At 37.5% G+C, this 144,179-nt stretch overlaps 2 protein-coding genes and 1 non-coding gene across 4 annotated transcripts in view; 1 reads left to right on the top strand and 2 right to left on the bottom strand.

Annotated features, from left to right (window-relative positions):
- Slc3a1 (solute carrier family 3 member 1) overlaps positions 1-30,825 on the bottom strand; it is a 36,981-nt gene extending 6,156 nt beyond the window's left edge. The window contains exons 1-8 of the mRNA XM_074049614.1: positions 30,311-30,825; positions 26,796-26,975; positions 26,498-26,652; positions 21,795-21,920; positions 12,034-12,153; positions 7,401-7,525; positions 5,708-5,903; positions 318-485 (exon numbers count right to left, since the gene is read on the bottom strand). Coding sequence (XP_073905715.1) covers positions 318-485; positions 5,708-5,903; positions 7,401-7,525; positions 12,034-12,153; positions 21,795-21,920; positions 26,498-26,652; positions 26,796-26,975; positions 30,311-30,740 — 1,500 coding nt within the window. The 5' untranslated portion in view covers positions 30,741-30,825. The remainder of the gene's footprint in view (positions 1-317; positions 486-5,707; positions 5,904-7,400; positions 7,526-12,033; positions 12,154-21,794; positions 21,921-26,497; positions 26,653-26,795; positions 26,976-30,310) is intronic.
- Positions 30,826-52,604: 21,779 nt separating this feature from the next.
- Positions 52,605-132,023, bottom strand: Ppm1b (protein phosphatase, Mg2+/Mn2+ dependent 1B). 2 transcript variants are annotated; one of them, XM_020185690.2, is made up of 6 exons: positions 131,884-132,023; positions 85,586-86,445; positions 77,251-77,368; positions 72,146-72,257; positions 71,664-71,721; positions 52,605-60,309 (listed from the first exon to the last, which is right to left on the bottom strand). In XM_020185690.2, exons 2-6 carry the CDS (start codon positions 86,429-86,431, stop codon positions 60,280-60,282), a joined length of 1,164 nt encoding a protein of 387 aa, XP_020041279.1. In that variant the 5' UTR covers positions 86,432-86,445; positions 131,884-132,023; the 3' UTR covers positions 52,605-60,279. The 2 variants fall into 2 exon arrangements, with proteins under 2 accessions (XP_020041279.1, XP_020041277.1); XM_020185688.2 differs by lacking the exon at positions 52,605-60,309 and adding an exon at positions 61,107-62,140.
- Trnav-aac (transfer RNA valine (anticodon AAC)) lies at positions 122,523-122,595 on the top strand. Its single transcript has one exon. It is a non-coding gene; the product is annotated as a tRNA-Val (tRNA).
- Positions 132,024-144,179: the final 12,156 nt, after the last annotated feature.

Genomic DNA, 144,179 nt, shown 5'->3' with positions numbered 1-144,179 from the left:
CCTAAATCATATTTCAGGTAGAGGACAATGACTATTCCAAACAAAATTATTGGTTCTCAAAATTTAGTATGCATAAAAATCAGCTGGAAAACATATTTAAAATGTAAATTTCTTAGCTCCATCCATGCAGTTCAGTTGTATGAACTGAATGCTCAGAAAGAAGCATTTTTAATAAACTCCCAAACCACCAAGAGTGGAGATGAATTCTTGCTGTGTACTAACAGAGAAAAAGTAACCATGATTTTCAGTAATGGAACAAAAATAGTAGATTCTTGATTTCACAGCTGCAGTTCATGGTGAAATTGCAATAAACTTACAGCATTATAGTTTTCAATGAGATCAGTGGCCAAAATATTTCCCATTCCTATTTCTTCTCCATAGTAAGTTATGGGCGTTCCAGGGAGTGTAAAAAGAAGCATGTTCATGGCATTGACATAATGCTTTCCAAAGCGAGACGTCAGCCGGGTATTCTCTGGTCCACCAATCTGAAAGGCAAATGTTTTTAAGAACACAGCTGTACGCACAGTTCTGTGGCCAATTACATTTCACAGAAAGGTCAGCAGGCACAAAGGTAGCTGTGTGGTATGTTGAGATCAGCAACCCTGGATTTGAGTCCTAAGCCTACTGCTTGCTGTGTAAGTGGCCTGTTTGCTATCTTGGCCACTGATGTATTACAAATAAGCTTTAGTATGCCTATGTTGCATACTCATATTTTCTCACATTTGAATAAGATAATATTGCTGGGCCCCAGTGGCTCATGCCTGTAATCCTAGCTACTTGGGAGGCTGAGATTGGGAGGACCATAGTTCAAGGCCATCCTGGGCAAATAGATCATGAGACCCTGTCTCCAAAACAACCAGACCAAAATGAACTAGAGGTGTGGCTCAAGTGGTAGAGTACCTGCTTTGCAAGCACAAAACCCTGAGTTCAAATCGCAGTCCTACCCAAAAAAAGATAATATTGGCAGGAAAGAAAACAAATATTTCCCCCATAAAAAGCAGGACAGGTGAAAAGATAGAAAAGAGAGAGATGGGCAAAAGACTTCTGACGTATCCTTTTATTGTTTTACCATTTGGATTATTCAAAACTAATTTTAAAAGGCAAATCAACTCATAAATTTACAAAACTGGGCATGGTGACCCATGGCTGTAACCCACCACAGGAGGATTGTGAGTTTGAGGCCAGCCTGGGCTATAGAGCAAGACCCCATCTGAAAAACACAAAACAAGAATCAAAAATTATATAATCCAAAAGGAAACTGTAAAGTGTTTTCTATTTTTTACATATTTTTATGTTAAATGCTTTAATTACATATTACATGTACTCCTTATTTAAATAAGGATTTACTTCAATCAACTGTCAACCCTTTTCATAACACCACAACTCAGTCTTGTGTGCATAGCTGAACATGACACTTTACTATTTACGAAGTTTTGGACTGGAGGCCTGCCTCAAGTCATAGAGCACCTGCTTTGCAAGCATGAAGCCCTGAGTTCAAACCCCAGTCCCTCCCACCAAAAAAAAGTACTTCAATAGCTATGTTGTGTCGTATTTCCCCGCTCCACACTTCTGTCAAGTATTACGGCCATTTTACAAATGAAACCAGCTTTGAGAAACAGCATCATTTAGTCAAATCACAGTATGAGGGAGAATCAGTCTTTGAATCTGAGTCTTCGAATGGGAATTTGATTGCTATAATTCATGAAAAGAAGGGGTATTCTCCCAACTAAGATTTACTAAAACAATCTTCATGATTTTATCTTTATAAGCAATTGTAAAATATTTTTCTACTATTATGGTAAGAAAATTAGTCCAAACTTTGCCTCCATCCTTTTTATTCTTTTCATTATCTTGAGTTCTGACAACAACTGATTTCTGAAGCCTTCTGGACATAGGAATTAAAATCAGAAGATATTTCCAGAAGTAGTTCACAGCAGTAGGCACAGAACAGGGCTTCTCACAGGTTGAAAGGTCCCACTCACCTATGATACTAAAGATTTTAAATAAATATTTTTTAATTGCTCAAACTGCATCATAAGTTTTTTGGCATGGCACACTTTAAGAATGGCAAAATAAAGAATTCAAAATATTTCTATTAGGGCAACAAGATGATTTTACTTAAGAAAAAACAGCTGGATCTCAGAAGTGAGCTTGGTAGCATTTTAATTTCCCCTCTTGCCCCTCTCCTCACACCCATGATACACTGGCAAGCCAACAGACTCTTAAGTACAGTAGCTGAAAACTAGCCAGCAGCCACTGAAAGGGCAAAATGGGTTTAAAGTTCAACCGAAGTACAGTCCTTAGGGAACTGGTGCTGTTGCTGACTGCTCACTCTTGCACCCTGTGCAAACAGCAACAGCTTTGTTCCCCAGGGACTTGGTTTTGCTGAAAACATTCCCATGTTATGCCTGTCTGCATGGTGCTACCAGTTGGGGCTAAGCAAAGGCTAGCAGAAAAAGGAAAAGGAAAAGTTGGGAATGACATGTCTGTGAATGGCTTTGAAAAGCTCCAACATACTCCAGGGAATCTAGAAGGCTACACTTAAGTGTAGGGCTGTGTGCATGATGAGGGCTGTGCAGGTGTCCAGGGAAGTCTTGGGAAGGCTCTTATCTCTCACCTCTGGCTAACCATGAGGCTCTGGACAAACAGAAAGTGAAAACTTAGGTGGAGTTGTGAACTGCCAAAGTGTTGGAAGCATGCCCCAAACACACAGATGAGAGTCATGGGTTCAAGCCACCTAAGGAGTGTCTTTCTAGTCATTAACTGACAAAACAGAACAAAGTATAATAAAGTCTACAGAATCAGTATGCAACAGCCACTAAAGAAAAAAAAGCAGTAACAACAGACACTGGGTAGGGGAGAAAATGATTTCCAGAATGGCTTTCTACCATTAAAAATATCCAGTTTTCAGCAACAAAAATAGAAGACATACAAAGAAACAAAAATATGACCTGTTTCCTGAAGGGGGAAATAGTCAATAGAAAATGTTGCTGAGGTGAGGAAAACCAAACATTCAGACTTACTAGGCAAATACTAATAAGTAAAATCAGTTATTATACATGTGTGCAGAGAACTGGGCAATTTCTAAAGAATTTAAACTATGAAAATAGTGCCTCATCAAATAAATATTATCAATACAGAGAAATTATGAAAAAAAAAAGAACCGAATAGAAATTTTGGAGTTGAAAAGTACAGTAACAGAAATGAAAATTGCCCTAGGAAGGCTGGACAGATTTGGATGGGAGGAGAACTAGAAACATGAAGACAGGTCAGTTGACTATATCTGGACTGAGAACCAGACAGAAAAGAATGAAGAAAAATGAGTAGCATCTCTGAGACCTGCAAACCAATACATGCATAACAGAAGTCTCAAAAGAGAAGAAAGAAACAGTGTTTGGAAAAAATAATAACCAAAAACTCCCCAAATTTGGTGGAAAAGCAATTTTATGCATCCAAGAACCTCAGTAAACTTAGGAGCAAAAAATAAAAAAGACTCCCACTTAGACATATCAGCTAAACTGTCAAAAGGCACAGAAAAAAAATATTGAAGGCAGCAGAGAAAACTGACACATCACATACAGGGGAGCCTCAATAAGATTAGCAACTGGCTTCTCATCCAAAACCAGTCATGCTACAAGGCAATGACATCGTCAAAAGAAAGCCAGGTGTGGTGGCTCATGCCTCAGATCTCAGCTACTCAAGCAGGGATAGCGAGGATGGCAGTCTGAGGCTACAGCAGGCAAAAGAGGACAAGACCCCATCTCAAACCAATAAGCTTGGCATGTTGGCACATGCCTGTCTTGCAGGAGGCATACAAAAAGGAGAATTGAGGTCCAGGGTGGCCTAGGCAAAAACATAAGCCCCTCCGATTGTGGTGGTTCACACCTGTAATGCTAGCCACTTGCAAGGTGGTGATTAGGAGGATCATGGTTCCAGGCCAGCCCAAGCCAAAAAGTTTGCAAGACCCTATCTCAACCAATAAAAAGGCTAGGCAGCCCATATATGTGGGAAGGCTAAATAGGAGGATCACAGTCCACGCTAGTCTGGGCATAAATGTGAAACCCTAATTTGAAAAGCGAAAGCAAAAAGGCTTAGGGTCATGGCTCAAGTGGTAGAGTAACTTGCCCAGCAAGTGCAAAGTCCTTAGTTCAACCCCCAGCATTGAAAAAAAAAGAAAAAAAAAAAAAGCAAGAAAAAAATTGCCAGCCAAGATTTTATATACAGGAAAACTTTCAGTAATGAAAAAGGAATGAGATACCACTTTATACCTACTCTAATGGGTATAATTTTTTCCAAAAAACAGAAAATTGTAAGTGTGGAGATGTGGAGAAATGAGAATCCTTAGTCAGTGAAAAACAGTCTGACACTTCCAATAGACAAAGGGGGAAGGAAACATCCCAAATTTCTATGAAAAGCTGAATGGATAAGTAAATGTTGGGTATACATATAACTGAATATTATTCAGCCATAAAAAGGAGTAAATTTCTGATACACACCACAATATGAAGAAACCTTGAAAACATGTATGCTAAGTGAAATAAGCTAGACACATAAAGACAATTTGTATGTTCCATTTATAGGAGGTGTTTAGAATAGGCAAATTTATGGAAGCACAAAATAGAATGGAAAATACTAGGACTTGGGGTGGGAATGAGAAATTGTTTAATGGCATAGCTCTTCCCGTTTGGGAGGATGGAAAGTTCTGGAAATGGTTGGTCATGGTGCTGTGCGGCATTGTGGATCCACTTAATACCAATGAATTGTACATCTTCAGATGCTTAAAATGATAAATTTTATATTATGTATAATTTGCCACAAAGCTAATAGAACAGGTTTAGCAATGTTGCAAGATATATAAAAAATCTACTGTATTTCTATACACGAATAATGAACAAAAGTGAAAAAAATCATTTGTGATAATATTAAAGGAATGAAGTATAGTTATATGCCACATAGCTTCTCAGTAATAACAGACCATGTGGCCTCAATGGTGGTCCCTTGAGATTACAAAGGACTGGAGTAGGAACACATAGCTGAGGATGAGGCAAGAGAAAAGGTACTGTGGTAGAAAAAAGAAAAGAAAGTTCACAGTGAAGAGTCTGACAGAAGCTTTTCAGACATGCTCCTTAAAAAGCTTGAAAGCATGGTTCACAACACAACGGTTTTCAGAAATAAAGAACTTAGCCAGGGGCGTGAGCCTGTAGGCCCAGCTACTTGGGAGGCTGAAGTAGGAGTGTCGCTTGAGCCATGATTGGAAGATTAGCTTAGGCAACACAGGGGAGACCCCCCCGCCCTGCATCTCCAAAATAAATAAATAAATTTTAAGTTTAAAAAAAAAAAAGATCTGTGGTACATGATCTGCTTTCAAGTAAATCTATGGTAAAGGAAAGAAAATGAAGCAAATTACCACAGACATACTACTGAGAAAACCCCTCTAGAGCCTCAGGCACTCTGGGTAAGGTGGCAGAAATCTATAAAACCAGCACATGGGAGGAGGCTGAGGTAGGAGGAACACAAGTTCAAGGCCAGTCTGAGCTACTTAGCAAGGAGGACAGGTAGGTTCAGAAGCTAGGCTAGGTCTAACCATTAATTATTGAATAAAGTGAAAGAAAGGGTCACTTATGGACAAAGGACCACCTGATTTTAGAGGTGACTATGTACCAAGTGCAACTGCTCAATATGAATGACTCCAGGCTTGAGGACTTACCATCCAATTAGGCCATTTTCCTTCCGGCATGTTTTCCATCCAGGATGAAATAACCTCATACACAGTGTTCCCAGAGAGCATGTCTAGCGTAGTAAGGTAGCTGTTGAAAGGAAAATCAGCTTCCTGGATAAATGGCAGTCCGTAGTATAACATGGCCTTGTCAATGCTCTCTGCGTGGACTTCGGTCCCCATGAACCTGCAAGAGACGGCAGAGTTCAATGTCTCCATCACATGTCAGAAGACTGGGAAAGACTGCAGCTGCTTATGTCTTATACACTTCTAAGATGTGGGGGCCAAACCCATAGTATTAACCAGGCAGGGACCAGGGCTCACTGGAAAGCAGTTAAGCCACATGGCCAAGAAATGTCATGCTGGGTTGCCTGAACAATTTCTCATTGCAATAAACCCAAATAGTAGCCTAATATTAGGGTATACTTAAGAATTAAGAAATACATTTGGCTCTCCATCAATATTGTTCTTTGCTTTCCAAACCTGATTAAAACTTAGCAATATCTTTGAAGACCTGATCAAGGTCTTAACTCATTTAATCTCACTATAGCCTTAGAAAGATTAGTATTATTCCTTCTTCAGCAATTCTTACCACACCATCTGGAATTTACAGATGTATAAGGTAAGAGGTAAGAGGTTTTACCACCCAAAAACCTTATATTTGAGTCTTCATAAACTCTCACCTTATTATTGATCAGTACCTTCAATTACTGAGAAATAAATACTCCGGGGAAGACACAGTAACCCAAAATGACCCCATCAGTGCTGGCATTGGCTGTGTGAAGCAGCATATTAATGGATGGGTAAGTTCATGGCCTCCAGCCCACCTGTTTCAATTCCTGTCCCATCTGTGCCATTACCACCCGTGTGACCATATTACCTGCATGCTCAGAGCTGGTTTCTCACCTATAAAATGGAGACAGTAATCAGAGTACCCACTTCAAGGAGGGGACATTTCTTTAGCTTCTTTTCTATATGGGTGAGCTATATGAACTCAGGAATATAGGTTGAACATCCCCTAGCCATAATTCTTGGGACCAGGAATGTTTGAGATTTTGAAGTTTTTAGATTTGGGAATATTTGCCTAGACTTTTACTGGTTGAGAATCTCTAACCTGAAAAAAATCAGAAATCCAAAATCTCCAGAGTCTTTGGATTTTCAAGTTAGGGCTCAACTTATAAATTTTATAGAGTATTTACTGTATGCCAGTCACTATTTTAAGTAATTTATATACATTATCTCATCTAATCTCACTCTATAGCCTTAGAAAGGCTCCTGCTATTACCTTTTTATTGATGAGAAAACAGATTAACGTTAAACAGCCAGCCCAAGGTTGCACAACTATGAAGAAGGCTCTATTGACAGTTTATAAAGCATTTGGATTACTACTATACAAAGAGTATAAGACCAATGATAGTGATAGCCTATAGCTAACATTTAACTACTATATTCTCTCTTTAATTAATTTAATTTTTAACATTTCACAAAATTGGAAATTGAAATTAGCACATTTAAGCAACATGAGAGGTTGGCTCAGATGCCGGGATAACCAAGCTCTAATAAGATACTTATACTGCTTTGTGATTTTTTAGGTTTGTAAGACCTCTGCATATGCCTGGTTATGAGGGATAAACTGCAGATCACGCACTGTGCCTTCAAGAACAAACACATGCTCTGTGCTTACCTGTATCTGCCAGGCTCCCTGCTGTATTGGTCCATGGTCTGCCGGAAGCTCCGCACAATGTCATGCATTCCCAGTTGCGTGGTAGTGAAGTCATGGTGCAGCTCTGAGTAGCGAATGACCGTGTCCTTTGAAAACCAAGAGAGTTTGGTTACCATTATTTCACATGCCACATAACCACAGCTGGCGCCAGACAAATAGAGGCATCTCTCCAAAGGACTTAAGATGAGCAAGATACGTGCTCAAAGGTGGCCCTAGGACCGTCATTGGTCAAGGGGTGGGTTGTAGATTGAGACTACTTAAAACAACTAGTACTCCAATTGATAACCTTATAAATCCATAAACAAATATTTCTCTAACTTAACTATCACCCATTTTATTTATTATTTTTTTGGTGGGATTGGGGTTTGAACTCAGGGCTTCACGCTTACAAAGAAAGTGCTCTACCACTTGAGCCACACCTCTAATCCATTTTGCTCCAGTAATTTTGGAAGTAGAGTCTCACCAACTATTTGCTCAGGCTGGCCTTGAACTGCAATCCTCCAGATTTTAGCCTCCTGAGTAGCTAGGATTATAGGCAAGAGCCATTAGCACCCATTTTAGCGAACTAAATTTTACCAAACATCAAAACACTGACTAGAAATATACTTAACAAAGTCCTTCTTAACATATAATTGTCGAAATGCTTTAGACACTTTCTTTTTTTTTTTTTTCCTTCCATTCTGTTACAAGTTTATTCAGAGCCCAGGACCATCTCCACCTACATCTCATATCCTATTTCTTTTTTTTTTTCTTTTTTTTCATTTTTCTTTTATTATTCATATGTGCATACAAGGCTTGGTTCATTTCTCTCCCCTGCCCCCACCCCCTCCCTTACCACCCACTCCGTCCCCTCCCTCTCCCCCTCCCCCAATACCCAGCAGAAACTATTTTGCCCTTATCTCTGATTTTGTTGTAGAGAGAGTATAAGCAATAATAGGAAGGAACAAGAGTTTTTGCTGGTTGAGATAAGGATAGCTATACAGGGCATTGACTCACATTGATTTCCTGTGCGTGGGTGTTACCTTCTAGGTTAATTCTTTTTGATCTAACCTTTTCTCTAGTACCTGTTCCCCTTTTCCTATTGGCCTCAGTTGCTTTAAGGTATCTGCTTTAGTTTCTCTGCGTTAAGGGCAACAAATGCTAGCTAGTTTTTTAGGTGTCTTACCTATCCTCACCCCTCCCTTGTGTGCTCTCGCTTTTATCATGTGCTCATAGTCCAATCCCCTTGTTGTGTTTGCCCTTGATCTAATGTCCACATATGAGGGAGAACATACGATTTTTGGTTTTTTGAGCCAGGCTAACCTCACTCAGAATGATGTTCTCCAATTCCATCCATTTACAAGCGAATGATAACATTTCGTTCTTCTTCATGGCTGCATAAAATTCCATTGTGTATAGATACCACATTTTCTTAATCCATTCGTCAGTGCTGGGGCATCTTGGCTGTTTCCATAACTTGGCTATTGTGAATAGTGCCGCAATAAACATGGGTGTGCAGGTGCCTCTGGAGAAACAGTCTTTTGGGTATATCCCCAAGAGTGGTATTGCTGGATCAAATGGTAGATCGATGTCCAGCTTTTTAAGTAGCCTCCAAATTTTTTTCCAGAGTGGTTGTACTAGTCTATATTCCCACCAACAGTGTAAGAGGGTTCCTTTTTCCCCGCATCCTCGCCAACACCTGTTGTTGGTGGTATTGCTGATGATGGCTATTCTAACGGGTGAGGTGGAATCTTAGCGTGGTTTTAATTTGCATTTCCTTTATTGCTAGAGATGGTGAGCATTTTTTCATGTGTTTTCTGGCCATTTGAATTTCTTCTTTTGAGAAAGTTCTGTTTAGTTCACTTGCCCATTTCTTTATTGGTTCATTAGTTTTGGGAGAATTTAGTTTTTTAAGTTCCCTATATATTCTGGTTATCAGTCCTTTGTCTGATGTATAGTTGGCAAATATTTTCTCCCACTCTGTGGGTGTTCTCTTCAGTTTAGAGACCATTTCTTTTGATGAACAGAAGCTTTTTAGTTTTATGAGGTCCCATTTATCTATGCTATCTCTTAGTTGCTGTGCTGCTGGGGTTTCATTGAGAAAGTTCTTACCTATACCTACTAACTCCAGAGTATTTCCTACTCTTTCTTGTATCAACTTAAGAGTTTGGGGTGCTTTAGACACTTTCAAAGGCAAAGAAAACAAATGATCCTGATGGTTATAAAACTCATTATTATACTTACATTGTATCTGCTCACAAAAATATCAGTATCATGCATTTAAATTTGCTTCCTTATGATCTCTGTCATTGTTACTGCTATACTTCCTCTAGGTTTCAGTAATTTTTTCCTGATACTTATTTTTATGCTTTCCTAGAATCAGAAGAATCAAAAGGTTACAGTCAAGGGAAAAGGTTCTGGGATGGGACATGGACAGCCGCACAGTCTGTTCAGTGGGCTCTTTATAAGTGAACTTCTCTCGCTAGATCAAGTGAAAGGGGATTTTTGGTTGTTTGGGTTATTTTAATCTTGGGTTTTTTCTTGAACTGCATTTTTTTTTTGTAATGGGTTTCAAGATAGTCTCGACACATGATAAAAGCGAGAGCACACAAGGGAGGGGTGAGGATAGGTAAGACACCTAAAAAACTAGCTAGCATTTGTTGCCCTTAATGCAGAGAAACTAAAGCAGATACCTTAAAGCAACTGAGGCCAATAGGAAAAGGGGACCAGGAACTAGAGAAAAGGTTAGATCAAAAAGAATTAACCTAGAAGGTAACACCCACGCACAGGAAATCAATGTGAGTCAATGCCCTGTATAGCTATCCTTATCTCAACCAGCAAAACCCCTTGTTCCTTCCTATTATTGCTTATACTCTCTCTACAACAAAATTAGAGATAAGGGCAAAATAGTTTCTGCTGGGTATTGAGGGGGGGAGCGGGAGGGGGTGGAGTGGGTGGTAAGGGAGGGGGTGGGGGCAGGGGGGAGAAATAAACCAAGCCTTGTATGCACATATGAATAATAAAAGAAAAATGAAAAAATAAATAAATAAATAAATAAAGATGGATAAACAAAGTGAAAAAAAAAAAAAAAGATAGTCTCGAACCGAGATGGCCTCGAACCTCAATCCTCCTGATCTCTGCCTCCTGAGTAGCTAGGATTATAGGCATGAGCCACTAAATTGCATTTCTTGAGTAGCTCCTAAAACTCACTGTTCTGAGCATTTGCCATGCTACAAACATACTTCTCATGACATCTCATTACAATTAGCAAGGCTGTTTCAACATTTCCTCTCCAAGGAGCAGCTATTCCTCTGTGAGACAACTGGATAGTACAGTGCCTCTTTTTGTTCAGTTTTCTTATTGGAAATCATGCACACACACAAAAAAATTGGCTTAATCATAACCTTTGGTTAATGACATGCTGCCGTAATTGGCCTGTTGCACAGCCAATTTCTCTTTTGTTAGTTGTTAATTACCATTTTAGTGAAGTTATAAGTACCCATAAATCTACTCAGGACAAATGCTAGAAGCTTGATAATAAATTATCTAACCACATGGATTTCATTTTACTTATTTAGCTTCATTTAAAAGGTATCATACTACACATAATAATTTAAAATTTTTCCACTACATTGGATTACTAAGATTCACCCATATTGCTATTTGTCACTGTAATTCAATTATTTTGATTAGCATATAATAATCTATTGTGTGAATATACAATACAAATCCATCACTTGGAAATGTATTTTAGGATTACTGTATACTTATTTGACCAAAGAAAAGAGGGCAACTAAGAATGGTGGTCAACCACAGGAGTAAGGTGGTATGTGTGACATGGGGGAAGGTTGAGAGTCACTAGTGTGGAACCCCAAAGAACTTAGATTCTGTAGTGAGACAGGCTTGGTTTGGAATTCTATTTATCACTTCTATAACACTGGATAAGTTAACTCCCCTAAGGTTTGCTAAGCGAGGATCATGAAACCTCTCACAGGATATTAAGAGAGTTAAATGAAATATGATAGCACTTGGTCAGTGTTAGCTCTCTCCCCTCCATCCATGTGTCCTTGAACTAGAAAAGTGCCTAAGGAATTGAGACCTCCTCACTTGAGCCTGAGTGAAATGACAAAATCTCAGTGAGCAAACTATTCTCCGTTTGGTGGTCCTTGGAACAGTTCACAGTGTCTTTAGAACCCTAATCACTGCAGGAGTCCTCAAGGGTTCCCTCACTCTGGAAAGAATCACTGAAACGAAACATCTGGGTATATGCATTAGAAACCACTGTGTTTTCTAAAGAAAATGATTCAATATGATCAAAATACTTTATATGCATATAGGAAAACAGAATAATGAAATCTATTAAAATTGTTAAAAAAAGAGCGGGGTATAAGAAAGAGTACCAGAGGTGGTGAACTTGATCAAAGCACATTACATGCGTGTACAGACATATTATAATGAAGCTGCTCGGTACAATTAATATATTCTAACAAAAAAAGAAAATGATTCAAAGTACTTACTATCGATAGAACTTGTCTTTGTATTGGGTATCTCAGGCTAAAATAGAGACACTCTGATGACATTTTCAGAAAAGACAAAGTTTAAAACAAAACCTTACCGGCACTTGAGATGTATTTACTTGAATCTCATTTCTCAGATGCTTTGCTTCCAGAAGAAATTTAACAGCATCAAAACTAAAGCCATCAACACCCTTTGCAAGCCAAAACTGCATTATTTCCTAAATATGAAGAAGCAAAACTCTTGGTTACATTAACTATACATGGTAATTTTTAATCAAGGCTTTGTCTATGAATGACTTCCATGAAAGAGACATTTCTACATACAAGACAAACACAATATTCACAGTCTGTTTTGCCTATTTAGTGTAACTATGTTAGTGTAGTGAACGCTTCAGTAACTACATTTAGGGACTCACACTCGTACATATCTGAACTCAGAATTACAATTATATTTGACATTAATACTAAGAGCATGTTTCCAAAGTTTAGAGAACCCAGTAAAAATGAGAGAAAGAAACCATCATGAAAGGTAAGACTCAGGACAAAGTGGGAAAGTATCCCATCTCCCTCAAGCCCAAGTCCTCAATAGTCACTCCAAAGTGAAAGACATCACCAATTGTTCAATTGTTAAATATTTTCCTCCTTATCAGGAAGGCAAATGAGAGGTGAAGTGCTGGGTGTTTAAGGGATTTCCTGTTAGGAGTAATCTGTAAAGAACACAACACAGAAGAATAGTGAAGATCTGGGTAAAACCCAGATGTAAATGTTGTCTTGAATACATTCAAGTAATAAAAGAGTAACAGTCACTATTTTAATGTCTTTAATGTCATAAAGAAATTGATCCCAAGCAAAAACAGTTAAAGATCCAAGTTTCCATGTATTTTATTGTACTCTTTGATGGCCTAGTTTCCTTCAAAGATGTGTGATCAACACCAAAATTATTGTGCAAATATCCTTGGCTTTCTATATCCCCATTCCCAAATACATTCTCCAGACACATCCTTGCTGGAGAGAAGACAGTCCATTACCTGCTCAACCTTCTCCCTGCCCTACCTGCTATGGAAAGCATTGTCCTAGGTAGACTAGGACATTTTAAATGCTGGGTTCAAAGACTGAAGAGATAAAGACTGGTCTGGAGACATGGGCAAAGAAGGGATGTGGAACAGAAGACCAGGAGCCTCCAGGGAAAGGGCCTGAGAAGAAGGAAATAAAAGTGAAAAATCTGGGGAGGATGGAGGCAGAAGTTTGCAGGTGTGGACAAGTGGGGGGAGGAGAAAAGGGACTTCCTTTTACTTCAGGTAGTCTTGGGCATAACGCCAGAGGCGTGGGCATGAAGACTGTGCAGTCACATTGGGGCTCTAGTTCAGAAGGGCCTCATGTTTGGTAACACACTGCTGTTGGTTTTACTGTCATAAAATTCTGGTAATTTTAAAACAAGGGCCCTGTACTTTCATTTTGCATGGATCCTCACAAATTATGCAACTGGTAATTTACAAATTCCTTGTAGAAAAACAATGCAGGATAAAGGGATAGAGAGGGATGGAGTTGCACAAGGAAGGCTAGTGAGCTAGTTTAGATCGAGGAGGTAATATTTCAACAGGGAGAATAATGAGGGAGTAAGCCATGAGAAGGACTGGAAGACAAGTATTCAAAGCAGAGAACAGCTATGGAAACCAAGTTGGATTCCTGAAGCAATGAAAAGGGGTCAGTGTGGCCAGAGAAGCATAAGCAGGAGGGGATGGAGGTGAGGTTGGACTGTCACTTCTAGCTTGTAGTGAATGGGAACAATGTACAATGTGGGGTGGGGGTTCAAGGTTTCAAGCAGAAATGGCTGATGAAGAATAAACTCTACAGTCTGGCAGTCCCTCAAAAAATTAAACGAAGTTACCATAAAATCCAGCAATTTCATACTTAGGTATGTAGCCAAGAGAACATATATCCACACAAAAATTTGTATGTGAATGTTTACAGCAGCATGAATCACAGATGGAAACAACCCCAATGCTATATGTGTGCAATGAGTATTATTTGGCAATAGAGATGAATGAATACTGACACATGCTACAACATGGATGCATCTTGGGAACATTTGCCAAGTGAAAGACAAAAGGCACAAAGGATAAGGATTATGTGATTTCATTTATACAAAATATCCAGAATAGGCAAATCCATAGAGACAGAAAGTGGATTAGTACCTACCAGGGGTTGGAGAGGATGTGACAGGATGAGTAGTGATGGCTAAAGTGGACAAAGCTTCTTTTGTGGGGGTGATAAAATTTTTCTAAAATTAGATTGTGATCATGGATGCACAACTGTGAAAATATTGAATACTTTGGGTAAATCTTAAATCATATAAATTATATATCAAAAAATCTGTTACAAAAAAAAACAAACTAAGGCTGAGGAGCCCATTTAGAAGCCTGCTCTGAGTGGGGAGACAGTGATAGAGGTGGAAGCAGTGGTCAGATGTCGATCTGTTGTAAGGTGGGAGCTCCTGATCTGCTCATGGCATGCAGGCACTGTGGAAAAGAGAGGAGTCAAGCTTAACCCACAAGTTGTTGGTCTATGTACCACTCACTGAGCTGTGACAGCAGGCTGAAGGAGAAGATGGAGTGAAATGAGGAGGAGGCTAGTGGCTTGTTAAATCTGGACCTTAGGGCAGAGGTTGTGGCTACGGATTTAAGTTTGAGAATCATCAAGCCTAGATACAGTGTTTGCTAAGAAGCTTTCCCCTTGCTCCAGCAATGGAGATAGCCGTAGGGTGGACCGAGCTTGCCCGCCTTTGGTTCAAATTGAACCTACAAACTGCCAGTTATGAAGGCTTCTCCACCTGACTGGGTGATCCCTGAGGGCAATATTGAGCTCTACTTCTTTTCCTTTGCCTTGGACACAGCACCTGGTACACAGTGAACCAATTATGGATGAGGGAGCATGAGCCAGTCAAATACTGAAGACGTACAGCACATTGAGTACATCTGGCACATTCCCCGGATTTGTGGAGTCCAAGTAGTCAGAGGAGGGGCAGAAGGAGAGCAGGAGGTGAGGGTGGATGGTCAGAGATTATACTAGAGAAGTCAACAGACAGATGCCAAAACTTGGCCCCAATTTTTAGATGCTTCAGACACCACACAGCCCGGGTCCACCTCTAGGTGGTACTTTGTTTTACAAGCACGAACACTGGTTGCAGCCGAGCACAAATAGCTATAAGTAATCCAAGCAGACTCTGACAAAACATGGGAAAGCATTAGGTGACATGCTGTTATAAATGTTAAGCTCTGGGGTACTGATTTTCTGAAACCAAGCCACTCATTTTCTACAGGAAGTCCTTATTCACTTCAGGGTCTCAGCACTGCTAAATGTTGACCTGACATTCAGGGTCTAGGTTTATGACCCTGGCATAAATAGAAACATTATCATGTTTTGTGTCATCATTTATATAATGAAATGTTTCTAATACTTTTGTTTTAAAAGTGCTGGAGACTGAACTCAGGACCTCATGAACTGTAGGCAAGTAAGTGCCTACCACTGAGCCATAACCCCAGCCCTGATGAAATGTTTTAAATGCTGAAGTTTTAACCCAGATAATACTCAAGAGTCTGCTCTTGAGAACTATTTCCTTCATGTTATTTATTCTTTCAACCAGGGAAGCAAAGAGAGCTCCAGATTTTAATCGTTAACACTCTTTATTCCAATTACATTCTCCCAGAGTACCGGATGTAAAAATGGACACAGAGCCTGGTTCCACTGGGTCTAGGTGACTCATGTAGGTGTCACAGTCTCTGGGCACAGTATACTGTGTCCTCAATTCTTGTCAAGCTTCCATGACATCACACTGTCCTGATTTTTCCACTGGTCATCTTTAAATTCTTTTCTCCTAAAACACTCTGAGTAAAAAAATAAGAAAAGTCTAGATTCATGATATCTGAACTCAGCAGTTGTCCATCTCATGAAAGAATAAGGAAACATAAGACCTTTTATAAGTACAGAGAGAAAATGATATCCCCTGCTTATAGGCAAGAGAAAGATCACTACTACTGCTCAGAAATCTCAGTAAAATTATTTGCTAACTCCTCCAGAAGCAGGGAAAAGAGACAGGATCAAGGCTTCTGTATGTTACCATCTGGTACCCTGCTAGCCACCTTGCAGCCAGCCATACTAAGTCATCTTCAAGACCTCACTAAACCTCGCCTTCCTCGTGATTAAAACAGCACCTGCCTGATGGAGCTAAGGGATATCTTTCTAGAAGAAGAGATTAGTCAGCACTGTCAACACTGCAGACAGACAGGGAATGTAAAGACTGAGGGGTGGTTGACTTTGGCAGCAGTACCTCATTTAATCCTTACAGACAGTAAGGACACTGCTGATTAATCTCTTCTTCTAGAAAGATATCTCTTAGCTCCATAATGTGCTTGGTTTGCAGTTCCTTCTCGGTGGCCTCTGCAGTCCTTTAAATGTTAGTGCTCTATGAGGTTCCATCTTCACCCTTGTTCGTTTCACTTCACAACACTGTCCATTTATTGATTATTTAAAAGGTACTTACATATCAAGGAACTCACTGCTCTTGGTGTTTTGCAAGATTAAAACACTTAGTCTTCTCTATGAGTTAAGAGCCATTATTTCTATTTTATGAATGAGAAAACAGGCTCAGTGATATGACCTCCACCAAGGTCACATGGTTAATAAGCAGCAGCACTAGAATTGGAACCATATGGCATCCTTTACCATTTGCTACACTGTCTCATTTTTTTTTTAATTGGAAGAGCTGCCAACACTGGCCTCACTCTCACCTGACAATAATTGTCTCTCTTGTTCAGTTCAGCTGGCTTACTTTTCTTACTGCCTGAGCTTTGTAGGCATCATTCATATATCAACAAACTCCAAACTTTTATCTCTAGACCAAACCTTTCCTGGATCCTCAGTCCCTTATCCAAGTATTCACTGGATTCTTGGACATCTCACAGAAAAATCAAACTCCTCCTCTTCCTATACCTCCTATTCACCCACCCCCATTCAAATTTGAAGCTGGAGGGTCACAGCAGACTCCCCTCTAAATCTTGATGACTCTACATCTCCATGCCAACCTTGCTGGTCCAAGGTCATCAGTATTTCTTTCCAGATTCCTGCACCACCCTCCTCCCTAAACCCTCTGTCTCCAAACCTGCCCGACTCAAGCTCCTTTTCCAAAACCAGAATGATTTTTTTCAAAATGCAAATCAAAAGTTATCCCCCTGCCTAAAACCTTTTAAGCTCAAGTCCTTGTTAGGCCTTTCAGTGCCACTTGTGACGTGGCTCCTGCTGACCACTCAAGTCTCATTGGTAACACTCCCTTCTATCTAGAACATGTCCCTGTCATACTGGACAACTCTTGGCACTTCAAGTGTACCATAATTCATGCCTTCCCCTCTGCCTGAAACACTCCCACTTGTGCCTCTTCCTTGGTTCATTCGTCCAAGGAATCATCCACTGAGTATCACTGAAAACCCTTCCCCAATCTTTCCTACTCTATTAGGCACCAGCCCTGTGTGTGCCTACTTTCTACTGTCACAACAATTCAGCATACTTTATTGTAACTGCTTGTCTACCTTGTCCTCCAGAATATAAGTTCCATGACAACCACAAGTGCCCATCTTATCAACCATCACACCTCTAGCCCGTGGTCAACATGCCACACGTATTGTTAAATGAGTGCATGATTGTAATAGCTCACCTAGCATGCAGAAGGTGCAATAAATGATGCACTTATTATATCAAGCACAGAGCTGGTGTTTCAAACAGGTGGTGTGGGCTGAGGGAGTAGCTCAAGTGATAAAGTTCTCTCCTAGCAAGCATGAACCCTGGGTTCAATCCTGGAATCACGAAATAAATAAATATAAAAAAAAGATAAAGTAGGTAGTGAGTGAACTGTATGTTGAATTATAGGGGTGGAGCAGAGTCCACAATTAAGTGCCTCTTGGCTTCTCATTCCAAACTGTAAACACAGTGACTTCCCAGGAGTCCCAACTCCAGGCCTCAGCATTGCAACACAGGAGGTCCAGGATCACACTGAGCCCAGACATGGGGCCAGGCCACCTGGAGTCTCTTCCTTGCCATTCCACTGTCCTACTTGACAACTTTAGCTCATGTACCTGTGAGTACAGGTACAAATCCTTTTATAAGAAAAGGGATTTGAAGAGCAAGGAAAAAACCAAACCAAGTCAGGCAAACAGCTCCTGAGACCCCATTTCCAAAAATAATCAGAGCAAAAAATGAACTGAAGGTGTGGCCAAGCAGAATGCCTGCTTTGCAAGCATGAAGCCCTGAGTTCAAACTCCAGTCCTGCCAAAAAAAAAAAAAAGTGATTGAAAAAAGTATAAATTACTACTATGCAAATAAAAGCCCTGACCTCCTCTGTGAGAATTCTTCCTGACTTCTCAGGGGAAAGCACTCAAGTCCTGAGACAAGCCACTGGGAAGGGGAGGAGACTGAGAAGAAGGGAGGGTGCTCAGCCGGATGTCCCTCTATGCCTGCCTCCCACTGTGCAGATAACTGAGATCTGATGGCAGAGAGGCTCTCCAGGTGCTAGCAGGAATGTGAGTAGGAGTCATTCCAAATGCCTCCTTGCCAAAAACTAGCTGGGTTGCAAATTATTAACCTACTTAACTCCACTATAGAGATAAGCACTGCTGGGGGCAGAAGGGTGTCGGAAGTGCCCTCATGTGAAAGGTCCATTCCTGGAGCAAAGTGCCTTTCATCTCAACTTCTTGTCCTTTCTTATTTACTTCTGATGGGAAATCTCAACCAGTTTTGCAAATAATATCTAACTTCTCAGTGAGAGGCTTTCTTTCTGGGGCACTAGTGTATAAGAATCCTACTCACATACTCACTCCACTACCAGGTTTGTCAAAGAATCATTAATGAACTGGCCAACACGTCGTGGCAAAATTTAACACTTGTTTCAACATCTCCAGACAATCCACTACCATTCACACAGAGTCTGGAGAAGACTACCACCTGATAAACTAACTGACTAATACTTTAGGAATTTTTGACTGAAAGGCTGAAAAAAAAAAAAAACTGTAGGAAAAGCGAAACACAAAGAGAAAAATAGTTTGCCTCAAAGTAGAAGCAGGGCTGCAGTTAAGGGTAGTGAACTCAGGTCCCAAAACCTAGGTTTGCATCAGGCTCCAGTATTCCTGAGGAGGGTGGCTTTACCTTGCTAGGTCTCACTTTTCCTTTCTTAGGTAGCTCATAAATCAGGCTTGTTCTGAGCATAAATCATCAGAGTAAATCATATACATAGTAAGTACATGCCTAATAAGTGGGAAGGAAGGGGAAGATGTAATATGAAAATGAGCTTTGGTGATAGAGAAGAGTCCATAGCACCAGAGAAGTTCAAAACTGACCCCCACTTAGTCTACTGACCACATCTACCCTACCGAGACAAAATTGCTCTGACTACTGATGCCTACTTCTAGAACAGATCCTAAAGCAATTCATCTGAACTGTGGGCACATTCTTACTGTAAGAATGGATTTAAGACTAAGGAATCCACAAAAATCAATTTTTAAAAAGAAATGCAGAGGGCTGGGGATGTTCCCCAGTGGAGCAGCATGTGCAAGACCCATTCCACCAGCCCTTTTGTGTGATGTTTTTTTCCTCAAGATAGGGTCTCCTGAACATTTGCTTGGGCTGGTTTCAAACCACGATCCTCCCGATCTCTGCCTCCTGAGTAGCTAGGATTATAGGTGTCAGCTCTTATGCTTCAAAGCACATAGTCAAGAAAGAAAGAAAAAAAAAACCCACAAAATAGAAGAAAGGTATTTGTAAATCATGTATCCATAATATATAAACAACTCTTACAACCAAACACTAAAAAGACAAATAAGCCTATTTTTAAATAGGCAAAGGCTTTAAATAGACACTTCTATAATGAAGATAAATAAGTGTGTGAAAGTTATGAACTATTCTCACATTATTAACCACTAGGGAAATACAAATATAAACCACAGTGAGATGCCACTACATACCCACGAGGACAAACACAGGCAATGACAAGTATTCTTGGTGAGAATGTAGAGAAACTGGAGCCTTATAAATTGCTAGTAGAAGTGTAAAGTGGTGCAGGTGCTATGGAAAACAATTCAGCAGTTTCTCAATAAACACACATATAAAAATAGATACAGATCACACACATATAGGCATGTATTGTATAATTCCATTTATATGACATGTTCTGAGTAGCAAAACAGACTCGTGGTTGCCAAGACCTTCAGGAAGAAAGTCAGAGGCCATGGGGAGTGACTGCAACGGTTTTGGAGGGATGCCCCCCCTGCCTTTTTTTTGGTGAGACAGTGTCCCACTGCGTTGCCCAAGTTGACCTCAGGCTGGAGAGCCTCTGAGATTACAGGCATGTACCACCACACCTGACTTAGGAGTTTCTGTTTGGCCTGGTGAAAAGTACTGAACTGAGTAGTGATAGTTGCACTAAATATACTGTGAATACACTAAAATATCCTAAAATCACTAAATTACCCATTTGAAAAGAGTAAGTTTTATAGCATGTGAATTATTGTATCTCAATAAAACTGCTAGTTAAGAAAAAAAGAAAAATAAGCTACAAGTTCTGTTCTGTTCAGTTTCTTCCCCACCTATCTTCCTCAGAGTCCTACCCCAGCCACCTAAATTCCCAACCACACTAGCCACAGCAGCAGCAAGAATGAGAACAGCATGGCTGCTATTTCCTGTGAACTAGGCATCAGGTATTGTTAGAACTGCCAGCACCACTTGGGTGGGAGATCACTGAGGTCACCTGGGAAACCTCCTGTTCCAAAGCCACAGAGGGATCTGTAGTGACTCAGCATGTGCCCTTACATCAGCATTCAAGGCCTACCTGAGCAGCCCCCATCTCTTACTTTGTGGACCTCAACTGCCTGCCTCTTGCCTTCGAGTCCCTCCAACACACTGGGAAGGCAGCCAGATAAAATACAGGAGACGTGGTTAAATTTTAATTTCAGGTAACCAACGAGTAACTTTTTTCGTAGAAGTATGTCCCAAATACTGTACTATTGTTCATCTGAAGTTTAAAATTTAACGAGATCTTTGTCCTCACTATTCCTCTGCCTGGAACTCTCTTCCTCTAGTCACCCACCTTCCTTTCCCATTTCAGGTCTTTGTCATGCATCACCTCTTCCCAGGCATGTCTCCTAATCACCTTCCGCAGATGAGCAACCTGTACCTGGCACTCCAGTGCCCCTTCCCCTGAGCATTCGCCACCATCTAACGTGTTATATAGGTAGCTGTTAATTGTTTATAGCCCCCTTGGTGGCCCAAAGACTCCTTGAGAGCTGGGCATTTTTTTATTCATTGCTATATTCCCAGTGCTTAGAACAGGGCCCAGCACAGAGTAGGCAGTAAGTTAATAATTATTGAGTGAACACAGAAGCACCATGCATGGACTATCTCAGCTAATCTTCCAACAGCCCTCTGCCACAAATACTGTCATCAACCATGTTTCATACATAAGGGATTGGAGACATGGAAAAAGCAAATAATTCACCCAGAAGTCACTACAGATGTAGAAGCCAGACCCCAAAGCCCATGCTCTCACCTGCCCTGCTGCAGTAGCTCACTGTCACAGGCCAAGGAGCAACTCAGAGCTAAGGTACCAAGCATTCCTGGCCCCATTTCATTTAGATTTTTCTGGGGTAGAAGAAGGAAGGAACCACCAGCAGTTTAAGTGTTTGTGTTTGCATCAGACATCTTAATCTGAGAATTTAATTGCACTGTTTGGTTTTGCCTACACGATTGTTCAATATTGAGTTTTCAAATTACTACTTAAGTAGCTATTAATGGAGAAGTCTCTGTGGGTGTTATTACTCACTTTTATTTCTTCTTGAACATCAGGATTTCGGAAATTTAGATCAGGTTGCTCTTTCGTGAACTGGTGAAAATAACATTGCTTTCGCACTTCATCAAAATGCCAACTGGAGTTTCCATATACACTTAACTAGCAAATAAACAAAGCAGCACATTGATTACTTAGCTTATTCATATGATAGTATTGCCAACAAAAACGATCATTGCCATCCCTGGCCCAATGAGGACAGCTTCGTAAATTCTGAGCGTTTTCGTGCTAGGAGGAACACCAAGCTAAATTAATCTCCCCAAATTTCATCCATCTAATGCCCTATCACATCGCTGTGACGTATTTGTCCAGTAGACAGTGTTCATAACAACACTAGCAAATGCTCTCAAATTCGAGACAAGGCAACTTAAGAAACAGACATTACTAACACATTTTCTTGAATCTTCTGTCCAGGCTCTGAACTCCTACATGTGAAGTAAAGCAAATGTGGTCGATGAGTGCGAAAGACATATGCTCTTGATCTTGGAGTTTAAACCCAGATTAAACTGGATACTTCAAATATGTATACAAAAAGGTTTTATTAGACCATTCACTTAAAAACTCTATTTGTGCTGGGTGTCAGTGGCTCACACCTCTAATCCTAGCTACTTGGGAGACTGAGATCAGGAGGAATGAGGTTCAAGGCCAGCTTCAGCAAATAGTTTCCAAGACCCCCATCTTCAAAAATAACCTGAGCGATATGGACTGGAGGCGTGGCTCAAGAGGGAGAGTGACTGCTTTGCAAGCACGAAGGCCTGAGTTAAAGCCTCAGTCCCATAAATTAAATAAATAAATACTCATCCTCAGGAATAAAAACCTGACAATTTTGAGTATTGGTACCCAGCAGTGTTTGACATTGTGGCTGATGTCTTTTTTCTAGAAATGCTCAGGTCCATGGTTCCACATCAAGACTCTTCTTGATGTCTCCAAATCTTTGGCCATTCCTTCTTAGTCTATTCCATGGCCCATCAAAATGTGAGTTTCTTGTGCTCCATCTCAGACCTTTTGTTTGTTTCATGTAAAAAGAGCATCTCGAAAACAATGAAGAACTGAGGGGTTCTGCATAAAGCCTTTTCTTTTTACCTGGAAGACCCAGTCACACAGGGTCTGCATTTCCACAGCAAGTGGCCAAAGCTGAGTAGCAGTTGCTGTCTTTTAAGGAAAAAGCCCTTGACCAGTTCACCAGGTGGCCCATCCAGATACAACTCAAGATGAGATACTCACAGCATGTCTAACCAACAAAAGATTGGGGACAAACAATCCAAAAGAGAATTGGGGGTGTTTCACAGAAATGGATACTCAGGAAAAAAATACACAAAAAGATTGTTAAATATCAATAGCAATTAGATAATTACTACATTAATAATTAGATAAAATATCATTAACAATTAGACAAATGTAAAATTAAGACCTCAATGGGATACTATTTTATGTTCACATGAATGGCAAAAATTACAAAGTATGGACAATATCAGGAATTAACGAGAATATGTACTTTTATACTGCTGGAAGGGATATAAATTGGTCCAACCACTTTGATAATCAATGTGATGTGACCTTGTATAGTTGGCATGTAGGATCCTGCAATTTTACTTCCAGTTTTTCAACTTAAAGTAGTTCTTGCACATGTACCTCAAGATAAATAGTGTTTATGACATTACTAATGATAGTAAAAAATAGGAAGCAGCCCAACTGCTTACTAACCGACATGTGAATAATAATGGAATATTATACAACAAAGAAAATAAAAAGGAAAAAAAAAACCTTCTGATGCCAAAAGAGGCTGCTATTACCATCCTATAATTAAGAGATGATATGGCTTGAGGTGCGGGCAGCAATTTTAAAAAGTGGACTGTAGGCTACACTGACTGATATCCAGTCTTTAGCCCTTTCATTTACACACTCATTCTATGTGTTTGCAAAACAAAAATTAAAACCTAGTTCATAGGATTGAAGAATGGATTGAATGAATTAATGATGAATATAAAACACTTAGCAGACAGCAAGACAGATAGTAAGCATTTAGTAAATGTCTGCTAGCATCACTGCCACTTTAATAAGAGGGTGAACGGGAGACGTAAAACTGCCAGGACTTGCTGATAGCCTGACTCCCAGGCTGCACAGTGGTAATAGTCACTGAACTTGGAGGACATCAGGCAGTTGCAGGGAAAAGATCACACGGTCAGCCTTGAAACAAGTCAACTCTGAGTGTCCCTGGGTCATCTAAACGATATCCAGGAGCTGACACGTTTAAATGTTTGCAAGAGAGTCAGGAAGGGAAGAGGAGGAACTGGATAGGGTAAGAAGACCCACAGTAAAAGGCTTGGAAGAAATCACGAGATAAAGTGGACCAGGGCAGGGATGAGCTGGCCTGAGACAAAAGTAGAGTTGCCCAGATAAATCTGAATTTCAGAAGAAAAAAAAATACACAGTATTTTAGTATTTCAGCATTCGTGGGGAATTGGTGCCAGGACCCCACTTGGATACCCAAATACAAGACGCTCAGGACTTTTACATAAAATGGCATAGCATTTGTATATAACCTACTCACATCCTCCATCCACTTTAAATCATCTCAAGATTAGTTATAGTGCCTGTGATGATTAATACTGATTACGTTGAAAGACATGTAAGAGATTAGTAAAGCATACCTCTGGGTGAGTCTGTAAGGGTATTTCCAGAGACAGTTAGATCCTGAAGGCTCTGAACTAATCAACAGTTTAATCCATTGATGGATTCAAAATCTGAATAGACTATTGGGAGGTGGTGGAAAATGTGGAAGGTGAGGTCTGGTTGGAGGAAGTAGGTAATTGGGAGTCCATGTCTTTGAAGAGTCTATCTTTCCCTGTCTTTGCTCTGCTGTCCACCATGATGTGACATGTACTGCCATGTCCTCCCTCCCTGATGCACTGAAACCTCTGAAACCATGAGCAAAATACATCCTTTCTCCTTTAAATTGTCCTCTCAGGTATTTGCTCACAGTGATGAAAAGGTTTGACTAATATGGAAAACTGGTACCAGAGAAGTGGTGTGTCCTTGCCATGACTAAACCTGACCATGTGGGTCAGAAGCCTTTGAAACTGGTTTGTGGAAGGAATGTGGAAGAGTTTGGAGAAGCAGCCAGCTAGAGAAAGCTTAGAATACTGTAAGTGGGACTTAGCGGGCAATGTTGGTGGGAGCTCAGAAGGGCAACAGGAATGCAAACAATGAAGACCATGAGATTTCAGACAGGAACAGGGACTCTATTTTTAATTAAACCAGAGGCCATGGACTTATCTACACTTTGTCCATGTCCTGAGATGATGTGGGAGGCTGAGTCTACAGGTGATAGACGAATTAGAGAGCCTAGCATTCAGGCTATGGCATGGTTATTGTTGGCTGCTTTTAGCCAAGTTTCTAGTGAGAATTGTGAACAAAAAGCAAGTGGAAAAGTTTGAAAAACTTGCAGTTTGGCCAGAAAAGAAAGTGCATATAATGTTGGGGTCAACAAAAGTGTGGCAGGAGAAGAAAGTGTGGCATTGAAAAGAAGCCAACTGCTTTGTATCAGGACAATAGGAAGAACACTTTGAAGACATCTCAAGAATTGGATGGACCCCACCAATCTCAGACTCAGGGGGATGAAGGTTGCAACTCATGTGCAAAACTGTTTTGAAAAAAGAGATCCTGGGTGCCCTGCTCACACAGGGCCATCTAGGGAAGTGTTTCCCCAAGTTCAGCCATCCAGGCACTCAGAGGCTACTGTAACCATGGTTCAAAGGGGAAAGACTAATGCTCAAACTGGTAGCTGCCTTTGCATCATCCACATGGTGTTAGTTAGACAAAATGCAAGAATTATTGGGTCATGGAGGCTTCCACCCAGATTTTTTTTTTTCATTTTTCTTTTATTATTCATATGTGCATACAAGGCTTGGTTCATTTCTCCCCCCTGCCCCCACCCTCTCCCTTACCACCCACTAGATTTCTTTTTTTTTTTTTTTTTTTTTGTGATTCAGTCTCCTTTATTTTTATTTTTTTTTCCACCCAGATTTAAAAGGAAGGCCTGCCTGGCAACAGGTGACAGGGTCAGAATCTCTGCCCATGAGAGGGTGATGCGTGAAGCTATGATGGTGCAGCCTAAGCTGCAATAGATACCCCAGATGTTGGCAATACCAGGAATGTAGAATGTCTGCCAAGGAAAGCCACAAGCAATGAGTGGAGGCAGCCCAAGAGAGAGGCCATTTGAGCTGCAAATAACATGGCCACAGGGGAAGGGATGCCCAAGCCCATTGGAGCTCATTCAACCTGGATGCTAGATGTGGAGTTACTGGATTTAGTGCTGGCCCTAATGGGTTTTGGTCTTTCTTTGGTCCCATCTCTATACTTTCTGTGCTCCCATTCCTTCCTTTTGGAATGAAAGTATTTACTCTGTGCCATTGCATATAGGAAGTATGTAATTTTTTTTTTAATTTTACAGGGGCTCATGGGTAAGCATTGCCTTGAGTCTACCTAATATAATGTAAATACTAGAACACACCAGCTCTATAATCAGAAATTCAAATGCATTTGGGAAGCTTTTTCGATTTCTATTTCTTTTTCGCCTTACCATAAACTATATCATGTTTTTTCTTAAAAGGGCTTTATAAATAACCAGTTCGATTGCTGCAGATCTACCTGTTTTCCACTTGCAAGTCAGTACTTACCCAGTTGTTGGGCGGTACAGTTATGCCGTTTTCATGAGCACAATCACGCCAGATAAAATAATCAGTGTATTTCCCACTCCGTGTTCTACTCAATTGAAACCAAGCATGTTTATCACTGGTGTGGTTTGGTATGAAGTCAATTATTAATTTTAAACCTAATGAGTGAAAACATTTCAAATGGAAGGAAAATTATTAGAATAATATATGACAGTTAAGGGAAAAATGTTACAAAATGAGCATGTAGAAAAGTGCTTTCTCAACCCTCATCTCTATCCCACCCACCTTCTGTTCAATTTACCTTTCTCATGTATGGCCACAACCAGATTCTCAAAATCTTTCATTGTTCCAAAAATAGGGTCAATTTCTTGGAAATCTTCAACACCATATCTAAAATCTTTAAGGGATGATTTAAAAAAGGAAGTAATCCAAACAGTTTTCACATTTAAAGTACTGATATAGTCCAGTTTGTCTTGAATACCTAAAGAAAAAAGCCAAGGCCATGAATAAATCTTTGTTTTTTTACTTGAAGAATTAAAAATAAGGTAATTATGTATAAGCTCAAAATAGTTTTATCAAAAGCAGAAATAACTGGAATTTTATTGTGTTTGAGTAAAATGCAAATAGCAAGGTCTAACTTTATGAAATTAGTCTTCTAGCAGTAATATTTGACCTTTAACAGAGATGCAAACCATTAAAAATTCTATCACTTATTCAAACTTTATATTCAAAAACAAGACTACGGTGGTACTATTAATTTATCCTACACATGGTTTCCAGGCCAAGTGCTGGGCAAGATGCCAAAAAAAACAATGAATAATAACCCATAGTTATGGTCTAAGTGCACTGGCCCATACCAAATCATCTGAACTGAGATGTACACACTAGATTTTTAAGACCTAATACAAAAAGAAAGGATGTAAAATATGTCTTCAATAGTTTTAGAATGGTTTTATGCTGAATTGATATATTGGGTACATTGAATTAAGCAAAATATTATTAAAATTAATTTCACCAATTTCTACTTTTTTACCTTTTTTTTGAGGGGGTACTGGGGACTGAAGGCTAGGCAGGCTAGTGCTTTACCACTTGAGTACTTTTTTTGCTTTTGGTTTGCTTTTCAGATAGAGTCTAGAGATTTTCACCAGGCTGGTCTCAGACCATGATTGTCCTACCTCCACCTCCTAAGAAGCTGAGATTACAGGCACGAACCACCACACCTGGATGTTTTTTAATTTTGAAAATGTGATTCACATTAGATTTTCTTTGAACAGTAACATAAAGAGGCAGGGGGAAGAGCTATAGAAGATAACTTTAAGAGTAATGAGGTGTTAGCCCCTGATCATCTGGGGTAAAGATAGCTGATGAGGGAGAGGGGTCACAGTGAAGGGCATGCAGGCAAAAGAAAGGACTAACCACAAGACAGGGCTTATCTAAAACAGGGTGAGTCCTGGATTTCAGAACAATAAATAAATAATTAAGTAAACAAATAGTGGGAAATGCTACATGGAACACAGGGATTGGACAAAGAGTGTAATGATAAGGTAGAAGGTAACTATGCACCATTTGAAGGGTTTTTCATTCCAATCTCAGACTGCCTTCAGAGCAGCTGAATTTGGAAGCCAAAAATTTATATAGAAAGGAATTCTAGGCGTGGCTGGGGAGACCTATGGAAGATTAACTCTTTGTACTTAGAACCTTGTAGGGTGATTAGCAAATGTCTTTTTTGCTTATTGTTCAAGGACCTAAGTCTAGGAGTCAATGACCAATAACATTCTATATGTTCTCCATGTAGCTTCCTAGAGCATATCAGAGGCCACACCTGAGCACACTGGAGGTCAATGAGACCAAAGAACAAGTCACTTCTGGGATCGGGCTGTTCCCCTGTAACAGTCTGCTTACTTCTGTCTCCCATAAAGATGGCTGTGAGATCTCAGAATATCAACAGGCAATAGATGGGGAAGGGTTTTAATTTAAATCCAAAACGGCCATATATATTAAAAACAAGCATTAGGGGCTGTGGTGCAAATCAGCAGTAGAGCATGTGCTCAAATGCCCCAGGTCCTGGGTTCAATCCTCAGCTGAGAGACAGGGCCGGGGTGGGGAGAGGAAGGAGAGAGAGATATGGGGGGGGGGACATCATAAAGGAACATAATGAAAACAAAGGGGCTGGACAGATACAAAGTAAACATGGGATCCTAGCCCCATACTCCAGGGGATGGAAGGGAATCACCAAAAAGGAACTTGGAATTAGTTCTTCATAATAATAACACACTTCCCTCAACCTCAAGGACCAACAGCTATTGATTATAGGACGAAATCATTCCCTCAAGGAAAAGTTACTGAAAATGAAAAATTTAAGAGATAATTAGAAACCGCCATGTTTGTGGGAATATGGAGCTTATCTGGGAGAGTAGGAAGGCAGGATCAGGAAGTGGAGTGTGTATCTCTGGATTTATGGATTTGCTAAGCTCTTCTGTGTAAGAGGCAGCAGGTGCTGGGGTTATGGTTCAGGGGAAGGGAAGTCACTCAGATGCCTTCCAAGGCAGTATCAGAGGGTGCTATAAACACAGCCCAAAGCACCACAGGAATCTGGGGAGGGGGCCACACTCTGATTAGGAGGTTAAGTAAAGGCTAATGAAGGCAATGGGTTTGAGCTGTACCTTCAAACATTCAAAGTTAGATATACTATTCTTCAATTAGAAAGACACCCACAATTTTTTTAAAAAGAGAAAATGAGGCTGATAATACAGTTCAGTGGTAGAGAACTAGTCTAGTACACTCAAGACCCTGGGATGCATCTAGAACAGAGAAGAGAGGGGAGCAGAGAGAAGAGAAGAGAAGAGAAAGAGAGAGAGAGAGAGAGAGAGAGAGAGAGAGAGAGAGAGAGAATATGATACTGGTGTACTGCAAGAGAAAAGCCTTTTATTAGCTGAAGATTTCATGGGTTCATACATAACATTTTAAAGACAATTAAACCATTCCTACTTCCCATGCTATAATATCATCTTGTTTTATTTTCTTCAAGCAAATAATCATTATAAAAGATTTGTATGTTAGTTTGTTTTTATTGTAGTCCTTAACTAGGGTGACTACACAGCCAATTTGTCGAGCACAGTCCCAGTTTATGGCTATTATCTGATAAATTTCACTCATAAAAGAGGCCTGAATGGAGCAATACATTATAATGATATTTTACATATAATTCCCAAAGAAAGTATTAGCCTAATTTAAAAAATTAGTTTTCACTTCTATTTTTCTACTAATATGGATATTGTTTTAAAGAATCCCTAATCCAAGTAACAGCCAACACACTGCTATGCCTTTTTTCCTTCCCTTCATTTCTCAGGGTTTAAACCTGAGGACTCAGCCTTCACCTTTTAAAGACATCACTTAATTTTTGCTTTATTTAGTAATGAACTCCCAGCCAGACATCAAGCCATATCATAAACTGGGAGAGCAAGTCTCAGCTGCTGCTCTGAGACATCCAAATATAACATGCACAGAAAGCAGGAAACAGATTTTAGGAAGAAACTGGCTCCAAGTACTAAGCGAGAGTTGATAAGCAAAGAAACACAGGCATTTAGTAGGAAATAAAGCGAATAATTCTTGGCTCAAAGTTTTCAACAAATAGTCTTTCATCAAAGGGAAGACTCGCTGGGGTTCTGCTGAGTGGTTTTTAAAATACCATAAAACAAGAACATGGGTGACCAGTCACACTGGAATGTGCTTACCACAGACCCTGGCACAATGTGGTTTCAAGGAAGCTGAGGGCCATAAACCAACCTTATCCCCTCCTGAACTCAGAGCACACACCTTTCAGATCTCCATTCCCATCCTTGTCGCTGTCTTTGAAAGATCTCGGATAGATCTGGTACATGGGACCTTCCTGCCACCAGTCCAGGCACTTTGGAGAGATGGCGATGATGGCTATGGTGGCCCCAATGAGCAGGAGCACAGAAGCCACGGTGAGCCAGAAGAGGATCTCCCGGGGCACGCGGTAGCGGGCTTGGCCTGAGAACTGGAATAGTACCTCCTTGGGCATCCCTGCGTAGGGCCGGAGGGCCTTGAAGTCAGGCTCGTTGGTGCCTGCGATGCTCACGTTGTTGTGCTGCGCGGTGTCAGAGGAGCTGCCTGGATCCAAGTTCCTCTCTGGGATGTCTTCATTTTGGATAAACCCATTATTTATCTGGCATCCCTTCATACTCATCCCGATAGAATCTCTCTCACTTTTGTGCTCGGTCATGTCTCCCCTACTTATTCCTTCCAGTGCCTTCCTGAGGGACTAAGGTGGAAAGGTGGCTTGTGGAGTGCTTTGTCTTGTTAATGAGCCTTGCAAGGTTTATAAATAAACCTGGCTGGACAAAGTCCAGAGTAATGGTGAGTTAGGGTTCAATGGGTTCAGTCTGAGATGATGAAAAGAGACCCAAAGATGGAGAAGCTGGCAGGTGCCCAACAGTGTAAATGTATGTTACACGAACTACATTCTTACCTAAAAATGGCTCAATGCTAAATGGTAACTCTACTTTACTGTATGTTTAAAACTTAAAATTTTCTTTTAAGATACATATAAGAGAAAAAATCCTGCATTTTGCAAAGAGCAACAGACTTTTACTTTTTGTTTTGAAGGTCTCCTCTCTTCCTAAAGATCCCCTAGGAAGAGGATCCCGAGGCAGAGAATCTAATTTTATCTCAGTTAAAGCGGACTCTGCACACGCCCACGTGCATGCTGTGCTCACCGCCCTCCCCAGGTGTTGAGCCTGGTTTCAGAGAGCTGTCCTTTCTTATAAGCCCTTCCAGAAGGTGGGGGGCGAAAAGGAGTCAGCATCTAGCAAGTTCAAGGGCTTCACTAGAGGTAAACAGTCCTTAATACTTACCCTACACCGTTGCTTAACCATTGACAAGTGTACAACATTGGAAGACTGAGGAAGCTGCATGATGGCTAAAATGCTTACCCAGAAGACACCACCAGCCCTAAAAGAATGTGATGATTCGAGATTTCCCTTTAATCACTGTCACTTGACACAGCCCTGTGACTCATTTGATCAGATAGGAGGCCTTTTCTTTAAATGGGAAAACTTACTGGAATCTAATCTTACTTGATCTTGTCCATTTTATTTTTAAAATGAAAACATCCCAATACCTGGCTCATTGAATGCACCCAATAAGTGGTATCTTTTATCAGTATTAATTATGGGTGCTGAATATTTTTTAAATTAAGGGAATTTAACTTTCATATTTGATACTACCTTATCTATCAAATACATAATGGCAATTTTCCTAATATAAAGCTTTTTGCTATTTGTGTGTTTGTTTAAAAGAGGAAGGATTTATTTTGGCACAGTTAGTCCATGGCCAGTTGACCCCATTGCTTCTGGGCCTGAGGGGAAACAGCACAGCATTGCAGGAGCTCATGTCAGAAGACCTAACCTCCATAGCCTGCAGGCAAAAAGTGCCTGGGTCCCAGCATCTTCATACGCTAATTTTTGAAATTCAATTACTGTTCAGGGGGGTAAAAATGTGAAAAAATATCCATGGCTCAAAATAATCTTAAAATACAAAAAAACTTTTAATGATAAAAGCTTACATTCTAAATGTGTAATTATAGAAATATGGAGAAACTCCACATCAATGTCCTATGTTTTCATGGCAAAAACCATTCCTTTTCATCTTCTCTACAGTTTATCTAAAATAACAACAGCAGGGGTTGAGGGTGTGGCTCAAGTGGTAGAGCGCCTGCCTAGCAAGCCAAGGCCCTGAGTTCAATCTCCCGGTGCCGTTAAACAAACAAAAATAATCCAGAAAAATAAAGAGTTGTTACTACAGAAGAGAGAGATTTAAAAAAAATTAGACTGGAATCATTAGAAAGAATTCAATATAAGGGAATATAAGAGAACATAAAGTATGAAAGACATTTCAATTCAGAGAGAGATTATTTAATAAGTGATGCTGGACAACTATTTGGAAAAGACAATAAAGCTAGGTATAGCTGAAAAGCTTTTCTAAGTATAATACAAAATAGAAAACTGAGACCCGAAAAAGAAAAAGATCAATATAATTTTATTGCAGAAATAAAAAAGAGACAGACGAATCTACAAAAATAAAAGGCAAATGACAAACTAGAGGAAAATATTTGTAACACATCTGACAAGCTAATTTCCATCATATAGAAATCTATTCTACAAATTAACACCAAAAAGTAAAAAAAAAAGAAAGAAAGAAAGGCTATAAATGGTCAGTTGACAGGAAAAAATACAAGTGGCTAATAAACATAAAATGCAAATTTCTCTCAAAATTAGATAGAAACCTAAATTAAAAGATTATGTTGCTTAAAAACTATCATTCTGGCAAAATGAGAGAATATGGTAATACACAGCACCAAAAATCTGTAAGGAATCAACACTCCCATATACTCATATGATGGGAGTATAACTAGGGCAACTGTCACACAGAACAATTAGAGAATATTGTATGTGTATATTTATATATATGTATACATGTGAATAAATACATGTATATGTGTGCATGTGTGTGATTATATACACATATATAATTACAAATTATATAACCTCTGACCCAGGAATTGCACTGATGAAATTTATCTTGGTGACATAACAGATAAGATCTATGTACAAGGATTTTTAGAAACATCTGGTCCTGGGCAAAATCTTCAGACTATTTGAAAAAGGGAAGGGAAGGGAAAGGAAAAGGGAAGAAGGAAAGGAAGGGAAGGGGAAAAGGGAAAGAAAGGAAAAGGAAATACTGATTGTTAGAAAGAAGTACACAGCACCAATAAAACTTAGAAATATGAATTTGGAACAAAAATTCAAGTAATCAGAAAAAAGAATCAGAGATAATGAAGACAAAACCACCTCAGTGAATTCAAATCTCAAGTGAGTTATACAATTGTGATCAGAAGACAAAGAATGAAATATATAGAAAGCACATGGCAGAATGATAGAGTATCACAGGAGTAAAAATATCCAGTGATTAAAGAAACAAACAGATAGAAAGCAAGTCAATGAATATTAATATATAATGAATTTCAAAGTCATCACATCATCAAGACAACACGAACCCACCAAAGTAGACATGGCATATAAAAATGTCAGGTTTGTAAATATTTAAAATTATAAAAGCATTTGCCATATTGCATTTACCTGTTTACCAAACTGGCTCACGGAGGCTGTGAGCTGAGGGTAGGATGTGTTGTACAGACAACTGTATGTTCACAGCATCTAGCTCGGTGCCTGGTACATTGTTAAATGGATAAGAGTTCTTCAAAACCAATAGACCTACCCCTATGCTTTAGAAGAACAGGTAAAGGGAGAACGGATGTGGAAAGTACATTCTGCAAAAAAATGTAGATTTTTATTATTTCACTTAGCTGTGTGCTCTTGGCATGGCACAGTTTAGCATGTGAAACTCTTAAAGTCAAGCCCTATCTCCACCACTGGCTGAATGATCTTACACAAATCTTCCAGCTTCTCTAAGCCTTTCTTCCCTCAGCTGTCAACTTATTTTATTTATTTACTTATTATTTATTTTAAATTCATATATGCATACAATGCTTGGGTCATTTCTTCCCTCTTTCCCCACCCCCTCCCTTACTCCCCCCTCCCTTTCCCCCCCAGCCCCTCGATACCCAGCAGAAACTATTTTGTCCTTATCTCTAATTTTGTTGAAGAGAGAGTATAAGCAACAATAGGAAGGACCAAGGGTTTTTGCTAGTTGAGATAAGGATAGCTATACAGGGAGTTGACTCACATTGATTTCCTGTGCAATGTTACCTTCTAGGTTAATTCTTCTTGATCTAACCTTGTCTCTAGTTCCTGGTCCCCTTCTCCTATTGGCCTCAGTTGCTTTAAAGTATCTGTTTTAGTTTCTCTGCGTTGAGGGCAACAAATGCTATCTAGTTTTTTAGGTGTCTTACCTATCCTCATACCTCCCTTGTGTGCTCTCGCTTTTATCTTGTGATCAAAGTCCAATCCCATTGTTGTGTTTGCCCTTGATCTAATGCCTACATATGAGGGAGAACATACGATTTTTGGTCTTTTGGGCCAGGCTAACCTCACTCAGAATGATGTTCTCCAATTCCATCCATTTACCAGCAAATGATAACATTTCGTTCTTCTTCATGGCTGCATAAAATTCCATTGTGTATAAATACCACATTTTCTTGATCCACTCGTCAGTAGTGTGGCAACTTGGCTACTGTGAATAGTGCTGCAATAAACATGGGTATGCAGGTAACTCTGGGTAACCTGTGTGACAGTCTTTTGGGTATATCCCCAAGAGTGGTATTGCTGGATCATCTGGTAGATCAATGTTTAGCTTTTTAAGTAGCCTCCAAATTTTTTTCTAGAGTGGTTGTACTAGTTTACATTCCCACCAGCAGTGTAAGAGGGTTCCTTTTTCCCCCTCATCCTCGCCAACACCTGTTGTTAGTGGTATTGCTAATGATGGCTATTCTAACAGGGGTGAGGTGGAATCTTAGTGTGGTTTTAATTTGCATTTCCTTTATTGCTAGAGATGGTGAGCATTTTTTCATGTGTTTTTTGGCCATTTGAATTTCTTCTTTTGAGAAAGTTCTTTTTAGTTCACTTGCCCATTTCTTTATTGGTTCATTAGTTTTGGGATAATTTAGTTTTTTAAGTTCCCTATATATTCTGGTTATCAGTCATTTGTCTGATGTGTACTCAGCTGTCAATTTAATTTGGTCCTGGGGTTAATATTATAAATTCAGTCTAGAATAAAGTGTCTTTAAAAAATAGTTCTAATCAGAAGGAAACAGAAAAAATAAATTTATCCCAACTAGAGAGGGTATTTAAACTTATTTAATAACATTTGGAATCAAAGGAGAATTTTTAAATTTTTTTTCCGGAAGTTAAACTATTTTAAAACATTTTAGAAACTGAAAATAGCAAAACCAATGACCAACAAACTATAAACACAACACGAAAATATGACAAATGTCACTGCAACCTTGCTATCAGCCACATATAAAGAATTAATGCAAACATAAAACCAATAGCCAGGGTACCAGGTACCAATGACTCACGCCTATAATCCTAGATACCTGGGAGGCTGAGATCAGGAGGATTACAGTTCAAGGCCAGCCTAGGCAAACAGTTCTAGAGACCCCATTTCCAAAATAAACAGCCAAATGGACTGGAGGTGTGGTTCAATAGTAGAGCACCCACCTGCTTTGCGAGCATGAAGCTCTGAGTTCAAACCACAGTCCCACAAAAAAGTAATATATAATAAGTCATTGCATAGAAGGATCTTCCTGATGGAATTCAAGAAATACAAATTAAAGCATAGCTTAGGTATGCAATGCATTAAAAGTCCAATAATGGCCTCCCTTCACACAATCTCTGACTAAGCATGGGACTCTCCAGCCTGACAGAGGGTATGGGAGGGATGCTGGAGACATGGGAAGGAGTATTGAGACTTCCCATCCAGAATCCTCCTAGACTGGCCAGCCCCCAGCCTGACTGCTAGTTGACCACAGACGCATGAGCAAGCCCAATCCATATAAGCAAAGCTGCCCAATCATCAGCCTCCATATCTGGAGAAATTAATAAATGGTAGGGTTATTTTTTGTTTTGGCATTTCAGAAGCAGCTTGACTTAAGGATAATTGACACACAGTAAGTTGTATACATTTAAAACATACAAATTGGTAATTCTTTTGTTATTTTAATAGTGCTGGGGATCAAAGCCAAGGCCTTGCACTTTCATGATAGGTAAGTGCTTGACCACTAAGCTACACATAGTGTAGGCTGACAATCCCAAGTGCTGGGATTGAAGGCATGCACCACTATACCCAGCCAAATTAATAAATTTAACATATATATTTTCCTATGAAACCATCATCACATATATATCACTCACAAAAGTTTTCCCCACACCCCTTTGTAATCTTCTCCCTCCTGGCCGTTCTTCCTCCTCCCTGCAGCACAACTCTCCATCTGCAGGCACGAGTCTGCATTCTATCAATCTAGATTAGTCTGCATTTCCTAGAATTTTATATAAATGGAATCATAATATAGTATATACTCACTACTTGTGGTCTGGTTTCTTTTACTCAGCAAAATTATTTTGAGACATCCATTTTATTGGATATATCAATAGTTTGTTGTTGTTGTTTTGCACTGCTAGGGATCAAACCCAGGGTCTCACACATGCTAGGCAAGTGCTCTATCAATGGACCATATCCCAGGCCTCATAATCTACTGTTACCTAAAAAAAAAAAAAACTTTTCAGAGAGCGGTTTTAGGTTTATAAAAATGAGCAGAAAATACAAGTTCCTAAATACTTGTTCTTTCCCAACTTCTGCAGAATTTACCTTATTAGCATCTTGCATTAGTGTGGTACCTTTGATGTGTAATTGGTGAGCCAGTATTGCCACCCTGTTATTAACTACAGTCCATGTGTACATTAAGGTTCACTCTGTGCTGCATATTCCATGAGGCAATGTACACTGACATATGCCTACCATAACAGCATCACAGAGGATGGTTCCTCTGCCCTAAACACCCTCGCCTTCACTTATTCTTCCCTCCCTCCCTCCCCACAAATGCCTGGCAAACACTAATCTTTTAAATGTCTCTATAGTTTTGCCTTTTCCAGAATGTTATGTAGTTGAAGTAATACAGTATCAGCCTTTACAGACTGACATCTTTCACATAGTAATATGCATTTAAGCTACTTGATGTCTTTTAGATAGCATTTTCTTAAATTGCTGAATACGGCTACAATGTATGAACTATAGTGTATCTATTCATTCATTGAAGGGCTTGTTTCCAAGTGAGGTAATTGTATAAAGAGCTGCAGTGAGCATCTGTGAGTTTTTGTGTGGACCTAAGTTCTCAACTCATCTGGATAAATGGCAAGGAACATAATCGCTAGATCATATGGCAAGACTATCTGTAGCTTTGTAAGCACCTGCCAGACTCTTCCACAGTGGTTACTCCACATCTTGCTGGCATTTAGTGTTGCCCTGTGTTGGATGCTAGCCATTCTAATAGGAACGGAGTGCAATCTCACTGTTGTTTAGCTCATTTCTTTTTAATTGCTGAGTGGTTCCAGTTTAAGGACAGAGCTCAGCTTATAAGAAGACATGTAAGGGTTTATTACTGTTTGGGGATATTTTATATATATATATATACTGCTAAAAGCAAGCACGTCCAAGTCTTTGTAAGAAGGTTGCCTCCTTTTCTCTTAGGTAAACACCTAGGCATGGAATGGGTGGAGCATGTGGTGAGCATATACTTAATTTTTTAAAGAAAGTGGCAAACTATTTTAGAAGTGTGCCATTTTACATTACCTTCAGTGGCATATGAGAGCACCAATTCTTCCACACCCTTGTCAGCATTTGCTATGTTATCTATTTAATATGAGTGACTTGAGTAGGTGGGTAGTGGCATTTCTTTGTGGTTTTAATCGGTACTTTCCTAATGACCCGTCTTTTCCTGTGCTTACTTGCCACCCATCTCTTTCTTGTTGAAGGTGATGCTGGCAGTCAGCTGGGCATGTGGGGGTTTTGTCTTACTTTTCCCTACATGGATCTCTTCAATGCAGCATCTCCACATTGGTTACTTAGGGCTTCCTCACAGCATGTGGCTTGGTCCCAAATGTGAGTGTCCCAACTGAGAGAAAGCAAGGTAGAAACTATTCTTATCACCTAGCCTGTGAAGCCACATTGCATGTTTTGATGGGGCTTTATGTGCCATGCCTAACTCAGTGTGTGATGAGACTGAGAAGTTATACAGGGGCACAGAACATTAATGCAGTTAATCTATCTTGTATCTTACTATTTTTATTGTGGTAAAACCACATAAAATCAACCATCTTGGCCATTTAAAAGTATATAATTAGTGTGATATATACACATTGCTGTGAAACTGATCTTCAGAACTATTTCATCTTGCAAATATGAAACTGTATACCCATTAAATAATACCCTCTTTTCTCCTTTCTCTAGCTCCCAGTAAACACCATTCTACATTTTGCTTTTTATGGAGTTGACTACTGAAGATACGTCATTTAAGTGGGACCATACAGTATTTGTCTTTTTGAGACTGGCTTGTTGCACTTAGCATAATTTCCTCAAGTTTCAACCATGTTGAAGCATGTGACAGGATTTCCTTCCTTGGTGAGGCTGAATAATGTTCCATTTATGTGTATATTATATTTTGTTTATCCATTCAAATTTGTCAGATATTAGGTTCCCACCCATCTTTTGGCGATTGTGAATAATATTGTTCTGCATATATATGGATGTGAAACTGAGAACTTGCTTCCAAATCTTTGGAAATATACCCAGCTGTAGAATTTGCTGGATCATATGGTACTTCTATTTTTAATTTTTCAGGAACCTTCATACTGTTTTCCATAGCAATTGCTCCACGTTACAATCCTAATAATGCACAAGGGTTCCAATTTCTCCACATTCTTTCCAACACTTGTTATTTCCTGTTTCTTTGATCGTAGCCATCCTAATGGGTATGGAATGAAAGCTACTGTGGTTTTGATTTGCATTTCTCTAATGATTAATGATGTTGAGTATCTTTTCATAGACCTGTTAGACATATGTGTATCATCTTTGGCAAAATGTCCTATTCATGTCTTTTGCTTATTTTTCAGTCAGGTTATTTGATTTGTTGTTGTTGAGTTATAACAATGTTTTAATTTGCACTTAGGCTGGGTGTGGTGGTGCATGCCTATAGTCTCAGCTACTCAGGAGGCAGAGGCAGGAAGATTGCTTGAGCTCACAAGTTTAAGGGCAACATAGTGAGACCTCATTAAAAAAATAAATTAGTGAATAACTAAAAATAACTTGCAGACTGGTGGGATGGCTCAAGTGGTAAGAGCGCCTGCCTAGCAAGTGTGAGGCCCTGAGTTTGACAGTAAACACTGAGAAGGAAGAGACTGGAGGCAGCAGAGCATAACTATCATAACATTCTTTCTCTATTTCCTTTATTTCCATGTTTTGAAATATAAACATATTTTAATAGGAATAGGACCATAAGGAAAAGGACTCCTAACTGTAAGTTCTATTTAATGATAGTACTCTTGCTTAAACCATAATCATTTAGAAGTCCTTAATGCTGCTGTAAGTAAGGGGAAATGATTGACGTACAGGGGACAAGGCAAATTGTATAAACTACAGTCACAGATGTTAGTTGAGTCCTCATCTCCTCCTCATAAATAATAATAAAAAATTGTTAAACTACACTTTCACTAGAAATGAATTTTATTTGTTGGAATGTTTTAATGAGAATACAAGTAATCTTAGATTACTTGTTAAATATAAAAAAACCTAAAATCATATAAAGAGACACAAAGTTACTCTCTGAATTTTACATTTGTTACTAAAGAACACTTTTATCACTTAAAGTATGATCTAATTCATGAAATAGTGCTAGTTATCATGGATAAGTATCTTCATATTGTCCATAAGTGATTTTTTTTTTATGGGTTAATCACATAGAGACCCAGCATTTGCATCCCCTGACTTTCTGGTATGGGACCTTCCTCATGAACTTTTTGTCGTTATTAGTTCTCTTCATAGAAATACTATGTCATTTCATTATGTAAGTACTTTGTCCTACATGTTGCATATTTGTTTAGGGCAATATTTATAATCTGTAGCCAAGGTCAGCAAACTTCAGCCTTGGCCAACAACAGCAACAGAGTTGAGAGCTGGGGACCACATGGTCCTCAAGCCTGTTACTCTCCAGTCATTTATTCTGTAGGTCAACTCCTGACCTACAGAATAAAAAGCCATAACTATATATGTTAAAGGATAGTTACAAAAAAGTTACAACTCCAACAGCGTTAAAGGATACCACCTCAAGCCTACAGGCTTTTTTTTTAATTGGAAAGACAATAATCTCTGCTTAGGATCCCACATTCCTAAGCTTGAAGAGACACTGAAGTAAATGTTATAATAAGGCACTCCTGATAAGTAGAAATTAAAGTGTGTTTTGTTTTGGCAATGTTGCATTAATGAGGATGCCATGCAAAAGTAATTTTTCTCATAGTTACAAAACTGGAGCTCTGAAGGAGAAAAGAATCAAAGTATATCTTCTACAGTTGGAGTTCAATGAAATTTCAATTGCTTTAACAACATCTTAAAGTCAGGTTGTATCAATAAGTCTTCCTGACCGATGGATGAGGAGAGTAGATAGGATTATCAAATAAAGCAACCTAGATAAATTTCCTATCATATAATTCAGCCCATATAAATGGGCTACCTGGTATTTTATACCTATTTTTGCTCCCCACTCCGATCCCATCATCACCTCAGCAGTTGCTCAAGAAAGTCATCAAAATTACTCAGATAGTAAATATTCATACACACACACACCCCTCCCTACCAAGTAAATACACAAACAATAAATCTCTGGTGCTACTTACCTTATAAAAATAATGTGGCATGTACATGTGAAAATGACCTCAGGGCATAACATCTGGAGTAGTCTTTTGTGACTTTTACATCAAGTTCCTATTTTTTTGGCATATTTTAAAATGAAAAGTCTAAAACAAAGATCTAAAAGAATTTACAAGTACCCACAAACCCCAAGTCTGCATGAACACATTTTTTAAAAAAAGTATACAAATGAAGTACAAAACACATACTCATCACTTTTAGATGCATAATTTGATGAGTTTTGATGCATTCATTGATGCAATCCCCACTATCACAGAGAATAGTTCCTTCATTCCCTGAAGACTCCTCATGCCCCTTCTTCCAGCATGACCCTTGGCAACTTCTAATCTGCTTTGAATCATTTTAATTTTGCTTTTTCTAGAATTTCAGGTAAATGATTTCAAACAGGGTCCAGTCTTCTGTCTTTCACTTAGATGGTGCTTTTGAGATTCTCCCATGTTGCTGAATGAATTTGGAATTTGTTCCTTTTTATAGCTAAGTTAATCTATTTACCAGTTGATAGATTTAGGGGTGTTTCTAATTTTAGACTTATGAATATAGCACTTATAAACATCCATAAACATGTAAGTTTTGGGGAACATTCATGTACAAAAGTCCCCAAGTTTCTGTGTAAACACATTTTCACTTTCTTGGACAATATTTAGTAAAATTTCTGGTCCAAACCATTTTGAAGTGCTTGGGCCATCTTACCTTCCCATGAGCAAATGCAAAATTTCTATTTGCTTCACATTTTTGCTGACAATTGACAATGCTAGTATTTGAAAAGTTAGTGTTTATTTTCCATTTGCATGTCTTCATTGTGAAACGCCCCTTCTATTTTTCAATATTTTACCCATTGCTATATATTGTTATTGTGTTATATTATACATGTGTCCTTAATCTGATGTTTTGCTTAAGGCTTGTATTTTTATTTTCTTAACAGCATCTCTTGAAGAGTAGAAGTTTCTGATTTTAAGTACAATTCACAATTTTTTTTCTTACGGTACTGCAGATCAAGCTTGGGGCCTCAGGCTTGACAAACACTCAAGCACTGAGACACATCCCCAGCCCCACCAATATTTTCTTTATAGTACTTATACTTTCTGTGTCTTATCTCTAGTGTTGCCTTACCCACAGTCACAAACATTTCCTTCAATGTTATCATCCAGAAATCATACTTAATCCAGAAATAATACTTAATCCAGAAATAATAGATTTAGTTGTTAAATCTGAGATATATTTCTAATTAATTCTTCTGTTGTATGGATGAGGAGATCAGGATGATTTTGTTTTTGTGGTTGTGTAAGGCTATGCATTTGTTCCTGAATTATTTGTTTAAAAGACCTTTCTTTCTTCCTTTGAATTCTCTTGTCATCTTTGTTTAAATTAAGTGCCTATGTACAGGTGTATCTATTTCTGGACTCTCTATTATGTTCCAGTGATATATAGAGTCTGACATCAAAAACACATTATTATTATTATATTGTTATTATTATTTTGGTTGTACTGGGGATTTGAAGTCAGGGCCATACATTTCCTAGGCAGGTATTCTACCACTTGAGTCACTCTGCCAGTCCTGTTTTTTTGTATTGGGAATTTTCCAGATAGGGTCTCACAATTTGCCTGGGCTGCCTTTGAACCACAGTCCTCCTGATCTCTGCTTTGCGAGTAGCTAGGATTACAGGCCTGAGCCACCAGTGCCCAGCAAAACCACTTTATCTTAATCACTGTAGCAGTATCATAACTGTTACAATCGAGTAGTACAGACCCTTTAACTTAGTCGTTATCAAAGTTGTTTTGGCTAGTAGAGCACTTCTATAGAAATTCAAAATCAGCTTGACAAATTCTACTAAAAATGACTACTTGAATTTTGATTAGGATTTCATTGAATCTGTAACTCAGCTTGACTTTCAGACATAGATTTGTTAGGGTGGGCCCAGGGGTACAGAGTCTGGGGATAACATGGTCTCACTGCTAAGCACCCACTTTTCTAAGGATTCTTCCTGGTGCCCTTTATATTATGAAGTTGTTTTGGCTTGTGGGAATACAAACTTTACCTAGACCTATGTGGTCTTGGGATTGTCCTGTCTTTTCCTTGTTACTGATATTCAGGAGGGAGCTGGTGAAGTGGCTCAAATAATAAGACTGCCTGCCTAGCAAGCTTGAGGCCCTGAGCTCAAACCCCGGTTCTGTCAAAAAACAAAACAAAACCCAAAACACCTTATAGCAAGGAGAGCTATAGAGTTGTTTCAGACATTCTCATCTGACACTCTTATGTGGATACATTTTTTAATTTCTCTGAAGTGAATACCAAGGAGTGGAGTTGATGGGACATAATATAGGTATGTATTTCATTTTATAAGAAATTCCCCAACTTTTCCCAAAGAGGTTGTATCATTAACACTCCCAACAATGATGCTGACAGCTCTTCTTTGCCAACATATGGTGTGTTAGGTCCTTCTACTTTTAGTGATTCTGGCTAGTGCACAGTTTCTCATTTTTGGAGCTTGTGTTTGAATCATTATTACAGTTTTCTCTTTCCTCAATGCCTTAAAAAAAGATGTATGAATGCACCTCCCTAACAGCTCTGGAGAAGGGCTGCTTATGGCAGAAATGGCCATGTGTCTTCAAACACGGCTCCCTTCCTTTCGCAGTAATTGAGTCATAGATGGGATACCCAGACAGGGATAAAAATTTCTCAGTGCACTTACAGGAAGTGTGGCCATGTGGCTAGTTTTCATCAATTCAGTGTGGACAAAAATAAAAGGGACCACTTCGAGGCTAGGCTGTAAGGAACAGGGATACCTTTCCTTTTCTTTCCCCTTCTGCTGGTTGAATACAGATGGCAATAAGGCCCTGGGTAAAAAAATAGCCACAAATGGACAAATCTCAGACCTGAGATACCATATGGAAGAGAGAAGCCCACTAACCAGGAACTGCAACCTGGACACATAAGAGCAACAAATCAGCTTCTATGATGTCTGTGCCATTACAGGTTTAATTCTTTTTTTGGGGGGGGGCAGTACTGGAGTTTGAATTCAGGGCTTTGTGCTTGGTAGGCAGGTGCCTTACCACTTGAGTCATACCTCCAACCTTGATTCTGTTTCTTATAGCAGGTTAGCTTACCCTGACTAGACTGCTGCCTATCTCTCCAAAAAGTACTTTCTTTCATACATGTAATCTGAATTTTAGATCACACTCTCCAAAACATGCATACCATGTGTACTCAACTATTTTTATATGTTCTACTAACACAGAGAAACTTACTGAAACAAATATATATATGGGTTACTGCATTAGCAAAGATCTTTCTTGAAAATAATTTTAATTGACTAGATGTGGTGGCACATACCAGTAATCCTGGCTACTTAGGAGGTGGGGACTGGAAGTATCCAGAGCCACAAGAAGCTCTTATACACACATTTAGAAATCAAGGCCAGCCCAGAGGGAAAAAGCTAGGGAGATCCCATGTCAGTCAATAAACCAGGTATGGTGATACATTCCTACCCCATGGCTATAATCCCAGTTATGCAAGAGACATAGGTACGGGGGAATCTCAGTCTTACAGAAACTCCAGGCAAAAAAGTGAGACTCTTTTGGAAAAAATAAAAGCAATAAATAAATAAAGAGGCTGGGGTAATTGCTCAAGTGGTAGAGTGACAGCCTAGCAAAAATAAGACCCAGAGTTCAAATTTCAATGCTGCAAAAAGAAAAAAAATGTTAAGGGCCAGGCATGTTTTTAGGCTGGTAATCCCAGCACTGAGAGCAGCCTGGGTTACATACCAAGTTCCAAGCCAGACTAGGCTGTCTCAAAACAAATAGAGAGAAAGAGGGAGGAGGGGGGAGAAAGAGAGAATGAATGTTTACTATATCATTTCCTGAAATATTTTTATCAATTTTCTGCCCTTGATAGACCTTGTGCTCAAGGACCAGCTATGTATTCCTCCTCCTTACCATACTTTCTTTCACTTTTCAATCTCAGAGTGTGAATATCATCTTCAGAAAGGGAATGTAGTTACTCTAGAGATACAGTTGTTTATCCCTCCCTGATTATAAAAGCATATTAACAAATGTAATTGTAATAATAGATAAAGTAGGGACGTGCATAGGTGATGTATTCTTGTTCCAAAGTACTATTCTTTGGCTCCTGGAAGAATACCTATGAGAAAACATTGAGCTGGTTCCTTGCCTGACCAAGTAATTCTTTATTTTCAATATCCCTCAATTTAGATCTTGCAATTACCTACAATGCACATATGAGTAAATGAATAAAAAAAAAAGTCACCTATGTTAAAACAAAAAAAGTCTAACTTAGGAGGGGCATTAAGATTTGTGTGCATACAGAGCCAACCAGTTGCAAACCTTCGCTTCCTCATTTCAGAAAGGATCTAGGAATGATAAAATCCAGAGCCTCAAGATGCTCATGTACACACATTTAAAAATCCAGTAACTTTTGATTTAAATGGTGACTTTTGGAGGGGGAAACCATAATGACAGATTAAAGCCAACCTTTAACCACAAGAATCCCTGGAATAAAACCACAAGTGCTACCAAGAAGCCACAGTGTTTATCACATCACACAGGGAAAAACAATTTTGAAGGCATGGTGACAGTTCTTCTCTGCTTCCACTAATGGACAGTAAGATTAAAGGTTAATAGTAGCATAAATACTGTAATTACATAGTGGTGGGCTCATTTTTCTTTCAGGTTTACAAAAAACCTTTTTGTCCATGTACTTCTGGGCTCTTGGTAGATTGGCCAGTCACTGCCTTGGCACCAGAGATCTCAACAGGTTTACAAATGGACGTGCCCAAGACTGCCATCTGGTGGAAGTGATAGAAACCGAAATGATTTTTTTTGTAAGTGAATAAAACAGTTGTCTAACAAGGCATGAACCACGTTGGGGATGGGGAAATAGTTTATTCATAACAACACTAAGAAATATAAGGGCATTAGGAAAGTAGACCATATAGTTTTATCTGCAGTATACACATTATAAACACTTCTATAATTAGAAAGGTGTAGCATGCTCCTAGAATGGAACTCACCTCTGCTTAAGATATGAATGGCCTACAAATTCATCTATATAAACAATACAATCAACATATTAACAGGGTTTTTATGTCATAGGGAAACATTGGCAATATTATTCAAAAGTTCATCTATAGTAAACATTCATTTTTGTAAAAGTAGAATAATAAGGGGGGAGGGTACTTCCCTAACCAGAAATTCAAGTGTATGGTAAAACTATGGCAATTAAGATGACATGGTATTGATAAACAAAATAAAGGAATGGCATAAAATTCCCATAAAAATACAAGCACATGTGTAGAGCTGTAGTAAGTCGAGTGGCACAGGCCTGCCTAGGAAACACAAGACCTAGAGTTCAAACTTAGGCAACACCAAAAAAAAGCACAGAATAATGTAATAAATGGCATTTACAAAGGATGAGAAAAGGTTGGTCTTATGTAATAGCTGGAATGAGGAGATAATACAAGTTACAGTAAAAATGATGATATATTAGACTTTTAACCCTTAAGAGTAAGTTTTGATTGTACTGAATATTTACAACGGCCAAAGTCATATAAGGAAAAATATATAAATACTTACTCAAAATGTGAAAACACTGTCAGTGTATATACACCTGAAGGTTGATGAAACTGTTAAAGAAAATGATAAAATTCTAAAACTTTTGAATGATAAAAACACTTCTCAAAATTCATCAAAATTAACATCTAAGATTTCTGCAGTATATTCTATGTAAATTTTGCTTAAATTTTTTTGAAACAACCCTGCTATATTTGACTTAAAAGGGTACATGGAAGGCAAAAGGTAATTTTTTTTTTTTTTACCAAGGAGAACTCTTCAGATCTAAGTATCTTAGATCTCTCTCTGTTACCTCTATAGTCAAGAGTTGAAAGCTATTATTTAGTCTATAGGAAAAGCTAACAAATATATAAACAAAAAGTTATTGTATAGCAAAAACCACAAACATAGTAGTATGAGATTTAGAAAGAAAAACCTATGACGCTGAGCATGTTTTTAGGAATTCAGTCATTCTGATATGAATGGGGACCCTTCGTTCTTAGTCTTACTCCTTAATTGTCCTTCATTTAAAAAATAATAATAAACCATAAATACTATTACAGTATTGGAAGGCAGATGGGGTGCTGGAAGTGATTCACGACATATGTAACAGAATGGTTAATTCCAAATGTAAAAAGCTCCCACAAATCAACAAGAAAAATGAGAAATGCACTAATGGGGAAATAATACATATGAACAAGTTTTAATAAAAGAAGACATAGAACTAGGGCTGGCCATAGTGGTGAATACTCGTAATCCCAACTACCTGGGAGGTGGAGGTAGGAGAATGATGGTCCAAGAACCACCCAGGAAAAAAGCAAAATAAATGAATAAAATAAAGCCAAAAGGACTGGGGGTGTGCCTCAAGTGGTAAAATGCTTGCTTGGCAGGGGTAATACCCCAAGGTTAATCCCCAGTACTGCATTAAAAAAGAAGATAACTAGTGAAATATGAGAAAGTTAATTAATAACCAAATAACTAAGAATTGAACCAGGAAAACACCTTATGTCACAATGTTTACCCACCAGTTTGGAAATCTGAACACTGATGAGAAAGTGGAAAGCATAGGCATTCTTGTATAATATAAGGATTATAAATTGGTACCCTCTTCATGGAAGGCAATTCACAACTGCTAAATTGATTTTTTTTCATTCAAAACTTTACTTTAAAAAATCCCACACATACAGAAAATAACATTCACTGTAATCTACTATCCAAATTTTATAGGTATTAACATTCTGATGTCTATCTTTTTGTAACAGAACATTAAAACCTCACCTTTTCCCAGTGCCTCTGAAGAATTGTTGTCCTGAATGTTTTATACGTCAGTATTAATGTATCCATAAATTGTACTTATCATACTTCAACTCTAAGAATCCATTATTTTATGTACCATTCTTTTAAGTATTATAAAAAATGTTGCCAATTAAACTATAAAACAACGTTTTGTTAATGATTTATACTTATTGTAACAAGGTCTTAAAGCATATACCTAGTTAATCTTAATGCTATCTGTTGTATATTAAATCAGTGTAGTTACCTTGAAGACATTTTAAATAGCATTTAAACATAACATGTAGTCCCAAAAATGTACAAAATTCAATTATGAACTGAAACATGAATAGGGTTGACCTAGTTGGTACACCCATACCATAATGGCTGTCTAGCCAATGATAAAACCATCATTTTATAACTTGTTTCTCTCAGCTTTCCACTTTCAAGGTATTAAAAGATGGCTCACAGGCTGGGGGAATGGCTCAAGTGGTAGAGCACCTGACAAGCAAGTGTGCAAAGCCTGGAGTTCAAACTCTAGTACCACAAAAAAATGAATAGATAAAGATGGCTCACTGCCTAAGACAGCAAAGCCAATAGCAACTAGTGTGTTGGACCTCAGGACTGCCTTAGTACAGCCCCTCCTCCATTTCACTAAGCTGTCCCAGATCTATGTATGCTAAAAGGATGCTAGGCTAAGGAGCTGTTCTTCCTTGGCAACATCTGCCTTAAATTAGGAAAACAGTCTACAAGTCACTCCAAAGGCCCAGGAATCCACATATTTATTACCTGGGATTAGTGTGAAGACACTTTCCTTGGAGACAAAATTTAAGGGGTGACAATTAATCAAAACAGATACTTAACACAATATTTTAAAAATGAAAACATATGCAAAAATCATGAATATTAAAAATTTTAAAAGAACACTGAATTATTTTTGTTTCAGACTGCAACATGACATGGTACTGTTACTGATCCAGCTTTATAGGACATGTAAAGAGGTCATGGGGTGGATTAAAGTGTTTTTAAAGCAATATTTAAAATATACATAAAACAAAAATACAGTTATTGTCATAGGGAGGTGAACAGTTTTCAAATTTAGAAAATTAGAGTTAAGCTGATAAAAATTGAGGGTATAAATTATTATTATTTTTTTTGGTGGTACTGGGGTTTGAACTCAGGGCCTCAAGCTTGCTAGGCAGGCACTCTACCCTTTAAGTCACTCTGCCAGCCATTTTTTGTGTTGGGTATTTTCATGATAAGGTCTCATGAACTATTTGCCTTGTATGGCCTTGTACTGTATCCTCTTATCTCTGCCTCCTGAGCAGCTACGATTATAGGTGTGAGCCACCAGTTCCCACCTAGAGTGTATTTTATTAATTATGCTTTTTATTAGCAAGAACTAGATTTAAGTAAGATGAAGACATGGCATGCCTGCCAGGAATCAACACTTACGAGGCTACAGTAATTGATATGGAGTGGTATTTATACAAGTTTAGAAAAAAAGACAGTGGAACAGAAAAGAAATGGACCACACATAGTTGGGATATCAGTACTGGGGTAGCATGGCGTGGTGTTAGCATGGTTATCTAGCTGTATGAAAAAAATTAATTCCTTAGTTCATACTATGGACAGCAGTAAATTCAAAATGGACTAAGACCTAAGTATGTATCTAGGGAGGTAGGAAGACTTTTAAAAGTACTGTAAGAATGCATCTATTTGAAAGACTGGGAGCAGTTACTGTCTGCTGTCAAGTTTTTCACGTGTCCTCATGCTTTATCTGATTGTGGTGGCCAAGACTGGTTACAGGAATACTTGGGAAAACATGGAATTTTTGCAACTCATAACCTTTTGAACAAGTGAAGAACCTGTTTACTATAAAGAATCACCTACAATTTGAGTTTAATTTAAACACTCAATGACCTAGTCACTTATTTCTAGGACTTACCAATCTAGAGAAACAGTAGTACATGACTTTTCAACACATACCAGGCTGCCCAGTGCAGCAGGCTTGGTGGTAATAAAAAGTAGCAAACAACCTAAATACACCTCAGTGGGGAAATGGATAAATGCACTACACCAGTGTTTATTACTTAACCACTGGCATCTTTATACAAAAGGAAGATGAACAGACAATCATGAGGTTGTATCCCCTTTCCTCCACATAGTACCCCCAAATAACCAAATATGGTAGGTGTGTGGGGAAGGTGAGATTTTTTTTGTTGATTTCTTTTGGATACAAGGTCTCACTATGTAGTTTAGGTTGGCCTCAAACTTGCAATTCTGCTTCAGTCTCCAAGTGCTGGGACTACAAACATGTACCACCATGCCCAGGAATTACTTTTTATGGTGATCTAACTCTTCTTCCAAACCTTTTTCCCTCCCCCACCTTCTAAATATAACCAGATCATAATATTAGGTAATCAGAAAATCAAGATCAAAATATCAGCTATATCAGCAAGCCAATACTGCTCAGGAACGTGCTCTTCACAACTGTATTTTACTTGCCTTGTCACATATATACTTAGCCTAATGATTTCCACACTTTTCAAAGTCAAAAAGCCTTTATTCAGGCAAAGCATAGATGAAAACCTAACACATAAATCAGAAAAAAAGCAGAAATGCTCTGGAGATTAATACCCAAAAAGTTCCTCTGGAAATTACATGTTTGGGAGTTTAAGCTACATGAAACTTCTTAAAACTACCAGTTTACCTCTGGGTGTATTTTAAAATGTGAATTCTTCATGAAAGTTTTATGGGTACCTAAGGAATTTATACCTGAAGGAATAAATCTAGTAACTTTCAATTCAGGAATGTACTTTAATAGAATCAAAGTACTATAAAAATAAGCAGTCTTACCTGAGGTCATTTTTAATAGCAGACATTAAAATAAGAGTATTTAAAAATAAGTTGTATTTGTATACATTTATTGACAAAGTACTTATTAATAGGCTAAAATTCATGAAAATTAAATCCGTGGTCTTCTAAATCATGTTACTGTGGAATCTGTCAAAAATAAATTGCACCTCTATATTAAAAAGACTGAAAGATCCCAAATCAATGACTTAATGATACATCTCAAACTCCCAGAAAAAACAAGAACAAGCAAATCCCAAAACAAATAGGAGAGAAATAATAAAAATAAGAGCTGAAATAAATGAAATAGAAACCAAAAAAACCATACAAAGAATTAATGAAACAAAAAGTTGGTTCTTTGAAAAAATAAACAAGATCAATAGACCCCTGGCAAACCTGACTGAAATGAGGAGACAAAAAATCCAAATTAGTAGAATCAGGAATGCAAAAGGGGAGACAACAACAAACACCATGGAAGTCCAGGAAATCATCAGAGACTACTTTGAGAACTTGTATTCAAATAAATTTGAAAATCTTTAAAAAATGGACAGATTTCTAGATACATATGATCATCCAAAACTGAACCAAGAGGACATTAATCACCTGAATAGATCTATAGCACAAAATGAAATTGAAGCAGCAATCAAGAGTCTCTCCAAAAAGAAAAGTCCAGGACCTGATGGATTCTCTGCCGAATTCTATCAGACCTTTAAAGAAGAATTGATACCAACCCTCCTTAAACTGTTCCGTGAAATAGAAAGCGAAGGAAAACTGCCTAACACATTTTATGAAGCCAGTATCACACTTATCCCAAAACCAGGCAAAGACACCTCCAAAAAGGAGAACTATAGGCCAATCTCCTTAATGAACACTGATGCAAAAATCCTCAACAAAATAATGGCAAACCGAATTCATCAACACATCAAAAAGATTATTCACCACGACCAAGTAGGCTTCATCCCAGGAATACAGGGGCAGTTCAACATACGAAAATCAATAAACGTAATAAACCACATTAACAGAAGCAAAGACAAAAACCACTTGATCATCTCAATAGATGCAGAAAAAGCCTTTGATAAGATCCAACACCATTTCATGATAAAAACTCTAAGAAAACTAGGAATAGAAGGAAAATACCTCAACATTATAAAAGCTATATATGACAAACCTATAGCCAGCATTATACTTAACGGAGAAAAACTGAAACCATTCCCTCTAAAATCAGGAACTAGACAAGGATGCCCACTATCTCCACTCCTATTCAATATAATACAGGAATTCCTAGCCAGAGCAATTAGGCAAGAAGAAGGAATAAAAGGAATACAAATACATAAACTGTCAAAATATCCCTATTTGCAGACAGCATGATCCTATACCTTAAAGACCCAAAAAACTCTACTCAGAAGCTCCTAGACACCATCAATAGCTATAGCAAGGTAGCAGGATATAAAATCAACATAGAAAAATCATTAGCAATTCTATACACTAAAAATGAACTGAAAAAGAATATATGAAAACAATTCCATTTACAATAGCCTCAAAAAAATCAAATACCTAGGTGTAAACCTAACAAAGGATGTGAACAACCTCTACAAGGAAAATTATGAAATTCTGAAGAAAGAGATTGAGGAAGACTATAGAAAGTGGAGAGATCTCCCATGCTCATGGATTGGTAGAATCAACATAGTAAAAATGTCGATACTCCCAAAACTAATCTACATGTTTAACGCAATTCCCATCAAAATCCCAATGACAATCATTAAAGAGATTGAAAAATCTACCATTAAATTTATATGGAAACATAAGAGGCCACGAATAGCCAAGGCAATACTCAGTCAAAAAAACAATGCTGGAGGTATCACAATACCCGACTTCAAACTATATTACAAAGCAATAACAATAAAAACAGCATGGTACTGGCACAAAAACAGACATGAAGACCAGTGGAACAGAATAGAGGACCCAGATATGAAGCCACACAACTATAACCAACTTGTCTTTGACAAAGGCACTAAAAATATACGATGGAGAAAAGACAGCCTCTTCAACAAAAACTGCTGGGAAAACTGGTTAGTGGTCTGCAAAAAACTGAAACTAGATCCATGTTTATCACCCTATACCAATATTAACTCAAAATGGATCAAGGATCTTAATATCAGACCACTAACTCTAAAGTTGATACAAGAAAGAGTAGGAAATACTCTGGAACTAGTAGGTATAGGTAAGAACTTTCTCAATGGAACCCCAGCGGCACAGCAACTAAGAGACAGCATAGATAAATGGGACTTCATAAAACTAAAAAGCTTCTGCTCAACAAAAGAAATGGTCTCTAAACTGAAGAGAACACCCATGGAGTGGGAGAAAATATTTGTCAGCTACACATCAGACAAAGGACTGATAACCAGAATATATAGGGAACTTAAAAAACTAAATTCTCCCAAAACTAATGAACCAATAAAGAAATGGGCAAGTGAACTAAACAGAACTTTCTCAAAAAAAGAAATTCAAATGGCCAAAAAGCACATGAAAAAATGCTCACCATCTCTAGCAATAAAGGAAATGCAAATTAAAACTACACTAAGATTCCACCTCACCCCTGTTAGAATAGCCATCATTAGCAACACCACCAACAACAGGTGTTGGCGAGGATGAGGGGAAAAAGGAACCCTCTTACACTGTTGGTGGAAATGTAAACTAGTACAACCACTCTGGAAAAAAATTTGGAGGCTACTTAAAAAGCTGAACATTGATCTACCATTTGATCCAGCAATACCACTCTTGGGGATATACCCAAAAGACTGTCACACAGGTTACTCCAGAGGCACCTGCATACCCATGTTTATTGCGGCACTATTCACAATAGCCAAGTTATGGAAACAGCCAAGATGCATCACTACTGACAAGTGGATCAAGAAAATGTGGTATCTATACACAATGGAATTTTATGCAGCCATGAAGAAGAATGAAATGTTATCATTTGCTGGTAAATGATGGAATTGGAGAACATCATTCTGAGTGAGGTTAGCCTGGCCCTAAAGACCAAAAATCGTATGTTGTCCCTCATATGTGAACATTAGATCAAGGGCAAACACAACAAGGCGATTGGACTTTGATCACATCATAAAAGCGAGAGCACACAGGGAGGTATGAGGATAGGTAAGACACCTAAAAAACTAGATAGCTTTTGTTGCCCTCAATGCAGAGAAACTAAAGCAGATTCCTTAAAAGCAACTGAGGCCAAGAGAAGGGGACCAGGAACTAGAGAAAAGGTTAGATCAAGAAGAATTAACCTAGAAGGTAACACACATGCACAGGAAATTAATGTGAGTCAACTCCCTGTATAGCTATCCTTATCTCAACTAGCAACATCCCTTGGTCCTTCCTATTATTGCTTATACTCTCTCTTCAACAAAATTAGAGATAAAGGCAAAATAGTTTCTACCGGGTATTGAGAGGGTTGGGGGAGAAATGACCCAAGCATTGTATGCACATATGAAAAAAAAAATTGCACCTCATGGCTTCAAAAGTTAGAGATGAAGCAAAACCATCTCTTCTATAATGGACACACAAAGTATAAACTCAGGAGTGGCAATACAGGTATTATAGCTACACATTAGGATAACTCTTACACTACACTGGACCTCTTCATCTCAAATGCATGCCTAAGTACTTTCATTATAGATGTAATATGGAAAGAACTAAAAAAATGTATGATGTAGAGATTTAAGGAAATCACCGTCTTCCAATTGTAGATAAGGGGTTATACACTGAGAAAAAGTAATCCCAAACCTTTGAATCTTCCCATATATAAAAGGCTCTTCTGTGTTCCAGTAGATTTGTGGATACTGAAGACAAGGCAGAAATAAAGCCTAACCTCCCAGCACTGAGATTAAGGACCTTTCACTCCTGAATTAGAAAAGTATAACTACCAGTTACATCTGAGTATGAAATGGGACACTCACTAGCTATATAGAAGTGTTTGCCAGATAGAATAAAACAGAAATAGAAAATAGAGGGAAGCTGGGTGCTGGTGATTCATTTCTGTTAGGATTATAGAAATGAGTTACTTAGAAGGATGGGGGTTTAAACAACCTGAAGGCAGCCTGGGCAGACTTCAAGAGACCTCCATCTCCAAAATAACCGGAGCAAAATGGACTGCGCGTGTGGCTATAGTAAAGCAAACTCATCAAGTCCCAGTCCTACCCTCCGCCCAAGAAAAAAATGAAAGAAAGAAAATGGGGGAGAAAGAAGATACCATTCAGGAAAGCCAATAGGAAATAGTGATGTTGCCTGAAAAACAGTTTATTCTGTATTAGTAGATATATTGTTTTACATCTAGATCACAATGTAACATACACAAATCACCAAAACAATGGGCAAAACAACAACGACAAAACTTTTGGGCTTCTGTAATTAATGGCAGAACACTTGCCTAGCAAGCTCAAGCCCATAGGTTCAATCCCCAGCATCAAAAATAAGTAATGTAATTAAAAATAATTTTTGCCATATATTAGCATTTTCTTTAGAGTTCATAAAATAATTCTCAAAGTTGAACTGGAAAATAAACCATCATAACATAAAATGACAATATAAATTGTTGGAATGCCCACTGAGAACTTACTTGAAAAGCAAGTAACTTTCAAATTGCTTTGAAATGGAATCATCTCTTAAATTCCAGTCTTAAATGATTATTGCATTAGTATTTGACTATCTTTCAAATACAATGGGTTTTTTGCAAAATGTACCATACACTATGAGAAAAAGTTACAATGTTATTTTTCACTAAGCGCTGTTTAGCTTCCCAAGTGTTCCTCCTCAAATCAAATGTTCTCCCTTCACTTAAACCTGATTAATTTAAAAATAAAACAATTTATAAGAGGAAATGTGAATTTGAGTCAGCTTTTTAAAAGTATAATTGAATTAAATCCCCAGTTCTATATAAAGTCTAAATTAAAAGAAAGAGTAAGATTTGGTGTTACCAAAAAAAATTTGATGGACATCTTCAGGCTAACTTCATTGGCAGAAGCTGAAAAAAATAAGTTTAATTCAGGCAACATGTATTGTGTATAAACACAAATATGCAACTGTGCATATTTCCAGTTTTAGAAAATATATATGATTTATATATACTATAATTTGCAATCAAAGACTTGGCTCATGTTAGAATATTTATTTATACCTGGTCTCATTCCATCCAGTATTTCAGGCAGTTTAAAATGCAAACTAGTGTGGTTAATTTTCTGCCCCAAAATGATATAATTTCCTTTGTTATTAACAAGCCACTCTGAAGCCTGGAAAATAATGACAGCACCATTATTTTCATATAGGAAAACAAGTTCATTATAACTTTGTTTCAGGAAGAGTGCAACTCTCAAAGAATTACTACTTTAGGCATTAATTGTGATTCTGGGTCACACACTGTACCCAGGTTCAGAAGCTTGGAAGCACTGTTGCTCTGATTCTTTGTTTCTCCACCACCATGAGATATGTTAAAAAACAAACCTCAGAAAACATGCAACTTGATGTTTCAATATCTGCTCCATCAAATAAGAAAAAGAGTACAGGGAAAAAAAACCCAAGTGATAAGGGAAGAATTGAGTAAATATATTATGATGCTAGAGACTCATCACTGGGCAAGAACTTGTGACAGAAATAGTTTTTTTTCTAAATTTTTACATCTTCATGGAACCTTTCCTTACCACTGTTGAATTTTCATTTGAAAACTGAAATACCTAACCAAAAAATCAGCATTCATTGTCATTTAGAAGTAGTCGTCAAAGTCCTGTCTAACTGGCTGCCCTACTGTGATATCTCAGTTACAGTAAATGAATTTAAAGGTTCAATAGAACCTTTCCAAAGAATAACACAAATCTACAAATCAATTACTGAAGGCATCTTAAGAAGACTAAAAGTGATTTGAATACATGTGCCATATGAAAATTAAACTCTATCATTCAGCTTAAGCATAAATCACAAGGTTTCCCAAATTTAAACGAATCACAGAAATTTCTGGAAATTTAAATCTTTCATACATTAAAAGATTCTACTATACTTACCTTGCTTTCAAAGTTCCAATGTTACAGTGACCTTCCAACAAACTCTGTTAAACTTTAAATCAGACCTGTATGTGTTAAGACTCATTTATTACTACATGTGATATAATGAAGAAACTAGAAACCTGTCCAAAAAGACTAGGGCAGCAATTGTTGGGAGTTCCAAAGAATCTTAAGGAGGCTCATGAAACCAAAACAATTTTCATAGTAATTCTAACAGTCTTTCTAACATATTAACATTTGCTGATTATGCAAAACAAAGTGGGTAAAACTACAGACATCTTAGCACCAATCAGGACAGTAGCATCACAATAATTAGTCATCATTATATCTTCATTGCTACCCAAAGAATAAAAGCCAATTTCAATTAACAATGTTTTTAATGAGGCAGTAGAAAATTAATTTGATTAAATCTCTACCCTCACTGTGCACATGCTTGCCTATAATCCCAGCACTCAGAAGGTTGAAGGAAATCCTGAGTTTGAGGCCAGACTGAGATACTTAAGTGAGTTCTAGGCCAAACTGAGCTCCATAGTGAGACCTTGTCTCAAAAAAGAAACAAAAGAAACAACAACAAAAAACCTCTATCCTTGGGTACACATCTTTTTAATATCCTATATATGATGTCATCCTAGTTCTAAGGATATCCAAGTGTGATATGTGGTTGTCTCTTGTGCTACTATTTAAGCTGTACACTGAACTAGTCACTTTTCATAGAAAACTATTGTTAACTTGAAAGAATGACTGGCAGACTATGATTATTCAGGAGACATTTCCTCTAAAATAAATGAAGTGAGCTTATCACTTAAGGAAAACAACTGACAGTATTTGTTGCCATTGAAAAAATTTTACCTTTCAAAAGAAAAATCAGAATTTTGAAAATTTTCTATCATCATGAACTTGACAGCTTCCCAATACTTAAAAAGATTTTTTGATGAGATCAGTTGTAATTAGCAAAGAAAGTTTAATCATTGCATAACTCAGTAAACCAGTATTTTCCAGGTGACCAACTAGTGATATTACAAAATCATACACAGGTAGACAATCCAATCAAAAGGCAAGGTATACCCAAGAGATTCTCATGCAAACAGGGAACAAAAAGTCCTGGGACAAGGTTTTAGATGTCACCTTCCAACTAACTTTTAGGAAAGAACCAGTTGCCATGTTTTAGTATCCACAATTATCTGAAGCTGTTAAAATATGCTCTTCCAACTACGAATCTAAATGAGATCAGACTTCTTACACTTTAACCAATGTGCCACACCACTGCAACAGACTGAATGCAAAAGCAGATATGATAATCCTGGCCCAACAATTAAATTACAGAAGTGAAAATCAACACCATTTTTACACATTTTTTTAGATGTGGACAATCATTTTCATAAAACAATGTTATCTATATTAATATGTAATGGCTTTGCAATGGCATATAAAAGTCCTGTTTTAATTTCCAATACAGTAAGTATCAATAGGTTAACCCAGAAAAGAGTTCTTTAGGGTATTCAATTTTCAAGAGCATAAATAGGTACTAAAATCAAAATGTTTCTGGACAGGCAGACTAGAGAATTAGGACGAGTAAACATTAAACATGGACTTTTCTTTTGCTGAGTCATAAACTAACTACATATTAAAGACCATAAGCCTCCCCGGAAGAAAAAAAAAGAAAAAAGAAAAAAATTCCTTTTCCTCCCAAGGGCATAAAAATTCTGGTTTAATTCCCTGAATTCATCTACATGGTTTTATATGAGATTTTCACAAGTATTCTAACAATATACATTTGAAGTAACATTTGAAACTACATTTTTGGTTTTGAGAATCACACCATATAGGAATATTTCACACTGCTTTTTTTTTTTTAAATCAATTCTTTATTCAGGTAACAAGTTGGTTATGTTCACTGCATTGTATGAAACATCACAATATCATACTAGAAAGGAACTTATCAGTACAGGGTTGGATCAGAGTGGAACATGAACAATAAACCATTTGCATTCTTCATTCCCTATCTTTAACAAGCCCCCCAAACCCAGTAAAGGGACAAATAGCTTTCAACACCATCATATAAAGCACTTTAACTTACAAAGCTAAAATCTAAAGAATAAATAAAATATATTGTGGCAGCAATTCCTTTTAGACCAAAAATCAGGTGCACAATAAATCAAGTGATCAGGAAAGCTGTCTGTACTTAAATGTGTGGCTCCTCAGAACAGTTTCAAGAAAATGTTACAGAAAATGAATTCTATTTTACACAGGACCAGGTGATGACTCATTTTTACTATGCACAAGGGCAATCACAACCTGCTGAAACACAATTTAAACATACAAGGAAATGTTTACAAAGCATCCACAACATGTAAACCATGTACAAATGGACACATTCACTACTTTTCCACCCCAGTGACTTCTTTTAAATACTTTACTCCTCATGTTCAGCATTAATTGGATTTAATACATGCAAAACTCAAAAGAATTCAAGGTTATTGTAAAAATAGAGTTAAACTAAATAATCTTCAAGTACCTTATGTGACAGCCACTCTGTACCGTGCCCAATGGTATAAAATGAAAGGTTACCGAACCCATGAAAATATCTCTGTAATATTTGCTTAGATCTAAAATAGATAATTTTAAATGTATGTATAGCAATTTCAATGTGATATTCTGAGCTTTTAAAAATAACATGAACAGTTAAAAATTATACCAAATTACATAAAACTTGTATCTTAAAAGCTGAAAAAAATTGAAACTATAGAAACCCACATGTAAAATGAAAATCACAATTTACATTATAAAGGCAAATCTCATCATTTAAAAGAATTCTCAGCAGTGAGATGTCAAAGCAAATTATAAATAGCCATAACTTAATCCATTTGGTTTCAAAAGATTTTCTATTAAGAACTGATGGATGTAGTACACACATGCATAAATCTGTAAGGGTTTATAATATTATTGCCAAATACACTTTATCTTTAAGCAAGGCAACATTACAATTTGGACATTATTGGAGAACTCAGTTTGGTAACACAAGTAAAATTGAGAAAAGTTAAATAACAATTAATAATAAATACATATCCTATAGTAAATTGCTAAAATGAAATTCTAAGCCACAGAACTGCAAAAGGTTTCCAACTTGGTGAATTGAAAACAGGAACATCTCATACAATTCTTTACTCTTACATGCTTGTATGTTGGGTGTTTTGTTTAAAAAAAAAAAAAGGCGAGAAAAGAAACCATAATGTTATCTTCAGAGTATAGCTAACTATATTCCCATGCACCTCAGACACATTTGTTGATTTGTGGTAAAACAATTACACTGCTTTCTAGGGCCAAAAGTTCAATACAGGAGTACCCAATATGCCTGAGATTGGCAAAAAAATACTGTAGTACAGGCAATGCTATGAGTGGCAATTATCAGAAAACACAAATATGAACAAATGATGGGAAATGCTAATGATTTTTCTGCTCATATCACAAAACGTTGGGAATCCACAAGAATATTTTTCCCTTGTATTGAAGAAAATTGTGATTAAAAGTTTTTTCCCCCAATTTTCAGAATCAAAAGCATTTAGAAGGTTTATAAGGCTACCATGAGTCTTCTAGATCTCCAGCACCCTACAGGAAGAGAAAAGGAAGAATATTATTATTATTTACCTCTACCACTTCCAAGTTGGGTTGAATTTCAAAAACAAAAAAAAAACAAAATTAGATGACAAAATTACCTTCCTTTCTTTGTCTGAAAAGGTACTTTTATAGAGAGATGTGTGTATTGTATATTGTGTATCTATCTAACCCGGTAGATAACTTGGTAGGTATTTTCCTCCCCTCTCCACCAAATGCCTTCCTTTCACAAAACACTTAAAAGTATTCTGGCATTGGAAAAATATATCAAAACATCAGTTACAGCATCTGAAGATTCCAAATTATGATATCTTAAGCAACTTTAAACACATGATATAAAATATAAGAAGAAAAGTTAATGCCCTACAGTCAAAAAATACTCTTTTTAAAATGAATAATAGTCATCTGTACTTAAATAATCTCTTTTAACAAAACTCACATCTATTTTAAAAACAGCCATAACTCTTTATTAATAGTTGGTGAATACTTATAAACAAAATTAATACTATTGTATGTTTGAACTGCTGTTCTGACAGTTTTCTCACATATCTACATATGCCCATACTGTTTAAAGAGGAATATTTTGCATCACAAAAAGGGGAGAACAGAATTGATTTACTTTGAGTAAGCCAAGACTTACATATTTTGTATTAACTTTTTTCCTTTTTCTTAATGAAAAAAAAAAAGCTAAACCAAAATGCGCTAAATTTAATATAAATACATATGAATTTGTACTGAGTAGCTTTCAAATACCCCAAGCCTGGTTGTTTAAAAAATAAGTACAACATGCATAGATTATTCCATATCACATGCTTTATTTGGACTTAAACACTTGTAATTTCATTCTAAACACTTGGTTGACATACATTTTGATGTGTGTAGTAAGGATATACAGAATATACAAACCAAAGCTATATGAATAATACATAGGCTTTTCAAAAATTATGTTTCATAAAGAATACAGAGAAAGGAAAAATAACCACACATCCAGTATCTCACAACTTCTAAAAGTAAAACTACAGAGATGTAAAATATAAACAAATTGAACAACACACAAATTATCAATCTTGAAAAAAAAATTACAGGCCAGCAGTCATTCTTTGAAGAACTAAAATTGTTAAAGAAAATACAAATTTATTACAAAGCTAACTATGAGTGTACTGGTATGTAAAATATGAAGCAGTATAATTCCACATTAACAAGTTTTTCCACAATATACAGTGATCTCTCCCCTATCTAGTATGAATTTACTGACTTTAATAACTGGCAGCCTAATTGCTGTCATACAATGTGAAATGACATATAATTTCATTAAATTCAAAATATTATAAATAGTCAAATTTTAAACTATCTCATAAAGGTGTATGCAAAGGCCTTTTTTAAAAAAAACAAGGCTATATGAATATAATAAAACTAGTTTTCCAAGATTCAAATAACAAAATGGTTATATAAATGCACATATTATACTTCCTAAGTAAAAGCCATCAAATCAAAGATCACAAAGATATTACCAAAAATGTCATATTTTTTCACCACTCATATTTGTCCCTGAATCATCATTAGAGCTGTCTAATTCGGCAAGATCACTTTCTGATTCAGTATGGCTTTCCTGCATTGTCACTGGGTTTCCAACATCACTGTTCGAAGAAGTAGCTGCAGCAGCTGGTTCAGCCGGGCTTTCTTCTCCCTCTACTTTAGCTAGCCTGTAACTAGTCAGCATCTCCTCCAGAAGTTGTCGGTAGTTTCCCCTATGATTAATTCTCATTTGCCTGAGAGCTTCCACCAATTTTCCCTGTGATCCACTTTCCTCTGCTTCATCGGAGGCCTTTTTTTAAGATTCAAGACCCCAGTGTCAGTAGACAAACTAGGATATCACATGTACTTTATAACATTTTACACAAACACTAATTTTTCTACCATGAGCAATATAGTCTAATCATAAGAACATTCTCTTAAACAAGTTATAAATTCTTACCTGAGTAGATTAATCAAAAACTCCTAATCAAAATATCAAGTTATTTTTAGCAAATTACAATGAATTAATTTGTCTGATTTCAATTGCCATCTCAATCTGAAATTTACTCTGCTTTAAGAATTCAATAGCAACACAAGTATTTCCTAAAAGTGACTTACTTTTTAAAACACTGTTGGCTATAATGATTTAGTACAAAAGGAAATTAGTCTTTAAAGCAAGGAAAAAGGTAGAAAAGCAGGCCATCAGAATGTTAGTTTCTTCATTTTTGCTAAATAATAAGAGAAAATACATAATGTAAAACTACAAAAACTTAAACTGGGATTTAAAATTTTAAAGCTTTTGTAGATACATTTATTTACTTTTGCCTTCAAATGTAGTACTTTAATAAAAACAACTCTAGATAAAAAGTACTTCAATGATGTGGGAGGCTATCATGGAGAGGCTTGCAGTTCAAGGTCAGTCTGGGCAAACAGTTCATGAAACCCGATCTCCAAAATAACCAGAGCCAAAAAAAAGAGAAAGAAAAGAAAAAGGACTGGAGGTGTGGCTCAAGCGGTAGAGCGAGCATGCTTTGGAAGCGTCATGCCCTGAGTTCAAACTCCAGTCCCACCAAAAAAAAGAAAAAAAAAAAGGACACAAATGGGCAAGGGGTTTGACTAAAATCATATTTAATGTGCTTAAATCAAGATCTAACCTTGTTAGACCATGTTTCAAAACAATTTAGTAGTCATTCTAGGGACAACTGGGGAAATCAGGACTGGATATTACATGGCGTTATGAAATTTATTATTCATTTTCCTAAGCATGATAATGGTATTTCAGCTAAGTAGAAAAAAAGTCTTTATTCTTAAAAGCTCCATTTTAAAATGTTTGCAGGTAAAATATTGTCATGTCTATAATGTTTTCAAAGGGTTCAGCCAAAAGATTTTAAAGCACTGTATACACACACACACACACATACACACACGAGATAAAAGTAACCAAGGCCGAATGTTAACAAATGTTGAATCTAGGTAGAAGGTACACAAATGTTCTCTATCATTTCAATTTTTCTATATACTTGGAAGTTTTCATCATAATATGTTGGGAAAAATTTTTAAAAAGGTTATTGATGTAAGTGTTCTAAGACAGGATTATCTATTTCTGGACACTAATTACTCTCTAATTCTGCAAAAAGATAACACTAATAAAAACTTAAATTATAATTTCTTTTTAGAACAAGAGCATTTAAATGCTTTTTGTGTTCTTTTTCAAATTTGCTAATGGCAAAAAGGAAATGTCTAGCCTATGTGTTCTGGGTGAGTATATCTGAGTATTTGTTCATTTTAGGTATGTAAAATGCCTGGAAAGAAAGGAACTACAATAACTACTTTGTTTTCTTTTGAATTTTCCTCTTTCTTACAATAGGTATATTAATTATTAAATTAATTTTTGGAAAAGTTATTATGGGGTGAACACAGTAAGATGTGCTCTGTTATGACTTTTTTTTCTTATTTTCCCTCCTTACAGTAAAAATGATATGATTTCCTAAGTAAAGTGTCTCATTTGAATGTACTCAGCAAGGGTTAAGACGGAACAATGAGACAAATGCACTCTACTCAGGTCTTCCAAAACGAAATGTACTACTTTATAGTTTAGTTACAAAAACCTTTTACTGGGAGGCCAAAGACACCCCTCCTCCAAAGATACTCCAAACAACAACAAAAAAAGCTTTCTTTCCATTAAAAAAAAATTTAGGAAAACAAAACAAAATCTGCTTTGAACAATGACTTGCATGTAGAAGTGAGTATCAACCCTGGTTCACATCAGAATCACCTGTGAGGCTTTTAAAATACATGGATGCCAAAGATCCAATTCAAGATATACAGGTTCAGAGAATCTAGGTTGTCTTCTTAAAAGCATGAGCTGTAATTTTTTATTTTTATATATTTTCTTAAGACAGCTACGGAGGTCAGGCTGGCCTCAAACTCACAATCCTCCTGTCACTGCCTCCTGAAATTGCAATTCTTATATATACAGAATCACTCCTATAGACTACACTCAGAGTAGTACTGTGATAAGGTTTGGTCAAAGGTTGTTGTACTTGAGTTCATTTTTGTGTGTTCAACAAACAAAGCACCTCTCTCATTCTCTAAGTAGGACCGTACTTAGGAAAGCAATCATCAGTATTTCTGAGAACTGTTAACAGCAGAGATACATTAAAGCCAACCCAGTAAATCAAAAATGAATAGAAGCCAGGCACTGGTGGCTCACGCCTGTAATTCTAGCTACATGGGAAGCTGAGATCAGGAGGATCAGGTTAACAGGCCAGCCCAGGAAAATAGCTCATGAGATCCCACCTCCAAAATAACCAAACCAAAATGGACTGGAGATGTGGCTCAAGCAGTACAGCACCTGCTCTGCAGGTGCAAAGTCCTGAGTTCAAATCCCAGTACCATCAAAAAGAAAAAAATGTTACCTTAGGTCAAATTATATTTTCCCTTCAGGCTGGATAGGCAAAGGGTAGCTGAAACATCTTCCCCAACCAACACATTTGATTTTTTTCAAAATAATATTACATAATTCTCTCATTAGCTTTCACTAATATCAAAAGAGGAAGCTATTATCTAGGATCTTACACTTTCTTTATGTGAACTCTTAAAGTTCACACAGTACATCTATTTTTATATAGCAATTAATTCCATCTTAGAACTGTTTACAAGTCTTTCCAACTAGACTATAAACTCTGAGAGTAAAGATTATTTCAAATTCCTTTCTATATCCTCTCACCACCTAAGGAAGGAACATCAACATATATATGTGTGTATATATATATATGTAAGTATATATGTGTTTGATTCTCATAGGTACTCTCTGAAATAAGCACTGTGATTGTTAGCTCTGTGAGGAAACTAAGACTCAGGATATCTGTTTGTTAATAAGTGGCACAGCTTAGATTTGTGTACAGGTGTAATTGTCCATCTGTATTTTCTATCGAATACATTATGGTAACAGCTTTTACACAGGAAATGCCCCATATAACTATTGTAGAACTATACCTAAGATTATTTTATATTGAAGCCTGCAATATAGGTCCTTAACATAGTGAAGACTACTAAGATTACAATAAACTAGTTATACTGATTTTTGTTTTTTTGAGACAGGGTTTCACTATTTTGCTTAAGCTGGCCTTGAACTCGCTATATAGCCAAGGCTGGACTTGAACACAAGATCTTCCTTCCTCCACTTCCCCAGTGCTTAGGATTATAGGTGTGTACCATCACACTGGCCAGTTATGTTGATTAAAAAAAAAAAACTGTATTACATGGGATGTCTAAAGTTACTCTGTCAAATGAATTTAAGGAAAGTTAGTAGGATGAGAATTTAGTACTTTCTCTCTAGTGGCTCTACAGTCAAATAGACTAAAACAGATTCAAGAATCTAATCTCTTATGAAAATACATCCTTCCACCAAATAGGACGTAAGACTAATCAAGCACAGAGCAAATGAGGAGAGAGTTGCTTAAGCACATTTTAAAAAGCTAGTATTTACAGTGATGTGTATTTTTTAAAACCACAGCTCCCATAAGCAAAATTCTTCAAATTATTAAAACAGTGGGAAAAAAAGAATGCTTGTAAAAGTATGTTGTTATGGAGTACCTCATTCTGCTTGTCAAGTGAAAAAAAATTTAGAACTGAAAATTCTCAGATATGTAAAAGAAAGTATCTTTATTTCACTTATCTGCTTGGAATAAAACAGAAAAGATTCCATATAAAATATAATAATGTGAAAACAGAATGTGGAGATTCCTTCGGGCTTAAAAATAATCCATCTGTCCTGCTTTCCCCACCTTCTCAAAAAACCAAATGCCTTAAAGTTTTGGATTAGCATAAATTAAAATGTGCATTTAAATTAACAATAATTGATAAGGAATCAAGTTATTTTTTGTTTTGGAGGGTATTTTTGGCGGTACTGGGTTTTGAGCTCAGGGCATCATGCTTGCTAGGCAAGCACTCACCACTCCACCAGCCCTTTTTAGTGCTGGATATTTTTCAGATAGGGTCTCTCTCTTTTTTTTTTTAAAACCTGGGCTGGCCTCAAACCACGATCCTTCTACCTCTGCCTCTTGTGTAGCTAGAATTACAGGCGAAGTCACTAGGCCTGGCCTCAGAATCAGTTTTGAATGCTTAGTTTCAACAGCTTTATAAAATATTCCTCATTAAAAAGGAATATCTTAGAGCTGGAGAAATGGATCAAGTGGTAGAATGCCTGAGCTCAAACCCCAGTCCCATCAAAAAAAGAAAGAAGTATCTTAGACTGGGCCTTGTGGCACTCAAGACTGTAATCTCGCCTGGCTGGCATCTTGATGAGCGTGGGTTGGTTCGCCTGGATTGTGAGTTCTAGGTTCAACCACAGGGAAAAACTTGTATCTTCCTGAATTCACGTTATTGTCTGCTTAGTGCTAGAGTAGAAGGACTGGGGGCCTAACAGGGCAGATGTGACACCTGCCTCAGCAAGAGAGCCCTAGAGGGGGACTGGCTCTGATTCTTGGTTTCAGGTAGAGGATGAGGAGGCACTTACTTTCTCAAGGAGGCTCACATGTCAGGGCTCCCAACATCAATCCAGCCACCCAGATGACCTACTCTTGTGGGGTGTATGGCACAGTCATGGAAATAATTTGTTGCTGGCTGAGCAGCAGGGAATACGTCACAGGCACAAACTGCACACATATGGGGCATGTAGCAGACAATTTTGGCTCACTGTAAGCATCCTCCAGTACCAGAAGCAGCTCAGCATGGAAGAAGACAGGGCACCCTGTCTTAAGAACTGTAAAGCTGACCTCCCAGAGAATCCTCTTACATGGAGAGTAATGGGAACAACCTCCCCAGCTCAAGGCTTCCCCAGCAGGAGACCACACACAAAAGGGAATTTGTCCATCAGCACTGAGTGCTGGCAGGCCTTTCAAACTGAGGAAGGACCTTGCAGGTGCAGTGAGTTTGGGGAAGCCTTCAGCCACATTGAAGAAAGGCTTTATGCATGTAATGAGCGTGGGAAAGCCTTTGACAGAAGATCATATGACACTCAGGAGGCATAATGGAGCAAGAGGAACGACCTTTATTGGGGATATCACAAGAAATATTGGACAGGGCAGAGTGAACAGTTGGGGTTAGCTGATTTGGTAATCCCAACAGGTTTTGGATTCTATTGTTATCTGGTTCTTGGGTCCTGGGTGCTGTAAGGCAAAAAAAATACTGGTGGGACGTGAAGGGTCAGAGCTAGTTGGACCTGTAGAATCAAGAGTGACTTGAATGTGAGAGATGTGTTTCTGGTCTGAGCCTTAAGTAGAACTAGCCCTGGGAGGGGACAGTTCCCTATTGGGCCAGTGAGATTTTTAATATGTGAAAACATCAGGAAATAAATGAATATAGTAAGTACTCTGAATGAAAGCTATTTGGATGTTTGCCTTTTTACAACTGACAAAACATGTTCCTAAGTGTATGATTTTAAATGCTCACCAGCAGCACATGATAATTTCAGTTGCATCAACTGAAACATTTGCTATGTTCAGTATTGTTCAATTTTTGACATTCTTCTAGGGAATACAGTAGTATTTCTCTGTAGATTCACTTTTGTAGCTCCCTAATTACTTAATGTTTAGAATGTTTACTTGTATCACTTTCATCACTCTCTTTGGACAGTGTTTTCTTTCCAAGTATTTTGCCCAATAAAACCTTTTGCTTAAAAAAAGAAGAAAAGAAAGACTGTAATCCTAGCACTTGGGAGGCAAAAACAGTAGGATTGGGAGTTTGAGGCCAGCCTGGGCTAATAGTGAGAGCCTGTCTTAAAAAAAAAAAAAAAAAATCCCCAAACCCCTCAAAACCAAACCCAAAAACAGAAAAGAAAAATCTTAAGATGAAGAAACATGAGAAGTAGGGTACAGACATTTGAAATTTCTAAATATCAGGGAGAGGAAGCATGGAATATGTAAGGAGAACAGATGTTAAAATTAACCTCATGTGGTCTGTGATTCTCAGTCTCATGTAAAAGAAGGGCAACGAGATTACCTATGACATACCACACACACATTCTCTTTACTTGGCACAAGCAGGAAGCACTCTACTCCTTGAGTCATGCCTCAAGCCCAGAAACTGGGTAAATACAAGTTCAATACTTACTCTTGGAAAACTATCAATTTAAACAGCTATTTTTAATGAGCCTTCTTTGAGTAAAGAACATTTTTTTCATAGAAAATATAAAGTTCTAAAAAGCACAGGTGAGTTTTGTATCAACCAGCAACTTCAAGTAATTTTCTTTTAATATTATGCAAACTAATAGAAATGAACAAGGGTTTTTTTTCTTTTTTCATTTGTTTTTGGTGTGCTGGTGATGAAACCCAGGAACTCAGAACATGCCAAGCAAGTGCTCAAACATCGAGATACTTCCTCAGCCCAATAACTATTTATTGAACTGTTACCATATGCCAATTTGTTGTAGGTGCTGGGACCAGAGACATAAATAAATCAGATAAAGTCCCAGATCTCACACAATGTATATTGTAGTTAAAAAACACAAGTAGCATTTTAGAAAAAGGAAATGAATGTGACCTCAGAGCCCTGCATAACACAAGAACAACTTACAGCAAATATAGTTTTACTCCCAGGGATTTTAGGGCAGATAAAGCAATCATTTAAGTAATTCTTCTTTGGGGGCCACAGGTTCCTTTCAGAAGCTGATGAAGACTACAGATATACTCATCAAATGTGTATACACAACAGAAACATTATCAAAAAATTTCTGGAGACCCATGAACCTGTTGATTAACAAACCCTACATGATGCTCCCACAGATTTTATTTTAAAAGTCAGAAACATATCAATATTGTTTGCATTAACAAAACTGAACATATTCAAAAAGTTTGAACTAAAAGACAAGGTTAATAAAGAACCAGAAGATTCCCTTAAATCTTCCCTAAACTTTCTGAACTTAAAATTATTTAATTTCTAGATTATATTCAACTCAGTTTTTAATATATTCATTATTAAAAAGATTTTTTAAATGTAAGAAAAATAAATGAACCCTTATTTTATTATCTAATTGTTTTACTTTTTTGGTGGGACTGAGGTTTGAACATAGCTAGGATTACAGGTGTGAGTCACGGGCACAAAGCACCTTATTTCTAATGATACTATTTATAAGCATTTATAGCAAGAACAATTCTACCCCTGATAGGAAGCAGGCATTTTAAGAATCCTTAATTCTAAGTGTGAATTCTATCAAAGCATATCATGTTATATGTAAGTATGGAATATCACAATGAAACCCTGTGTAAATAAATATACACTAATAAAAAGACTGTAAAAACATTTCATTAAACTCTGATTAGCATTTTATATCTAAACAAAAATTATTTTTGTTATTTTAAAAAAAGGGTAATTTTAGCTGGGCACAGGTGCCTCACACCTATAATTCTACTTACTTGGTAGACTGACATTGGGAGGATCAAGGTTCAAGGCTAGCCCACACAAACACTTCATAAGATCCCCATCTCCAAAATAATGAGAGCAAAATGGACTTGAGGTATGGTTCAGGTAGTAGAGAGCTTGCTTTTCAAGTGTGAAGCCCTGAGTTCAAACTCCAACCACCTCCCTCCAAAAGTGTAATTTTAATAGTACCTTTCAATATGCTCTGGTTCTGTGTTTCTACCATACTTTTGAAAGTTAACTACCAGCTCCTGACACCATGTCTCTACTCCTAGCAACATTTGCTATCCTTGCAGAGATCTAAGTCATGAAGCATCTGTGGAGCACAGCTGTGCCTAACTGGTTACTATAAAGGACCAATTAAGAGCTAAGGATTAACTAAATGCTTCAAATTGTTTTTTTACATTCTTTCTGCTTCCTTGGAATTTTTAGTACTTTTATGCTACTTGCTCAACATTTTTCTAAGGCAGTGATTAATTCTCAGAGTATGGTAATATTTCCCAAAATAAGATTCTGGGCTATGAAAGGCAGTTTTTAAATGGGTAAGCTTTTCCATATTGAGACTAACAATAAGTTTACAAATTATTTGCAATTATTTCACAGCTACTTGACTTCTAGCATCTATGACTGCAAATGTTTCCAACAAATAAAAATGCTACAGAAGCTCCAAACGTGGTTCCTAACACTAAAATAAAGCTCAAAAGGTCATTCTCTCAGCAAATAATTCTGCAACCTAAATTCTGGTTTTTTAATCACAGCAGTTCTATGCTGTAGCCAAAAAGATGCCCTTTCTTTCCAAGATATCAGCAATCTTATACTTTGTTCTTGCCTTTTCTTCCATTTGAAATGCCATCTTCCTCATTTCATTTCTGCCATCCAATCCAAATCCTATCTTTTCTCTGAGAATTTGATTTGCTCACATTAGATGAACTTCTGTAGCAATTACTACAACTCACTTATCAGTGAACACTTTTTATATATTATTTCCTTTTTTTTTTCATTCTTGCAGTGCCGTGGTAAGCTACATTCTGTATTTTGTCATTTTTTATCCTTTACTAAACTACATAAAACATTTTCTAATTTCATTTTTGTGTTCATAAATGCATTGTGAGAGTCTATTTCATAGAATTTCATTACTTTGCCTGGCTCCCTTAACTTTGAAGCCTACATACTAAAAATTAAGTAATTTGTTTTTAGATCTTGAAAATCCTATGAGAAAATACTTTATTTGAAATTGAGTTCAACTTTAAACACACACACACACACAAACACACACACAATTTATCTTCTGGTGTGGTTATTTAAAGCTATGTAGAGGGGCAAGTGCAGCTCATCAGTATTTCTAGGGATAGCATAAAAAGAGGGAAAGAAATAGAGAGTTCTGCTCTGATGAAGTACAGCAGAGTTCAACAGAAATGGTTATGTCAGCTTACCATTCATATAGTATGCCATCAATATTTCAAAAAAAAAAAAAAAAAGAAAGAAAAAAAAGCTATCCTTGATATTCCAATGAGGCACAAAGGGACACTGAAAGGACTGGTCATTAACATAACAACTTACTAACTTCTGGGACTGGCAGCCACCTACTGGAGAAAATGAGATGTGTAAAAGCACATTTCTGCCTTGAGTTTAAGGTATAAGGTAGAAAAATGAAAGGCAGACATACAGGGAGGAAACAGGGATAGATAGCTCAAACAAAAAGGTCACTGGATGTCCAGTGACAACAAAACTATCTACAAAACAGAATTTTACCTCTCTCCACTTTGATACATTTTCAAAAGCCTCAACTAACTCTTTAAAACAAAAGAGAGTAACAATTTATTATGTAGAGACCTCATTATGTTAATTCATTCATATCTAGTATCAACATTGTAAGATTACTTCAAATGCTTAGGAAATAAAATGAAACTTACCCCATCACTTTCTCTATGTGGATTCAGTCTACTATAAACAGCTTCAATAACATTGCGCCTTAAAAGAAAAAAAATGCTTTAGTCTTATCAAACTACAGTTTCAATTAACATTGTGCTTTAAAAAATGTTGTAGTCTTACTAAGCTACCCCCATTTTTAAGCTCATGTTTAATATTTTATCTTCACTATGAGAAAAAATTGTCACACCGAATACTTGCCAGGAACAGTTTCTACATTTCACTTAGAATCTGATCTTGCATATCCGTATGTTCTCATTCAGCAAGAAAAGCTTCATCCTAAGAGCTTATTTAAAAAAAAATCTTTCTAGATGAAGTTTTAAAGTTCTTCTCTAATATAAATAAGAAATACCACCTCACCTAATCGCTAGATAACTGATATACTTCTGATTTGTTCTCTTACCCAAAATTATTTAATTCCTTATTTTAAATGAACTCAAAATTAGCTTTTTTTTGTTGTACTTACTTGCCAGCAAGACCTCCCCCAGGAGGTAAATTTGGGATATTTTCTGCAGACAAAATGCGCATAACATGGGCAAGATCAGGCATTCCTTCCTCACCAGACTTCTCCATAATTTCTGTAAAAATTTTTTTTAAAGTTCCTTAATTAATGTCAACAGAGAATCCAGTATTGCCAAAGAAGTGAAACAAGAGGTACTATTTGGTAGTACCTATTTTAAAATTTAAAAAACAAACACTAACAAAGAACAAAAAGTAGCAAAGGTATCTGTGTACACATACTACATTATTATTCATAAAAGCGTAAACTGGAACTAAATGTCCAACAATAAGCAGACAGTTAACAACTGGCATTAGGCTGGTGGCAAGGATCAAGTGATAGCATGCCTACTTAGCAAGCATGAGGCCCTGAATTTGAATGCCAGTGACAAAGATACACACACTGAGAAAAGTAGCGTAGCACCTGAGTGAAATGTTTTATAATCACTAAAAATGACCCTTATGAACACAGTAACAGTTACATGGAAAAAATTTTCATCTAATTTTACTTAAAAATAACATAAAAGCTGTATTTATGCCATAATTACAGAGAAACGAAAGCAATGGGTAAAGATAATAAGAAAAAAGAGGGAAATTAAAAATTCATTTCTCTAGGTTTTTTGATACCTAGATACTTGTGGTCCATAACAATTTGAAATAAAATATATCACAGTACCTGCTAATGCTTAGAACAAAACAAAAATTTTAAACTCTCTATTTAAAATTTATGGAAAACGTATTTTTTTTTTTTTTTTTTGCATACTGAGGTTTAAAATCAGACCTTTACATTTTCTAGGCAGGCACTCTAACACATGAGCCACTACTCCAGTCCAAAAACAGATATTTTAAAGCCTAATTACTTGGACACTGGAAAACTTCTGAAAATCAAAATGAAGCAACTGCAACTTAGTTTTTGTTTTTTGTTTTTAGCAACACGGTGTCACAATGTAGCCCAGCCTGGGCACAAATTCCCAATACTCCTGCCTCTGCCTCTGAGGTTGAGACATATGCCACCAAATCCAGTGGCAATTTACTTGGGGTTTTTTTTTTTTTTTTTTGGCAGTACTGGGGTTTGATCTCAGGCCCTCACACTTGCTAGGCAGATGCTTTCCCACTGGAACCATGCCTCCAGCCTTGCAATTTACTTTTAAGACAACAAAAAAGTGGTGTTTTTAGCAGTTTCCAAGATGCAAAATACAAACTTTTTCACCATGCCTCACCAAGACCCTGTCTTTGCACCACTACTCCCTTTCGACTCTGCCCAACTCCCTCATCTCTAAAGGTTCTAACCAAAGACAACTCCTGCAGCCAGGCATAGTGGTTCATGCCTGTAATCACAGCTACTGCAGAGACAGAGAAATAGGGAGGTTTGAGGCCAGCAAAAGTTAGTGAGACCTTAACTAAAAAATAACTAAAGCAAGTCAGGTGCTAGTGGCTCAAATCTGTAATCTTTGCCACATAGGGAGGCTGAGATTAGAAGGACTGTAGTTCAAAGCCAGTCTGAGAAATAGTCTGCAAGACCTCCAAAATAACCAGAGCAAAATGGACTGGAAGTGTGGCTCAAGTGGTATAGTGCCTGAGTTGAAAGTATGAAGCCCTGACTTCAAACCCCAGTCCCACCAATATATGAATGAATGAATAAAGCAAAAAAGGGTTGGGAGCATGGCTGAAGTGTTAGAATGCCTGCCTAGCAAGCAGGAAGCACTGAGTTCAAACCCCCAAAGAGACTACTCTGCAACTAAAGACTTCACATGTACTCTTCTTTCCTTGAGTTTGGAACACTTTTCATGCCAATCTAATCAACCCCTTTGTATAATCAAATCATATTTCATCCTTCCAGTTCAACTTCAATATGTTACTTTCTCAAATACTTCTCTGACTCAAGCTAAAGGGTGTACATTGCTCTACACTCCCATCTACAGGATGTTTACTGTATCATGGATTAATCTATTCATGAGTTCATAGCTGAAAAGGCTATTTAGGAGGTGGGGCCTAGCTGGAGGAAGTAGGTCACTGGGGGTGTGCCTTTGAAGAGTGTATCGCGTGTGTGTGTGCGCGCGGCGTGCGTGTGTGTGTGTGTGTGTCTGTCTCTGGCTTCTCGGCCATCATGAGGTGAGCAGCCTCCTCAACCATGTTTCCTCCTCCATGATATTCTGCCTTGCCTCAGGCTCAAAGTAATGGAGCCAGCCCACCATGCGCTGAACATTCTGAAACTATAAAGCAAAATAAATCGTTCCTCCTTCATACTGTTTCTCTTGTCACAGAGACAAAAAGAGACTAAGCTTCATAAAAGCAAGACCAATTTTCTATCTTGTATCACCACTGCAGCACAGAGTTTATCAACCTTGGTACTGCTGACATTTTGGACCAGATCATTTTTTTGTTTGGGAGGGAAGGGCTGTCCTGTGTACTGTAAGATGTAAGCAGCATCCCCAGCTTTTACTCACTAGATGCCAGTGACACTCCTTCAGTTGCAACACCAAAAACATGTACAGACACTGCCATATGTCACCATGAGACACAATTTCCCCCAAATGAGAACCACTGCAGTCTAGAACATTACCCACTAATTCTCATACCCTTCACTATGTTAGTCCAGTCCAACTCACCACCACCATCTGCTATCTGCATTAGTGCATGGCTTTTAATTGATATTTTGTGGCTTCCTTTCTTGTCCCCTCTCTACACAGTAGTTTTGAAAAACAGTCAAATTAAGTCAGTCCTGTGCTCAACTTTTTCAAATTCCCAAAGTCCTCACTCTGATCCACAAGAACCTACATTATACACATCCTAGCATCTCTCTTAATCTTCTCCCTCTTTCCCTCCTTAGTCTTTCCTGCTCTCTTTGCCTAGAATGTTCTTCCCCAGGTATCAGCTCTCTCCACAGAGAGGTCTTTCCTCAAATGCCCTTCCTCACAGACTTTCCTAATCAACATTCCTTGTTACTCTCTGTTTACTAGGTTTGTCTCCCTCCTACCCCACTTTCTTCTTCTTTTTTTTTTTTTTTTTTTACTAAGTATTGGTCTGTACTAGAACATGAACTCCCTGAGGCTTGCCTTATTTTTCATTGTAACCTTAGTAGTACACATGCTCCACAAACACAGAATGAATGAATGTATAAAGAAAGCACTCATTAGATAGCTAATAAATCTACTTAGACTAAATACTATTTCCTGCTTATTTTAACACTATACTTCCTCCACCCTGTCCCTCCCACCAAAAACATACACAAGGCTGGGGGTGTAATTCAGTGTTAAAGCACTTCCCCAAGCATGTGAAGCCAAGGGTTTGATCCCCAGGCCACAAAACAAACAAAAATGCATACAGTCTTATCCTTTATACCAGAATGCTTTCACCTCAAAAATGTAATGTCAGATAATGTGATTTAAAATTCTAATAGAAACCCAATGCCCTTGAAGAGCAATGCCTTATTAAAAGGTTACTTACAAGTGTAAGTACCAACTCAAATAGATTTGTGGAGTCTTCCTTGCCAAGGACTTCAAAGTCTTTCGACTGAATGACTACAATCTAGTATTTGTCACAGGCCTCAGAAGTTAAGATATTAAGTATCTGCCAATTCGGCCACATAACATATACTTTGGAAAGTTACAAAGTATACAAGAGAAAATTAACAATCCATATTGAACAGAATTGACTCAGCCTTTGAGAAATTTAAAATTTAGGTGCTAGAGAAGTTAAGAGTCAGTAAAATCTACAATTTGCTGAGGTCTTAGGTGATAGGTAGCATGCTATTTGCTTAAGTATCTCATTTATTTTCTCTGCTTTGACCAAAACTCTAATCAGGCTCTTCAAGTCCTGTTCTAGGCCAACCTTGGGCTTCCCTCTCCATGAAGAATAGAGGTTGAGCAAGAACCCTAAATCACTTTAAGGAAAATCCCCCACCCTTGGTATTTAACCACCCTTAATTATCTTATCACCTGGGCTGGCTTTCAACAACAATCCTGTCCAGTCAGTTTGGCCACAAATGCCTCATTCTTGATGTTTCCACTTATTAATCTTCTATCCACTGATCACAACACAGCTCTGTGGTTATAAATACTCACTGTCCTTATTAAAGTCTAAGGTGAGAACAATCTTTCTATGCCACTGCAAGACCCCATAGCAGTAATACCTGTATCTATCACGATTTCCCCCTTGGATAATGTCTATCCTAACTATCTTTAAATAAGTTCTTTTCTCTAATAACTTTTTAGTGCACCTAAATTTTTAATTTCTCAAAAGCTGGGTCACTTCAGTTCAATACAGATGGTTATTTTACTCTCTAGTTGCATGTTGCTATCCGTAGTTTGCAATAAAGGAATTGGAGTTTAGAGAGATTAGGCTAGTCAGATAAGATCACATAACAAGCAGGGATCCCTGTAATCCTAGCTACTCCGGAGGCAGAGATCAGAACTGTGGTTCGAAGCCAGAAGGGGCAAATGGAGACCCTAGCTCGAAAATACCCAACACACACATAAAAAAGGTTGGTAAAGTGGCTAAAGTGATAGAGCACCTGCCTAGCAAGTGTTAGGCCCTAAGTTCAAACCCCCGTACTACAAAAAAAACACTACTCAATTTCTTCATGAACTAAGAACATTCTTCTAGACCTCTGATGTCCTATATCATCCACCTTAACAGACTATCATGTACATTATTGGCAACCACCAAAAGCTCCTCTTAATAATTATGTTATCAAAAAGAATGAGTGCTTCTGACATGGTCTTCAGAGTGTTCTCACATGTTTCCCATCTTCCCATCATCTGACAATGTAGAACTCACTGAGACCTGTAAGTAGGGCTCATTTACAACTGAAAAAAATACAGACAGAAACAACAAAAAAAGCTTACAGACTTGTTTAGGGTATATATCCAGATACTTAAGAAGTTAGAAAAGATTAATTCACTCTCCTCAAACTTATAAAAATTAGTCCAAGACAGTAAATCTTAGGCAGACAGAAATTTGGTTTTTAAGGTCTTGTTCTGAAATAACTTCTATGGAAATTTTAAAAAGAATCATCAGATAAACAAGGAAGAATACGTTTCATTTCCTTATCAATTAAAAAAATATTCTTACCTTCAACCCGTGATTCCAAGTGTTTATCCAACTCTGAATCTTTTTTCACTGCTTCATCTGAGACCTTGGGGGCATTTGAAAAGCAAACTAATACAATACTCATGTTATCTCGACTTCCCTGTATATTAAAGAAAGAAAAAAAAAAAAGCCATTTCTATAGTCAATATATCAACTTTCTATTTTACTTTGTTATTTTAAGCAGTTAAAGTTTATTTAAATCTTTAGAACATATATTCAACACATTTCATTTTTATTCAAAAGAACTATTTAAAATACAACCTGAAGAAACAAAGTATTTAGGTATGTGTAGATCTGTAGTTATTTTTTGAGTTTTAATTGTATGTAAATATTCTTTTTTGTATATGTGTGTGACTGGGGTTTCAACTCAGGGCTTTGTACTTGCAAAGCAGGTGCTCTACCACTTGAGCCACCCTCCAGTACATTTTTGCTCTGGTTATTTTGGAGTGGGGTCTCACAAATATTTGCCTGGGCTGGCCTCAAACTGCAATCCTCCTGATCTCAGCCTCTAAGTAGCTGGGATTACAGGCATGAGCCTCAGGTACCTGGCTATGTAACTATTCTTACCCACCATTTTACAGCCTGAGATATGAAGACATCTTCCTACCTATTAAATCTTCTGATCTCAAGATTCCATATTTCTAAAAGCGGCTTAGGTCAAAAATGCATCCTTTAAACATGTGCAAATTTTTCAGCTAATTAACTTACACTGGGGCAATGCAAATGCACTTAACAATGTAATAACTAAATTTAACATAGTTGAAAATTATTGGTGAGAGGACACCCTTGAAACTGTTCTAAGGGTACAGAATCAGTCTTTTGTAACTGGATGGCTAAGACACAGGCATATAGGTGGGCAACTCCCCCCCCACTTCCTCCCACAAAGTCTCACTATGTGTTTGCCCTTGGGCTTTCAATCCTCCTGCCTCAGCCTCCCAAATGCTGAGATTACAAACTCAGCTCAACGTGGGCAACTTTTAAAGAGAAGATAGCAAATTGTTATAAAGAAACACAGTTTCAGGGTCTTTAGAGAGCAACTAAAATGCTTAATTTAATGATAAACTTTACTGTCTTTTAATCACATTCTTACAGATAAATTATTTAAGAAAAAAGCCTAGCACCATGATTATGTGCAATGTGTTAAAAAATCAATTATTACCTTTTCTATTAGATACATTACTTTAACTGAGTTTCTTATAACAGATGAAAGTGAAGTTAGAATAATGATTTTGTTTGTTTTTTGAGACAGTCTTGCTATATAGCCCAGGCTGGCTCTAAACTCATGATCCTCCTTCCTCTATCTCCCAATTGCTTCTGGAATTAGAGGCATGCACCACCATGCTCAGCTAATGATATTAAAAACAAACAAACAAACAAACAAACAAAAAATTATACCCCCTGTTCACCACTCTAAAAAACTGTATGTATGGTAAGTTATTTTGTCTGAGAGTGGGGTCTGCTATCCCAAGTGAAAGAAATGAAGGCCATGCCCATTCTAGACTTTTCAGTCATTATAGCAAGAATCTAGGCTGGCATTTTTTGGCTCAGACTAACAACCTTTCCAGAATACACATGACATAGACAAAAAGACAGGTAGGATTTGAAGATCTTCTGCTTCTACCTTCAAACTTAATGGAAGTAAGACTTAAAGGCAGTGAAAGTCAGGTGTTCAGAAGACTTCAACAACAACAAAAAAAATTAATTCCACAGACTCATGATAGGAAGACTCATCATGAGTATATAACTAGTTTCCGACTATCTGGAAAATCAGGATTTCTACATTAGCCAAAGTTATTTCATTCTTTAATGAAACCCACCTAAACTTTCATGACTATTAGAAATACTGCATTTGGCTATGTGAAAGAGACACATATTCCAGTGTACTTCAAACAAAAACTTTAAAATCTAAAACATTTTAAACTAGACCATGGATTTTCAAGAATCGAGCAATCACTTAATAGTAATTATTTTTACCACTTTTTTTTTTGTGGTACTGGGTTTTGAGCTCAGGGCTTCACACTTGCTAGGCAGGTGCTCTACTACTTGAGCCACACCTCCAGACCCTATAATAGTAATGATTTTAAACCAATTTAATGAATAAACAGAGTTAGCAACTAACATTTTTAGAAATCTAGTTTCTTCTAACCATTTCTTATTTTGGTAGCAACAGCAAGAGCACTGTTAGGACAATTCTTAATCTACTACATGAAAAATCTCCCTTTTAATTTTATAAATTACAAAATATAAATCTTACTTGGTGAGGATGATGAAATGACTAACGAAGATGATGATGATAATGGGATATGAGTTTTAAAAGGAGGTCTGTTGGGGGGATCAGCAGAAGGAAGAGAAAGAAAGCAGAGGATACTGGGGGTGAAGAGGATAAAAGTACATTATATACATAAGATAGCATAATAAAACCTATCACACACTGTTTGAAAAAGGGAGGGTGGAGGCTAAGGGAACATAATAGAGGGGATGAACTTGTTGAAAGTACACTTTCATTATAAAGTCTTTATATCTATGGAGTTATCACAATGAAATCCCCTTGTACTATTAATAATGTATGCTAATAAAAATTTTGTTTTCACAAAAAAGGCTAATTTAACAAAAAAACCCTTATTTGTAAAATGAAACACAAGATTGTCTCAAGGAGTTAATAGCCCTTCAAAGGTATTTAAAGGACATAACTGGGGGAAAAGGGGATAAAGGAGAAAGATGGAGGGGGTGAATTCAAGTATGATATATTTGATATAGTATATAGAACTTTTGTAAATGCCACAATGTATCCCCAGCACAATTTAAAAACATCAAAAATTTTTAAAAAGACATAATTTACATTTACATTCCAGTCATGAATGATTTAAATGCCACCGGCTTCTATTTCTATGTAAAGGTGACTTTTCTTGAAACATAAAGCAAAAGTGTTTCAGCAGAAAAAGATCCTTCTTATGATTCCTCTTTAGTTTTCTAGAGACAAATGATTCTTGCAGAATCTGTATGACCTTTCCATTGAGTCCAGTATTGAAACATGTTTTTCCTTTTTTCCACAGCACAGTAATTAACACATTAAAGACTCTGAACACTAATAACTAATAGATAGTAGTAAGTCAAAGAAATCATTTCCCCTCCAATAGACAAAGGTATCTCAATTTAAGCAGAGAACAGTTTGATATTGTTAGTTTTAAAGCTGAATGCTATGTGGTTACAAAAAAAGTATCCAGGAGCACATTTTCACACAGCATATGTAATAGCTGGGAACAGAATCTCTAGGTTAGTAAAGAAGTATCTGAGATGTGAATCATTAATATTCATTTTTAAATCAAATTTTTAACCTGGCACTCACTGCAGTGATCTCAATTACTATAGCTCAATCATCAGCAAAGCTGAAGGAACAGACTACATTTTCACCTATCCATGAAAAGAGTCTATGACTTCTTCTTTTCACAAGAATTATTTTTCCTCTTCATAAATGTATCACTGTTTCAAAACCACCATCAACAGAATTAAAATATATTGTATCTGTAAATTAGATAATGCTGTTACTTGACAAGAGCTTTACTCTCAATGACCCATGAAGAAGACACTATCATTTTTCTTTCCATAAAGATAAAAAACAGAGGCTTTGCCAAATTCATACTCAGTGGCTTAGCATAACTTAAAACCCAGCTGTCTGGCATCAAAGCCTATGTTCTTAATACTGAACCCAAGTTTACCAAATGGTGCACCAAGGAGGACCAAGGTGCCACCATGTGCTCACTAACCATATTGTAAATGAGAAGAAATACAGTGCTACTCAACATTTTTGAATGTCCCTAAAAACTTACTTCATTTTCCTAGATTAAACATTATATAAGAAAACATTCTTCTCAAAGATATCCCAGTTTTGCATGGCTAGAGTATTATGGGGTTGTTGTGAGAAAAGCAAGTCCTCATAAAAATCAGTAAGGCCAGCCACCAGTGGCTCATACCTGTAATTCTATCAACTTGGGAGGCTGAGATTGGGAGAATTGTATTTCAAGGCCAGCCAGGGCAAATAGCAAGGAGACCCAAGTTCAAATGCTAGGACCACAATTAAAAAAAAAAAAAAAATCAATACAATACAGGAAATCAGAGTGGCAGTAGTCAGTGATTCCAAGGTTTGAAAGGCTGTGCTGTATACAACAAGATTGCATACTTTATTAGCAACTGTGTTGTTTTTATTTTTTAGTTGTTACTCACTGATTTCTTGTTTTGGATTTTTGATACAAGGTCTGGCTACATACCTACCTAGTCCAGGCTGGCCTTGAACTCATGAACCTCCTGCCTTGACCTCCCAACATGCTGGGATTTTAGGCTTACATCAGCTCTGCCTAACTGTGGCTTTTTAAAGAATAAAATTAAAACTCTTTAAAAATATATGTCTATTATTTTATTAGGATTCACTAAATCTGGATGTAAACACTTAATACTTGGAATTTTTAAGTATTAATCTGAAAAATTACTCAAGACACTGGAGCATTATGACCAAGAAAGAAAGGAAATCTGTACACTAAGCTAGAGTGCCTCCTTTATCTACAGTGTGCTTTTACCATCAATTCTTCTTTTCTCCATATCTCAAAATACCCAACCACACCTCACTAATATTATGTCTACTTTTGCATTATTTATGATGATACTGCTACGAACTACAATGGAAAAAGTACTGAGTTTAAAACTGAACAAATATTTTTGGGGATATACAAGTAAATTTTCTATATGGTAGGAATAATCTAGAATGATATTGCCTTGGGAAACTGTTTCTGTCAATTTTATCCACTGGTCAGAGCCTATCTCAAGTTTTAAACAAATAAGCTTCTAATAGGTGGTATATAAACTGAAATTAAGGAAATCAAATATTACAAAAATTTAAAGGAATACTGACTTATGATGCAAAAAAAAAAGAAAAAAAAGCAGATGTCAAAGAAACATGCATAACATCAATTTCTGTAAGACTGGGAAAAAACAAAACTATTTTTTATGCTTATGTATTTTGTTTTTTGAGGTTTTGTTAACTGTTTGTTGGGAGACAGGATCTTGCTATATGGTTCAGGCTTTCTAGCCCAGACTGGCCTCAAATTTGAAACCACATGACCACATCCCCGCCTTTATGCTTATATTTTATATTTGAAAAACTGCAGAGAACCATTTGGCAGGAGAGAATTCTAGCAATGAACCACCCATGCAGTGAACCATCTGAAAGGACACACAGCAAACTGTAAACAGTGGTTGCCTAAGGGAAGTGAGATTAGAAAGGAAGAACATATAGTTAAGTAACTTCAATCACCTTTGCATTTATTACAAAAAAAATAGTAATTTTGTAATAACTGAAAAAGGAAAAGTTTTATTCAGTCGAATAAAAAAAATACACACAAACAAAAGCTTCTTTATCACAACATTCTAGGAAATACTTTTAGCAAAAAATACTAGACTTGACCCAAAAAACTTGGATTCTAGTCTCAGCTTCAATACTCAACAAGCGTATGACTTACAACCAGCTTTTAAACTCAAACAACTTCCATCTCCTTAATGTTTTTATTTTGTTCACGTCAGATTACTGTGAAGATTAATAAAATAAGTGACTAATAAGTTATGAATCACTATGCAAATAGCAGTTACGTATTTTATGAAAGCTGGAATTACTTGGCAATAAATACCATGAATGCTAGCACTGGCAATAAAAAAGGGACTATCTCCACTACAGCTAAGTATCTCATTTAAACAGAATAATACCTGACTAGAGTCATTCAACACTTACGGCTTCACACTGCTAAATGGAAATCTTGAAAAATGACTATCATTAACTATAATGTTAACTACCCTCATATGGTTATTATGAAATTAAATTAGTTAAAATATGTATAAAGTGCTTAGCACAGCATCTGGCTCACAGAAAGCAATGATTTATTGATACTATGGTGACTATGATTATGTCGATTACCACAACCTTCCAAGGTTTTGGGAGTTGACATACAAAAGTGCCTATAAGCTATTAAGGCATAATAAAAAATACTGACTTCACCTAAATTTCTTAAGGAAACAGCTGTGTAACTGGAAAGTCTCTCTCTCTCTCTCTTTCCTCTTCAACAGGTAACATTTACTGAGCAATCTCTTTAGTGTTTTCTGTGGATTATAAACTTATATCTAATCTTTCACATTAAATTTAAAGTAGAAATTTTATAATACAGCTAACCCTTGATTTTACAATACCACCAAGTAGAATGACAAAATTAAAGTTAAAAAAACAGAAATTGAAGTTTAATTCCCTAAGTATCTTTGCACAGTTAAAAAAAAACCTCAAAAACTTGTTATGTTTCAACCAAAGCCAGCCAAATATCTCAAAACTGATTTCAATTTGAATGCAGCTTCATTAAAAGGAAATATAATAGTCAGCTTCAATTAAAAATTGAATGGATTACCTGCCCCAAACTCTAATCTGTTAGTATCGTTCCTCATTTTTGAGATTCTAAGACTCTGTCTAAAATTTTTTAATGCCACTAACATGAATATTTAATCACTTTAATAAAATTTATCAAGTAAAAATCAGCATAAATTAAACCCCATTCAAAAATCTCTTTCAAAAAGGTAGTCACAGTTCTTGAAAACTAGCATTCTTTCAATGGATGCAAGTAGAGTTTGGATTAAGACTAACACACACACACACACACACACACACACACTTGCAGGCAGGTAAAAAAAAGATTACATACAAGTAATGTAGCTGACTTAAGTGGCTGAATTTTGTTCAGTAACAAGCATACTGTTTTTTCTGATTGGGGAAAATACTGTTGTTATTTACTAGTCAGGCTCAGAATATATGCCTGCTGTAATCTCTATAGGTGAGAATCACTCCATTTAGAAGCCAAGGAGAATGACATTTTCAAAGCTACTTACTATTTGATTACTACCATCATCAATACTTCTGTACTAAACGCATCCTGGGAAACAAAAAACACATAGTGTACTAAAAATAAAACTCAAGAGCTAGAAATACTGCCATTAAAATATTTTCATAAAAAAGCTGCCCACCAGGAACAATACCACATAAATTCTCTTTCTGAAGTTGTTTCTTTGCATTCTATGGAAAAGGAAAATTTATTTCATCAAAACCTCAGCATTTTCACATATTTAGAGATCCTTCTTGTAAAACATTTTAGCTGGTGGCACACATCAGTAATCCTAGCTCTTGAGAAGCCATCCTTGAGCAAAAATGAGATGCTACCTAAAAATAACTAAGGGGAAAAAGAGCTGGGGGCTTGGCTCAAACCCTGGTACCACAGAGAGGGGAGAGGAGTGGGGTAGGGAGACATTCTAACTATGCCTGAGTAAACCATAGCAATGTATGTGATAGGGAGATAGAATGGTTCTAATCCATACAGAGTTAAGTCAAACCATTGTTTCACAAGTCAGTGTTTTACCTTCGTATCTTTTCAGTCAGAACCATAGAATACTTGCTCACTCTAGGCACTTGCTAGATAATTCAAATTTTAATTGGTTTCTATACAGATGCTATCAAGTACCTACTAAAAACAACTGAATATTTTAAAGACAACCAGGGAAAGGCCAATTATCTATTACTTTCAATTTTTTTGCTATTACTGATGCTGTAAGACTTTCATAGGAATTACATTTCAACCTAAGGCTCTGTTTTTTAATCAGTGATAATAAAAATGTCTCTATGAAACCAATTTTGGCACACAAAAGTAAGATGCTATGTACCAAGTCACATATTACTTAAGAGTTACATGTAAATTCCCTTTAGAGAGGAAAAGTGTTGTTTTTATTAGACAATGAGATGGAAATATTTTTAATTTCTCTTTTTGTTTCAGTTGCTAGGAGCTCAGGACTGAATTTTATTTAGGCTTAGCTTCTGGTGTACCTTCTAATATTTTATGTGGCTCTTGAACTTTTAGTATGTGAACTGAAGGATTATACTATACACATATTTTATCAAGCCACTTCAAAATCATGCATAAGATGGCTACTTGAACATAAGAATTTGAATCAAAAGCTAGTTCTATATAGATGCCTCATCCACAGCAACAAGCCATAGAGTAGTCAAATGACAACAAATGTCTCAAAATTATTAAACTTAATTTTCAAATTAGAAGGTTGGGATACATGGCGATGGCAAAAAAAAAAAATAGTGGTTTCATTTTTAATGAAGAAAGTATTCAAAAATATACAGGTCCTCTCTAAAGAAAAAATTAAGTTTTACAAACAAGTTTGCTCAAGTTTACTTACCATGCCTTTTCAAAATTAATACATTATTTTAATTATAACAAAATAGTTTACATACCTTATGTAAACAAGTGTCCACTACCCAATTGCACACATTTTCCAGGTCATCAGAGACCTCAAGCCTAGATTTAACAAATTCACAGAGCTCCTCATTACTCATAACATCCCAGATCCCATCACAAGCCAAGATGATAAATTCATCCTCTTCTGCTCTTAAAATTTCATAAACCTCAGGCTCTGGAGAAACAAGTTGTTCTGTTGGGCCCTTGCCATCAACACACTTGTAATCATAGTCCCCCAGAGCACGAGACACTGCTAATGAACCATTAACACGCTGTATCATTACACTGCCTCCTGCATTTTGGATTCGCTCCTTTTCCCTTGGATTGCAAGGTTTGTGATCCTGGGTAGAAAAGCAGACTTGTCCATTCCTATACAGAACAGCACGTGAATCACCACAGTTGATAAAATAGATATGCGTAGGTGAAATCAGAACTCCCACTGCAGTTGAACCGCTCCTGTCCATCCCGTTTCTGAGATCTGAAAAGTTACGCATATATTCATCAATTTTCAAAAAGCCAGTTCTGATACCATTCTTGACATTTTCCACTGAAAGCTCAAGAGCAGATCCTGATTTGCCTGCTGCCCTAAAGTCTTCATTAGTAGTGATGTGCTCTAATAAATGTGTTGAGCAGTAATTTGCTACTCGGGATCCAGCATGACCATCATAAACAGCAAAAAATGACCAGTCTTCCAAGCCGTGAGGAATACCTACAACCGCGGTGTGTGCGTCTTCCATTTCTACTCTCCATCCTTGCATGCTGCTCAGTCCATAACGTAAACCATTCCCAGCACCATGAGCATTATGTTTTTCAGTTTTGGGTTTATCCAAAAATGCACCCATGTTTAGTAATGAATCTGAAAGGAAAAAGAAATTGGAGGTGTTAAATGTTTAAATTTGTTAATGTTTAATTTAATATTTATCTACACTATTCAACTTATTCTCCAGCAAATCCTCCTAGCTAGTATATTATTCAGTATTATCCTAATTAACTCAAGTAACAAAAAAAGAAGCCAATAATTTCCCCCTACATTCTTCTTCTAAGAGCAGTTAGCATCAGACCAATTAAATCAGAATTTTGGGGGGTCATATGTATCAGTATTTCTTCAAAGTATGGTGATTCAATTGTGTAGCCAAGTTATGAATCACTGTTCTAGGAGAAAGGAAAATGAAGAAATAAAATTTAAGAACTTTTAAAAGAAATCAAACGAGTTGGGGGAAAGAGAGATAGAGGAGAATAATGGAGGAGGGTGAATTCAACTATGATATACTGTAAGAACTTGTGTAAATGTCACAATGTACCCCCAGTACAATAAAAAATAAATAAATATTAGATGGGTATAGCAATACACATCTGTAATCCCAGCTACCTGTGTAGTACAGACAGGACAACGGAGAATATAGCCTGGGCTACATAGCAAGTTCAAGGACAGCCTGAGCTACACGGCAAGACTTTATTGCAAAAAAAAAAAAAAAAAGGGGGGGGGCGTTCAATTTACAAGATAAGTCCAGGGCTTAATATATAAGTCTATACAAAGGACTGATAACCAGAATATGTAGGGAACTTAAAAAACTAAATTCTCCCAAAACTAATGAACCAATAAAGAAATGGGCAAGTGAACTAAACAGAACTTTCTCAAAAGAAGAAATTCAAATTGCCAAAAAGCACATGAAAAAATGCTCACCATCTCTAGCAATAAAGGAAATGCAAATTAAAACCACGCTAAGATTCCACCTCACCCCTGTTAGAATAGCCATCATCAGCAACACCACCACCAACAGGTGTTGGCGAGGATGCGGGGAAAAAGGAACCCTCTTACACTGTTGGTGGGGATGTAGACTAGTACAACCACTCTGGAAAAAAATTTGGAGGCTACTTAAAAAGCTAGATGTCGATCTACCATTTGATCCAGCAATACCACTCTTGGGGATATACCCAAAAAACTGGACACAGGTTACTCCAGAGGCACCTGCACACCCATGTTTGTTGCAGCACTATTCACAATAGCCAAGTTATGGAAACAGCCAAGATGCCCCACCACTGACGAATGGATTAAGAAAATGTGGTATCTATACACAATGGAATTTTATGCAGCCATGAAGAAGAACGAAATGTTATCATTTGCTGGTAAATGGATGGAATTGGAGAACATCATTCTGAGTGAGATTAGCCTGGCCCAAAAGACCAAAAATCGTATGTTCTCCCTCATATGTGGACATTAGATCAAGGGCAAACACAACAATGGGATTGGACTATGAGCACATGATAAAAGCGAGAGCACACAAGGAAGGGGTGAGGATAGGTAAGACACCTAAAAAATTAGCTAGCATTTGTTGCCCTTAATGCAGAGAAACTAAAGCAGATACCTTAAAAGCAACTGAGGCCAATAGGAAAAGGGGAACAGGTACTAGAGAAAAAGTTAGATCACAAAGAATTAACCTAGAAGGTAACACCCACGCACAGGAAATCAATGTGAGTCAATGCCCTGTATTGCCATCCTTATCTCAACCAGCAAAAACCCTTGTTCCTTCCTATTATTGCTTATACTCTCTCTACAACAAAATTAGAGATAAGGGCAAAATAGTTTCTGCTGGGTATTGAGAGGGTGGGGGGGAGAGGGAGGGGGCGGAGTGGGTGGTAAGGGAGGGGGTGGGGGCAGGGGGGAGAAATGAACCAAGCTTTGTATGCACATATGAATAAACAAAAGGAAAATATATATATATATGTAAGTCTATATAGTATAACACTGGACAATGATGATATTCATAATGATAAGTCATCTTATTCAATAAATTAGAATTAAAATTTTAAAATACATTTTAGAAAGACTTCTAATACCAAGTATTGAAATCAAGATTTTTTTTCCTCCTGATGATCTTAAAAGGCCAACTCCAAATTCAATTAAAACACATAAAAAAATTTCCATTAAGTAAACATTTGTTTTTATCAAGGTTTTACTACATATCAAATGGAAAACTATAGACTTATTAGTTAGATTCTGTTAAAAAGTGAACAAAACATAAATCTGGTGCTAAAGAATGCCTTTTCCTATTATGCCAACACATAAGGTAGTTACCCACTGTTGGCTGACAAAGACCTAAAATCCTTTAACTATAAAGTACTACTGTGCACCCACCAAATTTCCCTGCCCAACTTTACTAGAATTATAGATTAAAGCTTTCTCAAGTTCCAATGACTTCTCTGGTAGGTTTCCTACATACAACCTGGTCCTACCTACATTCTAGGTGTATAACCGTGGACAAACTTCTCAGTTACTTGTACTTCACAGGGGTGCTGTGAAGAATGAGCTAATGTGAAGAGCTTACAACAGTACCTTAAACATACTAAATGCCATTAAATGACTTGTTATTATCTGTACAAAATGCAGATTCTAAAACCCTATCCCTACATCCAAAGATTTTTTGCAAGGGCAGGGTGAAAATACTACGGTTTGAACTTAGAGCCTTGGGTTTTTTTGATTGCCACGCAGGCGCTCTACCACTTGAGCCATGTCCCCGGTCCTTTTCGCTATAGTTATTTTTCAGGTTTGCCTTGGCAAGTCTCAGAACCTGATCCTCCTCCCTAATACGTGGGATGTCAGGAAGGAACCACCATGCCTGGCTTATTGATTGAAATAAGGTCTCAACGTTTTGCCCAGGCTGGCCTCTAACTTCAGTTCTCCTTGAGGAGTTGTGATTACAGGTGTGAGTCATCATGCCAGGGCCCCCAAAGATCTTGGATGGGATCTTCAAAAAAGCATGCTGGTGACTTAAAAATCCCATTTTGAGACACCTTGGTCTAGATCAATTGACTTATTTGAGTCCAGGCTCCTTTGTAAGATACTGTTTTCATCTATGATTACTATCGAGCTTTACAATTCCATATCCCATGAATAATAATCTTAATCTACTTAACATACATGAATGTATGCATGTATTATATTTATAACTTAAATAATTTTATTTACTTTTCCTGCATTATATATTACTGCATTAATAAATTATATATGTATTTAGAAAAAGGAATCTTGAAGGGATTAGATGTCAAATACATTGAAGTCATTTTTCATTGATCAGTACAACAAATCATTTTGTACTGAGATAAATATAACAAGAGTCTATTGTATTATTTCTTTTCAGTTTGGGGGCAGGGTAATGGGGGAATCAAACCCAGGCCTCACACATGCTAGGTAAGCACGCTACCACCGAGCTACATCCCCAGCCTAAAGGTTGATTAATTTTTAGCATAATGATTTAAAATTCTGTGGTACAATGATTTAAAAACCTAATTCTAAGTATTTTTATTTATATTCTATTTTTAATGGCTGAACATAGACAACTTACAAAGGTGCAAATGAAACTGAATTCCTGACTACATTTACTACAAAGGCTTTTCAGTCTCACCTAACAATTATGGGAAAATGTTTTCTTGTAGCTTTTACCTTTCCTGATGTTTTTGCAATTAAGGTACTGCAGTTTTACATTTTAACAAATAGGTCAAAATTTACAAGAATTCCTCACTTCTAAGTTTTAAACAAGTTTTTAAATTTCTACTGCCAAATTTGTTTCTAATTTAGGAATAAAGAAGGTGGGGGTCTTCAACAGAAAGCTAACGGGATCCTAAGAACCCAAAGGGAGCCTGGAAAAATACCAAAAAACAGAGAAGAACCTCATGCTGAAGCAGGAAGATCCAAGTTCAAGGCCAGCCTAGGCTATCTAGAGAGATCCAGCCTCAAAACAAACATCTGGGTTTGTGTTTGCTCATGCCTGTAATATCAGCTACTCAGGGGATGGAGGCAGAACAGAGGCTAGCCCAGGCCAAGTTAGCCAGGCCCTTTCTCAACAACAAGGTACAAAAAAAAAAGGCTGGAGGGTATGATTCAAGTGGTAGAGGCACCCTGGATTCAAAGCCCAGAACAACAAAAACAGAGCCCCTACGGCTATGCTGCAAACACTGCAAAGGTTACACAGCGTTGCTTGCTTCCTGCAATGACTTTTACGTTGTTTTTACTCGGAAAGTTCAAGATTCAAAATCTTCAAAATGAGCATCTAATTGAGCTTATGTCACCAGTACACCTTTTGGCTGTATCAGGGATTGCATTCTTTTGCAAACTGGCAATTTTTTTTAAAGTATCAAATTGATTTTTTTTTAGTACTGGGGTTTGAACCCTATGTATATATAAATAAATATTTATATATATGATGTGTATATATAGCTAAAGAGCAATAAAACTTTCATACACCCACCACACAGCTTATCAAGGCCACTACAGCCTCCTATTTTTTTAGCCACTGGTCCCAATATGGGCAATGCCCTAAATATGTAATTAATTTGTAATTTAACCACATTCATGTGTGGCTTAGTTTCGGTGTTTTTTGTTTTTTTTTTTTTTCCCTGTTGTTTTGCGGTTTTTTGGTGGTATTAAAGCAGGCTAGTAATAGGGAAAAGATCTGCCATGGGACTGGACCCTCCTCAACAAAAGGCTGATCTCCTCCCTGACTCCACCTAGGTTCATCCTTGGACATCCCCTCGGTTGTAAATTACTCTGCAGTCGTAAGTTCCCCCCAAAATAAGGGGTTCTCTTGGCTGGTTTAGACCAGAAAGTGGAGGCGCATGCCCAATAAAGGGGAATGTGTCCTCAATCTGACCTCTCAGGTAAAGTCCTCTACTTAAGATCTTATGAATATTGATCAGATCTTATACATACAATTAAAAACCTGGGAATCAGCACATATGTGCCTGTGCAGAATACCCCATATTATAACCAAGACTGTTGTCCATCAAACCTATCAATCGCCCAAACGCTTCCTGTGAAGACTGCCCAGATTTTTCTCGCCATTTGCCCTAATACTTAAAAAATGCCTTTTGGACAAAGATCAGGGGTTCTGTGCCATCTTGGCCAAAGCCCACTAATCTTTCTTTGGCAGTACCTAAACTTTCCTTTCAATAAAACTTTACTACTGTTTGCAATCTGTGTCTCTGTCCAATGGTTTGGTCCAAGATGCAAGGACCTGAGTCTTCTCCACCAGGGTCTTCTGAGATTACCATTGATTACAGTACTGAATTTGAACGCTGGGGTTCACACTTGCTAGGCAGATGCTCTACTGATTGAGCCACACCTCCACACGGTGACTTAGTTTTATATGCTTAGCACTTTACATTGATGCTCAATATATTGCTTTAAGCTTTTTTTTTTTTCTTGCTCAACACTTCTGAGATTCATCTACAGTGATGAAGTTGAAGTTCATTCACTGTATTGCTTCATATGACTGTGCAATTTATCCACTATCAGTTAACATTTGGAGTATTTCTTGTTTTATTCTTTTATCCTGAATGCTGCTTTGAACAATGGTGTTGCACTTGCATGAGTTTTCCTACAATATTTACTTAAATTGCCAAGGGCTTACAATATACAAATTCAACTGTTCATGAAGATAATCCGCCCCCCCCCATTTCCAAACATGTATTTCCCCAAGTCTCCTCTAACACCACTTTATTCAAAACAATTACTTTCTAGCAAGTAACCATTACATCAAATATGAGGATATAGAGTATGTTGCATTTTCCATTATCCAAAAAAATCTGATGCTGCTAAGATCAGATACACTTTCATGTGTATATCTCTTCAAAAGCAAAGAACTTTGTTATGAGAAAATCAGCAATTCTCTGGGTGGTAAAATGTACTTTCTTAGTCCCTTCTTATCTTATTTATAAACACTATAAGCAACTCACTGTAATTTAAATCTTGTTTTAGTAAAATTAAGCACACCCAAGATACCCTAACAGCCTTTTTGTAAGTTACTGGTTTCAATTTCTTTGTTGCATTATTTTGCCTATGAATGAATGATACAGTGAACCATTTCCACCTAAGTGACTGACTTTTCTCCTATCCCAAAAGGCTGTTTTTATGAATGAAGTCTCGCTGCTAGGAACGCTTATTTGTCTAGCATCTATGCTGTTTTACACTCATAGACACACTGACATATCACTTAGTAAATAGTGAGGGTAGATATTTTACAATCTCCTAAACTTAATCAATGTTAAAGTAAATCTTCCTCCAATTCTTCATCTGGTCTGATACTTGTTTCTTCAAGTCAGCAATGTTTATTACACATACTTCAAAGTGCATTTTACATTTTTTGTCATACATCCAAGTATTATTTTAGTCATTTTGACCAAAGCAGGAAAAAAAATTGTTTCCCCAGTGGCATTGTGTTCTACCACTCAATGAGGAACTAGACTCATAGTTGCAAGAGAAGAAAAAAAAGGAAGATGAACATGGTGAATCGAGCCTATAATCCTACCTACTGGGAAGGCAGAGATCAGACACTGGAGGGATTGATGTTCATGGCCAGCCCAGGCAAAAAAGTTCACCTGATCCCACTTCAACCAACAAAAGCTAAGCCAAGTTTCTCCAGCCTGTCATTGCAGCAATGTGTAAATCTTAAACTGCAGACCAAGCTGGCCTGGACATAAACTTGAGACCCTATTCGAAAAATAACTAAAGCAAAAAGGGCTTGGGACGTGGCTTACGTGGCAGATAATCTGCCTAGCAAGTGCAAACCCCAGTACTAACAACAACAAACCTAAGGCTAATCTGCAACTATACAAAATAAATACCACCAAAAACTAGGATTCAAAGGATGCAATTCTCTAGTATTCCTGAAAACATTAATATAGTACATCTAGTTAATAATTTATTTTGATGACAAATTCTTTAATGAAGAACAATAAAATTAATCTATTTGCTAATTAATAAAAGCACACTAACTTACACCTAAAATATAAACAAATGCCATAACATTTTTTTCCAGTACTGGGCTGACCTCAGGGCCTCACACTTGCTAGGCAGGCACTTTACCACTTGAGCCACTCCAGCAGCCACCATAAAAACATCTTTAGGCAATGAACTGTACGTGAACAAGGGAAGGAATGCCTGCACTTTGGGTTTGATTCCTACCTCTACCAAGTAATTGTTTTCTTAGAAAAAGAGCATCTCTTTCAACTGTGAAATTCTGCTTTTAAGGTCTGATTGGTAAGTGGATTACCAACTGCTGCCAACAACTACGGTTGAATACAACTAGAATACACTTCAGAAAAATACTGTTCACAGACACAATTCAACTGGACATATTAGTATTTCATAAAGACTGATTAATTTTTAAAAATATAAGTAAATACTTTAATCAGATATCTCAGTTCCTGGATGAGAAGTATGTAGACTTGTTTGTTGCCCAAGATTCCCAAAATGATGGTAACTATATCCTCTTCTCCAACTTAAAAAAAAGTGTGTGTGGGGGGGGGATTCAAGTCATGTCCTACTATATGAAATGCAGAGACAAGCCACTCCAATCGAAACTATTTATCATCTGTCTACATTCCTGAAAGCAGTGTATCTCACACATGAGGCAACTGAAATACAAGCTACTTCATGGTTAAGTCTCACAGCAAGTATGCTTGTGTTACATGGAACTAAGTTTCAATTTCAACCTTTCATTCAAATCAAAGGCAATTTTTTACTGAAACTACCTTTAAACAGAACTAAGCTTGCTTATTATTATACTTTTATAATTTACCAAATTTGGATTTTGCATTTTTAAAGGAAGGAGTCACCAGTCTGACATGGTTATCATTTGGGGAAATGTATGCATTTATTTATTTTTTGTTTTCTTGAGACAGTGCCTATGTAATCCAGGCTGGCCTTGAACTCATGTTACTCCTGCCTTGGCCTCCCAAATGCTGAGGATTACAAGCTTGAACAATCATGCCCAACATTTTTGGGAGGTAATTTAGTTTTACATTCTATATAAAAGAATGGCAACACTTCTCCATGTTACAGAGTACCCTGTGTAGACACTGAAGAATGATTATTGACAAGAAAGGGAACAACATTTGAGTGCAATACACCTCTAACACAATACAACTTCTAAAAATATAAAATGTATACAAGATACATGTATGTATTTATGCACATTTTTCTCAGAAGTAGCTTGAAATAGTTGTCAGATTCTTAAACAAATTTTTGATAGCAAAAACAGATAGAAAAACACAGATCTAAAAGGCCAAGAATTATTTAAGTTTGACCTGGTCTAAAAGACTCAAGTAAAGATCTTTCAGATAAACACACCAAACATAAGCACTTGTCTCTTAGCTGCAATTCACATCACAAGCTAATTTCTCTAATATATAAGAAGGTCCTAAGTATCAGTAAAAAAAACAGACAATCTGGCAGAAAAATGGACCAAAAACCCCCACAATGGATCATAAATTACACTCAACTTTACATAAAGAGAAATGAAAATTAAGATTACACCAAAACATTTTCCATGTATCAGACTGACGAAAGATCAAAGACTTGGTAATAATTCTCTTGGAGAAATAATGCAGAAACATACACTGTGGGACCACCAGACTGGTACAATCACAGTGAAATATAACTTAAATGCAATTACATTTGCACATACCCTTTAACCAAATTCTAAGAATGTGTCTGCAGGTTTACTATCACATACACAAAATGATTATTCAGTTATCACTTAGCAAAAGTAAAACGCAGGAAGTAATATTTGTATCATTTGTATCATTCACTTGGGATCATTTAATAGGCAACCATAACAAATACTTAATGACAAAATATAATACACTAAAATTTATAATATATATACTGGCATATTTGCATGTACGTATGTGTTTTCATTCTCTGGAACTGAACCAGAGTAGACATTTTGGGAAAGAGAAATCAAGAAGCTAGGAGACAGAGGAAAAGACCTTATCTGTACCTTTCCATTTTAAGGAATGTGATAAAAATAAAATTAAATTAAAATTTAATACCACTTAATATTATTTCAACTTCGAGAATTTTTTGAGTAAATCCTTTTTTAGCAGACAGAGGCAAGTCTAAATCATTACAAGTATCAATATAACAATACTCAAAGTTTTCTCTGCAAACAAAAAACAATCACCCACATTGACACAGTAAGTACACCATTAAGAATCAGCAGATACACTGTTTGTTACAATACATTTTCATTTCCTTAAAGGAGTAAATCCACTGGTGAAGACTACCCTTTTACAAAAATAATGAAAAGCATGAATTTTATACTCAACTGAGGATGAGAGGTTTGGGAACCAAATGCTTCTATATAAGCCAGCATTAAATTATCATATTATAAATTCATGAAGAGATATATATTCCACAGTAACAGAGATAATTTCCTTCTAATAAGAATTCAGTCTAAATATTTAAAGCTGCTATACTGTAAATGCAAGTATTAAATTTAACCTAATTGAATTCCAATTCTGTACGAGATTAAGTGAACCAAATTCTTTTGGCATATTTTATAATTTCATAGAAACAGGATTAACAGATACTTCTCCAGACATCAATATAAATATTATGAAGCACAACAGCAAAAAATCAGCATGTTTAGTAAGTGCTAAAGAACATTTCTTTGGTCTACACTACTACAGTATAAGCACACTTTCCAACAGACTTAATAAAAAGGTTGTTTTTTTGTTTTGTTTGGGGTTTTTGATTTTGTTTTGTTTTGTTTTTTGTTTTTATGGTACTGGAGTTTGCACTCAGGGCCTACACTTCAGGCTACTCCACCAGCCTTTTTGTGTGTGTGTGCAGGGGTTTTTTTTGAGATAGGGTCTAGCGAACTATTTGCCCAGGCTGACTTTGAACCCAGATTCTCCTTATCTCTGCCTCCTGAGTGGCTGGGATTACAGGTGGAAGTCACTGGCGCCCAGCTAAGAAGAAGGCAGTATCAATGTAGATTTTAGTTAGCAACAAAGAGCTAAAGGAAAATGGGAAACAATTTCTCAATAGGGCTAACATTATGTATACTCAAGAATATGTTTAGAAAAACCTGTAACCCCAGCACTTGAGAGGCTGAAACAGGAGGATAATGAGTTTGAGGCCAGCCTGGCCCTCATACAGCCAAACCCTGTCTCAAACAAACAAAAAGAACAACAAAAAACCCTAGAAACAATAAAAGCTAATGCATATATATTCTCTATAATATGGCCAGGCTCTGGAACCTAGATTACTTCATGTACTTATTTAATTTTGCAACAATCTTATAAGCTACATATTATTGTCTTCATTTTATAATGAACTCATAAATCACAAAAAGGCTGAACATTTTGTCCAAGTACACAGCACAGCTGTTCTAACCCAAGGTGGCTGGCTCCAGAGTTCATGCTCTTAACCACACAGGTACACATGCTATAGCATGTCTGCTTTTTCTCTCCAGAGTTAAGATAAATCTGTTTCTTCACTTGAATAAAACTATGTCATAGCTTTGATTCTTCTTTCTTTCACACATAATTTATTTCATTTGCAAATTTGAACAATTCTACCTCCAAATATAGCCCAAATGAGTCCACTTCTCTCCATTAGCAGCTTACCATTCTAATGGACCAGTTCGAGTCATCATCACCTACTCCAAAAACATCTTAACTAACAGTCCTAATTCTGCTTTGCCTCCCTATAATTCATTCTCCAGAGTGACTGTGTAATGGAATTATGTCTCCCTTAATTTCCCAATCAATTAATTCAGAAGAAAATCCAAATTTGTTCCAGTTCTCTGTAATGTGACCCCTACTTATTTCAACATTACTTCCTGTAACTTCTACCATCATTTTACTGCTCTCTGGCCACAGTGGCTTTCTTTCTATTCTTCTGAGCTTGTTCCCATTTTTGGACCTTGTTTGTACTTTTTTTCTCTTCCTGGAATTACCCTTATCCCTTCACCCCCATAAGAGCATGGCTGGTTCCTTCTTCACATTTAGATCTCGGCCCAAATGTCAACTCAGAGAAAATTTCAAATGCTAACTATTCCCCAAACACCACCACATATCATTTTCCTGTTTACTTTGCTTGTAGCTTTTTGAAATTTTTTTCCTCTAGATTCTTTACTTTTTTACTCTGAATAGAACAGGGCAACTCCACTGTCTTATTCACTACAAAATCTACTCATGGAACATAGGCGGTACTCCAGAAATATTTGTGGAATAAATACATGAATGAGCAAGTCAATGAAGTAGATGGCTTACTGTTAAAAATATGCATTTAATAATGCTCACTTTATAGGAAGCCTACTGGAACTGAAAATGAATGAACCAAGGTTCTCAACTTAAGCTCATTAAAGTTGGAGAATACAATCTAACCAATTTACAATATAAGCCTATTTGGAATTGTCACAATGAATTCCCCCTACACAACAAATATATCCTAATAAAATTTTCTTTAAAAAAAATGAAAAAAAAAAAAAACTATTTTGAGCCTAAAAAAAAAGTTGGCGAATACAAATCCGAGTAAATAAGTTCAATGCCTGACCTGTCAAACATATAAAGCACAACATTCCATTCAAAGAACCAGATTTTTACAGGGACATTGACTGATGCAACTAAAACACTGATTCCTGAGCAGAAGAATGAAAAGAGCAGGAAGATCAGAAAACACATCCTTTTTGGGGGGAAGAAGGTGGAACTGCTTAGAATAGAGGGTAGTAAGTTCCCATAGAACTGATGGTGAACACTAAAATTGTTGTAAAACAAGAAAAGGCTTATTCATTTGTCACAGGAAACAGATCAATGGATGCAGAGGTCTAGAAAGATAAAAGACGTCTCCTTTCTCTCTCCTTCCCTATCTTTTTTCTCGTTTTTTTTTTCCCCTCCCCCTTTGTTTTGTTTCTAGTACTAGGGATCAAACCCAAGGCCTCAAGAAGCTAGGGAAGACTCTACCACTGAACTACATCCCCAGCTCTAAGGCATTTTTTAAAAATATTATTTATTAGGGATGCTGAGGACAGGAAGCAGTGAAATAGAAGACTGAAGTACAATTGTTTTTCAATTACACAGTTAACATTTAAAAACTCACATGCTGACTCCCAACCCACTTCCAACTAGGACTTAAAACAAAAACAGGGCTAAGGGTGTAGCTCAGTGATGGAGCACATGTTAAGCCCGTATGGGGCCTTAGATTTTATCCATAACGCCACAAAAGAAAAAAAGAAAGAACGAACGAACACATACATAAATAAATATAAGCACCCAGAATACCTGTGTATCAAAACTTGTCTTTTTGTTTGCTTGCTTGCATAATACTGGAGCTTGAACTCAGAGCCTCACATGGCTTGAATTAAGCCTCCAGTTCTTCTTGCTTTAGGATATTTTTCAGATAGGGTCTCTCTTTTTTAACTGGGGCCAGCCTCAGATGGTGATCCTTCTACCTAGAGCCAGGATGACAGGCATGGACCATAAGATGCCCAGCATGATTTGTTGAGATGAGGTTTTGCTAACATTTTAACCCAGCTGGGGTTGGCCTTGAATGATGATCCTCCTGATCTCTGCCTCAATAGTAGCTGGAATTACAGGGATGAGCCACCATGTATTGCTTTGTTGCCTGTTGTAACATAAAATATCAATACCCTTTCCAAGCTAAAGTCAGAATAGGACATAAAAAAAGAGAACAAGTAACAGAGAGGAAGGTAGAGGAACATAAGATCAAAATCGTGATCCTCTACTAAAATGATGTTTGTAACAAATACTACTTAATATAAAAACCATAAATGGTAACCTAACAAAAACCAAAAACATCTGTACTTTTATTTTAAAATACAAAAACTGTATATATAAAAAGATACAAAAAGCAAAGTGCTGCTATGAGACTGGTAAGGTTTATGAGAGTTTACAGGCTCTAAATTATAAAATACTATCTTTGATTCCATGTCAATAATTTTTGGGGTTCAATATATACTATTATTTCACCTTTTTGTATGTCTGAAATTTTCCATTAAAAATTTTTAAGATAATTTAATGCTGTCTTTCTAGATTCTACCAAAATTAGGATTGCCTCTTTCTGAACCACACTTGGGTACTTTTGATTACAAAACAATTTAAATTGAAAGACCTGTAGAGAAAAAACTCCATTTGCAATTTCACTCCCCCTCTATTTCCTAATAATTACAAATGCCATGTACTATTCCCACTTTTATTAGCCCTATGTCCAAAGGGAAGAATCTTCACCTTTTTAGCATGATGGGGCAGACTACAGAGAAATCTGTCTAAAACCAAGTGTTGGCAGTGACAATCAGGACACACAGCTGAGACAGTTAACGGTCCTCCTACATCTTAACCTTTCACTTAATTGTGTGCCATTTTAACATGTATTCAAAATATGTTTTTATCTTAAGTGAGGAGCTAAGGAGTAAGCAAATAATCATATAGTGCTTATTTCTAAGGCAGGCACTGTTTTAAATGCTTCACAAACATTTAACTCATTTAAATTCTACCCTTTAAAAAACAAGTATTGAAAAAAGCAAGTAGACAATTCTTAAAGAGACCTTTAACAAAAAAAATCTTTGAACAAAGTAAATGATAAAGCTTCAACAAAGGACACTCACATACTGCAAAATATTCTCCTTCCTGCAGCTGGCACACTTTCTGGTAGGGGGGCACAAAGACATTGGCAAGCCTTGCTTAAGAACAGCACAATCTGTCATTCCCATCTGCTTCCTATCAAAAAGATGAGGTGGTGTCAGGGATGCCTCAAGCTCATGAGAAAGATTTTCCCCAAGGCTTTCTGAAGACTAGTATGTTGTTCTTTTAGTGAAAAAGTAATATTAATAGCAGTAATAATGCTTTCTTTTTTTATGAGTTGTACATGCCAGACACTATGTTAAGACACTGATGTACATATATACCCAACATATAATCCCTATAACAACCTAGTAATGCTAGCAGCCTTAACATTTTATTTCACAATTGAGGAAAATGAAATACACAGGGGCTCCCTAGAAAAACTAGTGAAATCCAAATGAGATATGGAGTTTAATTAATAGAGTAATAACAACATAGAGTTTTTAGTTTTTACAAATGCACCACAAGCAAGGTAAGAAGTTAATATTACAGGAATATGAATAATAAAAGAAAAATGAAAAAAAAAAGAAGTTAATATTACAGGAAACTGGTTAAGGAGTGTGAGAGAATTTTCTGCACTATCTTTCCAACTTTTCTAAAAATCTAAAGTTATTTCAACATTGAAAGTTTATTTAAAACAATATTTTAACAATATTTAAAAAATTAAGCCTCAGTTCTTTCAACCAAAGTGCTGAATAAAGTAACAGTTAAGGTGACTACAGAAAATTCCTCCACCTGTGATTTTGCCAGCAATACTAGGATGGGCTTAGAAATTTATCCTAAAAATACCAAGATCATGTAATAGTTGGAAATTCTAACCCATTGATCATACATCTGAGAAGTTATCACCACTCTTGCCTATGGTAAACCAAAACAGATTTTTCTTTCTTTTTAATGGACAATCTGAGAAATAAAACAAGACTCTATCTCTAAAAAAAAAAAAAAGCCAGGAGTAATGGCACATGCCTGTGGTCCCAGATACTCAAGAGGTGGAGGTAGGAAGATCACACTCCACAGCTGGCCTGTGTAAAGGCTGGAGACCCTATGTGAAAAACAAATTGAAAGCAAAAGGACTGAGGGCTCAACTGGTACAGCACTTGCCTTGTAATTATGAGGACTACAAAAAAAAAAAAAAAAAAAAAAAGGAAGAAAGAAAAAGAAAATTAAAATGTCATACAAATGGCCAATATATGAAAAAGCTCAATATCACTAACAATTAGGGAAATGTAAAATTAAATGAATCACAATGACATATTACCTCACAACTGTCAGAACAGCACTTTTTTTTTAATTGAGCTTAACTCTCAGCCCCAAATGGCTATTGTGGAAAAGACAAAAATAACAAGCTGTGGAGAAAAGAAACCCCTGTACAACACTGGTGAAAATGTAAATACAGCCAATGTAAAACACCATATGGAGTTTCCTCAAAAAAACTAAAGTAAGAATTACCATATTAGACAGTTCTGGGTATATACCTTAAGGAATTGAAATCTATGCTGAAGTGGTATCTGCAACCTATGGTTCACTGCAGTATTATTCATAAAAGCCAAGTTATGGAATCAACCTAAATTTCTATCATGAATGAAGGAAATGACACACACACAATAGATTATTAGCATTTTAAGAGAAGGAAATTGTCATTTATGAAAATGTGGTTGAACCTTATGCTGAGTGAAATACACCAGGCACAGAAAGACAACACGTTTTCACTTACACAGTCAATACTCCGCACACCTCAATTTCCATGGATGCTGAAGTCCCTTACCTAAAATGATACAGTATTTACATATAACCTACCCACATTCTCCTGTATACTTTAAATCATCTCTACATTACTTGTAAAAACTAACACTACATACTATATAAATACTTGTACTGGTTAGGGAATGGCAAGGAAAAAAAATCTGTATTTAGTACAGGCATAAACATCAGAGGCCTAACTATGCAGTACAAGAACAATGTTCAAGGGAAACAATGCTCAAACATGAGATACTGGATAGAGACTAAGGGTCAGTGTGTGAAGCAGAGGGAGTCTATAGCAAACACGGTATACACACACATCACTATATTCACGTGGATTCAGCATAATACGTGGTGCATAGTAAATTCAAGTTCTGCTTTTTGGGACTTCCTTGAATTTGCACACACAAATATTTTCAATCCAAGATGGTTGGAGCCATAGAAAGAGAACTCACAAGTACAGGAGGAATCTGTATGAGGAATCTAAAACAATGAAAGTAACAGAAGCAGAGAACAGAATGGTGGTTGGGGTTTGGGGAAGAGGGGAGTTCAAGGAGATGTTGATCCATTGATACAAACTTGTAATTATAAAGGTGTATTAAGTAAGTATTTAAATTAGATGTGGTGGTGCATGTCTGTAATCCAAGAATTTAGGAGGCTGAAGTAGGGGAATTGGGAGTTTAAGGCCAGCCAGAGCTACACAGCAAGACCCTGTCTGAAAACACCAAAAAAGCATGTAAGGTGATGGCTATATATATTAACTTAATTCAATCATTCCACACCATATATGTATCATATTATATTGTACCTCATAAATATATACAATTATAATTTGGCAATTTTGTAAAATGTAAAGATATTAAAAAGACAGGAAATTTTCAGTTAAAAGTGAGAAAAATCAAGTTGAGAAAATCATCAAAAGCAGAATTTCACATACCCCTCTCCAGCAAGGAAAAGAAAAAAAAAAAAAAAAAGACTCAAAATATGGAATGAATAAAACTAAAAAAGCTGTAGGATCAGTCCAAGATACTATACCCAATTAAGAGATTATTACAGAAAGAACAGAAAAAAAGAAAATGAAATTAATTGTACAGAAAAGTTTCCCAGGGCTAAACAACACTGAGAATAAAAACTGAAAGTAGAACCATACACATACACAAAAAAAAAAGTAACTGAAATTTCAAAACACTAGTGATGAAGATAAAATCCCAAAAATTCCCAGAGGGAAAGAAATAGACCCAGAAACCAAAACCGTATCAGAAATCTCCAGAATGTTATCTGGTAAAGTAGATAGTTTCCTGTGAAATTGTTTGTAGAACACCTGCCCTAGAGAAATTCTCAGGGCTGATGGAGTGGCTCAAGTGTTAGAGGACCTCCCTAGTGAATGTGAAGCCCTGAGTTCAAACCTCAGAACCGCCAAAAAAAAAAAAAAAAACCGAACCAAAAAAACTCATGAAACTGTATGCCTAGAGAAATTCTCAGATGTAAATAAGGAAAAGTATGCAAAACTTTTAATGTAATATGCTGCAAAAGTCAAAGTATGGAAAATATTTACATGTCACCATGAATAAATATCAAAACCAAAGCTAGCTGGAAAATATAGTATGATGCCATTTATGTAAGATCATAAAATTTACAACAGGTTAGATGCATGAGTATGTAACAAAAGTATTCAAAACATGATTGAATAGTATAAAACCTAAAACTACTATGAAGACCACCTTGATAGTAGTTACTTCTGGGAAGAAAAGAGATGAGTAGCAGTGCTTAAAAGTTGGTTATTATTTTCTTTCCCTGAGAGAGAAGTTTCAAGCAAACAGCAAAATATTAAAGTCTGCAAAATCTTGGTGATGGAAACATCAATATGTAAGAATCCACTTAAATTTTCATACTGCAAAACTATTCAAAATAAGCCGCATAGACCAATATAAAAAACTCCTCAGTAAAATCTCATTTCAACACAATAATTCTACACAAATTTTTCTCACTATTAAATGGTCATTAATATCCATTTCCTTGACAAATATTATAGTAAACATCCCCCCCAAAAGGGGGGTAGCTGTTCTGTTAAATTATGGAGTGTGAAAATGCTACATAAAACACATATGTAGAACAGAAACTGTTTAGCCAAAATGAATGTCATTTCTGTTTTAACAGATGCCTAGTCTAACACAAATAAAAGATCAATTCACTTAAATTTATCTGCATTCTGAATTTTCAGAGTTCTTTAAAATTACTTTCAAAAACGAATGGGAAGAGCTGGGTATGGTCATGCACATCTGTAATCCCAGCATGTGGGAATCTGAGATAGGAGGATCAAGTGATCTAGTCCAACCTAGGCTACATAAAGACCCTGTCTCAAAAAAAAAAAAAAAAAAAAGATACAAAAAACCAACAAATGAAACTAAGTTTCAGTATTGTCTCAAAATCAAATATAATTAAGACAGCAAGGTGGCACATACCTATAGCCTCAGAGATTCAGGAGCTGGAGACAGGAATATTGTTAGTTCAAGATCAGCCCAGGCAAAGGTAGCAGCAAGATCTTGTCTCAAAAACAAAATAAAAACAAAAGAGCTGGGGGGCATAGCTCAAGTGGTGGAGCACTTGCTTAACATGTACAAGGTCCTAGGTTCAATCTCTAGTGATGCCAAAAAAATTTTTTAAGTGTTCACAATATGTACACAAATACCTTACTGTAGCTTACTTTTGTGAATCATTTTGTAATGAAAATAATCATTCACATTCATATAATATAACCCATGTGATAAAAGAGTTTCTAGTTCAAAACACATGGAACAGCCATTTATCTCTAATCCTTCCCAAAATTCCATGAAGGAATTTTATTTAAGAAAATAAAGTTCTATTATTAGGAAGATAAAAGTGACTATGTGTTAACTTGAACAGCTAGATTGTATAAGGAAAGGTCTGAAAATTCACTTTTTGATGTCCTCCAACCCCCAAGACATCATTTATATGCTCCTTGTTTCTAACTGCAGCCTGGTGTTGGGCAAAGACAGTTTCCCTTAAATCTTTGAGCTCCAGATAAGACAGTATTCAGTGAAGGAATTTTTTAAAAAAGGTATAAAACACACAACAATGAGAAGTTTAAAGGGAAAGAAGTACACCACAAATGAGAAGTATCAAAAATCTTTGGTAGTCATATATGGGGTTGGGCATGGTAGTGTAAGCCTATTAAAGCCAGCAATCCAGAAGTTGAGGCAGGAAGACCACGAGTTCGACATCAACTTAATCTACATAATGAGTCCCTGTCTAGAAATAAATAAATTAAAATTAAAAATCTTTAATAGATGTAAAGCAATAGAAGTAAAATGGAAGATCAGCATTTACCAAATTAGAACTGGAAAGGGAATCCTATACAGGTAACTCAGACATAGTGCAAAGAAATAGTAAAATGGGATCATGCATAGGAGCTAAAGTTATAGAAAACTGTCAACCTCAATCTCTCCTCATACAGACAAAACTCAAATGTTGTTTTCTCAAGAAATTTAAGATGGATAAGCACACATGTAAAGTGCTTCTCTCTCTTATTGAAGAAAGGCAAAAACATGATAAATAGGGACAAGAAGAAAAACCCAACAGTAAAAAATGAAAGAGAATGTTTTAAAAAAAACAGAAATCAAAATCCTCACAATGTTAAAAAAACAAAAAACTTGCTTTCTAAAACAAAAACAGGATGCTATGAAAATGGAACAAGCCTGGCACCAATGGCCCATACCTGTAATCCTAGCTACTTGGGAGGCTGTAATCAGAAGGACAAAGGGTCAAGGCTAGCCTAGGCAAATAGTTCATGAGACCCTCATCTCCAAAATAATCTCAGCAAAATGGACTGGAGGAGTGGCTCAAGAGAGCACCTGCTTTGGAAGTGGGAAACCCCGAGTTCAAACTTCCATTCCACCAAAAAAAGAAAAACAGCTTTTCGGATTTAAACATATGACTGCCTCAATCTTTTCTCTAAAAACCAAAGCCTCAAACCATTAGATGGTTTTCCAAAGTTTAAATAAGTCAAAGCAATCTCTCAGACTGTACACACACACACACACACGAGTACCAGGTGTGGCTACACCTCTAATTCCAGCTACTTGAAAGAGAGGCAGGAAAGTCCAGAGTTCCAGCCCAGGCAAAGTTAGCAAGACCCCATCTCAAAATACAAACAGAAGAGCCATGTGGCTCAAGTGGTAGTGTCTGCACAGCATGCATGAGGACCTGGGTTCAATTCATCATACCAAGGGGGAAAAAAAGAACATGAGAGAGGTCAACATACAAATATTCAACACTGGAGCAAAGAAGTATCCCAGAAACAAAACAAATAAAATAAATGAGAAGAGATTATCAAAGAAACCATGCAACAAAAAATAATTTCTCAGGGCTGAGGAAAGATACAAATACATCCAAACCCCAATGCTTGAGGAAAGGTGCTGTAGGGAAGTGATCCATGTTTAGATATGCCAACTGTGAACTTTCAGACAACCAAGAATTAACAGAAACTTTTTTTTTCCAGTACTGAGGCTTGAATTCAGGGTCTTTTCACCTTGAGCCACTCCACCAGTCCTTTTCTGTGATGGGTTTTTTGAGATAGGGTCTCGAAAACTATTTGCCCAAGCTGGCTTTAAACCATGATCCTCCTAATCTCTGCCTCATGAGTAGCTAGGTTTACAGATGTGAACCACCGGTGCACAGCTAACAGAAACTCTTAAATGTTTTTGGGGACAGAATGGTGACTTCCCAAAAATTAAAAATATAATTATCCAGCAATTCTACTTATATTTAATTGTCCAAAAGAATTGAAAGCAGGGTCTCAAAGAGATATGTATATTGTCACATCCATGTTCACAAGCATCATTATTCACAATAAGCCAAACAATAAATCTAAAAAAGTTATAAATAAATTGTACTATATATATATATATACACACACACACACAAAGGAATATTATTCAGTAATTAACATCTGCTACAAGATAGATGAATTTTGAAGACATTATGCTAAGTGAAATAAGCCAGTCACAAAAATACTTTCATTCCCTTTATATCTAAAAATAGTCAAATTCACAAAAACAGAAAGTAGAATAATAGTGACTTGGGAGTGGGCAAAAGGGGAATTGTTTAACGGGCAACGAGTTACAGTTTTGCAAGATGAAAAAGTTCTGGAAATGTGTTGTACAGCAAAGTGAATATATTCAACATGACTGCACTAATACACTCAAAAAGAGTCAACAGGGGGAATAGCTCAGTGGTAGTGTATACTTTTGACTTCCATCATCAGCACCACAAAATGGAAAAGAAAAAAAAAGATTAGCATGGTTAAATTTTATATTACATGTTTTTTAATACAAAAATTTTAAAAAGCTTTTAAGGGTAAGAATAAGGTTAGAAAATTATGTAAACAAAAAGAATCTAAATTGCACAGGGAGACTGCTTGTCAGCAAAACTAAAGGAAAGAAAACTCGTTTGATGTTTTATGGCAGAACATCAAATGATGTCTAACAGACAAAAATATCAAACAGCTGCAAACATCTTAGTTAAAAAATACTTCAAATCCCAGTACCACCCCCCAAAAAAATGTATAAAAAAAAAATGAAGGTTCAGGCTGGGGATGGTCTGTAGTTCAATGGTAGAATAGGTACTAAGTATGAACATGACCCCTGGGTTCAATCCTAGCACCAAAACAAAAAGAAATCATTTCTAACAGTAACAAAACAGTATTTAGAAATGAAGAAAACTGTTGGGCACTGGTGGCTCACACCTATAATTCTAGCTACTCAAGATGCAGAGATTAGGAGGATCTCGGTTCAAAGTCAGCCCAAGCAAAAAATCTACAAGACCCTATCTTGAAAACAACCCATCACAAAAAAGGGCTGGTAGAGTGGCTTGAGGTGTAGGCCCTGAGTTCAAGCTCCACTACTACAAAAGAAAAAAAAAAAAGAAAGAAATGAAGAAAACTAATGCAGGACTACTGGAGTGGGTCAAGTGGTAAAGTGCCTGCCTAGCAAGCATGAGGTCTTGAGTTCAAACCCCAGTGTGGCAAAAAAGAAAAAGAAAACTAATGCAAAATAAACTTAAAAGGAAGCATATTCACTAATAACAAATAGTGATAAAATTCAAAATGACAGTACTGATAGGCTATGCTCCAACTACCCAGAATATTAAAAATGTATTAAGTCAGTAGCAGAAACAACAAAAAATTCTATTAATTTTATGTGGTAACATATAACCCTAGGCTACAAGCTAAACACCCTAAATTTTTAAACCTGATTTTGAGGTTGAGCCTCAAAGGTCTTCCTGAATTGGACCATCAGATTTCATTGAGTCTGGAAAATTCTCAACCAATATCTCTTAATGTGATTTATCTCCTAAGTGCACTCTATTCTGTTTATTTGCAGTTAAATGCAAGCTGCTGGAGTGATTCAAGTAGTAGAGTGTCTGCCTAGCAAGTGTGAGGCCTGAGTTCAAAGCCCAATATTGCCAAAAGAAAAACAGCAAAAACAAAACAAAAAAACTGAAAAACAGCTAAGCTGCAATTAAATGCAAGGACTCTACAGTCAGTCAGTCCAGATTTGGTGCTTAGATTTGGATATATCATCTACATGCTAGGTGACACTGGTCAAGTTACTTAGCCTTTCCTATACTTCAGTTTCTATAAAATGAGGGGAGTTAATACCCCCCCAGAGTTAATATAAGAATTTTACAAGTTCACATACATGAAATGCTTAGAGCAGTGCCTCTTTCTATTTTCAAAACTGAAATGAGGTTACATATTCTGGGGAAGGTTATCTGTGATCTAGCCAAGTACTCTTTACTCCCAGTCTGTTGATGGATACAGTGTCTAGATTAATAGCCTTTTATTATAACATTGGTAAAATAAATGACAGTAGTAATAAAATCTATGATCAGGTCTTGCTCAAAGATACACGTAAAAAGCTACATACTACTAACACCAATCTAGAGCCTCAAAGAACATACTTGTCCACAAATACTTGCACCACATCCTAAACACTAGTATTGACTGCTTGAATGAGAATAGAAAAAAGACACACTCCCAACAGTAGCCCCAAAGAAACATCATTTGTGTCTCATCCTTTTTTCTAATTCACTCCCACCAGACACCCTTTCTTCTAATTCTTAATGCTTTCAGAATTGAATCAAAAGCCCTTGCTTCTTCCAAATACCAGCGGCATTTGCTTAAGATTTCTGAAATAACTGACATGAAAGTTCAAAAGGGTTTTAATAACTGTTAAGTAATTGTTAAACTGATATTCTGCTGTTTTTATAATAATTGTATAACTAGACACTTACTACACCTAGATCTGATAGCAAAGAGGTATTATTCACGGACATAGGCTTGGAAGGCTTAAGAATTCCTCAAAAGTGAGATTATTAAAACAAATCAATTCGGTAAGTGAAAAATATTCTGAAATTAACTTCTATTTGAGTGCTACCAGATGAGAATAAGTTAGATTTGTGTGTGTGTTTGTGGTACTGGGGCTTGAACTCAGAGCCTACATCTTGTGCCACACTACCCCTTTTTGTGTGTGTGTGAAGGATTTTTCAAGATACGGTCTCACAAACTATTCCCCTGGGCTAGCTTCAAACCATGGTCCTCCTGATCTCTGCCTCCTTAGTAGCTAGAAGTACAGGCGTGAGCCACCATTGCAAGGCAATTTAGATCTTCTTTTCCTAACTAAAAGCATAGCTAGAATTTTTTTTTTCCAGTGCTGGGAATCAAATCCAAGGCCTCACATATGCTAGGCAAGTACTCTCTATCATTGAGCTATACCTTCAGCCCCATAATTTCAAATTTAAGGCACTAAGCTCCGCACTGGCAGCTCACACCTGTAATCCTAGCTACTAGATTGAGATCAGGAGGATCACGGTTTGAGGCCAGTCCCAGCAAAAAGATCACAAGACTCCCATATCAGCCTATAGCTGGGTTCAGCTGTGTGCCTGTCATCCTTACTATGCAGTTACAACAGTTATGTGTAAAACAGAAGGATTGCAGTCCAGGCCAGACTGGGCAAAAATGAGTCTCTATCTCCAAAATAACCAGAGCACATAGGGTTGGAGGTATAGCTGAAGCAGTAGAGCACCTGTCTAGCAAGCATGAAGCCCTAAGTTCAAACTCCAATACTACCAAGATAGAAAATTCTGGGCAACGGTACCACTTTTTAATCCCTCTCCAAGCCTTTCAATAAGGAAGAGATCAGTTATAAAATGGAAATAAAATCTTCACTGAAAGTGGTATTTTGCTTTTGATAAAAATGTTATGGGAAAGAAGAAATCCATCATTGGATATAAATAGTGTTCTAAAAATTAGACCACATGCAGATCTGAAGTGTGAAGAATATGTACTCAGGCTATAACAAAACATAAAACTACCATTTAATAAAGTTTAAATTAGCACCTCTCAACATAGGGCAAGGTAGCATATAAAAGAGGAATAAAGTTAACAACACTTTTGATGCTTAACAGATAACACAAGTTATATATCCCTATCCTTTTTATTATGTTCAAAACTATGAGCAAAAACACAGATGAATTTCATTAACAGTACTAAAAGAAAAGTACATACTCTGTGATTTGATTTAAATGAAATGTAAAAACAAGCAAAACTAGTATATTGAGTTAGAAGTTAGGAAAGTATGATTACTATGAAACCCAGATAAACTAATCTATGTCTCCTTCATTAACACAACAATATCCAGTGGCCAGCCTAAAAAAGTAGCATAAATCTGAAGTGAGGATGAGTTTAACAGTATTTTGAAATTCGCACAACCACCATATGATATAAGAATTATGTGTTTTCTAAAGAAGACAGGTCAAAAAGTATTGCTATACTACAGTGGTGCAGACCTATACTAGTTTTGAAGAAAATGCTAAATTTTAATTACAGACCAGTGAAAATGAAACTACAACCACCCTTTTATCTACAGACCCCATTGAGAGTCTATAGGTCCCAGCTTAAGAAACTCTGACTTAGTCGGGCGCAAATGATTCCCAACTAATCCTAGCTATTCTAGAGGCTAGGACAGGGAGGACCACTGTCAGAGGCCAGTCCAGGCAAACAGTTTGTAAAAACCTATCTCCAAAAATAGCCAGAGCAAAATAGACTGGAGGGGTGTATCTGCTATGCAAGTGTGAAGCCCTGATATTAAACCCCAGTCCTTCCCCCAAAAAAAGCCCTGATTTTGTCTGTGACAAGAGCAACTTAAGGGAGAAGGGGAAAAGCCTGACATATAATAACTGAACAAATTCAGATAGAGATTCTCATATTATACAACTAAGTAGATACTGTAGGCAGCTGGGATATAGGAAAATGATGTACAGGACAGGGATAGAGGCTGAAGATAAAAATTTGAAAGCATTTAAATGGTAACTAAACTTCTGAGAACAGAATGAATGTAATTTAAAGATAGAAAAAAACAAGTTCTAGAGCACTGCAACATTTAAAGGTCAGGAGATGCAAAAGATGAGTAAAGGTTACTGAGAATCAGCAAACAGGGTTGTGGGAGGAAAACCAAGAGAGCGGCACCCCTGAAGGTTAAAGAAAAATGTGTTTACAGAGAACAAAGTGGTCAACTGTGTCAAACACTGATAACAGATCTGCGTCCAATCAGATAGAACTACCATAGGGTAACTTAGAGCAACTGACATTTATTATATTTTTACTATATGCTAAAAATTGTTCTAACACATTTAAAAGTGTTAATTCATTCAATCCTTACAACCACCCTATGAGGAAGGCACTATCCACATTACAAATGAGTAGAGAAACTGCTAGCGGAGTGGTTCAAGTGGTAAGAGTGTCTGCCTACCAAGAGTGAGGCCTTGAGTTCAAACCCTAGTGCTGCCAAAAAAAAAAAAAAGAAGAAACTTGCCAAGCACACAAACCTATCAAGTGGTAAAAGTAAGATACCAACCCATGCAAGTCAAATTCCAAAACCAGATCTCTTAACTACAATCCTCTGACTCTCATAACTGGGACAGAAAGCTCTCTAGAAAATTCTCTCCCTTTCTCCTGGGGTTGCCAGAATGCCCTTTCTTGTACAAATGACAAAGAAGTTGTGGGGGGGGGGGTAAGGGATGGGACAGGACAACAACATAGTGATACCCTGTCATCCTAGTGCTACCAAGGCTGAAGTGGAAGGATCTAGAGTCAGAGGTCAACTTGGGCTTTAAAAAAGAAAAAAAAAAAAAAAAAAAAATATATATATATATGTATACACACACACACATATACACACTAATTCAAAATATAATAATTAAAAAAAGAAAATTAAGCCATAAAAATGGCTGGACGGTTACTCAGAAAAGAAAAAAAGATGCAAAGAATTGAAGGGAAAAAGACTGATATAAAAGATGGACAGCAGCTGGAAAGGTGTGACTCAGTAATAGGGCACTTGTCTAGCATATACTAGGCCCCTTTATTCAATCCTCAACACCAAAACAGAACAAAGATGGACAAAAGAGAATAAAATAGAAGGTCACCAAAAAAGAAAACCAAGGCAATGTGACAGGCAATGCTAAAAACTACAAGTCAGAAAAAACCTTTCTTAAAATAAAACTTGATTGAAAGTACACATTGAAAGAGTACATGACATATCTAGGAAAAACTGACCCAGAAAGAACAAAATACTAAGAAATGTTCTAGTTACTACTGGACTTGAAAAAGGCGGGGGAAGGGAGGCGGGGGGGGGGGGGGGGGCGGGGGAGGGAAATCCTTTCAGCATTCAAGTAAAATGACCAAATTGGATATACAAGAAAGAAAATCAAAATGTCATCAAACTTTGATAGCAATGCTCTATGCCAGTATTTAATGTATGCAATGAAAGAAAATGTTTATCACAGATTCTACATCCAGAAAAACTGATTTTTAAGTGTAAAATGGTATAAACAACTATAATAAATACGCAAGAACCCAGAGAGTATTGTTCCCATGAGGCCTTTCAGAGGAATCTGACTTAAGATGGTATGAGGTATTAGGAAGTAAAGAAAGAGTCTTTCAAGGAAAAAAAAGCCAGCCATTTGGATGAATGACCTTGGGAGTAGCACACCCTAATTTCCAATGGCCAATATGGCCATTAGCTGAGAAACGCATGCCTGCCATCATAAGCTGTCAAAAATCAGAAATGACGGATTCTTTGGCATCAAAGATCAATTTACTGTGAGTCACAAACTTCTTTCAGATTATCACACTCCCTCCCAATACTTTTTCTTTTCGTTCTTTTTTTTTTTTTACATTTTAAAAAACAGTATGGACTTTAGCAAGAAATGGACTTGAATTCAAATGCCAGCTCAGCCACTTCTCTGACTCTGACCTAATTAATTACTTACAACCTTGATATTTCACCTTAATGACAGGAGTAAAAAAGCACCTACATTACAAAGTTGGTATACTATCTGAATGGTGCAGGTTAACTGCTTAGATCAGTGCCAGGCACAAAATAGCTTTAAAATATCATTTCCATTATAACCCACAAATCACACTTTAGTGGATTATAACCAACCAAATACAAAAGATTAGATATATCCAAACAATATATATATATTATATACATATATATAGTTTGTCCCAAATCAACTATCCACATATAAATTGACAGATGAAAAGTATCTGATATCTAGAATAATTATGCAATGAGTAACAAGGTTTTAAACACTAAAATTGTTCCAATTAGGCTCAAGATATTTAATATTCCTTTTTTTTTACATTTCTGAAATTCTTTCAATAATTTCTGAAAATAGAAAAAAAAAAAACCCTTAACCAGATTTTACCAAAACTTTTTGATTATGTTATGTGTGTGTGGTTGCTTATATTTAAACCAGTAAAACACTGCATTTATCTGAACTGCATTCCCTTATGTATAACACACTGTCAGAGATATAAAAGGATGATCACTAGTATTAAACAGCTTCACTGTCGAAAGGGCTAATTCACTATGAAAACCTCAGATTATTAGATGTGAACCCAATCTATAAAGCTCCATTCTGCTGTCCAGCTTGTCCTTATTTCTGAAGACTTCTTTTGATTTGGTTTTGATTTCTGACATATAATAAAATACATCCACTTTATGTATAGCTTAATGACTTCTTCCAAATGTCTGCCTTGTGTAACCACTACCAAATAAAGATAGAGACTGTTTCCATCGTTTCAAAGGAACCTTCATACCCCTTTAAAATTGATTCCCCATCTCCTTCAGATCTAGGCAGTCACTGGTCTGCTTTCTATCAGTACAACAGTTTTGCTTCCTACATTACATATACTCCTTGATACCTAGTTTCTTTTGCTTCACATAATGTCTCTGAGATTCCTGCATGTCATGTTTATCACTAGCTCTTTTTTTTGTTTGTTCTTTTCCTTTTTAATTACTTTCAAGGCTTTTTGAAACTTTGGGTTTTAAAAAGATGGGCAAAACCTCAAGAAACTAGTTTAAGCCTAAAGAACAGATCAGCTACCTGCACATTGAAAACAATATTTTAAGGTAAAAGAATTCCTTCTCTTGGTGAGAATACGAAATTTTTTCAGCTAATGTTGCTGAAACCAGGAGGAGTTCATGTTTCAATTAGCATTTAACTACCTGAATGATAAAACAAAGGCTAGACCCTTTGATAGAGTCCCACTTTGATCAAGTTGAACTTTATCATGATTTATGCTGTGCCATTTTTCTACTAGACTGATTTCAAACACACTGACAGAAACCTTTTTTTAACTCTGGTAAAGTAGCCTAGGAATAAATAAATGCTCTTCCTACTCTCAATAGTTTTTCAATTAGAAAATGAAATGAAGTAAGTTCAAGGCTACATGGTTTGACTTCTAGCTTTTTGTCTTCACCTAGCAACCAGATCAACATACCCAAATTTGAAAAAAGCAAATTAGGAAGAGGAAAAAAAAAAAAAATCAAAGATTTCATGAGTCTTTAAGATGACATTTTTATTTGTGGGTTTGATTTGTTCAGCCATTTTGTGCTGTGTTTATAAGCAGTTACAGAAACCAGACAGAACATGACTATATTCTAACATATTATAGCCCTAATACCCACAAAAGAGAATTTACTGGGGATCATGATTGTAGAATGTCCAACATGTCTACAACATTCTATATAGAGAATGTTTCTCATGATATAATATATAGCCATTTCAGTACTTAAATCACCAATATTTCTTAGAAAAACAATTCAAAACACTGATACTCTGGTTGGAACAATTGGCCCATAAATCAGTATTGTCCTAAAGAGGGGGGGGGTCTCAAAATAAGATACTTAGTGGCATAGCACTTTATTCTCTTGGCAATTCCTCCCTTAGGAAAACTCTACACATACCTGACTTTCAAAACACTTCAAATCGCCAGGCACTGGTGGCACACACCTGTAATCCCAGCTACTCAGGAGGCAGAGATCAGGAGGATTGTGGTTTGAAGCCAGCCTGGGCAATTAGTTTGCAAGACCCTATCTGGAAAAACCTTTCACAAAAATAAATAAATAAATAAATAAATAAATAGGGCTGGTGAAGTGTCTCAAGGTGAAGACCCTGAGTTTAAACCTCAGTACTGAAAAAAAAAGAAAAAAAAATCACTTAGATTCATTCACATTTATTCACCTTTCAACCTCCTAAACTAAAGGAGAGGCCCTCCGCAAACAATAATTAACCTTCAACTCAAAATATAGTATCTGCCTTCTGAAATCTCACTATTTCAACTGTAACTTCTTTAGTGACTTCTAGGATGAATTTTAGTTTACATTTTAAGCATGAAGTGTGGCTTTGCTACATCTCTTCAAATATAACACAACCAACAACTTCACTTCTGTACCCAAACCACATTCATATCCCAATCTACCTATTTGTATTAGTAACAACATTCCTCTTCTTATAATCCAGAGCATATATTCTAATATATTCAACTGCTATTCATTAAGTCACCATCAATCTTGCTTCTCTCTCTCTCTCTCTCTCTCTCTCTCTCTCTCTCTCTCCCTCCCTCCCTCCCTCCCCCCTCCCCCCCTACAATTCTAATCATAAGCATCATCACCTAGTGCATTTTCTACCTGTCCCCTTTTTGGTCTCCCCAACTTCAATCTCTTCTTCCTCTAGTCCACCTTCTAGATTATCAACCACCAGCTTGATTTCCTTAAAATGTAGCTGGAACAGTTTCTCCCTCCTCAAAAACTATTAAATACAAAATACCCCATCTAGTTTATCAGGAACCTCCCCTACACAGCTCATGTGCACCTTGACCTCATTCCCACCTCATAGTCTATTGGCCCACTAATTTTACTTAACTAACAAACTCCACATGAAGTATGAAGTAATACTTTTCTCCTGTTGTTTTTTTTTTTTTTTTTTTGGATGGAGCTGGGGTTTGAACTCAGGTTCTGCTTGCAAGCCTCACCTGCATCCCTAATACTTTCTCCCTGATACCATCCCCAATCCTTTATCTCACCCTCTCACCCCTCCTATACAATCATTCACATCATTTTAATATTTTTGCCATCCTACTCCAACTTATGACTTTGACACTTGGCAGAAACTGAATAATACATATTAACTTAAAAGATACCTCTTAAAGAAAGGATACCCTAGTCAGGTATTCTAACATTACCAGAAACAATAAACTGGCATACCTAAAAATCTATTGGAACACTGATTAACCCTATCATCTACTATAATATTTATTAAGTACAAGCAGATCTTGATTTCTAGCAAATTTATTCTGGTGATTCACATTTAAAACACCCAGCCAATTACACCCACTTACTGCAGACAGAAAGCACTAATGAATTTATATCACTTGGATTATTTCCTGATGATGTACATAAAGCAGCCCTATTCCCCATCAGTCTAGGTCGATAAGTCCTTTTTGAGAACATCTTTGGCTCTAGACTAGAATCCATTCAGCCTAGCTCTTCCTAGGGTTATTTAAGATTAAGATGAAGGAAAGATCAGCAAGATTAAGCAGAACAAATTAAGAAATGCAGGGAAGAAGAGAAAAAAAGATACAAAGGATTGTCTTAAGTATAATGAGATCACCTCACCCTCACACCCTCACCACACATATTAGCATTCAAGAACCATCCTCCAAACAGTCACTTCACTATAAATATTTTTAGTATTATTTTAAGATCTTAAAGCTCTTTAATTAGCATCACCACTTTATGGACACAAAATCTAACTAAACACTAAAAGCTCATAAACACAATTAACAATAAGAAATAACTTAGCCAGAAGCTGTGGCTCAAGCCTGTAATTCTAGCTACTTAAGATGCTGAGATCAGGAGGATTGAGATTTAAGGCCAGCCCAGGCAAATAGCTTGTAAGACTACATCACTGAAATAATCTGAGCAAAATTGGGTGGGGTTGTGGCTTAAGTAGTAGGAGTGCCTGTTTTGCAAGCTCAGAGCCCTGAGTTCAAAGCCTAATACTGCAAAAAAAAAAAAAAAGTTAAGTACAAAAACAAACAGCATGAAAAGATATTTCATACACAATCCTGTACAGGAAATACAGTTTCTTAAAACTAGTATATACTACTTAAAGACAGGCAAAGAATTATGGAGATCATAACTATAAGAAGGTACATACAAAATTCAGTAGAGTAGAAGAGAAAGAAGATGGAAAGGTTACAAAGGAGCTTCTACTATACTGGTAATGTTCTACCCTAAACTAAGCTGGGTGGTGTCTTGTTTTGTAGTACTGGGAAAAACCAGGGCCTCACATATGCTAAGTTCGCACTACCACTAAGCTACATTCCCAGCCTTATTTTATAACAATCAATCTATAACAGTTATATTTCTTCATCTATACATTAATATAATTTTTACTAAATCACTATTTTTCTTAACACTATGCCTTAAATATTTCTATGTTTTTAACATGACTTTATAGACCACACACAGAACTGAATATACTTTGTGGTTTGGGGAACATAAAATAATTAACTGCACAACTTTAACCATGTTAAAAGCAGTTACAGAGCTGGGCACTGGTAGCTCAAGCTTGCAGGAGGCAGGAGGCAGGTATCAGGAGGATAACGGTTCCAAGCCACTCCAAGCAAATAGTTTGCGAGACCCTATCTTGAAAAATCCCATCACAAAAACAGGACTGTTGGAGTGGCTCAAGGTGTAGGCCCTGAGTTCAAGGCACAGCACTACACACACACACACACACACACACACACACACAAAAGCAAGCAAAACAGTTATATCCTAGTTGGCTCCTTCCTGTAATCCTAGCTACTTGGGAGGCTGAGATCAGGAGGATCACAGTTGAAGGCCAGCTCAGGGAAACAGCACAAGAGAACTCATCTCCAAAGCAACGAGAACGAAAAGGGATTGGAGATATGGCGTGTGGCTCAAGTGATGGAGCACCTGCTTTGCAAGCGTAAAACCCGAGTCCCACAAAAAAAAGAAAAAAAATAAAAACCAACCACAAACCAGCAGTAATCTCCTAAGGGATAGGGTCATAGCTCTGGCTGATGCAGTTCAGTACTAGAGCACACCCTGGTGTCAATCTCTAGGAAAAAAACAAAACAAAACACTTATCTCTTGTGAATAACATCAGGGTACAGGAGAAGCCACATACCGACACCAAATATATAAATAGAGCACTGATTTTATACCACTACAAATTAAACAACAAAACACCTATTATCGATCAGAGGTCAGCAAGCTTTTTCTTTAAAGAGTTAGATAAATACTTTTGGCTTTACAGAACCATGATTCCTATCGCAAGTGTACAGCTCTGCTATAGTAGTATGAAAGCAGCCATACAGCAGGGAAAGATGGCTGTCTCCCAATAAAACTGTATTTACAAAAATAGGGAATTCTAATGAACCCATGTCTGGGGCAGGTAATGAACTTTGTGTGTTCTTCTGTTTTACATAAAGGCAGGCCAGGCTCTGGTGGCTCATGCCAGTATCCTAGCTACTTGGCAGGCAAAGATCAGGAGGATCTCCATTGGAGGCCAGCATTGTGCAAATAGTTCCTGTGACCCTATCTCAAAAATACCAAACACAAAAAATGGCTGGTGGAGTAACTCAAGTGATAGAGCAGTGTCTGCTTAGCAAGCATGAGGCCTGATTCAAACCCCAAAAAAGGCAGCAAGCAAAAATTAACCAGTGGGTAGTAATCTGATGACCCTGTCTAGATCCACCTTTAAAAAGAGTAATCAGTAAATCTATTAAGTGGAAAGTCTGGAGGGGAAATGGAGTCTTATAGTAAAAACTATGTCACAAATCATCTGGTATCATATGAACAAATGTGCCTTCTCCATGGAGACATTTACCAGTCACCACCTGTGACACAGTAAGAGTGATTGCACCTCCTGAAGTAATGTAATATGGAACAGCATCACCTATGAAGTATTCTGGCCAAAAGTTTATTGTGAATTAACAGTCATTTCGTAACAGCTTACAGAAGACAAAGGGCAAAAAAGTTTTTTGCAGTATTATGGATCAAACACAGCACCTCATGCAAGTCAGTTAGGTGCTTTACCACTGAGCTGCATTCCCATCCTCAAAAGTTTTAAACAAGACCTCAAAGAAACACACAAAATTTTGACTAGAGAACATTATAACTGCTCTCAAAAAGAGAAATTCATGAGCTGGAGATGTAGGTCAGTGATAGAGCACTTTGCAGGAGTTGGGAAGTTCTTACACTGCAAACAAAAAAAACAAAAAAAAAAGGAGGAAAAGGATTTTTTAAAAAATGAATCTTTAAATTTTTAAAAGAAGTGGGACACAACAACAAATTCAATGTCATACCTGGTTCTTTAACAGACCTTAGTTTGGAAGAAAACCTATGAGACATTTTTGACCCAACTGAGGAAATCTAAATATGAATTGGGGATCAGATTATTTAGGGGAATTAATTTTATTGGGTATGACACTAGCACTAGGTACAGAACAAACTGTCATTTTTGGAGATTTTCAAACTTAAATACTTAGGAGTAAAGTGACATGATGTCTGTACCTTGTAAATGGTATACCAAGTTATAAACTAAATGTTTGTATCCCACTTTCCAATTCTCATGTTGAAAAAATCCTAACTCCCAATGTGATAGCACCAGGTAATCAGGACTCAGAACACTCATGAACAGGCTTAGCCCCCTTACAAAAGGGATCTCTAGGGAGCTCTTTAGCTCTGTTTTTGCTATGTGATGATACAACCAGAAGATGGCCATCTGCAAACCAGGAAAATGTCCCTAACATAATCACCAGATCTGCCAGTACCCTGATCTGGAACCTTCTAATCTCCAAACAGTAAGAAAGAAATCTATTATAAACCACTCAGTCTACAGTATATTACAGCAGTCAAACTGAGCAAAATAGGCAAAAACATAAAATACTGTTGAACTTAAGTGGTTGTTACATAGGTATTCAGTGCACTGTTACAATGTTCTGCAGGATTAAATTTTTTTATAACTAAAATGCAAAAATGCAGCAATATGATGTTTAGTTTAATAAATATTATTCATCACACTGCTCCCAAACATTATAGTTCTAAGTCTCCCCCAAATTTCTCAAGGTTACATATCAAAATCTACCTCAAAGATATTTTCCCTAAATTTATGACCCTGATGTTTTTCCTTTTTTTTTCTTTTTGGAACTGAGATTTGAACTCAGGACCCTACATTTATTAGGCAGGTACTCTACAACTTGAGTCATACCTTCAAGTTTAGGCAATTTTGCTTTAGGCATTTTTCAAATAGGGACTCGCTTTCATACAAGAGCTGGGGAGACAGGCATAGGAAACCATACCCAGTTTTTCTATGTTGAGATGGGGTCTTTTTGCCCAAGATGACCTTGGACTTCAATCCTCCCATTCCTCTCCACTTTCTGAACAACTAGGATTACAGGCGTGAACCACCACACCTGGCTTTTTGTTTGCTATTTTTTTTTTTTTTTGAGACAGATCTGGCTTCAAACTCACAATCTGTTTTTCCTTTCAAGTTTCTAATTTCTAACAGTGACAATAAGGCCAAATCTGCAAAATCAGATACCCTGACTAATTAATACTGGTTTTGATTCTTATATAAAATATACCTAGTAATTCCTTTATAGCATTTTTACTTTTCACCTGCATAATTATTCATATTTGTTTTGCTTCTTCCCTCTTCCCTAGATGGCAGTATCAAAATAATCTTTGCTTCACAAAGCACCTAATACTGATAGACAATATTTACTGAATAAATAAAACTGAACATCAAGAAATTTGTGATCATAACTTTAGTAAGAATCAAATCCTTAAGAAGGAATATAAACCTCTTCCTTCTTCCTATTCATTATTCCTTTCCTATCCCTTAAAGACATTTTCTCTTTGGAAAATTTTATTCCACAAATATTTAAAGGACATAGATAAATCAGCATGCAAAACTAATACAGTAATTGCACATATGTGGCTCTGGTAGGAAGAAAATGAGAATCTCAGAACACAAGTCTTCATTTTAGATCAAAAAGACCTCATGATAATCATGTGATCTAGTCTTCTCTCTAAATTCTAGTAGGTTAAGGCTACCAAATCTTAGATTGAGTGGGAACCTCAAAGAGGGTCTTCTGTTCTCCAGTTTTACGGTACTCTTTCCCAGGACACTAATGGCTCACACCCGTGAATCCTAGTTACACGGGAAGGTGAGTTAGGGAGGATGGTGGTTCAAGGGCAGCCTGGGCAAAAAATTTGTGAAACCCCATCTAACATAACCAGAGCAAAATGGACTGGAGGAGTACCTGTTTTTTTGCAAGTACATAGCCTTATGTTCAAACCCCAGTACCAACATAAAAAAAAAAAAAATTTACAGTACTCTTTCAACTTATCAAATTTTGTTTAGTTATAATAATACTGATAGTAGTAATAGCAATAAAAGTTAGCAACTATAATGTGCCAGGCTCTATTTGAACATCTTTACAGGGATGATTTCAACCCGACAATCTTAGAAGATATAGTATCATCACCCTCATTTTACCAATAAGAAAACTGAGGTTTTGAAATATTAAGTAATTTGCTCTATAGGGGTGGTGGATTCAAATCCTAGTGTCAACTTCAAAGTCAATGCTCCCAATTAATAATACCCTTCTTTAGATGCTTTTTCCAGAAACAATTCACTCCCAAGTACAAAGCCTTCTTACACTTAATTTATAGGCATACATAAGTAAATAATGCTAAGGATCCTACAACATTACTTGAAAGCACAGAGCAAAAACTATTAAGACATATTTATCTGTATCTGTTGAGATGTTTTATGCATATTTGTGAAACAATGATATCAACATCATTACCACTTAGCCAACCTCCCTCTAACCATGTTTCAAGTACATTCTTGAAACTATTGCTATCTAACATCTCCCAAACCTTTTTAGTCAAAATATCCAGCAAACAGCCCATTTATTTTTACTTCATTAGGTCATTTTCAGTCATCTTTATTTATTTTTTTTTTTGGTAGTTCTGGGGGTTTGAACTCAGGGCCTCCTGCTTGCTGGGCAGAAGTCTATCACTTGAGCCACCCTACCATCCAGTTCAATCATCTTTAAAATGCAAAGTTAAAATGATCCAGCTCTCCAGAATTAACTAAGATCTCTAATCCTTTATATTCAAATTATGCCTTATACTTGATTACATAATTTGGTCAATATAAATCTCAACAAAGCCACAAAGACTCACCTACACAAATTTCCCCGTATAGGTTAATCATAAAAGTCTGAAAACACAGATGCTATTTTAATATATTCTCTAATGAAACATCAATAAACAATTTATTATGGGGGCTGGTGGAGTGGCTCAAGTGGTAGAGCACTTGCCTAACAAGCACGAGGCTCTGAGTTCAAGTCCCAGTACCACCAAAAATAAGCAATAAATAAAACAATTTATTACATATCCATCAGTGTTCCAAACTTGGTGACCATCCTACACTTAAAAGTAAGCAAAGACAGAGACAGAAAAAAGCAACACAAAGCAAAAGCAAAAGTACAGACAAGCAAATAACCTGAACTAAAATATAAACCTAACAGAAGAAAAAGATTCAAGATATAGGGTAAGAGTAATAATGCAACCTAAATTTTCACTAATCCTTCCAAACCTGTACTACCCTTACAAATCAGAATTAGTTTATAAAACAAAATGCAAAAAAGGCTCTTACACATTAAGCTAAAAATTTCACTTCTATGCTAGAGACATGGCCCAAGTGGTAGCGTGCTTGTCTAGCAAGCACCAGAGTTTGAGTTCAAAACCCAGAACTACCCCCCAAAATTTTTTTGTTATTTTATGTTCTGATTCAAAATATTAATTATCCAGGAATAGCTGAAGAGAAAGAAATAAACTATTACCTTAAGTTTAGGACCATCAGCCATCAAAGGTTTAATAAAACTTTAAACAAATTTTAAAGTTAAAAATTTTATTATCCAAATAAATTATAAGGAGCTGAGCATGCAGCTCATTGCTAGAGCACATGCTTAAGGTCCTGGAGAGGCAGGAAGAAAAAAAAAGTAAGCTTGGTGCTAGAGCCCATCTCTGGCAAAAAGTTCACATCCCAACTAATGGTGCACAGTAGGCAAGCCTATCAGCTCACCTGTCATCCCATTCTCCTAAAACAGGATCATGGTCCAACCCAACCTGGACAAAAATTAAGACCCTATCTCAAAAGCAGCCAAAGCAGGGCTGGCAGAATGGCTCAAGAGGTAGAAGCACCTGCCTAGCAAGCATGAGGCCAAGTTCAAACCCCTCTCCCCCACTCCCATGGCCCCCAAAACTGGTAATCGAAAGGTTTATTTGGATGCAATAAATGAAATCTCTAATATATATGAGCAGAACTAATGCTCATTTTTATACTGGAGCACTAAAATAAATATAAGTCAATTTGCTTTAAAGTACAACATAACATGAAACTCTAACTTAAAGCAAACAATCATCACTAATTAATATAAAAACAAGGGCTGAGACGGGGCTCAAGGGGTAGAATGCCCGCCTAAGAATCGGGAGGCCCTGAGTTGAAACTTCAGTACTGCAAAAATAAATAAATAAAAATAAAAACAAAAGATCAAAGACTCTTAAGCTATCTTAAGTGTGCAATGTTTATATAAACTCAAGAAACATCTTTACCATCACTGGAAAAGCTATAGAACAGAAAGCAAAAACTAAACACCTGCCTTACATGTAAGTGCAATAGGACTTTATGTTAAAAAAAAAAAAAAAAACAGCACAACCTCAGGTAATACACCATAGTCATGTTATTAAGGGAAGCAGTGATAAACATACAGTTTAAGCACAATAAACCAAGAGACACATTAGCTGGATTAGCCATCTTTTGGCAGAACTGTCAAATAACCAGAGAACAAAAGTAGTAACCATAAGTCAGTGACAGTATTACCAGAGACACTACTAATCAGTCACTAATCTTTCAGCTATATTCACAGAAACAGCAACAGGATCTTTTTCAAAGACAAATGACAACATATATTTTATGGATATATCCCAAACTATTTATTTATTTATTTATTTTGGTGCAGGGGAATTGAAACCAAGGCCTTGCACATGCTACTCTACTACTGAGCTACATCCCAACCTCCCATCCCAAGCTGTTTAAACCAGACTTGCTGAAGTTCTGTTCACCATCTCTCCATAATCCTTTCTTCTATCCTCCTTTCCAGAAACTTATCTATTCAAGGTTACACAGTAAATGGAAACATCTGAAGCCTCCAGCCTTCTCATGCCTGTCTAATGGTAAAGACTGTTGTCCTAACGAGGTATCAGTGGCTCATGCCTGTAATCCTAGCTACTCAGGAGGCAGAGACCGGGAGAACAGCAGTTCAAAGCCAGCCCTGGCAAACAGTTTCATGAGACTCTATCTCGAAAAAACCCATCACAAAAAAGGACTGGTGGAGTGGCTCAAGATGAAAGCCCTGAGTTCAAACCCTAGTACCACTGTTCTCTCTTTGGGTCCCTTTCTAATCTGAAATCGATTCCTTGTCCTTAGGTACAACAGAATTTCCCATTTCTTTCCCTTTGTTAAAACTAATGAAGCTTAGCAAGGCATGATGATACACACCAGTATACCCAGCTACTTAGGAGGCTGAGGAAGGAGATCATTTGGACCCAAGAGTCTGAGATCAGCCCAGGCAAAAGTGAGAACAAAAACTATAAAACTCTAATCACAGCTTTTAAGTATGGTGTAGAAACAGCAACAGGGTGTTTTTGTTTTGGTTTTTGGAGGTATTGGGATTTTAACTTAGGGTCTTGTACTTGCTAGATAGGCTCTCTACCACTTGAGTCATGCCCTCAGTTCAACTTTTTTTTTTTTTTGTGGTACTTCAATTTGAACTAAGTAATAAGGGGCTCATGCTTGCCAAGTAAGCATTCACTTAAGTAACACCATCAGCCCACAAGGGTTTTTTTCCAACACAAACAACACTATATGTTTTATAGGTATATCGCAAACTGTTTAGTTTTTGCAGTGCTGGGGATTGAATCCAGGGCCCAATGGTTTCACTCAATTTTGGGGGGGGGAAGGATCGCGGGGGCAGTACTGAAGGATGAACTTAGGGCCTCTCACTTGCGGGGCAGGCATTCTATTACTTGGACTATGACCCAACTCTTTTTTCTTTGGCTATTTTTGAAATACGGTCTTACTTTATGCATTGGCCCGACTGCATCTCTATCCAATTTGTGTTTCCCCACATAGTTTGGGATGACAGGCATGGGCCTCCACACCCAGTCAGCCATTGGTTTGCCCTGGCTGGCCTCAATCAATGATCCTCCGGAACTTAGCCACAAGAGTAGCTAGGGTTACAGGACTGAGGCACCGTGCCTGGCCTGCACTCAAAAGGAGCACAGATGTAAACTGAGAAAGAGCTGTTGACATCAGAATATAAGATGTATGAGGGCAGGTATTTTGTCTGCTTTGTTCAGAATCCAGCCTGACATAATGCCTTGCATTCAGAAGGCCCTCAGTGACTCGGAGAGTAATGAGATGAGAGGCTACAAATCAAACACTATTAAACTACTGTGAATTTTTTACATCTTGGTAGGTTGGTAACCTAGCGTAAATAAAAGTAATAAAAAGCTCTCAATCTAAACTTCATCTCCTATACATTATATCGTTTTGATTTGCTTTGAGTTAAATTATTTCCTCTTTGTATGAATCAAAAAGGACCACCTATGTTCACTAGATAATGCCAGGTCCTAACCTCAGAGTTGAATGCTTTAGACAGAGAAGTGGAAAAAAAAAACCCACTTTGCCCAAATAGGTTAAGCAATTATCAGTTATATAGACACACCTACATTTTCCTACTCATAAAAACATCTATTAACTATCCCTTTTCAATGTTAATACCTAAATTATGAAAATAAAAAGTAATTAGATATAAGAACCAGTGTTATTACTCTCAAGCTTTAAAATGCTTTGAAATTCTTCAAGACTTTATTCTATATATCCTTCGTCAAACCTGCTTCTTCTTAAGTATGCAACCACCTAACAAATACAACATACTTAGCAAGACGGAGACCCTGAGTACTGCTCCCCCTAAAAAAATAAATAAAAACAGCCAGGCACCAGTGGCTCACACCTGTAATCCTAGCTAGTTGGGAGGCAAAAACCAAGAGAACTGAGGCTTGAAGCCAGCCCAAAATAGCCAACATAAAACAGGGCTGGAGCGGGGCTCAAGTGGTAGACTGCCTACCTAGCAAACATGAGGTCCTGAGTTCAAACTCCAGTACCTCCAAAACAAATATACATATACATATACATATATATATACACACACACATATACATACACACGTATATATGTATGTATACATACAAGATAATCAATGGAGTTTTACTTGGCTATTAGAAGAATAAAACTACGGCTGATTACGATGGCTGACTCCTAAAATTCCAGCTATTCAGGAGGGGGAGATAGGCCATCTGAGTTAGCAAAACCCCATCTCAACTGATAAGCTGGGTGTGGTGATGCACGCCTGTGGTCCCAGGTATGCAGGAGGCGGTAGATAGGGATCCAGGTCTGAAGGTGGCACTTGGCAAAAAAATAAAACTGGAGACTCTACCTTAGAAATAACTAAAAGCAAAAAAGAGCTTAGGCATGGTTCAAGTGGTAGAGGGCATGGAATTCAAACCTCATTACCACCACCAAAAAAAAGAATGAAATTATGTCCTTTGCTGGAAAATGGGTGAAGTGGGAATCATCGTGTTAAATGAAATCAACCAATGTCACAAAGACAAGTATCAAATGTTTCTTCTCATTTGTGGAAGCCAGGGAATTAAAAAAAAAAAACAACAAACCACACGCACACACACACAGGTCATGAAAGTAAAAGGGAGACTACTAGGGGGTGGCAGGAAAAAAGGAGGAGGGGGCGATGAAGAAAGAGTAATAGTACACTATAAGTATGTATGGAAATGTCATGATGAAATCTTACTATGTACAATGGAATATATGTCAATTTGAAAAAAAAAAAAAAGGTTTTCCTAATTATAATATGTTTCACTAACAACCTATTCTGAAGTGGAGGACACTCTCTGTAACCAAAAATCCTAACAATCCTAGGAACAGCTGTTATTCTCCCTATGTATGTAATTGGTTCCTAAGACAAACTCCTTACTAAGTCAGTAGTTAAGTTTCCAATGTTTGTCTCTCTTCTCTGTAGCAGACCAACTACATCTTCCTTATCACAAAGATGCAAAACAAGTTTTCCAAGTACTGATGTTTCTAAAGTCAAAATTTTTAATTTTCAAGCGATAATCATTATAAAGCCAATAAATACAATCTTGATTTTTTGGGGGGCAATAGTGGGACTGGAACTGAAGGCCTTCCCCTGGAGCCACTCTACCAGCCCTGTTTTTGTGAAGGGTTTTACGAGATAGTCTCTCTCGAACTATTTGCCCAGGCTGGCTTCAAACTGCGATCCTCCTGATCTCTGCCTCCTGAGTAGCGAGGATTACAGGCATGAGCCACCGGCGCTCAGCTTGATACTTCTTTTTTGTTTTCAAGATAGAGCCTCACTATGTAGACCAGGGAGGCCTCAAAATTGCCTTCTTAGTCCTTGATGATATTTCAACATTCTCCAGAAGAAAATTTTGAATCCATTTTATTTTTAGCAAGTTAATATTAAACTATTTGATAAACTGGGGCTGGAGATATAACTCAGTTGCAAAGTGAAAGGGCGCAAGGCCCAGGTTCAACTCCCATCACAACAAAAATTTATTTGATAAGTCATAAAAGCCTTAAGCTGAGTAAAACATCCTTTCAATATTACAAACTATTTAAATTAAATTTAGTAAATCAACTAATATTAAAATACAATAACTGATTAATTTATTGGATTCTTTAAGCTAAACAAGTTATTACAAGGAGTATGACCATAAAAGGTATATGTATGCCAAGCAATAACAAAATATTGTAGATGACTAACAGACTGGCTAGTAAAAGAAAGAAATTTATTTAAAAATTCTCGTGTTTCATGATTTACCATAATTGAGAAGCAAAGTGTCTCTCTGTCTGCTACTAAAACTAAATTGAAGGCTGGTGGTGTGGCTCAAATGGTAGAGTGCAAGGCCCTGAGTTCAAACCCCAGTACTGCCAAAAAAAAAACTAAATTGAAGAGGAGGAATAAAGCACCCTGAAATATGAAAATGTAAAAAAAAAGTATGAGCTATGATGTATTTCCTTGGACACTAGATGTTACTAAAAATTAAATCTCAAACAAGTTTAATAGTTTATTTGAGCACTGATGGCTCACGTCTGTAATCCTAGCTAATTGGGAGACAGAGATCAGGAGGATCCCAGTTTGAAGTCAGCAAACAGTTCCCGAGACCCTATCTCAACAACACAAAAAAGGGTTAGTGGAGTGATTCAAGTGGTAGAGCACCTGCCTAGCAAGCATGAGACCCTGAGTTCAAGCCCCAGCACCAAAAAGAAAAAAAAAAAAAAAAAAAATCAAGGGCCACAAGGACCACTAAAAATCTAGAAAAACCATATTCCCCCAAATTCTCTTACCAGTAATCATTATTTTATATTTTAACTGAGTAAATTCTGCTACTATAATTTTGGAATTGGAAAACTAAACTCTTACTAGTCTGATATCATTGGATGCCTGAAAATATAAAAATATTGTGATATATATACATGTGTGTGCATGCGTGTGTATATATATGTAGGGGTATATATATATATATATATATATATTATATACACTTTTTTTTTTTTTTGGCAGTATTGAGGCTTGAACTCAGGTCCTACACCTTGAGACACTCTATCAGCCCTTTTATGAGTTTTTTCCAGACTGGCAAACTATTTGCCCAGGCAGGCTTCAAACCTGGATACTCCTGATCTCTACCTCCTGCATAGCTATGATTACAGGCATGAGCCACTGGCACCCAGCTTAGTTTTTCCTTTTCCATTTTTTTCTTCAGTCAAAGCTTGCTATGTAGCCCCAGCTGGCCTCACTGGAACTTTTGATCTTCCTGCCCCTGTCTCAGTGCTGGAGAAGGACCACTAATAAGAGTTATATTACTTTACTACTTTTTAATGCTAAGTAGTGCTACAAAATACCTTAGACATTATATATAAATGTTGATAAAATATAGATTACATAAACAAGTAACACCAAGATGGTGAAAAAAATATCATTCATGCCAAATGACACACAATAAAAAGAAATGTGTACAAACCCAGGGACAAGGACATGGGTCTTGGCTCAGCCAGCTTTAATGAATCTCCTTAATCACTAAATGATGCTATAGCAAACTGTACTCTTTCAAGAGTGCCAAGAGACAGTAAATTGGCATTACAGTTTAATTTAAATATTTCCATAAAAATGGAGCCTGGCAGAGTGGCTCAAGTGGTAGAGTGCCTGGCAAGTGTGAGGCCCTGAGTTCAAACCCAAGTACTGCAAAAAAAAAAAAAAATTCCCATAAAAATGTACATTATAGGAGCCAGGCACCAGCGGCTCACATCTATAATCCTAGCTACTTGGGAGAGTGAGACTGGGAGGATCACAGTTTGAGGTCAGCCCCGGCAAATAATTGTTCAGGAGACTCCATCTCCAAAATAACAAGAGCAAAATGGACTGGAGGCATGGCTCAAGTGACAGAGTGCATGTTTTGCAAGTATGGAGCCCTGAGTTCAAACCTTAGTCCCACCAAAAAAAAAAAAAAAAAAGTAGCTATACTCTTTCTGACCTTATCAATTTGTGAATCAGCTGTTCTTAGAAGCACAGCGATTTAAACACTAACATTCCTTCGATGATGCAATCTTAAAGGATTTAGCAATTAAGTGACTTACTCACATAAACCAGAACTTAATGACACCACTATCAGACAAACTGAAAAGGCTTTTTCACCTATTCCTGGAGTCTTCATAGAAATCAGTCACCCAATGTTAGAACACAGGTGTTGAAAGTTATCAGTCACTTTTGAGAGAATAATCACCACAGCAAAAAATCCAAAAGATATGTGCAACAAACTGGGAAATTATTAACTAAAGGATATTAAAACTCAAATAGAAATATCCATAAAGAACTATGCAAAAACTGCTATAAGACTTTATGAGGGCTAAAGTAAATGAAGAGGAGGAAAATACAACCACTAAAAACAAACAAAAAGGACAAAGAAGGCACTGAGAGAAACCAACAAGCTTAAAAAAAAAAAAACCTATAAAAAAAATCTGTCCTAAGTTTTATTATAACACACTATACATTTGGGAGGCCTACAAAAACATTTTTTTAAAGTTACTATTTTAACATTAGTTCAACTATCTATCTTTTAAGTCTGTACACTTGGAAAGTCTATTCTAATAATCAAATAACTAGCCTATCTATTTAGAAATACTCTACTTAAAAGTAGGCCAACAATAGGAACTTTGCTATTGCACAACAGAGAAAGTAAATGAAATAATATCTATTAACATTCAGTGTCCGTGGCATGTTTTTCCCATCTCCTAGAACATACTGACTTACACTGTCTTCCCTGAACATTTACCATTTCTCCATCCATGCAGTAGCTCAAATAGAGTTCCTGTGTTAATCCTACAATAAACCTCAGTAATCCTCACATCACAGTAGTTGTAAACGTTTGTTAACAGAAAAATAATGTTTTCCCCAAAATAGCTACATAACACTAAGACAAATTAAATTCCCTAATAATTTTTTACAAGACTCTTGCCAAATTTATTTCGATACATTGAACATGTGCGGCCTATTTTAAAAGTTCTTTAACGGTAAAACAGCTTTCTAGTTGGTGCTCATATGCTATTTTTATTTTTTAAGTTTTCAAGTTGTGTTCAGAAGAGCTTGAATACTGATGAATTTGGACTACTATTAAATGCTTAAGAAGCATTTTGACCAAATAAGATGGGCAAAACGTCCTAGATGTGCTAGTACTGACATCAGAGGTCAAGCAACTTTAATAAAACAGGGAACGCTTTCCAACACTAAGCCCTTCATTTAAAAAATCATTTCCCTGAATGATACAATCTTATTTTTTAAGGATGTTAGAGTTACAGTGTTTTAAAAGTCTACCGCAGAAAGCTGGTCCTATTCTTCGTGAGCCTCCGGTAGATCTGGGGTACTGACCTCAGCAGTTTCAATGAAGAACTCCACTATTACAAGAATGACACCGGACGGTACTGGGAAGGGGGAAGGCAGGGGAGAAAAGCCGGGAATACGATTACGTGCAAGGATTTAACGCAGTGAGCTGGAGGGAGATGGTAAGAGGCACAAACAGAAGATCGAGAGAGGCTTAACAAGGAAGTGAAGCCGGGCGCAGAGTTGAGCAGAAGCTAACAAGGAAACAGATGCGGAAAGGTGGTGGTGTCCACCCTGCGCGCACCAGGAAGGGAAGAGCCGCGGCCTGGGTAGCCCCGGGCTCTCGGAGGGCTGCTTGCAGACTGAAGCAGGGACGGGGAAGGAGTCGGCTTCCAGGCGCTGGGGCTGTGCCCGCCGCGACCGCGAGCGGAGGCGGCGGCCGAGGAAGCGGCCTATCCCGGAGTCAGGCCCGGAGTTCCGTGTCCCGGCTCCGCGACAGAGGCAGGGCAGAGCCCCCGGCCGCAGCTCCGAGGCTCCGCAAACGGTCCGGGACCTCGGCGGGGCGGCCAACTGGCCAGCCGTGCCCCTCGGACGGGCGCAGAGCGGCCTTACCTGGGGCGAGGAGGGAGGCGAGGTCTAGGGCGTCTCGTTCGCGCCCGCCGCGAAGCCCCGCGCTGCACTCTGCCCAGGCTTCCACCCGCGTCTCGACCGTGCCTCAGCCGCCACTTCGCCCGCGGGGGTCTCGACCACCGCCTCCGCCGCCTCCGGGGCTGTTTACACCGCCCGGCCCCTCACGCCGCCGCCGCCGCCGCTGCCGCCTTCTCTCCACCCTAGCGCCGCTGCCGATTCGGCCGCCGCCACCTCCTCCGCCGCAGCCTCGTCTCTCTGGAGCATCTTCCAGCCACCGAACACTGAGAAACAGAGACTCCAGCCGCGCCTGCAGGAAACTCCCCCGCAACTGCCAGGGGGACGAGGCAGTCAGAACACCGGCGGCTTTTCCGCCATTGACCAGCAGCCGCTCGGCTCCTTCTGCAACCCCCCCCACTCCGCACCCCTGACTTTCCCCGCCCCTCGGTGAGCCCCGCCCCCAGTGCCCACCCATTGGGGGCGCCGCGTGTCCTCTTCCGGCTTCTGGTTTGCTAGAAGAGCTATCAATCTCTTCTCTCCCGCCCAGTTTACCTCCCGGGTGCCTCCGTACTTAGGTTTCCCCGCCCATACGGCTCCGCCTCTAAATCTCTAATTTCCCATTGGGCATCAATGACCACCTTCAATTGGCAAGGTCAACTATCCATCAAACACCGCCCACTAAGTGAGATCCAACCCTTCGTTACCATTTACTTTATTCAGCCCCAGCCTCCGGTATGCTCTACCTCCGGGACGTCATGGACGGCCCCACCCTACCAAGCCATATGTAGAGCCCTCCGTCAGTCAAATTACGCCCACCTGCGCTCCGCCTGGAAGAGCACAAGCCCCAGCAGTTCCCTTCTCCTATTGGTTCAACTCGTGACTTGAACGTCGGTCATTGGCTTTCTGAACGTGTCCGTCACCGAACCAATTTCCAAGTCCGTCACACCGGCTTTTTTAAATGAACTCGCAAAAGGCGGGGAAGTATCCGAAAAGCGATTGGCTAGTTTTCGAAGGCGGTCGAACCAAGAATTTGTGCTGACTCTTCCCGTTCTGCGAGGACCGTGCTCCCTTATCTTTGACCTCTAAACCTCGAGTAAAACGAGCGCCATAAAGAACCAACGGGCTGTCCAGTTATAGGTGTGGAGGCTCAGTCCCACCCGGAATTGCAGGGGGCTGGCTACTGATTGGTTAACAAAATCCTGCTAGACCCTCATTGGAGGATAAAAATGCCTCTCTAGGACGTGAAGACGCGGAGGGATAACGCAGCGAGGACAAGAAGCGTATGGGAAAAAAGCGGTTGTTTTGCTTTAGCCACGGGTGGGGCGCACGCGGGAGTGAGAAACTGGGCTGGCAGGGCTCTGGGGAGGTTTTGCGGGGAGTGGAAAGGCCCGGATGTTCCCTAACAATGAAATCATCACTGACCAATCAGAGCTGCTGATCTGGGATACCTGCCTGACCTGTCTACCCGAGGCGGGGCAGGGGGGAATGGGCAGGAAATTGGGGTGTTGGAAGAGGCCAAAAAGCGAAAAATGAGGCAGGTGATTCCCTTCAGCAGAATTCTGAGATGTTAAGGATTATTTTTATTCCTTCTTTGCCCCTATTGCCTGGCGTTCAGCTCTTGGTATTTCCTTGTTTTGTTTCTCAGCTTTTGATTGTAAAAAAAAGAAATCTCTGGTCTAGGCTCTGACATTCACTACTTCATTCCACTGTTGATGTTTGCCAGGCACTGACTGTATGTGTGTATGTGAGTCTGGAGAAACAGGTAAGCTAAGCAATGCCGGTTCGGAAATGATAAGTGATCTTTCAGACTTGTTCAAGAGATGAAGATAAGATAAAGAATCTTCCCTGTGGATAGGTTTACAAAAGGAGGCTTCACAAAGAATGATTCTAGAGTAAATTATAGGAGTTCAATAGGCAAATGAAGGAAATAGTCACCTAGCCATCAATTACAGGATTACTTCTCCAAAAGTGTAGTAGAGACATTTTAACACTTACTTCGAGGTAGATATAGATTTAGATATTAATGTAAGTTTAAACCTCATACATACTTTGGTGTAAATTGGTTGGAACATTTTAAGCTTAGACTCAAGCGAATGCTAGTCAGTTCTAGTAAGAAGGGCAAATACAAGAACAGAACAATTGCCAACGCAGAAATAAAGACTTGAATGCAATTCAGGTTTTGTTTTGTTTTTTTAACCTCAAGTTTGCATAAGGATGGGATTTCATGGAGCATGGTGAATAAACAGCATTAGAATCACCTAGGATACAGATTTCCAGTTCCATTTGTTCCTACAAAACCAGGGACTCTGGGGACAAAGCTCAGAAAGACAAATTTTTATCTTATTTGTTTGGTTGGCTATTTATTGATTGTGATGTTGGGGATTGAACCCAAGAAGAAAGGTAAATTTTAAATAATTTCCAGGTGATTTTATGCACCCCAGAGGCAAGGGATAATGGAGATAGCCCTAAACTAAAATTCGTTTTCCTTATTTCTGTATGTAGGAGGAGGGACAATAGAGAAAGGGAAGTAGACACGTGTAGATCTCACCCTTCTTTTGTCCTCTTTATTATCAGTATTGGATCATACAGTTCTCAGGAGTTGTAAAGTAACTTAGAGAATATATTTCCTTTTTTGTCTGGCACACCTTATATAAGGGAGAGGGAGTCTGGAACCTGGAGAAAGATACCTGGAGACCCTTATCTTGAGAACCCCAAATCCACAGAAAGACCTCAGAGCAGTTTCTTGCCCTGCTTGGTTTCATTCTCACTTTCCTTTGGTTGACCCCAGAAGCAGTAATAAAGTTCAGTAATGGAGATGGGCTGACAAGTGGATATCATTCACTCTTTCAATCACTTTAAGAAAAATTGAGTGTGGTTCCAGGTGCTAAGAAACATATATAATTAGGCCAACTTTGTTTTATGTGTTACTTGATTAAAACACTAAACCATTAAAGAAGATCCAACAAGATTTACAATTTTAAAAGGAAAACCAGCATATATCATCACAAACATGTAATGTGTCATAAACATTGAGTAACCATCATAATAGGATCTGAAACTAACCAGTTGTGTGACTTGACCTAGTAGCTAAGCTCTGAGTCTTGTTTTGTTCTGTAAAATGAGAATCACAACAACTTCCTGTAGAATCAGGTGAAGAGCTTTAGATACTCCTAGTGATGCAAAACACTCCCCAAAATATAATTTAAAAATGAAATAATACTAAATATATATAAAATGGTTAGATTTTTTCCTATGTTGGCTACAATGCAGATTTCCTTTTTAAAATAAGACAGATAACCAGTTTGTCCCAACAAACTTGGGTGAACCAAAATCTGTGACCTGGTCACAGGCAATTTAGTGCCACAAACTGCACAGTTATTCCAAGGATTAAATAGAAATGGTGTTTGTGCATAACAATATCTAATATCATGACTGTCACAGTTGAAATGTGAATCCATATGTCACATAAAAGAAGTCTCACTCATTTGCTGTGGATGTTTGTGTCCCTGGTATATAGAGATCACCATGCTCACTCAGAGGGAGCTTTGATATTGAGCTTCAAGTAGCCTGATTTCAGTGGATTGATCCACTCCCCTCCTTTCTTTTTATTTTTTTCCTGAAAGTGCTGAAAATTGAACCCAGGGCCTCAGGTATGCTAGGCAAGCACTTTCCCACTGAGCTACTCTCCAGTCTCAATTTTCCCTTCTTAATCACTGGAAATGTTCCACTCATAAGCCTATTTTCTTCATTGAAAGAAAAAGTCACCAGTCCCACTCTACGAATATTTATTATGTAGTAACAGAGTCAGGTGTTATGACAGGTGACAGGCACTGCTGCTTTGAAATTCCTTGACCATTCCTTTTTTTTTTTTTAATGATGCCTGTAATCTTAGCTACTCAGAAGGTGGAAGGAGGAGAATCTCGATCAAGGCTGTCTCAAAGACAAAAATAAAAAACAAAAGAGCTGGGGCATTATTCAAGTGATAGAGTGGCTTACCTAACATGCGTGAGGCCCAAACCCTCACCTTCATAAAACCATAACATAATTTTACTTAAAAACACTTCAGCATTTCCAGAGGAGGACCACTGAGGACTTCATCCTTCAGTATCTGGAGATTCAGCATGAGATGAGCCCACACATGCTGAAAATTGTCTTAAAAATCCATGAAAAATCAGCCTTCTGCTTTCTATGCGTTAATACTTGTTTCAGTATTAAAATAATGTTTGAAATTCTTGCCATCATGAGAAGCATTTTTAAATTTTTCAACTATGCCATATTAGAAACATATTTATCTATGTGACTAACAGAAAACCTAAAGTGGCTTAAGGCCAATGGGAGAGGCATTTTCTCATGTAAGGAAAGGTCCGCAGGTGGCAGCGATGTCTGGGTCAGTCTCTATAACTATCTTGTTGCCCCTTGACTGCAGAATGGTTACTGCAGCTTCAAATAAGATGTCCAGGTTCAAGGCACTAGGGGTAAGGAAATCACCCCTAGCTGCAAAGGAGGCCAGGAATTTAAGGAATTTATGTCATGAATTGCTTAGAACAGAGATTGTCAAACTTAACCAAGCTTCAGACTCCCCTGAAGGAATTCTTAAAGCCTGCATTGCCAGACTGCACCTACAGGGTTTCTAATTCTATAAGTCTCAATAGAATTTGCATTTCTAACAAGTTCCCAGGCAATATGGTACACTGGTCTGTGAACCACATTGTGTGTGTCTGTGTGTGTTACTAGATTTAAGATGAAAAAGTAGCACCATCATAGAATACTTGCCTAGAATTTTTGAGGTCTTGGGTTCAACCCCCAGCATCACTAAAAGAAAAGAAAAGAACCGGGCGCTGGTGGTTCACGCCTGAACCCTAGCTACTCAGGAGGCAGAGATCAGGAGGATTAAGTTCAAAGCCAGCCTGGGCAAATAGTTTGAGAGACCCTATCTTGAAAGAACCTTCACACACACACACACACACACAAAACACACAAAGTATATATATGTATTTAAGGGCTGATGGAGTGTGTCAAGGTGAAGGCCCTGAGTTCAAGCCCCAGTACCGGAAAAAAAAAAAAAGAAAAACCCTGGCGTGGGCTAATCTTGATTTTGGTACTGAGGAGCATGGCCACATTAGCATTTATAAACATTCTTGCAGCTACCTATGCACAGATGAAATGAAGCCCAAGCAGAGGCAAATATCAAGATGTCTTTAAGACATCAATAGGTCTTCACTGCACCCAGCCCTGTCTTTCCAGAGACATTAATGGCCTTAGGCTCTGAGATAGCAAGGCTTTACGGCTTTCTAGCTTCCATTAAAATCAAGTGGGACCAATGCTATGGATAATACTTTAACTGAAATATATTCTTAAGGTAATTCTCTCACCAGATATGTTAGACTCCAGCAAGAAATGGACGCACTCAAATTTGGGCTTTTAAGGAGTGTTTAATAAAGGGACTATTTTCAAAGGTGCAGTACCCTGGGGCTAGTTTTAGAAGAGTATGTTATCATCCCTATGTCCCAAGGGATGTGGGAGGGGGGTGGGGAGTAATTATTAAAAGGCTGTAGATAGAATGGGCTTGTTGCAGAAGGTCTCCTGACAAGAACTCTGACCTTTGGGTGCAGTGTCCTGCTGGTGTTACCTGTTGGCCAAACCTAGCTAGAAGCCAGAGGACCAGGGGTCATCTTGATATTGTCCATACATGTCATGGAGCAGATTGTAGAAAGATAGAACAGCAACAGGACATGTGGAGGGACAAGAGATGTGTAGCAGCTGGGGGCCAGTGGCTCATGGCTGTAGCTAATTTGTGAGGCAGAGATGAGGATCGTGTTTCAAAGCCAACCCGGGCAAATAATTCCAGAGACCCTATCTCAAAAAAACCCTTCACAAAAAAGGGCTGGTGGAGTGGCTCAAGGTGTAGATCCTGAGTTCAAACCCTAGTACCCCCCCTCAAAAAAAATCATTATTCGATTATATTACTCCCCTCTCTTACAAGTCATTATGCTGTGGAGCTTCTCAGAATATAACATTCATTGTAACGTAATGAATGCAAAAGCAGGTAAGAATCTCTTTCTTTCCATTAAGCTACCAAAGATTTTTGCGAAAATGCAAAACAATATCTCTGTCTTCACTATGATTTTTTTTTTTTAGAAAATATAAAAGAAAAACAAGAAAAATAAAAGAAGCTATAGTTATGTTTTGCTTTTTTAAAAAGGTGTTTGGACATATAATGGATTTATTTTTATAGACTAATAAATTTTTAAATTTCTCAGTGTAATTTGTAATACAATAAGTATTTAGATACTTACAGATCCTCAATAATGTTTAAGAGTGCAAAGGGAACCTGAGACACAACTCTGAAGGTAAAGCCAGCTCTCTAGTCAGCTTAATGAACTGGAGAGGAGGCCTTCCCTATCTCTAGTCTCTTTCTTCCCTTTTACTGCATTTTAAGCCTTTCTGATTTCCTATCCTTATCCTTCTGGCATCCCTATAGGCACTTTTCCTATGCTACATCATACTTGAATTATTAGGGAATTTTACTATCCTCTCTCATGTGCTCACACATAAACACACACACTCCGTGGTCCATAGAGTCCAAGAAGAGCTATGAAATGAACTCAGAAGTTTAAGAACTTAGACATCACATATTTACTTTTAGTAATATCTACCTAATTGTAGCCAACAAACCACAGTAGTATTTAGCAGTAGTATTTAGCAGTATCTCTGACATTCCCACGAGTTATTAAAAGGTAAAAGTCTGGCAACCCTGCTTCCATTTTACATCTATTCTCTCTTTCTCTCTCTCTCTCTCTCTCTCTCTCTCTCTCTCTCTCTCTCTCTCTCTGTCACCTTGGGTTCCAGAAAGGACAGGATTGATTGATAACATCTGTATGACAAGGGAACAAAACAATCCCTAAGGGCCACCAAAGCCTCCCAGGACAGACAACCCCCAATGAGGACAATTACCTGAATGATGATACTGCACCCTGGAGTAGGAGTAATCATCTCATGGGAATAGATTGCTCCCTTCAAGTGATGACAGCAATCAGAACTGAGATAATGATCAACCAGGCCACACTTTGACCAGGCCTGTTTAATTAGCCATTCCTTTCTCCCCCCCCCCCCCCCCCCCCGCATTTCTTCATCTATTTAACCTAAAGCTCATCTCTGTACCCCAAAGATGGGCTGAAATGCTTATTTTGCTTCTTCCTGCAGCATGCCTATGCCTCACAATAAATCTCTCTTTTCTCTGCCTTCACCATTATTCATCTCTCCTTTTTTTTTTTTGGTCAGGGCTAATGGCTCACCTGACATATGGGACCCCTGGGAGTTGGACCTCTATCCTAAAACTCTAATTACGTTGTTATAGATCTTTAGAAATATCACTTACACTCATCATTAATTTGAAATTATGGGATTTATTAAATCTGCCACTAGTTGTTATTATTATTTTTGGTTTTTTGCAGTGCTGGGTTTTGAACTTAGGGCCTACACCTTGAGCCACTCTACCAGTCCTTTTTTGTGATGGGTTTTTTCAAGATAGGGTCTCACAAACTATTTGCCTGGGCTGGCTTCGAACTGTGATCCTCCTCATCTCTGCCTCCTGAGTAGCTAGGATTACAGGCCTGAGCCACCAGCGCCCAGCCCACCACTAGATTTGTTATTTAATATATTAGTAAGCGTTGGACTTCTCAAGCATGTCTCAAGTGATAGAGTGCTTTCTTTATAAGCTTGAAGCCCTGAGTTCAAACCCCAGTCCCAAAAAGAAGTACAGTACTGAGGATATAGGTCAGTAGTATAGCACTTGCCTAGCACACACAAAACCCTGCTCTGGGTTCCATCCCCGGCACTGCAAAAGAAAAAAAAATGTATTTGGCTGCACCATAAATTTGTCAGTTTAATAGTTTGATAACTGTGTTTCAATATTTAGTAATTGGTTTCCTTTGTAACCTTGTGACTTTATTTTACATACTAAAGGCCACAATGTGGAGAAGGAATCCACAGAATTTACAGCATGGGTGGTGTAATAACCCTGCTGTGGACAGTAATCTCAATAAGTACTCAAAGAATTGCATTTGGAGGATTTTAAGTAGTTTGCTGGGTGCTTTCCCTTTCCTTAGTGCCCCCACCCAAGGCTGGGCCTGCCCTCCACCCCCACCCCACTTCCTGCTAAGACAGGAAGTTGATCAAGCTATCTTCATCCTGCATGCAATCCACACAGTCAGAGCAGCCAAAACTGGTTGCCCCAGGGCCAGACCCTCCTTTGTATTTTAAACTGAGTGTCATGCACATTAGAATGATTGAAATTATGATTACAACACCATGGGTGGTATCAGAGAAACTTTTCACATGGAGCCCAACTGTAATTGCTGCAAACTATAAAATGTTTAAATATGCGTGGTGATAGAAAACCCTAACAGCAGCCATTTATGTAAGCAGTTTTACATTTATAACCAAGTTCGTTTACATTATTCATTTGCCTTGTTATGTGTTGTTTTCCTTTTACAATAAACTATACATTTCTGCCAAGTCTTCATCCTTTGCTTCTTAGCATTATCATTTGCTCATACAATAATGGTCGTTTGCTCATGCTTCAAAACTTAAAGAAAGCATTGCCTCCTTTTCCCTTATTTTCCTTCCACATCTGCAACCATTCCTTTCCTGTTTACATGTCTGAAAGCTCTTTTCCTCCTGCTCTTGAAGCTGGACTTGTGTGCTGATCTCAAGAATCTCAGTAGACTCCAAGGACAGAGCAGACAAGGTGATGATCACTGGAGCACAGTCACAGGTTGGTTATTTGAAGAACAAACATGAAGGAAAAATGGTTGTAAGAAAACTCAGAGATGAAAAATTCATGGTGAAAGGGAAATGCAGGACTTGAGTGCTTATTAGTTTAAAAGGTTTCAAAATCAAGTCCACATTTTATGTCATTTGGACAGAAGCCTAATGTTCCCAGCAAATAGCAAAGACCCAGCAATTAGATAAGTGGTCTGGAGTCAGGTGTCATGAAGACCTGGCTACAGGAATATTGGGGGTCAGAGTTGAAAATTCAGGCTCACAGGCCAAATAGAAATGACAACAGGAGAAGAAACGAGACTTGCAGAATAGCCAGAGAAGAGCAGCACAGAAATAGCTGGAAAATGAGCCAATGACAGGCTCTTATATCCTCCTGCCTGGAACCAGAACTTGAACTAGATTATGGGAAGTGGACTCAAACCTAATTCAAGGATTAAGTTAGAAGGTTTCATAGGGGTTGAGGACCAAAGACAAAATCTCCTTCATAGTGAGTTTCCAAATGTACTATGTTTTTTTGTGGTACTGGGGTTTGAACTCAGGACCTACATCTTAAGTCACTCCATGAACCCTTGTTTGTGATGGATACAGTCTCATGAACTATTTCCCTGGGCTGGCTTTGAAAGCGATCCTCCTGATCTCTGTCTGCTGAGGAGCTAAGATTTACAGGCATGAGCCACCACAACCTGGCTTTTAGTTTTAAACTTTCTTTTTTTTTTTTTTTGACAGTTATCTAGCCCAGGCTGGACTCAAATGCCTGAGCTCAAGGTATTTTCCTGCCTCAGCCCCTAAGTAGCTGGGATTACAGGTGTGTACCACTTTTTTTTTTTTAGAAAAAATTTAAATATGCAAAACCAGACAGTATGAACCTGTCTCAGAGCTTAAAGAAGTCTCAACCTTTTTACTATATTGCTTCAACCCTCTCTCCCATCAGCGTTTGTTTGTTTGTTTTTCCTGGTGCTGGCTTCGAACCACAATCCTCCTGATCTCTGCCTTCTCAGTAGCTAGGATTACAGGTTTGAACCACTGGTGAGCGGCTTCCCACCAGCGTTTTTAAGGTTTGGTTTTTAGCCCTCTGGCTTCTATGCCATCTTCCTTGGAAATATGCCTCATTCTTATGACTCCAACTACTACCTCAAAGCAATGTAGCCCATGTGTAGAGCACCAGTCCCATCTTCCATGTGTCACCAGCTCCCTTTTGGATTGTCCATTTCTGTGTTCCCTGCCACTCTGCAGCAGACATTCTTGGTTGCCTTTTTGGCAGCCTCTCTGCCTCAATTATGTATCTTGCTAGAGACCCTCAGTTGAATTGAGGTAGGCAGGGCACATGCTTTGGGAAAGCTGAGCTGCTCCCCAGCCCAGAGATTAATCTTGATAAGTCTAAGCTATCCCTGATCATTACACATACACACACACACACACACACACACACACACACTTTCAGAAGGTTTAAGAAAGTGCACGTGATTACAAGTCAGGCTAATGGCACTTAATAGGAAATATGCTGGCAGTGGAGAATTCTGACAAGCTTTCCTTACTCTTATGAAAGGAATGTGAAAAAGGTTTCCACTCCCTTCCTTGGAGCCAGATTCCTGAAGTTGTCACTTACTAGCTACTGATGCTGGGAAATTACTTCACTTCTCTGTACATCAATTTTCTCATCTGTAAAACGGGGGTAAAGAACCAACTCATAAGTTGCCGTGAGAACCAAAGGAATCATGTTGTAAGCATGAAAAATGCTTACTAGAACAGGGTCTGGTCTATCAAAGGTGTATTGCAAATTTTAGCTATAGGCAGGTGCTTTTACCACTTGAGCCACTCCACCACCCCACAAATTTTAGTTACTAGTATTATTATTGTGTAAGAATGTGTTATTTGCCAGGTACTTGCTAGGATTATAGGATCATGCCTATAATCCTAGCTACTTAGGAAGCTGAGATCCATTTTACACTGTGCCCAGAGAAAGGGGTCTTGCAAACTATTTCCCTGGACTGGCCTTGAACTATGATCCTCCTGATCTCAAACTCCCATGTAGCTAGGATTACAGGTGTGAGTCACCAGCTTCCAGCACCTTTTGGATTTTCTTATAAACATAAGGGCAGTATTCTGGAACTTGGACCTCTTCCTCCCTCTTTTCCACAGGCCTGAGCATGATGATGATTTTCTATTGATAATACAGGAGATAAAAATTCCATAAACATCTCAGTCTCGGTATATTCACTCAGAAATCGCACTCATATGCCTATAGAGGGTAGGAAGTAAGTTGAATGAGGCAAGTGAGTACAAAACAAGCAAACAAACAACAAAACCATTTAAGGGGCTGGAGGTACACTGGGTAGAGTACGCTGGGTAAGTTCCTGCTTAGCATGCCCAGGCTCTGGGTTCAATTCCCAGCACCAAAACAAAACAAACAAAAACCAGCTAAGTATTATTTCTCTATATATATATGTAAATATACCATAGTGCTCTGCCACTGAGTTACACTTAAGAAATCCCCTTTGAGGACTGGCAGAATAAAGGCCCTGAATTTAAGCCCAAGTACCACACACACACACACAGGAAAAAAAGCCCCTTTAAATTTTTTATTTATCTATTTTTTTGGTGGTAGTGGTGTTCAAACGCAGAGCCTCATGCTTCCTAGACAAGCTCTCTACCACTTAAGCCACTCTATCAGCCTTGTTTTATGTTGGGTATTTTCAAGATAGAATCTCTCAAACTATTTGCCCAGGCTGGCTTGAAACCACAATCCTCTTGATCTCTGCCTCCCAAGTATCTAGGATTACAAGTATGAGGCATGGCACCCAGCTTTCAAATTTCTTTTTTTTTTTTTGAACTCAGGGTCTTCACCTTGAGCCACTCCATCAGCTCCCCCCTCTTTTTTTTTTTCTGTGGATGGTTTTTCGAGATAGGGTCTCTCGAACTATTTGCCCAGGCTGGCTTTGAACCTCAATCTCCTGAGTAGGATTATGGGTGTGAGCCACCGGCACTGACTCAAACTTTTTACTTTGAACATTTTCATACATTCAAAGCTGAAAGAAAACTATAGTGAATAACTATACATGTTTCACCTAGATCTAGATCTGGCAATCATTATCATCTTATTATTTCATTGCCATTTTTATATATCTTATATTATTTCAGAAGCATTTGAAAGTAAGTTGTAGAGGGCTGGAGGCATGGCTCAAGTGATAGAGTACTTGCTTAGCAAGAGCATGGCCCTGAGTAATGGTCAAAAATAATTTAAAATGAAAAAAATTATAGAATCAGAACACAAATATTTCAACATGCATCTCTAAGAATAAGTAGGTTCTCCCATATGACTATAATGGAATTGTCATTCCCAATAAAATTAAAAATAATTCAACAATGTCATTTGCTATTCAGTTCTTATTCCACATGTCCCAACAATGTCTCTATGTCTCATGGGTTGGTTATTTTATGTTATTGCTTTAATTATTTTTCAAGTAAGATCTTGAATATCATCGTGTCTCATCCCCCCT

This window comes from Castor canadensis, chromosome 12 (genome assembly GCF_047511655.1).
Source record: "Castor canadensis chromosome 12, mCasCan1.hap1v2, whole genome shotgun sequence".
NCBI lineage: Eukaryota > Metazoa > Chordata > Mammalia > Rodentia > Castoridae > Castor > Castor canadensis.
This window is presented reverse-complemented; position numbering and strand designations above follow the sequence as displayed.

Bases quoted from the DNA above. Each gene is read 5' to 3' on its own strand.
- Ppm1b (XM_020185688.2), bottom strand. From the start codon at position 86,431: ATGGGTGCATTTTTGGATAAACCCAAAACTGAAAAACATAATGCTCAT. The intron at 77,369-85,585 runs GTATGTAAACTA...TTTAATATACAG, and splicing joins TGGACACTTGTTTACATAAG to GGAAGTCGAGATAACATGAG. The intron at 71,722-72,145 runs GTAAGTACAACA...TTTTCTTTTAAG, and splicing joins GGGGGAGGTCTTGCTGGCAA to GCGCAATGTTATTGAAGCTG.